General features: G+C 39.3%; 5 protein-coding genes, 2 long non-coding RNA genes, 1 other non-coding gene and 1 pseudogene across 17 annotated transcripts; 4 read left to right on the plus strand and 5 right to left on the minus strand.

Moving 5' to 3' along the window:
* Window positions 1-10,505: 10,505 nt before the first annotated feature.
* Window positions 10,506-11,864, plus strand: LOC146484704 (ras-related protein Rab-30 pseudogene; annotated as a pseudogene). Its single transcript, XR_014863549.1, has one exon. The product of XR_014863549.1 is annotated as a ras-related protein Rab-30 pseudogene (transcript).
* A 2,028-nt stretch (window positions 11,865-13,892) lies between these two features.
* Window positions 13,893-14,031, minus strand: LOC146484705 (U4 spliceosomal RNA). The gene has a single exon (XR_014863571.1). It is a non-coding gene; the product is annotated as a U4 spliceosomal RNA (small nuclear RNA).
* An 801-nt stretch (window positions 14,032-14,832) lies between these two features.
* Window positions 14,833-43,612, plus strand: LOC146484706 (uncharacterized). Its single transcript, XR_014863562.1, has 3 exons — window positions 14,833-15,104; window positions 16,643-16,829; window positions 43,475-43,612. It is a non-coding gene; the product is annotated as an uncharacterized LOC146484706 (long non-coding RNA).
* On the minus strand, window positions 21,568-31,274 carry LOC146484707 (uncharacterized). Of its 2 annotated transcripts, none has more exons than XR_014863551.1 (3): window positions 30,449-31,274; window positions 24,989-25,078; window positions 21,568-22,588 (listed from the first exon to the last, which is right to left on the minus strand). It is a non-coding gene; the product is annotated as an uncharacterized LOC146484707 (long non-coding RNA). The 2 variants fall into 2 exon arrangements; XR_014863550.1 differs by having other exon boundaries at window positions 24,989-26,090; window positions 30,266-31,274.
* On the plus strand, window positions 26,652-27,662 carry LOC146484708 (uncharacterized). The gene has a single exon (XM_085104425.1). The coding sequence runs from the start codon at window positions 26,907-26,909 to the stop codon at window positions 27,660-27,662; it is 756 nt and encodes a 251-aa protein (XP_084960551.1). The 5' UTR covers window positions 26,652-26,906.
* LOC146484709 (uncharacterized) lies at window positions 34,403-54,928 on the minus strand. Of its 5 annotated transcripts, none has more exons than XM_085104448.1 (4): window positions 54,708-54,928; window positions 47,718-47,795; window positions 43,458-43,921; window positions 34,403-39,123 (listed from the first exon to the last, which is right to left on the minus strand). In XM_085104448.1, the coding sequence occupies exons 3-4, from the start codon at window positions 43,703-43,705 to the stop codon at window positions 35,832-35,834; spliced, it is 3,540 nt and encodes a 1,179-aa protein (XP_084960574.1). In that variant the 5' UTR covers window positions 43,706-43,921; window positions 47,718-47,795; window positions 54,708-54,928; the 3' UTR covers window positions 34,403-35,831. The 5 variants fall into 5 exon arrangements, with proteins under 5 accessions (XP_084960574.1, XP_084960576.1, XP_084960575.1 ...); XM_085104450.1 differs by lacking the exon at window positions 54,708-54,928 and adding an exon at window positions 51,295-51,573; XM_085104449.1 differs by lacking the exon at window positions 54,708-54,928 and adding an exon at window positions 47,970-48,118.
* A 2,785-nt stretch (window positions 54,929-57,713) lies between these two features.
* LOC146484710 (uncharacterized) lies at window positions 57,714-111,888 on the plus strand. 4 transcript variants are annotated; one of them, XR_014863560.1, is made up of 44 exons: window positions 57,714-57,833; window positions 62,212-62,294; window positions 63,055-63,177; window positions 63,936-64,024; window positions 64,117-64,164; window positions 64,665-64,784; window positions 65,275-65,330; window positions 68,271-68,356; window positions 70,330-71,853; window positions 72,443-72,962; window positions 74,851-75,051; window positions 76,740-76,870; window positions 78,262-78,399; window positions 79,480-79,538; window positions 79,877-79,973; window positions 81,423-81,661; window positions 81,853-81,910; window positions 83,311-83,403; window positions 84,723-84,785; window positions 85,387-85,448; window positions 86,261-86,390; window positions 87,379-87,464; window positions 88,314-88,436; window positions 89,011-89,121; window positions 90,551-90,726; window positions 91,337-91,407; window positions 92,701-92,844; window positions 92,966-93,004; window positions 93,832-93,882; window positions 94,271-94,332; window positions 99,205-99,333; window positions 100,175-100,235; window positions 101,047-101,111; window positions 101,270-101,345; window positions 101,969-102,021; window positions 102,367-102,492; window positions 103,322-103,397; window positions 103,826-103,926; window positions 104,658-105,071; window positions 105,840-105,959; window positions 106,698-106,767; window positions 107,903-107,998; window positions 109,360-110,447; window positions 110,483-111,888. XR_014863560.1 is itself a non-coding variant. In XM_085104446.1 (43 exons), exons 2-43 carry the CDS (start codon window positions 62,262-62,264, stop codon window positions 109,594-109,596), a joined length of 6,357 nt encoding a protein of 2,118 aa, XP_084960572.1. In that variant the 5' UTR covers window positions 57,714-57,833; window positions 62,212-62,261; the 3' UTR covers window positions 109,597-111,888. The 4 variants fall into 4 exon arrangements, 2 of the variants coding, with proteins under 2 accessions (XP_084960572.1, XP_084960573.1); XR_014863559.1 differs by having other exon boundaries at window positions 109,360-110,231; window positions 110,364-111,888; XM_085104446.1 differs by having other exon boundaries at window positions 109,360-111,888.
* On the minus strand, window positions 94,425-98,487 carry LOC146484711 (zinc finger protein 862-like). The gene has a single exon (XM_085104417.1). The coding sequence runs from the start codon at window positions 97,322-97,324 to the stop codon at window positions 94,832-94,834; it is 2,493 nt and encodes an 830-aa protein (XP_084960543.1). The 5' UTR covers window positions 97,325-98,487; the 3' UTR covers window positions 94,425-94,831.
* A 1,204-nt stretch (window positions 111,889-113,092) lies between the features above and the next one.
* Window positions 113,093-115,185, minus strand: LOC146484712 (uncharacterized). Its single transcript, XM_085104426.1, has 4 exons — window positions 115,170-115,185; window positions 114,666-114,814; window positions 114,464-114,570; window positions 113,093-114,050 (listed from the first exon to the last, which is right to left on the minus strand). Exons 1-4 carry the CDS (start codon window positions 115,183-115,185, stop codon window positions 113,093-113,095), a joined length of 1,230 nt encoding a protein of 409 aa, XP_084960552.1.
* Between the last annotated feature and the right edge of the window lie 2,898 nt (window positions 115,186-118,083).

Raw genomic sequence — 118,083 nt, forward strand, 5'->3', positions numbered from 1 at the left:
TGAATATGCACCTGGCAGCGTGACGTAAAACAATAACAAGGGATTTAGTACGTTGCTGACAGAAACAGTCAAACCAGTTTAGGAAAGAAAACTTAACATCTTCAGATTTCGACCCAGCTGAGAGAACTATATTGCCTCCTTACCTACGTGTACACGTCCCCATCTACCTGGAGAAAACGTGGGTGAGCAAAGTATACACAGACTAATTGGTTCCTTATATATGTATATATTGGAATTAAAAATAACATACCCTTTGGTTTAAAGAAAGTATAGAACGGACGAGAAAAGGAAAGAAAAACGACTGAATGAAGTAACAAAAGAACAAAAGTAACGAAGGAAAGAACAAACGGAAGAAGGAAAGAAAGAAAGAAAGAAAGAAAGAAAGAAAGAAAGAAAGAAAGAAAGAAAGAAAGAAAGAAAGAAAGAAAGAAAGAAAGAAAGAAAGAAAGCAAGAAAGAAAGAAAGAACCCAAGAATGGGCAAATCAATAAAAGGACACAATAAGGGTATAACCGAAATCGGAGGGGGTAGATGTAATTGCATAAAGCAGAGGGAGGAATGGGAAAAACAGAATAGCCAGTTTCCTCTTGGCCACCTTTCTCAGTGCTGAAGCAAACACTCGCTACGTACGTTTCAGCTCTTTACTTTATTTTTCTCTAACTGAGACGCGCATGGAGACAGCACTGTAAGATTGACAGTCGGTTGTCCGGCTAGTTCCAAGCTTCCCCGTATTAGAGGAAGCCGGTAGACACGTGCGTCGTACCCTGGCACGTTCTATAAGTTTTCGGATCGAGACGAAACTTCGTAACGAATTTTTAAAGCAAGCAGAGGAAGTTCTCTCTAATGTATGTTTTTTCATTATCATCGTCATCAGTAACTTTAATGCGTTCAGTCTTCTGTAAACTCCATCGCAAAAACTATATATATTGATAAGGAAAGAAAGAAAAGAAGGAAGGAAGGAAGGAAGGAATTAAGGAGGAAAGCGACACTAATTAACTTACAGGGAAACGTGGTGCCGGGCTCGATCATTTACTAAGTTCTATATACTTTTATCCTGCTGAGGACAATCGCGTCCCTGAATTCAGACGGCTATATAGTATAGGTCCTCTAAAGCGTGTAAAAACGTTCAAACTGTATTTCCCTAACTAAAGCGTCCTTGTTATTTTGAAAAGAAACTCAGTTTATGCCGGTCACAATAGACAAACAAAAAGTCCCACACTTTAAATAGCTGGGTCACAATTAACGCGTGCTCAGAAACAATGAAACAAATCTTGTTGTAATTCATTTTACTGGCTATATAACAATTGCAAATATCACTCATTTTTGTTAGAATGTTTCGCTTCAACGGTCTTGACCACGTGTCTTAATATTGATTGCTGTTGACCCTCCAACAGAAAACAAAGCTCAAAAGCGTTCAAATGTTTGGAATACAGTGATGTTTGGACGGATTCGACGAATATAGGACATCAAAATCGAATCGCTTGACAAACAACGTTCTATTAAAAATTCACTGAAAACTAAATACGGCCACTGAATTAACCTCCATTCACATGCATCATCGCTAGAAATGCGCCAGACTTTCGTACTGTTTTATTCCATATTTAGCGCCTCTCATGATCTTCGGGGACTAAAAATTAATGAGAAGAAAGAGAGTCAAAGGGCCGACGAAATCGGTGGAAACAAAATTTTAACAACCGAAGACGCTGTCAAAGTCTTCCTGAAGCCAAGTCTTGTTCGCACAGTTTCACCCCGCGGCGTCCAAAGCTTTCCTCCTCTTCTTCTCCGGCTGGGTTCCCGAGATTGAGGTAATCTGCAGTGTTCTACTTGTAATAATGACTTTAGAATTATCGTGAGTCAGAAACCGAAAGCGTACGGCTCTTACACTGATTTGTCATTCATAGTTGCCAGCCGAGGGTGGTTCTTAGTGGTTCTTAGACCCACTAGAGAGATCTTGAAACAACTTTTATTCATGCGCCAATATTCCTCACTATTTTTTTAATATGACTAATAAATCGTGATAACCAGAATGAACAAGCGTGAAGCATGCTCTGGCAGTGAGTTTAAAATAAAACTAAATCTTGATCACCGCCACAGTCCCCGGCATAGTTTTATACGCCGACTGCTAGTTGCAAACAAACAATTCTTCCTGTTGGTATTTTATCAGCACTATCGATCGAATAAACTTGCATGACTCGAACATCGACTCTGAAAATGAACTTTTGTTGATGGTGTTTGGAATCCAGTACCGTACACTCCCCTTACTCGATTAGGTTTGCGGTGAGCAAGTGCCGCCCAGCCCTCCAAATTGGAACCCCTTTTAGAAAGATTTTTCGTTGCTTTGATTTAAAACATCAGATACATCATACACAATCGACAGAACCGTTTACTGAAATTATACGTTTGTATGTGGTGAATTTTATTAATAAAAAGAACCAAGCAAAAGGTGATCACTCACACCACTATGGCGTGGGCCATGCGCGTGTCAGTGAACAGGTTCCTATTTTCAACCGGGTGAGTCAATTTACACGTTACAATTTGTCAGCCGATTATTTTTTCTGTCGGTGTAGCGCGTGGTGAAATTGGCCTGATTAAGGAAATATGAAGCACTTCCACTTTTTTAATATATATATATATATATATATATATATATATATATATGTAAATCTGCCGATTTTCGTCAGCTCATTCATGTTTATATGGTATTCTAACAGTTTCCTTGCACACTGAACAAGGATTACATACCCAAAACATCTGGGGATTTTTTAAATACATTTCTAAACATTTCTGACACTTCTTGACATTTATTGCAATATCAACCCTACCACTAATACAATTACAGGTGTTACGCATCACTAAAGTCTGGTTTTATTTTCACTAGCGACGCAAGCACAAGTACAAGCTCAAGCATAAGAGTTATGCCATGTAAGCACGGGCACAAGGAAAAGGAAACATTTTGATCCTTGCTCTTGTGCTTGCGCTTATGCTTGCGTCGAGGCCGTTTTCACGGTGAAATGAGCATTCTTATGCTTGTGCTTGTGCTTGCGCACATGCGTCGCTAGTGAAAACCAGGCTTATATAACGAAATATCGCGTTCACCGTCCACTAGTTTATGATAGTCTACTATGTACAGCCCATAGGGTTCAGCACTGGTAGATGGCTCACGATAGTGATTTAAGAAGCACAGTTTAAATCTTCCACGTGCTTACAATATTACACCCCGATACTCCAAAATGGCAGAATGGGGACCACATCTGGCGCGACACTTACAGCATAGGCGGATGACTCCAGAGGGTATCCGCGGATAGTTTGAGTTATGTCTGAAACTAGGACGCATTATTTAGGTACTGTTTGGTTTCATTGTCTTTGAAGAAACTTCGGCAGACTTAGTCATCATCAAGATGAGAACTTTAGGATGTCAGTGCAGTATGAAAATAATCAGGAAAAGCACAAAAATTAGCATAAAACTCAGCTGAAACATTGAATCGCTTTTATGCTCTTAGGCCGGCAGACAGCTGGTTTTCAAGTCTCTTAAGGTAATGACAAAATTTTGACCGGTGACCTTCAAAACTAAAACAATGCAACATAGTGTATCAATGTTAAAGAGCTAACCCTTCAAAAAACAATTTTGTACTGGCTATGGTCGTCAAGACTCCTGGATATATACTGATCACACACGCATTTCAATTAATGAAAATATGCCAGGCTAACACTAAAAAATAACTATTGCAACCTTCGGAGACTGATGTTTTGATTCAAACTGTAACTTGTATCAAAAGCGGGTTGGGCGGCGCGTGGCCGGTTACCCACGCCGCGTTATCGACTCTCGCGTCCTTTTACTCGCATCCAGCTGTGACCAACACGCCGCATCGAGAGCAATTCAAACACGAGACTTTCAGCGTTTGACGCTTGGATGCTTCCGGTGCTCGTGATACAAATCTGTTGTCATTCTATCTGATAAAAGCAATTGAAAGAAGAAAAAAAGTGGCCAGCGACAGATCGTTTGTCATTTACAGCACGTGGCTGCATTCCAGAACAATCGATGATAGGTCGCAAAAACGTTTGACATACTTGATGTTTTTCTATCCCTTTTACACGTGTTCAAAAATATTTTTTAAAACTTTTATTTTTAATAGACAATAACAAATTACTCGCTGCAGTGTTTACTATGTTGTCGCATTTAAAATTAATCTTGCAGTTACTTCTGGTCTTGTTTTAAAAATGACTCAGTAACACCGTTTGCATTCATGTGCTTCATCAACAATCACTACGCCGGCAGGTGAGAACCGAGTAAAAGAAACAATGATAAATAGAAGGTATTATAGAAGTCAGATTGGAGGTGCAAAATAAATAAAAGATTTTCCTTCCAGAAATAAATTATATTGTTTTTCGCAAATATACTTTTTTTATTGTTGCGTACCTATAACATGGCCGCCGTGAAAACGCTCTATACATTACAGTTTTTTACTGGTTCAAAATTGCGTTACACTACTTAAGCTAGGTTTTGGTGAAGAGTCCTTGCTTAAGATTCTAGGGAAAACGGGCAATTGGCGATAATTCTAAGGATAAGACAAAACTGACTGCCAAAATATCGTAAAGAATAGTGGATAATCAACACTTTCCATTTGCCCGAACTGGCCGGAGATATCGAAATGGATCAAAACGTAATGCTCCAATTTGAACGACAGTTTATATACCTCTTGTTTGAATTCCTTTTAAATCGCACACGTTGCCCTCGTAACAAGTCCTCCCTCAAGAATTTTGTTCTGCAAACCTTTCCTTCTAATGACAACTTCAAATCAGTTTTACATCCCTAGCCTAATAGCGGCCGATCTGGCGTGGTGAACAAAAAAAATCGATCAACTCGATTGTATGGATAATATACGAGTCTCGTTTAACTTTTGAATTCATTTTGTTTCATTTAGATAGCTCTTAATTGTAACTAGATTTACATGCGTCTAGTAAACACGACTTTTTAGTATCATATGCATGGTGTCTTAGCACCTTTTTTTGTCGCAAAACAGTCGAGGTACAATCGTGTTAGTTTTTGTTTCAGGAGGTTATTCATTTAGTGATATTTGGCCAATTAGGGAACTATAATGTTATTATAAATATTCAAAACACAATTTTGCCATGCACCACCAGCTAGCGAACCAAAGTTACCAGTGTTTTGTTGTTCAAACAGGTGGCGGCAAGACAGGTAGACTTGTTTACAAGACACGAGTTATTAAATTCTCATTTTCAAGCAAATAAACTGGTATCATTAAACCATTATCGCACTCGTTCCAAATTTACCGTACAAAAGAGAACTCTTTCGCCCTTATTGCATGTGGTTTCAGTGCGTTCTTGATTTGAGAAACAGAGTAACTATCGAAGTAATAAATACGTGAAACCTATACGCACAATTTTCCCATTGAAATCGGGCTTGAAGCCCGTAATAAATCCAGTTGTCGTTCCAAGTATTCAATGTTCTGTGCCTACACAGAACGCGCTGCCTTATTTGTCAGTCGCTTGATTTCTAGTCAACCAAAGCTGTGACAAAATGTGATAAATGATTGATGATCGGTTATAGAACAAATTAAGTTCTTTGTGTCGCTTTTTTAATTAGTAGAAACGAGTGTGATGTCCCAATCAATTTAATATGCCCGACTTATAATTAAATTGCCTTAGTAACAGACAGTCACTCTTTCATTTTAACTGCGAGCCAGTAAATTTTTTCACTGTCTGTCGTAACTGAGTTGTCAGTAATACATCGTTATGGTAACAATCTGTTTATACTTCTGAGTCGTTCTAATGTGAGAAGGGTCTTAATTTTGACCATGTTTTCAGTGGGGTTTTAGTTTTGACCATTTTTTTGGTTTTAAGATCTAGGGTATGCATTGCCTGCTGTCCCTGTCAAATAGAGCAGTGTTGATTTCTGCTTGAAAACGTTGGAGAATCGGTGGCCGTTTGAGATGTCCAGTGGTAAAAGATTAAGACTGTAAACAGTACCTGAAGGTAAACGAGTTATTTGCACACCAGGCTCGAGATCGCGGCGGAAGTCTACTGACTTACTTTTGCCGTTTTGATCTGAAAGAAGGAGAAAGCTTTTAATTTGGTGTTCTGGTCTAAAATCGTTACAAAAGCGTACTATTTACACCGAAATAGATTTAAGGTTTTACTGCAGTTTTGCGGCCCACACCGCAACCAAAATTTCTTGGATGTGCAAAAAAGATGGACACAAGCCGTTAACAAATAAAATGGCTATAAAAGACATTCCGCTATATCGTTATTGTTTTGTCTAGCTTTTAGCTGCATGGACACTGATTTTTTTTCCCTGTCGCATCTGTTTACCTGCAGCTGGTAGCTAAAACTGAAAACCATAAGCGACGCCCCAAGTTTCGTTCTGTCATGCATGTCTACCATATGGTGCAAGTAGGAGAGGAGGAACAATTTACTTATTTATTTTATTATTTTATTTTATTTTTGGCGGCGGCCGGACTTTACAATAATTAAACACAATGCTTACAAAATGACCACAAGTAGCGAGAATAATTTTGTTACAATTTATGTAACTAAAACGTATCGTAGTGCTAAAATATTCATATGACATGTCTCTCAAAACAGTGATCTGATAGCTCAAAGGAACGTGGCGTTCTATTTTAAATATCACAAGCTTATGTTCTCCAAATCCACTTTTTTCAACAAATTTATAAGAGTTAATCATGCATTGTTTGTTTGGCGGATGCCACTGTTAGCAGTCAAAGCTAGTTTAAGGGAAACATGTTACAAAAAAGATTTGTCGGGCTTCATGTCCGTTACCCTGTCGGAACCAGCTGTTTCCCGTTCTTTTTTTTTTTTGAGGGGGGGGGGGGGGGGGTGGAGGGGGGTAGGGGGTCGTCTATCCGGTATGATGACACTTTGATCGTGCGTAGTTGAGCGCGCGAAAAACGCTTCTACCGTCCTATGAATTCTGTAAGGGAACGTTGCCCATTTCTTTTTCCCGACCGATAAATACACACGCAAGCACTGCTCAATAAGGGATTTTACAATGTGCTTTTACTTTCTTGCGGCTTCAGTCAACCCTCCCGATCATGAAGCATACGTTTTCCCGTCCTTGTTGCCGTACATGATTTTGTATTGCTCTGTATGCACAAGTTAAGTTTTATTACAACACTGTACAATTTTCCCCGTGTGCGGGCGGCTCGCCGTTTCCGCTGCTTAATTTTGGAGTTTCCCGGGAGGAAATACTTGTGAGGTCACCAGTTTTCCCTTTACCGACCAACTGTTGATTCACTTTGTAAGGACTTGAATTCCATGAAGATTTAGAGACTGCTAATTTTAGCGATTCTACTAAAGCGAAGTTTTTTTTGTGTGTGTGTGTGTGTGTTTTTTTCCATAGTCCACGTTTTTAAAAATTTAAATTTAGCTTGAGTACCTAAATCAGAAATTACTTATCGAAGGGCTAAACTCGTGTAATTAAGGTAAAAGGAATTGTTCGCCAATCGGCGACACCCGATAGACGCGTAAAATCGTGGTAAAACGGTTTGAATGCGTGAGTTAAGATTCTGGCTAGTGTCACGGATATACTGAATAAATTTCACACTTCTGCGCAGGCAAGCTAGGTAGGCGGTCTTCTTTTTCAGTTAGTACAGTTATCTATTGGTAATATACCGACCGTAAATCTTGTTCCTGTTTTGACTAATGAGACGGCGTATTTCACTCTATACTTTCTTTTTTGTACGTGTTCTAACGCGCACGTTTCCAGAATAAAACTGTCATTTCGGAGAATGAGAGGGATTCTTCTGGGGAGGGGAGAGGCTTGATCGAGGGTCCGCGAGGTTCGCGCGCGAGTTTTCACGTTGAGAGAACGCCGTTGCTTTAAAGAGAGGTGTTTTAAAAAAGTAGCTGATCGCCAATGCGTCATCAACTAAGTGAAAACGGAATATAGAAACAAATTTACTAAATCACTTTAGCTACTTATGCCCATTTGCTATGTCCGTTACAGAAACTATTTCAGGAAAAAACAAATTTAGAATATCATCTCATTAAAAAAGAAAACGATTTAAAAATAAATGTTTCGTCATTTCTCGTTTTAAACTGCAACTCAATATCCAATTCTGCGTTGCATGCATCGGAGGAAGAAAATTGTATCTTTCGCACACTAAAACGCCCACGCGTCTGAAACGAGCGATTCTATTGACGATGATTGTTGGCATACAAGCGGAAGCTTACCGACACGCCTGAATTCACGTTTGATCATTCGATACAAAAGGAAATAAACGCACATTTGCTATGGGCGCAACTTCCTTGTGTAGCTGGATATTTGGGGATCAGGTTTATGTCGCAAATCGAGTACGTCAAAGTTCTTCGAGTACAATTACGACTTAAAGTGGGTATGCTGAATGTCTGAAAGACACGGGGGTGAGTCAATAAGTGATTTTATGGACGTGAGTTCATTACTTCCTGTCATACATGTGAACTTCGGATGAAACAGTTGATAACCTCTATTCTTAGAGTCTGAAATGTCGTCCGTCTCATCCCTCTTGCTCCGTTAGGTGGGACCACGAGAAAGGAGGACGTATTCTCATGGTGCTAGCAGAAAAATGTCCTTAAAAGCCAAGACATTCCTCTTTGGCGATAATTCTCTTTATTCTCATTACCTGTATGTTCGATCAAGCAGTGAGATTGTAAGGAGAATTTAGATGCTGGTCTCTATTGAAGGCTTAAAGGGATAATTGTCAGAACCGCGATTTAGCATTAATTAGTTGCTAAAGTAAATTTGAAAATCTACATTGGACTCTTTTTAATCAGACCAGGATCAAATGCCATAGAAAGTATCCAAAAATAAGACATTTCGAAGAGGAATAATCACCATTTTTCCCGAAAATCAAACACTTTGGGAATCAAACTGAAGCTATTTCTCAAATTAGCGGTGACCAATGATGGAAAGTTAACATGTTTTGTTAACAGTTACGCGTTTCGTTCCAGTTCCAGTTTCGAATCGTTCGTTAGAATTGAAAAAACGAAAGACAGAGACTTTGTGAAACAAATTATCAAGTACACCCAAGCATAAATGATAACCGCTTAAAACACTCAGCCGACACGCGTGCCTTTCTTTCCGAGTAATCAAAGAAGTAATCGCTAACAGTAAATAGCATTTGGTAAGAACAGTGTGTCGATCAAGCCATTCTCTTGGCGGCAAACATAAACACGTGCGGCACACTCACAGTGGCGTAGTCAAACAATGCTCGATACAATTGGAAGATAAATTTATTATTATAAACGGCGGTCCAGATATTAAACTCGGGACTTAGTGAATAATGACCAATAATAACGCTATAGGCTGCGCGCAGTTAACAAGTACTTGCGAGTTTCTTCGAGAAGCGAAGTTGTTATGACTGTTTCAACACCGCTGCTAGTTGTGCTCGCAGCCCGCTCTATAGTTTAAGGTTTGAATGCAAAGCAGATGTCTCCCGCCGCTCGCCGAATACATGATTGCAAAACGAACCGTTGGAAAAGTTAAAATCATCTCAATCTTATTTGTGGAAATGTTTTCTCAACAAATTTTGGATTGTTTTGTATTTTCCCCATTGTGCATGATTGGCGGGCAAGAAATATACCGTTAGCTGGAATCGCAAAACGGTTTCTTTTGCCCAAAAAGAAAGAACCAGGATTACCGTTTTAAAACAGGAACAAAGGGTATTTGGGAAACAAAGACAGGCCTAAATTATGTTCATTATATTCAAGACCAATAGCGGCAAAAAATATTCGGTGTTCCTCGGTAAAAGGATTTAAGGGCGAATTTAGTTGAGTAGGAAAATTGGATTATAAAACGTTGCTAATCAGTGCACCTTAAGGGAGATTTCAAATGCGCGTATCTTTACCAAGAAAGCCAATTGATTAGTTTTTGCTGTCGAACAAAGAAGATTTCTTGTCACATCCCAAGCTTTTGTTCACAAACCATCTTCCAGGTGCCATAATTCTTTTTTCTTATTTGAGATTTTTGTTTCCTTTGTAGACAAATTGATGAAAGAAATAATATAAAATAAACGAGAACACCAAGTATCGAACTTAGGAAATTTGGACGATTTAAAGCGATATTGAATGCATTAAGACTAAGTTAGCGAACGTAGCTTTTATAAGATGCACGAAAGAGCGTCGTTTGGAGTAAAGACCATTGTTTCACTAATAAAACCGAACCACATGACATGGGCCTTCCAACCGGGAACAAGCGTCCATAACTTCCGTTCTATGCTCTACCTCCCGTCTAAGGCTACAATCACAAGCGCTACGGCTATTTCAAACCGAAATCCTTAACTAAAATGGAGATTTTTTTTTTTTTTTCAATTTGGATCCCTTTGCTCATACGTCGCGACTCCACGTGCCTTGGAGTGCGTGTAATGGTCACGTGTCTAAATGTATTGTTTAGTCTGGCACGCGAACGGCTCGCGAGGCAGGTGCAAGAAACAAACATATGTTTTGAGCAATATCGTGTGTGGCACGCGCCTGCTTTTTTGTTGTTAGCAAACAAGTGATTCCTCGAGGGACTCCAAAACAAAGCTCTCTGTTTCTTTGATTGCGCAGAATAATGCTCTTACAATGTGTCAAATGAGCGGCGAAAGGAAATTATGCTCTTTCAATCGGAAACAATAGCCACGCAACAGTGAACACCCTTCACGGCTTGAGTTACCGCTGGGCTGGGCTGGATATAAAAGCGGCACGCTTGGCACTTGCCATTCAGTAACTCACTGAACACGAAGTGAGCGCGTCGCTGAAAAACAGGCTGAGCAGATTTGCTGAATTGAAAACGGTAGAGGACATGGATGAAGCCTCGAGAAACGACTTCAAATATTTGTTCAAAATTTTAGTCATCGGAGACGTTGGTGTTGGAAAAACGTCCTTGATTCGACGATTTACCAAGGGCTACTTCGCCGAGAACATCACTTCAACGGTCGGGGTTGATGTGGACTCGAAGATCGTGAACATTCACGGCGACAAGGTGAAACTGCAGTGCTGGGACACTGCCGGACAGGAGAAATATCGCTCAATAACACAGAGCTATTACAGAAACGCTGATGCTGTCATCATGGTGTTTGATCTGACAAACCAAGGATCATTCGCGAGCATTCCACAATGGCTCATGGACGTACAGCGCTACACGAACAAGAACGCGGTCAAAGTTCTTGTCGGAAATAAGACGGACTTGAAAGGCGCCAGACGCATGGTAAACTCTCGATCCGCGGCGAATCTCGCAGAATTTGAGGACTTGCTGTATATTGAAACGTCCGCAAAATGGGACGATAACATTGAGACTTTGTTCACGGAACTAGCTGAACAGCTGAGAGAAAACGCAAAGAGCAAGAGCCTGAATTGTATGAACAGCGCACACAGCTGTATTACAAAGAAGAGCTACAGTATTGCGTCGTATATAAAGAGACTTGGGCAAAAAATTCCCATACAAAGCCCAGCAAGTTTCTGTAGAATTTAGATTTAAAATAATCAAGCTTTATTCAGTTTTTTAACAGTCTCGGCGCTTGATCTAAAGACTATAAGATCGTCTTCTACTTCTTTGTCTTTGCTTTCATCGCGAATTTTGTAACATGAATTCTTCTAGCTGCGGACGAGGAAATAGCTGAGACGAAGTTGAAAAAATTGCGCCGTAATATCAAATACGAATTTTTGCTTGAAATCAAGCTTCTAATCGCAATTTGTTTCTAAAATTAAATAATGTATAAAAATGTGCGCGTGGAGCACTCAGCTGTATACATGTATATTTTATAACAGAAATTATATTTGTAATATAACTCAGAAATGTGAATATATAGATGATATATAATGTATAAAATAAAAAATTTTCTGCCATCAAAAAGAGTTATTAGTTCTTTCTGCTTTTTGCCCTATGAATATTTTTGGGTGGTTTATTGAGAGAAAACATTTGTGTCAAATATAGCACCCGTTCCAGCTTTGTATTTAATAAATGGGTTTAAAAACTGAATTGATTATTCGAGGCACGTGGCGGTTACCAGAGCACAAAAAGCTGACTTTGTTAGCTTGTGTCATGCTAATCATGCTAAAAATAAGAAAAGAATCACGCTTTCAGTCGGCGTCGCAGTATGAAAGAAGGAAAAGGAAACTTTCAAACAATTTATTTTCTATTTCTGCTAACAATATGCTGAAAGGCTGGATGCGTTTTTCATCTATGTTCATGAAGATCATAAGCGCGACGCATGAAAAGAATTTCTTTATACCGAATACGACAAGCGGGAAAGGAAAGTGCTAAAATAAATCTGAACTCCGACGTTCTTCTAGCTACGGAAGCATGTTTTTCTCTTCACGGTTAACCGATTTTCAATCAAGCCGCACAGAGTCCTTTGTGCCCATGCAAATTTGACTCGAAATTTAAAATTTTATAACTGATTTGCATAAACAGCCGGTAACAGCCCTGTCTCGCAGTTTGAGTTAAAATATTCGGCCTCGATTCGTCCGCTATAAGTTGTATAAGTTAGTCTACAGGAAATTGGAGATTCATTTTTAGTTTTCAGAAAAATAACCAATTATTCTAGAATACTGCGGGGGCGTTTAGTTCGTTTTAACTGCTTCTTTTCGTAATAACTTTCTTCGTTGATCAACTTCTGTTTTGGTTTCAGTTATTCAGCTGGAGTTGAACCGCAACAAAGCAGCTTACGCTTTGTGATTGCTTGAGGCTAATTTCCTTCCAAATTAAAGTGCACTTTGATAAGGCACTGCATTATAATTAAAAGGCTTAAGAAGCTGAAATGTAGATAAATGCATTTTAAAAGTGGAGCAGTGAGATTTTAAGGGAATAAAATACACTTCTGGCCGGTTGCACTCAATTTTGTTAGCCGACGGTCATGAACATGGCATCTCTTTATCGCAAAAAATATTACTTGGCAGTCCTGCTAAGTTCTGAACTTGCTAAGCAAAAGAAAAATCCATTTAGCTCTTTGGCACCCTTGTGTAAATAAAAACCTAAAACGTAAGTTATAATCATCGAAAACGTGTTTCAGAGAGATCCAGAGACAGTGATTTATTGATGTAGTCGGCTGTATTTAGTTGGCGCTCCCATCAGGAGCTGTCGAGAACTCCGATAAACTCTGTGTTTTTCTAAATAATTTATCAGTTGATATTTGCCTTCTAAGCCACAGATAAGTAGGCAGTCTAAAAGCTTCAACTAATCGTTACTTTGACTCAGTAGAAATAATATATATTTCGCCGCATGTGTTCGCTGATGCGGCTGATGAAGACTCGGTCAATATTCTTATGTGTGCTGATATGACTGGCGCTTACAACAGCTGCCGGCAAACCTTTTATGAAAGACTGAAGCAAATAAAACTTCTTTAAGCCAAACATAAATATGCTTAGCCAAAGTCATAAACTATGAAGATATTCGATCTTCTCTTTACTCACTCCTCTATGGTTTCAACCAGCTGTCAAAACGAAAGTAATATATGATTTCTCCGCTCACATAAGACACTTGCGTGAAAACCAAACACAGAGGCAAGTCAGTACTTGCTTCGTTAGCAATGCCAACAAGATCATACAAACTCTCACGACAACCTTTAAACATTGTGTGTCTATAACTTCAGTGCCATTTTTTAATTTTGTCGATTGTTTGGAATAATTTTTGCTAGAAACCAGCGTGGTAAAAGTACCTCACTCGATCATTCACAACTTTCACGTGGCAAAGCATTATGCGATGGAGTGACAGTCACCTCTCACGGTATTTTGACATTTTTCTTTGCCTTAGTTTCATTACTGTCTGTAAGAAACCGAAAAAATGTTTCCCTGGAAAATAGATTAACCGCAAAACAATGTCAACAACAACTATTACATAACCTTACCCGCAGCGATCTTAAAAATTAAATTTTCTTATGCTTTTATTGGATTTAAAGGTCCACGTATGGACCGACAAAAATTGCAAAGCCGGCTGTATTTCAAGCCGTCTTGCGGGGTATTGGGAAAAGTTTTCAATCAGCAATAACCGCGCCTCGGATGAACCTCACTGGCTACGGTAATGCCACTGCGCAAAGCTGAATCAAGGAGGTATCGGTACGTCATTTCAAGCAATCAATCGTACTATCAATGTGGGATCTAATCGCATTTTTTTTTTAGTTTTCGTACCTTGGATATTTTTGTCTTAAAGAAAGCTTTTCATTTTCTTTTTTAAATTGTTAAAAAGTTTAATCTTAACAATTCAGCTTATTAAGCGTAGTTTGGACGTGAAACTGCGTAATTCAGAGAAGGTTGACAAATTACGCATGCGCATTCTGTTATTTTTGTTGTGTCACAGTTGAGGTTTGCGCAATATGAAAATCTGGTAGTAAACTATTGGATGGAAGTTGTAAGTATCATAAATGTTTCACGAAGCGTCGATGTCTCAGAATCGCAACTGGACATCGTGCAATTCGCCGGATGATTTGACGTGCATACATGTCTGTTTCCTTTATAGGATCGACATGTTTTTCGTTGCGATTTTGATATGTCCGTAACATTAAAATATAAAATCTTGTTGAAAACGTGAAATGTAAACAAACCTTGAACTTGGCCCCGACCTTTTATTCGAAAAATGTGATAGAAACGTAAACATCGCGGACAACCACCGTTACAGGTATTGCGTGATCTCAGGAACGATAATTTACATTCACAACTGTTTGCACGCAAATTACAATATACCCTCGGACGGCTGCGTAACACTGTCAGAAATACATTAATTCGTTTGCATCAGGGAAAAAAAAACTTTTGATTGCTAGTAAACTTTTTTTAAAGTCAGTGTGGAAATAAAGGCGAAACCATCTGGTAATAGATATCGGAAGGTTTGTTATTGATATTTTAGAAAGCAATCCGATCCCACAATGATAACGAGGTCTTGCGCAAACTTAAAGGTGAATATTGCTTGAGGGCGACATAATTTGTTGGTTATTGACTTTTAAATTTCTCAAGAACGGTGGTTTTGCCGAATGGCGAAACTGCCACCTTTGATAATCATTGGAAATGAAAACAAATGTACCAGTGGTAGATGCTTAGGGTAAATTGCGAAATATGACAGCCAAACGCACAAGAGTGGCGAATGTCGAAGTATGGATTCAGACTACGGGGACGCCAAGGGTAAAAATAATGTTCGGGTGTTATTTTCAGTCTTATTTATCAAACAGTAGCCTATTAAATCACAATACGAAAAACATAACTTTACGATTTCTTGCGATTGTAAATTACGTTTTATCAATCCTGCTAGTATTTGTAAATTTAATTTGTAATTCGCTGTGATCATTAATATGCAATACAGTGCCTCCTCTCAAAACGCAAAACAGACGCCTTTCTGAGCAGCGTGGAAAGCTGGTCCCGGCTGCATTTCATTTCTTTGTCTCTAAAACACTAGCACCACTCTAAAGCGGACTTACAGGGAAAACAGGTCTCAAAGGTGTCCGCCGTGTAAGGAGTCTGGAAGAAGCTGGCAGTGTCTGCTTCATTGCAAATGCGCAACCGAGTATCTGGCCTTCCTAAGGGGATGGGAGAGGGGGCTTAAAGGGGAAGAAGGTCTGAGAACGTCCGAATTTCGGGCGTTTACGCTGATCGGATGAAACGCAAAGGCCTTTTATCCAACGCCGTGGGAGATGGCCACTGAAAACTGTATTTTGGCTTTAGATAAAAACGTATCTAAGTTAAAGAAGCATAAGAAGGGATGGAATCCTTATGCCTGTTCGTCGGACTCAACGAAAGATCGACCGAGAACTGTGTCGAAAAACCTGTTACTCAGGTTATATACCGTATTTTCTCGATTGAACGCCGGACCCCGATTAAACGCCGGCTTCGTATAAACGCCGGGTCAAAACTGCCGATAATAAACGCCGGGTGCGTTTAATCGGGGTCCCGGCGTTTATTAGGGGTCGAGATCACAAGGACCGGTTACAAGTACAGGTGTAAATAGTAACCTCTTGAATGGCACTGTTACGACATACCAAGTGCGGTAACGGCGTAACATAACTGGGATAGTTGCTGCACAGCGAAATAAAATATAGCAATGTATCCGTGCTCGTGTTGTATTATTGACGCACTTTCTTCCTTGTGCTGTAGTGCTCACTGTCGTTTGAATCGCGAGGATCACTCCAGCGTTTGTTTATAAGTTGTTTCATTCTTTTCATGAGTTGTCCTTTCTGGGAGGAAATCGCGCATTGCACAGTATAAATAGGGACTTCAAGGCCACCTTGTTTCAAATTGCTTGCTCGATAGTTTTTCTGTCTCACTTTAGCTGAAATGTTCCTTCCATGTTTGACGAAGAAGCGAAGAGTCGATGACAGCTCGATAGGTATATACCCGACATTTATCCTTTCGTTACCAGGTCCATGCTCACTATAAACAGCCATTGCACATGGGTCGTACTTGCACGAGTAATCCAGGGAAAAATCGTCCAGCACTAACAAACTGCCCCTAGGTTTCCGAGGATCGGTAATAATAAATCAACCTGGAAAAATGGCTGAAAATGCGATTAAACGTCGGCCTCCAAAGAACGCCGGGTCAAAACTGCCGAATTTTAAATAAACGCCGGCGGTGTTTAATCGAGAAAGTACGGTATATCTTCTACCTCAACTCGCACTCGCGCGGGTGAAACGCACGATTTATATATCGAAATGTACCTCTGTCTGCAGGCTCGCCTCCTCACTAGCGGTTTTGCAGCACAACGTAGCCGTCAGGGGTGCGTAGTTTTGGCGGTAAATTCCGGAAAACAGCTATGGCGGAGCGAATTTAAAATTATTGGTATGACTTAGATCAGCTGTCGCCTCTATCTCCTGTGCAACTGCTAAGGATGAGATCCCAGCTGCCCAAGAACAGACGGTAAGGATATTTATTTTTTTAATCAATTTTGGAAATGTACATTCCGTTTCCTCTTGCTTCTCGATCACAACTTATTGATTGATTGAGGCAAAACAGAATTGTTGTCAATCGTAGGCAATCCTCACTGCTAAATTCAAGTCTCACAGTCATCGCCAACTAAAGAATCGTTTAAACCAGTTAACGATATGATCGCAAACTATCACAAAATCGCACTTGGATCACATATGCCCACATACTTCTGCCATCGCTTAACATTGTCTGCCGAGATGATTCCTGCGACCGCATGACCATTGCAGAAGATCTTCGATGCTGCATTATAATAAACTTGATTGTAAACGATCGGCGATCGAAGATCGATCAATATAGCTGTATAATAAGCTCGTAACGAAGAGGAATTCACTTACCTTTATTTTGTTGTATTTTTCCTGGGACATATTGCGGGCATTTTGGATGTTTTGAAGATGATTTGTATCAGAGCGGCGAACAATGAATGCTCACAACAGAACTGAAACGCGAGACGCTATGTCGAGGAAATTAATGGTTAACCCTATCGTGACCATGCATCGTCAAATTTCGTTTTGTAATTTCGAACAGCCCAACATGAATTCTCGTGGCATTTGTACAGCTTCTCCCCTCTACTGCTAGAATAGGTTTTTCTCATGAATAAATTTATGTCAACAAGAAAGGAGAATTTGAATTTTGATATTGGGTTTAAATGGCTAACATCCACAACTGTGACAGTGGGGGGGACGTGACAGGATATCCGTTACCCACTCCGGAGTCTGATCAATGCAAATCTCATCCATTTTCTTCATATATTGCATTATTATTATCTAGCCCAGTGACTGAAGTACTCCTTGTCTGGCGTTCTCCCATTAATAGCGCCTGTGGGAAGGGATGGGGGGGGGGGGGGGGCTGTACATACTGTTCGTTGTAGTCTAAAATAGTTATTGTAACAGTTAGTAGGTAGCGTTCTTACATAATTGAAGGTTATATTACACAGGGCAGCAAGTAGATTACAATTTACTTTATAGGGTGGATTAAGTACTTAATTTTGTGATCTTTTCAACATGGGTTCGGGTGAGGGGGCGAGGTATGCACAAGCTGAACTGCGCTTCGCTTCGTAGTTCCCATACCTGTCATACCTTCCGGTCTACCTTCATTCCGCGGGTTCCTGCTCCTTCCTAAGTACTCCCTCCCCTCATATAATAATGATATCTTGGTGTTGCATTCAATTATCCGCCTTGCGGAAACTACGCTTCTCAGCCGGCTACAAAGTGAAACTCTTTTGAGATCCTGCCTCCTCCCTCCCGTCCCCTAAATTACACCTCGCAGAGCAACTGCTTTAGGCTTTAGTTAATTATAAGGTGCGCGTTTCGAAATTGGTTGCTGCATTTAATTTGTTCGTACCTGTGCAGTGGGCTACTTAAGTGCAAGTGACGAACAATCGCACCATAGACACTTGTCATTTTCGTAGCCTAGCACGCTTGTATAGTTGTCGAACCTAGGTATGTGTAGCGCTTGTTAATTTAAGGTACAATCGTATGATGTTTTCTTACGAACGTGTTTCATGTCAAAGCCGTTGTGACTTTCGTTCTCGAAATCAATAGTGTGAGTTGTGAATCGTTTCTCTTGCGATTGGAGGCCGAACACAACATGGAAGATTAGTAGCAGGTTGCGGTCACAGGCGCTTCTTCATTTCATATCAAAATGTTCTATTTCACACTGAAAAATGGCTAAAACCCATACCCATTATAGCGCCTGAAGGTTTAATATATAACAGAGGGAAGGCTCAAACGACCATCTCCTCTTCTTGGTCAAGTAATCATATAGGTGTGCGGTATTGATTGGTCACGGCTGGCGAAATGTCACGGAGGCACACAGCAGCCTATCGAACAGTCCCAAGGTATTAAAAGTCAACCTCAACTGAGGTTTCTATACAAGTTGGCTGTTTTTATGCAAGAGTCTCACAATCCGTCTGGGATGACGACATTGAGCAAACATCTTAGTGCCACTTGATGCGTCTTGTAGTTCCTCCAATATAAAGAAGGGCACTAGACGGATAATGCGTCTAGACAAACTAGCCAGACGGTCATAGCAGTTTGTTAGATGTCAGTTTCTCTTGCTGCAGCTCTTCTCGTGGCTAATCCTGCCAATATTTGAGCGGCAGGGCCGGCTGCAGTAACGGCACGTAAGGGTGTCAAAATTTGAGACGGCGGTTGTTTGACGCACTCTCTGTTTTCTTTGATCGCGCTTCTCGTCCCACTCGGCCCTCAGCATCTCTTCCTGCAGGGGCACCGCAGATCTCCAGGCCGCTCGATCTGACGCCATTCGTTTGCAGAATTTTGGGTCGATCTGTAGATGCTTCATGGTGCCCTTGCACACGTCTTTATAGGCTTTATTGCTTAATGCGTCTTGATGTACCATCTTCGATGGCCGTTTTCATGCCTAAGGCGGATTATCCGTCAAGACGGATAACTCTTCTGACGAACTATCCGTCCTAATGTGAAAGCGCAACTTTATAGAAGACGGATTTTCCGTCCGTCAGACGTATAATTCGTTCTCAAAATCCGTTTCAAGAGACGGATAATCAGACAGATTATCCGTCTAAAATTGTAACCGTCCCGTTTTCACATTGAGACGGATAATTCGTCTAGGTCGAATAATCCGTCTCCAGTTTGAAAACGGCCGCTTGTGCGTCGTTCAAGACACACCAAGCCGATAGTTAGTTCAGACGCATATGCCAGTGCCTATTTCCCGTTTATATACCAGATGAACTACGAGACGCATAATCAGACGCGCTAAAATTATTTGCCCAAGTCCACCCAAGATAGATTATGCGCCTCTGGTACTATAACAACAGCCATTAGGGAATTTCATCCATGCACACGACTCAAACGTTCGATTGAACACAGCGTAATAAACATTACAACAGGAAAGTCAGTGCTGCTCTATAGCTTTCATGATTTGAATGGTCAAACTTTCGGTTTTAACAACAGACTTAGCAAAAGTCGCGTTTTGGGACTGGAAATATTGTTAACTCAGTGATTTTTCTTTTGGTAACCTAAACCATGCACCTGTACTTACCGTAACTTTCCTTTGTACATTCCAACCAGCGTCAACGAGTCTCCGCCATTTTCGATCATCACTAACATGCCACTGAGCTGTTTTGTCCGAAACCACAACTTGAGTTCGTTACTCTCTCCATGGTTCCTCGCTGTGGTCATGTGCGGATAAACCTGGTATCCGCTGCCTTTGAAGCTAAGCTCCTTGTGTGCACCATTTGCAAACAGAGCCAGCGATAGGACGAGAAACAGTCCATAAATGCCGCTTCGCTTCAAGATGGGTTTTAAGCGATCTAAAAACTCCATTTTCCCGAGAATTGTATTCAACAAACGCAAACACTAAGACGTAGTTTTGGCAAAACTATCAGCTTTCAGTCCGACTAGTTTACTTAACTGGCTGATGCACGTCTGTACAACGCCTTGCTTTTCGGTGAAATCATAATATTTGTTAATAATCGTTTACCGTAGAACTTTCTTGTCTCGCTGTATGTAGACTTAACACTGTATCCGGTTACCACTTTACAAGTACAGTAAATGATTTTAGAGAGGATAATAAAGAAAATAATCACCTCTGAAAGAAAATTATTGAAATGTGTTAACGAACCCCGATATAAACATTTTTTCTTGTGCAAACAATCACTTAAATTAGTTTTCTCCTTTCCTCATTTGAAGATTTTGTCACTGAGCCGGATTAGCGACGTTTAAATTAAATTTTTTATGAAGGCGTTATGATCAGGTGCATCCGACCTTTTAGAATATTGTAAGAACACTATTCTTGTGTTCAAAAGGGAGACACAAAGCAGTTCGTGAATCAAAGGTTGCTAATTCTCCCATTCACCATATGCTAATATTTTCAACCTGGATTGTATGTCGAGAGTTTTGAAACCATCAGCCTTATTAACTGAAATATTCAGCTGCTGTAAGGAGTTTTCAAGCTTTATTGTGTTTTCTTAAATTTCTAGTTTCCTTGGTCAACTTTCGGCTTGATCACTTGCTGAAAGCTGTAACTTGAGATGAGTCTGGTTTTGATTCTCGCTGTATGTTGATGCATATTGTTGTTACTCCGTGCCAGAGAATATTGAATTTTACTGATCAAATAACCTTTCATAATTAACCAGACAACGTTACTTGAACTGAGTGGTTTTAACATTGTATCTCTATCCGTTTCTCGTTACACTTTCAATTCCAGAGCAACCGAGTCAAACTTGAAAAAAATTCCCTATTTGTATTTTGTTTGATTCATAAAAAAACAACAACAACGAGTACTGTTCAGTAGCTTTCGTCCGAATATTTTTTTTAAACACCAGGATTTCATACTTAACGGATTCTAAATTTTAAGCCCGAGATTTGCCTTTGGAGGGGGCTTAATATTGGAGGGAATTTACCGTTTAAAATTTGGTTTCAAAATCCTTATAGCTAACAGTTTAAACAGCTAAATTTTACTGAATTAAAATATCCTAGAGGACGTATTGTTGGCAGGCTGCTTGGGCGGATCTGAGATTTAGGAATTGATTAATTTTCGATAACTTTTTTCTCGGGAGCTTGTATTCGAAATCAATTTACACGCTGGATCATTCGATAACGTAATTCCAGACTTTAGATTGGCTTTGCGGTCATCGCACTGTAAAACGAAAAGATCTGTTTTAGCTCCAAAAATGGGGCCGTTTCGGTGAGTAAAATACAGTTCTATTTTTGGGGCTAATTTAGCCCATTTGGAATGGAGCTGTTTTGGCCCCAGTAAACGGGGCTGAAATAGCCTTTCATAAGGTAGCCAAAACGAAGACACAGAGGAGCTATTTTGGAAAAATGGGGGGTTGTTTTGGTTTTTAAAAGGGCTGAAATGGTGCACTTGGGAGGCCAAAATAGCCCTTCTGGAGTCGTTTCATGCCTTTAGAAAGGAGGAAAATTGGCCCATATTTTGTGGCCGATTTAGCCCAATTTATACTCAAAACAAACCTTCTCTAAAGGACTAAATTGGCACCAACATGTCTGAAACGACATTCTTTATAAGAGCTGTTTTGGTCCTTAATTATATAAAATAGCCCTCTTACAAGAACTAAAATGGTTCTAAGCATGCCTCAAAATGGCCCCATAGTTGAGCCATTTTGAACCTGTATAAAGGGGAAACAATGGCCACAATGGGTGACTGATTTAGCCCATATAATTACCAAAATGAATACACATTTAAGGCTGAATCAACTCCAATATAGCCACAAGGACACTTCACTTTAGAACTACTTTAGATTCAAGATAGTCAGAAACAGCTATATAAGAGGGCTAAAATCAGCTACTGCTTACCCTAGAATGGTTTCAATTTTCTGGTTGAGTAACACTCATTGTACTTCCCTAATACATGAAACTGATAAATATATACACAGGAGAAACATTTTGTGAACAACACAACATTATTTTATTCTCTCACTTTAACTTTTTTGGCAAACCAAACTGAAAAACAAAATGACTGCTAAGCCCTCTCTAAAAAGGACAAGGCTTTGCTGTCTTTCAATACCATGTTGAATATATAAAATGACAACAGCAAAACCCTAATGCTGTCCATGATATCTGGTGAGGAATACTGTACAAAACCTTTCCTTAAAATACAACATAGAGTTTGTCAGAGTCAAAGCCTTCTCCAATAGCAACAATTTGGAGTTGCGTAAAAATGGCGAGGTCATCATCAACTGAAGCAGTTCTCTGTAATACAAAAACAAAAACAAAAATTGAAAGATAAGTCACCTTACAAGGTACAATTGACAACCTAAAACTGCAAGTAAAAATTAATACTAATAACATGATAATGAAACACTGGAAGCCAGGTATAGAGATACCAAAGACAGGGAAGTTGTTACTGATGGCTGCTGAGTGATAGAACACAGTTATAGCCCACTTATCAGTGGGGTTGCTGTAAAAGTGTATAAAACCTCAGGGGCTAGAGCCATACAGTTTTTAACTTTTTTTTTCTCCTCATTGCTTGAACTTGTTATGAATTTGGTATCAACATGAGTTTCTTTGTTACATGTATGTTTTGTTAAGGACATATGCTGTACCTGCACTGAACTGCCTATAGGCACTGCTCTATGGTACAAATAAATGATTTATACTGTATTATGAGATGATATTTATAATGTATATAGTATATTCAGATGAAATTCATTTGAAAATATAAGAACCTATTTTAAGAACCTTGGTAGCCTAAATTTGCTTTAATTACCATTTATATAAGAACCTATTTAGGCTAAATTAAAAAGTTCAGGTTCTTATACGTGGGCTATTATCAACGAAAAAGTCTGTGCAAAACAAGTCATTGATAACTATCACTGTTAAAGGCCCTCACATAGCATACTTCTAGAAATTTTAGCCCAGTTTACATGACAAGGTTTTTGGGCCCGGCACTCCTAAATTTGGCCCGCCACTGTCCCATTTACACTACAAAATTTGAAATGATTACTGATAATTCAACGATAATTTATTAAGGGCGACCTTGCCTCCACAGAACAGGTTTTGCCAGGTTTTATTCCTGACACAGAGGCGTCTAACCTTTCAGACGACGCCCTTTTGTTTGTTGAAGAACATGTGCACATGTGCGACTGAATTTGGGCACGCTGGCCCATTTTTTGGCAGGCCGAGGCTACCTTGCAAGGCGGTCTCCGCCCACCTAAGTTTTGGGCACACAGGCTGATGAACTTTACTTTTACATTTACATGGCAAAATCAGGAGTGCAGTACCATAAATTAGTGCCCCGCATGCCAAAATTTAGGAGTACCGGGCCCAAAAACTTTGTAGTGTAAAACAGGCTTTTGTCTAGTCTGTTTGCCTCAGGGTCCAGTGGCCAAAAATAAACTGCTAGACACTCTTTGCCTAGCTACACATGATCGCAAGTTCATGCTTGATTAATTTTTGTTTCTGTACCCTGCTGGTAAAGACACTTGATAATAGTGTTCCTTAATTGAAGATAACCAATTACTTGACATGAGAAGAAGAAAGAAAAAAGTCCTTGAATGAGTTGCAATCACAAAAACTATACCCAGAGCCAAAAAAATATATGGATAAGACGGGCATCCACCCCAAGACCAAAAGATGTAACATAGGAAACCCTTAGGAGCATCTGGTAAAATGCAGCTACTGTCAAAATATAATTGTAAACTACAGTCGAACCTGTATATAACGCGGGCCTTGTATTAAGCGGCCACCCTCTATTAAGCGGCCAGTTTTCAAAGTCCCTTTTTTTCGCTCATACAAACGCTGCATTTGTTACCTGCATTAGGCGCCCACCTCTATTAAGCGGCCGCAGCCACCCTGTAGCAGTCCTATATTTGTCTTTCTTTGCTATTTTAATCTGTATTAAGCGGCCACCCTTGAATGGAAACTAAGCCATACGTTATTTTATCCGGATTTTTTTGTTGTGTTTAAAATGTGATCCAGCATCACTATAAAGAAATAACATGTACAAAGCTACTGTAAGCTGATACTCGGCCGTTTAATATAGTTAACGCTTTTCAGATGTCCGCAATGTGCTGAAGTACAGTACCATATCACGAACGCTAAAAAAAAGTTTGTTTTGAATATGCTTCACTCTCTAGCAAGAAATTCCTCTTGAATTAGCTTGTTCTTCAGCCATGTGACATTGAACATTGAGCGTAACAACTATGAAATGACGGAATGAGATTTTTTGCTATGAACTGTAAGTCATAGAAATAGAGCACTGTATACCGTAGAAGGGTAGAGGACAATTTATATTTATTGCATAGTACTTTTACACAATGTCACGTATATTATACCATTGAGTTACAAGTTGGCACTGAACTTTAAAGTATTGATCGCTTGAAAGAGTATTGACTGTCCTATTGTTTCCTTGCATGAAATGTTTTTGTATGATACGCCATTAAAATTGACATTAGACGACGCCCAGTGAGTATTTTTAGTGATCCTGTATTAAGCGGCCACCTGTATTAAGCGGCCAGTTCCTCAAGTCCCGAGGGTGGCCGTTATATACAGGTTCGACTGTACTCCTCAATCATACACAAACATAACAAAATTACTTGATGGCATGTGTTATAGCATAATAAAATAACTATGATTAATACAAATACTAACCTCAATTCTAGAGTCTAACTTCTTCCTGAGAACAGGGTTGATAGAACACTTCAGCATGAAGCTAAGTTTGCTCACAAATGACATTTGTATCTCGACCACAATACCACATGCAAAGGCAAAAAAGAAATAGATAATTATTTAAGGCATTGCATCTACTGTAAAGTGATCAAACATCGTATAACAGTTTATCAGCAAAAAGCTTTGCACCCAACTGGCATATACACTGTACCTTGATCAAAGTACCACAGAGCAAGGAAAATAAGGAATTAATAGTTTGAAACAATGAATCTACATGTATAGTATTTTGATCAATCAATGCCTAATAGTAAGGATTCCTCAGCTAAAAGCTTCGCACATAACTGGCATATACCTTGATCATAGTACCACGGAGCAAGAAAAATTAGAAATTAATAGTTTGAAACAATGCATCTATAGTAATTTGATCAATCAATGCCTAACAATTAGGATTCCTCAGCAAAAAGCTTCGCACCGAACTGGCATATACCTTGATCATAATACAACAGAGCAAGGAAAATTAGAAATTAATAGTTTAAAACACTGCATCTATAGTAATTAGATCAATCAATGCATAACAGTTAGGATTCCTCAGCTAAAAGCTTCGCACCTAACTGGCATATACCTTGATCATAGCACCACAGAGCAAGGAAAATTAGAAATTAATAGTTTGAAACAATGCATCTATAGTAATAAGATCAATCAATGCATAACAGTTAGGATTCCTCAGCTAAAAGCTTCGCACCTAACTGGCATATACCTTTATCATAGCACCACAGAGCAAGGAAAATTAGAAATTAATAGTTTGAAACAATGCATCTATAGTAATAAGATCAATCAATGCCTAACAGTTAGGATTCCTCAGCTAAAAGCTTCGCACCTAACTGGCATACACCTTGATCACAGTACCACATAAAAAACATGTACAGCTGTAGCAAGGAAAGTTATAAATTGACAGTTTAAAACAATGCATCTAAAGCAATTTGATCAATTGTTTAAAACCTGTTTTTAAAAACATTTCAACCGACTTATCATAATAAATAAACTTGCATTGCTATGAGGAATAAATAACAATGATAAAGTTAAGCTGCAGCTGTTATATTTTATTCTAAGGCCCTGTTTATACGTCGCATTAGAGACGAATTTAATTTACACGAATTTAATTCCAGCAATTTTCTTCGACGGTAAAGCGACGTATAAAACGAACTGAATTTCTCCTGTTAAATTATATTCGTCCAGACGTTTTATCCGTGTGCCCCAGACGGATAAAACGTCTGAAATGCGTGTCACTTTTATACGTCGCGTTTCAGTTGCATCAAAGTAAATGCATACATTATTTTTCGACTACATAAATTATTCCTCCGGTTAATTTTGAGCCCACGCTCACAGTTTTCACGTGCATAGCATGCGTACGGGGAGAAGAGGTCCCGCGAAAATAGAAAACATGGCGACTGCTGCAGCCCTTTTCCGAAAAACGTTGAATCAGACTTGTTGGTCATGCGATGCTAAAACGAAATACAGTTGCATTTCATGTGACAAACCTGTATGTGTTCGTTTCGAATGTTCTGTGGCTGAACTGGATGAAGAGGCGGAGGGATGGGAACCGGGAAAGCGAGTTGGGTAATGTCTTCCTTGTGCAAGAATTTATACACGAACATCCACTCCTCGTAGCCCAGAAGCATATATCTCGGCAAATTTCGTAGATGAAACATCTTCGCTATCGAAACAGAATGATCAAGATTCATATTTAAGCAGTGACAGCGAGGAAAAGGAGCCACAAGTCCCCAACAAAAAACGCAGAAAGCAGCCTGAAGATGGTGATAGCGAGAGCCCCGAGGAAACCGCGGTAAAAGTGAAGAAGCGTGGTAGAAAAGCAACGTGGTTGGAGACCCAGGTGACTGACATGGTAAACATAATTGTCAATGACGAGAACATTCTTCGGAAGCTGGTTTTCACGAACACCAAGAAAGCATACAACACTGAGGCTTATCAGTCTGTGTTAAATAAACTGAACGAACAATGTGAAGATTCATTCCCATTCACAGTAGAGCAGATGAGAACCAAGTTTAAATGGTGTGTAGCCACATGCAAGAAGATCTGTCTTACTGTAAAGACAGCAAGTGGAGTGAAGAGGCTGACTGACGAGAAAGGATATGGAAAGTGGTTCGACCTACTCTACCCTATAGTAAAGTCACGTGATTCATGTCAGCCTGAGCAAGCGCGTGAACCTTCAGCCAATGAGAGTAGTGCCAAAGAAATCATTGAGCATGAGAGCAGTGATTGCAGTACTGTCGAAGGTAGTACAAAGGAGCCCCCTGAGAAGAGCATGTTTGTACCAGTTAAGAAGAAGGGTAGAAAACATAAATCAGACCAAATTACATCAGCTGTAGATTTAATAAGATCTGTAATTGAGAATGACCCAACAAAACAGCTCTTGGAAGGCATTCACGAGGAGATGAAACTAGCTAGAGAACAAGAGAAAAGGTATTTGGACATACTGTTGGGTTCAGGTCAGCAACCCTTCCAACAGTATCAACATCATGGTGCATATAGCAGCACACCTTTGTTTTCCAACAATGGTGTGCCTGGAAACCAAACTCAGACAGAAATTATGTACCCCCCTGAGACTGCTGATGGTTTCACTCAATACTTTTATTGACTCTGGTTTTCTGACATTTGCATGTTTAAGAATCTGTTGAACAAAACATGCAAGATCCATTTTTGTTGAATTTTCTACTTGGTTTAGACTTATTTTGATAATAAGCTTCTCATCAAAACAGTGGTTTTGAAAAGAGTAAATACTCCTTAAACAACATTGAAGGTCTTTGTTAATATGTTTCAGTTTGTTTCATTAACAACATCTGTTGCAAAGTTGACATTTTAAGAACTTAAAATAGTTATAAAGCTACAATAAAGTTTGGCCAACATACCCATGTTTGTTTCCTAAGGCCTTGTCAAACGGTAGACATGTTGTAGGTAAAATCCGTTCTCAGCTTAAACTGGAGTTTCCTTTGTTTGCTATCCCTAATAATTCATGATCATGAGTAATTAGGGTTAGGAGACAACGGTAATTCTGACTCAACCTAGGTTACAAACGGGTTTACATATAAGAACAGGTGTAACCTACAACAAACACACCATACCAATTGTCATGATTTTATTGTCATTGCTTTTGGACTTTTTTTTTTCTTGTGAAACCACACAACATTTATTCATCAAAGTATGGTCACCTAACTCAGAAGTCCTGTGGTACAATTCCTCATAGAGGTTGTTAATAATATATACTTCAGGGTAATATGCTTAAAATGTTTGTATATTATTTCACCCTAAATTGAAAACTCAACTTTCAAAAATATCATAATTTTTTTTGCCCTTCCAAAATATTGCATGAGCATTGTTTTCAATTTCTCATGGGACTTTAAACTCTCGCCAGATACTGTAATTTATATTAAAAACATTGCTTATGCAAAGTTATGGAGGGAAAAAAGAGTATTACGGTACTTTTTGAAAATGCCCTATACTCAAATGGCTTAATTCAGTGGTCCAACAAGTGTAACAGCATATTGACTATCATGATGTGTTGCATACCTTTTAGTGGGAGTCCCACCCCCTCATTTAAGAATGCTCCCTTTATTTAATAACTATATCAAGCAAACTCCCTTGCCAATAGAAAATCCCTACTTGGCAAACATCAAAAATTTAAAAGTAAATCAAAAACAATTTCCAGGTTGAACACCTGATTAGTTATATGCTGTTACATTTTAGCTCTTTTTGAAGATCTAGCAAAAACAGAAAAAGTTAGGGCTGACAGATTACTGCCCTTCTTTCTCTTCCCAAAATTTGTCGAGAAGCGCTTTTCTTATCTCTTCTGCATGATGTGATTTATCCTTCTCCATGGTGCAGTTTCTCATCATCAGCAGTTCTCTGACCTCCTTCCTGCTTCTTCTTCCATGTTGTGCTGGATCCTCTGTTAAGTCTAACTGTGATGGTAGTGAATCACCCATGTCTACACAGATATTGTGAAGAACAACACATGCTAATGCAATGCATTTAACGGTATCAGGTTGACAAGATGATTTACGGTATAGAACTCTCCATCGACTCTTCAGCTGGCCAAAAGCCCTTTCTGATACCATCCTTGCCCTGCTGAGGCGGTAGTTGAAATAGTGCTGTTCAGCACTCAGAACAGCATTGGAGTAAGGTTTCATCAACCAAATACGAAAAGGGAAAGCTGAATCCCCTAGAATCATGGGATAAATGTCTGTTCCTTGAATGTTTTGTGATATTTCAGGGATCACTTTCTTTTCCGTGATATCACTCCATAGCTGTGTAGACTGAAAAATAATTGAGTCATGTGAGTTACCTGGGAAACCCACGCTGACCCACAGGAATCTTGCCGCAGCGTCGACAATGGCCATCATAACAATAGAGAAAAAGTTTTTAAAGTTATGGTACTCTTTACAAGCTTCCTCTCCACCAGGAGGGCACTGAATTGGGATGTGGCAACCGTCGATTGCTCCCCAACACCAAGGAAATTGCCAAAGCTGGTTTATGTCTACCTAGCTTCTGTAAAATCCTGCTCAGAAGTTGGGAATGATTTGTCACTGCCTTCCTCCATAAGTTTTTTACGATTGCCTCGCAGACTTCCTTAACAATGACATGGATGGTTGCTAGCCCAACGCCAAACAATTCTGCTATTGTGTACAGGTAATCACCCCTCCCAAGCCGATAAAGACATATTGCTAATCTGCACTCCGGGGAAATTGGCATTTCAGTCAGCTGATCCTTTGTGATATCCTGCCTGATATTCTCTAGTATATAGCAAAACGTTTGGCGTGTCACACGAAAGGTTTTCTTGAATCTTGAATTGTCATAAGTTGACCACACCATCTCCCACCATCCAGCATTTCTCTCACACCTTCGGACACTACGAAAACGTTCCTCTTCTTCTCCCACTTGCTGCAGTAATAAACATAATAAAGCTAGCAGTCGAAGCCTGAATTTTCGTCTTACGGCTACAAGCGTTGCCATCTGAAAAGACAAATTCCTACGCCTTCGCCTCGCCAGAGCAATCTTTAGCATTACTGCCTCTCTGAACGCCGCCATGTTGTTTTTGGAAGTTCTCCGCTGTCAAAAGTCAATGCAGTCACAAAACGACATCGAAATTATATTCGACGTCTAAAATGAACCGACATTTAATTCGTCTCCCAGACGAAAAAAATTCATCAATTAAATACGTGTCATTAAATGCGACGTATAAACAGGGCCTAAGGAGAATCTGATGCAAAATAATGGCAATTCAACTTTTTCTGGTAGCTTAATTACCAAAAATCCCGCGGCATAAGAACTATCAGCACCGCTATCAGATACTACACTCTCCGCAATAAATTTAGGGGATAAGTTACGAGCAGAATTCAAACCTACAAAAATTATGGAAAGACTCACCTGAAAGTAAGCTTAAAATATTGTGCAAGCATCACGCTCTGTTGCAAATGTGTTTGTGGTAATATACGATCCGACAGTAAAGAGAAAATCATAAATCGCAAATTATTAACACAAGGGAATCGGCTGTCCATAATTTGACTTTCCATTGCAGTCAAATCGCCAAGACTAGTGGAAATCAAACTAAAAACTTTAGTTGACGAAATTTTCCGTTGAAACCCTCCCGCCTGAACGATTTGTCATGCGCGTTTGGGAGTGCACTCTCGAAGATTTCTGGGAGTGACGTATGCTCGTATCCAGGCTCCTTCCACTGGCGGAAATTGCCCTGTTTCCTAATCCTGACAGACTGCAACAACATATGGTCCTATATCATGGCCGCCAAGTGAATAATCTAAAAACAAACAAACAAAAAGAAAAGTAAGAAGATTATTTTTATCGGGCTTCAACTCCAGCTCAGTTCCAAATATTAAAGCAAGCTCGAACGCAAGTACTACTTACTTTATATTCTTGCGATGGTTGCCGGTGAAGACGTTCCTGGCTTCCAAGCCATGTCTTAATTTCCTCTTCAGTGAACGTTTTGGCGAAGTTTTCCATCGTAAAGCGGTCAGAAAATAATCACAGTGACTGAAATGGACTACTGCAAGCTTCCAGTATAAGCTCGGTTCGGCGAATGAAAAGGACTCAATAGTAAGCAAATGCAGCCTTTTTGCCACAACTGGACAAAACGCGGGATTTTATTGGACAACGGTAATCATGCACCAGAAGGTAGAAATTATAAAGTAAATTTTCCCACAAAATTCTCCTTGTCACCATTTTGCTTTACGTTAAAATTCAGTATATCGACCCTAATTTGGACCCATCTTGGCGTTATTGGAAATGGCTATACCATTTGGAGTCAAAATGGCTCAAGTGATTGGGCCATTTCGCACTGTAACAAATTGGCTCTGTTTTCGATGTCTAAACGCCTCCATTAATAGGAGCCGAGACGGCCCTACATTGGAGCTAACTAGACTTCAATGGAAATGGTTCGACTAATTTGAGGCAAAATAGCTCTAGTGATAAGGGCCGATACGCACCTAGGGGCCGAATTATTTTCCACTGTGGGCCAAATCGGTTTTTGGTGGGGCTAAAACGGTTTTTATTGGGGTCGAAATGGACCCACTTGACAAAATGGACCCACGAAGAGTCAAATCAGCTCCAGGGGCCATAGAGCTGAAACGGCACTTTGGGGCTGAAACAGATCTTTTGAATTTACAGTGCGGATATTTGCCGTTATACCATATCATGCTAAGGCTGAGAAATAGTGGCCGTTAAATCATCTTCTACCGGTATTTCTTACAAAATGAAATCAGCGAGATCTAGCAATCTCACTTGTCGTTTTTAGTAAAACAATTGACTCCACTCGCGCATGTTGGATATGGGAACAATACCAACTAACGCGCGCTAGTGGAATAATTTTTAATTCTATGGTATTGTCTGACGGTATAACAAACAGCATCTCCTGAAAGAGTTTTGTTTAGAACGGTCACAGCTTCAAGCCCAAACTCAAAACCTATTACTACATGACACAAATGGAAGTTTGAATCTACAAGGGTTTGAGAATTGGTCAGAATTTATTTACCGTAAAGAAGTTGCTTCAGCGACAAATAAAAAGGGAAGTGTACAAAGCAGGCATAGCAATTACATGTAGCCCGCAGATTAAAAAAGGGAGGAGTCATAAAAAGGAATCAATTATTTGAGATGTGTTGCTAATTAAAGATTGTTTACTCAGTGGTAAATGAAAAAGAAGAAACACCGGTCATGTCTACTAATAGGCGCGAGGTTAAATTTTTGCAAGGAAATGTAATATTTCCGTACGTATAATCAGTCAGTTTCAAATTTAAATTTCAGCCATGCAATTGCACCTGGCCAAATTCAGAATAAAATAATTTTGATACTTCAGAAAAAAATTAGATGTCGTATAATCAAGAAAGTCGCCTATTTCTAATTATATTAAGGTACCAACACATTCTCCAAATTCGCCAAAATTTAGTGTCGCGAAATATGACCCTTCGAAATCGCGAGAATAAAGTTGTCACAAAACTTTCCTGTAATAATGCACGACACCTTCGAAAACATACTTGATAATTATTTCAAAATAAAAACATTTATCCATACACTCTTCATAATAATATTAAGAAATCAACCTTTTCCCAAGATTGTTTTTTCACCACTTTTCAGAAAGTTAATGACCCTTCACAAGGTACATTAGCCTCCCATGCAGTCGTTTTTAGGGGACTCGAATTACCTCCCCTAAAAACGACTGCGTGGGAGGCTAAAGGTACATTGGCAGGTTGATTTTGAGTATTTTTCGTCAGCATTTTCAGTTTATTTAACATTCCTAATTTGATGTCTAAAATGTGACTGGTTCCATAAGGTCAACTAAGGCCCCGTCCACACATGCGTTTTCGTTTGAAAATCCATTCATTTCGATGCGCTTTGGCCTCGCATCCTCACTAGAAAACGATGGAAAACGCTGAGCGAAAATGCATGCTCCAGAGTGGAGGTGTTTGTCAAAGGAGCGCTAATAAGAGACCTTTAGCAGAGACGACGACGACGCCAACGAAAACGGGACTTAAAGTTGACGTTCGCGTTTTCTTAATAAATTTGCGATGATTTCTACTCATTTAGTTTGTGTAATGGGGCCGAACTATCCAGGAGCTGGCGTCGTAGGGGCGCCTTGAAAGTTCAGAACGAGAAAGGAAAATTGGTGCGTTCAGCTTCTCCATAAAACCTTGAATTTGGTCATCTCACGTTTTCGTTTTGCAGAGGACGACCACGAAATGTACGTGTGTTTATAACACACGTGCAGAGCTAGCGGTTTGCTAATAAAATCGATTGTTTTCTGGCGTTCTCGTTGACGGTCCCTGATCAGTTTGGACAGTGCAGAAATCGGAGGCTGACGCAGGAAATGCTACAAACATCGTACGCGCGTGTATTTTTCGTATGCGCAGATGTGGCACATAAGCGTTTGGGAATAGGTCCGATTACCAGCCGCTGATAGAGAACTGAGTCCTCGCTTACCCCCCGAAGAGACTCTTCCCGTGGAGGAAAACCCGGCCGACTCGAGGGTGCGGCGGAAATATTAATCGAGCCTAATAAGTGTATTCATACAGTGTGGACGGGGAAAACGCTGTGAAAACGATAGTGTGGATGAGATCATTTTGATGCGTTTTCCGCAAAACGAACACAAGGCGTTTGAAAACGCATTAAGGTGGCCGAACACAGTTTGCGCGCGCTTTACAGATTCTGTTAGTGATGTTATTAAGCGCGCTTGAGGGTTGTGGTACGCAAATATGGCGGTCAATGAAGTGATCTCTCAATTTCACATGAAATGAATAATAAAGATAAGTTTTGATCCTAAATAACTAAGTTTCTCCTTTCTGGCCTCTTTTTCTTTTCCTTCCGAGTAAAAAAGTCATTCAACAAGACCTTTTGCATGCTTTGCCATGAAGCCCAATTAAAGCCACGCATGCGCATTTGACCAAAAAATTGTGACTGGTTGTTTTCGTGGAAAAGAACTGTTTTCTAAGGAACCGCTCATTAAAATTTCGTGACATTTGGCATGAAAATAGTTTCCTAAAAGCGTAACTTGTTTACAAAGAGAAACCTGAATCTAACAGAGGGTATCTTCACAAAACATGAAAATGCAAAATCAATATTTACAGGAGATCTCTCTGTTAAAATTACATGAAAGTAGTGCAACTGTGTCAGTGTTTTGTGAGTTTTTCTGGATTCAAAAAAATTGAAAAAAATGTAATGAGTACGTTTTCTAAAAATAAAGGAAACCTAGTATTTATGGACATCTTATAGTTCGCTGCGTTGCCATGGAAACGGTTCTTAGCTCAACAAGACGTACAAAAATACATTCCTTCTTAGTTAGTCTTATACCCTACCAATTTTGGGCATCCAGAAGTACATAGTTTCCAAATAACGTCTTCTAACCCCTGTACACTAAAAAGCTGTATTCGGCCACCTTAATGTAGACGGAACCTAAAATAGAGGAATAAATGAAACGCCTTTACTTCTGAGCATTTTGATTTGGGAGGAAAAGTAAATTGTCTAAGCATTATTTTACATCAGCGTAGATAACGCAAGTGGGTTCATTGGAATTTCGAGTATAACAGAATTCGTCTTACGACCTCAATAATGTTAAATTTCGGCGACTATTTTAACCAGTATCCCTGACAAAATAACTTTTTTTGAAAGAAATTTTTCGTTTTGGAACACGTGATCAGATGAAGCCTTGGTTTTGATAACAAGCGGCAACTTATTATCAAAACCACATTTTTTGTTTGTACAAGTCTGTGTGAAATCATAGAAATTCGATTGCACTTATGAGAGTTCACTTTTATGAGAGTTTTTCTAACCTATAATTCAAGTAAGTGGATTTGTCACAAAACGTTATTTGGAATTTCAGCAATTGTTTAGTTTTTTTTTCTGCAAAGATTATTGAATTCATTTGCATCTTCGTTTCAGAACGAGGATTTGTTGTTGATTACACGGAGTGACTTTTTCCAGAGAGGTTATATGAAGATATAACAATGAGAGTTACTGGTTGTGTATTCCTATGAGAATTTTTGATATGCTGTAGTAAGTTGATCCGTGGATGGAATCCTATGCCGGTTTCAGACAATATTTTCGAATGAATGTCACTTATCAGTAATTTTATGTCTTGCTATTTTTTGATCATGTATAAAAAATCCCAAATGGTGGCCATTCAAATGTACATGTTCAACTTTACGTTTCTATAAGGAGTTTCCGTCAGTTCGATTATCCCTAAGCCGAACCTTTTATTATTATTATTATTATTATTATTATTATTATTATTATTATTATTATTATTATTATTATTATTATTATTATTATTATTATTATTATTATTATGCGTTTTTTTATTATTATTATTTTCCTGTTTGGGTGGTTCTAGGACATAGTTCTTGACTGTTCACATTCTGATTTAAAAGAGACAAGACGTTAATTCGATGCAAGTTTGTTTTATATTGGGGTATTTATTTCGCTTAAACTGAAACCTCACTTACTTTGTGTATTTATAAAACGTTTTTAACAAATCTTAACGTCACCTTTTTAACAATATATCAGCGTATTTTTTTACTTTATTATTATGTGTAAACAAACTCGCCTCTCTCTATAGCCTACCTTATTAAAATTTACTTTACCGGTTTAATAGGTTTGTTTACAACATTGTTTAAAATTCTGTTTCGATAATGTCAAAAAAGCTTGATCTAGTAAGAAGAGTGTTGTTCATCCTTAAATTTTTCTCACTGTCAAAATTCAATACAAGTTATAAGGCGTTTCCTTCAGCTAGGCAGCAATTTTATAAAAGCTATAGTTCAGTTTCATATTTCTGCGAATGCGGCTGCTTCAGCGGCATAGCAAAAGCATCTTTGTTATTGCGATCTCTGGATTGCTTGTCAGACTGCTCTTCGTTAGCATTTGGATGGTGCTGCTGTTGCTGTTGCTGCTGCTGGCAGAAAGCATTAGCAATACCGCTATAGCGCCTTTGGTTGCTATCAGAGAAGCCGTTAGTTCTGCTCTGTTTTAGTCCATTGACTTGAGCTGAGGACAGCAATGCTTCCTCCTCACTTTTTTGGCGGGAAAATAAGCGTGGGCGCGGCGAGCTATGCTTGCGCTTGTCTTCTTTGTGTGACTTCATTTCCCGCCCTTTTTCATCGTAAGCAGACGGAAGAAATTGGACTTTTTCCGCTTGCGGATAGCTTAAACTAATGTCACACGAAATTTGTTCATTATATCGACTGCAGCCAGTCAGATCTGTTCCGCTCAATGACTGCCTGGGTGTACCGTCTTCAAGGTTATTCACGTCCAAAGAAAGGTAATTGTCATGAGGGTCGGACGAACGCCAGTTGTCATTGTCAATTCCATTTTTTCTTTCCGGTTTACAAGTTTTAAGGGTGTTTTCTTTGGAAGAATCGTCGTCTAATTCTTCAGAATTTCTATCTTTGTTGACAGTATACTTTATTGAATACTGTCCTCCAGAAAAGAGCATAATCTCTGAGCTTACCTCCGAAATCGTAGCTGTAGAATCGTTTTCCGAATCCGCTAATAATTGTTCATTTTCGGTTAACAGTGATGAGTCTTTGTAGCGTTTCATGGGGCTGGTGGTGTTTTCGTTCTTGTCGCTGTAAGTAGGTGCAACGTCAGCGGCAGTGAGTACGTCATATATGACCTCCTTTAGTTTCATGATTTGCTGTTCGGTGCTGAGCTGTTTAGATGCTGGAAAAGGAACGACGTCGATGATCCCGAGATCAACATCTTCATAGTCTGTTATCTTTCCAGGCTCTTCCTTTTTTATATCAGCGTTTTCCGAGTTCCATGAGCAGCACCCATTGCTGAGATCGAGTCTATCCGTCTCCGCGTCACTGTAAAGCTCTGGAGACGATGAAAGACGACACTCATGCAAACCAATATCATAACTGTTTCTCAGTGGATAAGGGCTCGCCTCAAACTGCAGGACCTCGGGCTCGGCTGGGCTAGGAGGTCCAAGTTCAATCGTATCCATATGGCGTACATCATGATACAAGGGAGTTTGCAGGCATTTGCAGGGAAAAAGCAAATTCTGTTTCACAAGAAGCACGACGATGGCAATCACAAACACTGCCAGAATAACGCTTAATATGATAAGCACAAGTTGTTGGTTGGCGTTTTCGCGGATGGTTATATACTTTCTAGGTCTTTCTATGACGACGATATGAGGTGTTTCACTTAAGTTCGTTGCGGGGTTGTTTGCTTGAGGGGTCGCGCGGGGCTCTGTGGAAGACACATCGTTTCTGCTAGATAATGCGCCGGGTGGAGTAGAGATCACTGTGCTTTCATCACTTGTAACATGGCCTTTTCCACCTGTCGCTGCAGTAGGTGTTGTGCTTGGAGACTTTATTCCACGTGCTGTTGACTTTGGAGGTATAGGTTGACGTGTGATTGAAGTTTGATCCAGTGGAAAGGTGGTTGTTGTTGGTCTCTTTGTAGTTGAGCCATAACATTCAAGACTGCCGAGAACAAAATATGATCTCCTGCTTGTTCCATCAACGCTAAATCTCAGTTTCTTTACTGGGAGGCTTTCTGAATCCGTTAGGTATCCATCATCCATATGCCATTGATTGTCAACAGTGTCACAGTTGCACACCTTGCTTTTTTCCGCACAGGTTCTGTTCACTCCACATGCGCACTTCATGCTCCCAGGAAATGCACCTGACCAGTAATCCTGTAATTGACCGTCACGTGACACCCAGCGTGCCCCTCGTCCTGACTCGAGATTAAATGTTTTAGGTGAATCAAAAAGTACCGAGTTATAGCATTTGTATTTAAGGTATTGTCTGCAATGAGTGCTACTCGCGATGAGGTCCTTAATGTTTTGCTCGTTAGAATTCTCGTAGAAGATCTCATGTTCGTAAAATTTTCCGCCAGCCTTGTTTTGAGCAGCAATGACGCGATTTCTATCTTGAGTATGGAGAATCACGGTCGAAGGGCCCTTTACGTTGGTCATATTGCAGTAGACCGTGAAAGGCTCTGAATTCTGGGGATTTATCTTGTAATATGAGTTCATTCTTTCACCAGCAGCCCACCAATCAGCACAGGATTGCATAAAAAACGCAGGTATTTCGCATTTCAGACCTTTGAAATCAGTCCCTATGCAGTCACAATATGTTCGGTTCCCGCGCTGAGAGCACCTGCCTCCATTTTTACAAGGATTTGGTAAACAGTCGTCTTTGAGGAAGCATTGTCCCACTGACACCTGGGATCTGTAAACAGTTGTAAAGTCAATCTTCTGGCCCTGTACTGTGAGATCACGCATGCATCCCACAAAACCGAGACGTCCCCTGTCGCTAGCTCCGACGTAAACTTGGGAACTGCTCACAAAGCGTCCTCGAGATGGTTGCGTCTGGGAAGTAAGTATACTGTCCACTTCAAGTGTGATCCTTTGTATGCTGATGTTGACAGCAACAGAGTGCCACATTCCGTCATCCAATCCAGATCCACCAGGAAGCGTCGTCGCGGAGGACTTAGCCATAAATTCCACTTGCAGCAAGATTTTTCCAGAAACTAGCGAAATAAATATATTAGCACCGTTGTTTTGTCTTATTCGTTGGAATAACAAGATTCCATCTCTATTGTAGGTTCGAAACTTAAAGCTGTACGCAGCAGTGCTGTTAATAGGAGCATTTACTTTGATGAAGGACTCGGGTTTGCGAAAGGTAACAGGACGATACCCCTCAGGGGTAATGTTACAGCCAGAAATAAGTCCCCTTCCAGACACAGTTTCATTTCTTTTCCAAGCGATGTCAAGGAGCTTTAGATCATTTATATGCACGTGTTCGTTTTCAAGGCATCCTTCATATGGAACAAAGTGACTCTCTCTTAAAAACCAATGTTTCGCCTGTACTTTGCTAACGTCAACTCCACCCAAGTAGAAAGTCTGGTGCGCAAAACGTCTGGCGTGGAAACCAGGAACCACTATGAAATATGTGTCCACGTCAACGAAAAGAGTAAGTGCCGTGCTATTTGCTCGCTTTATCTGTACTTGGTGCGCGAGATTATCTGCCAGGTTCTTACCAAAATGACCAGTAGACACACTCCGCATACCCCTCACGTAGATGGAACATCTGTCGGTTGAAATAAGAAAATCAACGCCCATGTTGACATTAAACGGTAATAGGACTCATAAGAATGATTTGAAATATCAGGCGACTGCATGCGTGCCGCCAGGATTCCGATTTGTTCATCTGTGACAAGATGTTAGGAAAAATATATCGACATGTTAAATCATTGGTAAATTAAAAGACATTCAACAGAGGGTTACTGAGAAAGATGCAACTGTTACTCTCCCTTTGCATCGGGGCTGTTAATGAGCAAGCAGATTCGCGAATTTTGTTATATGAGTTATAGTGGCGACTACTTTGTTATCACTGCTTATAACGAGCAAAGCTTTGCCATTCACATTAGAAAAGTTAAAAATGTACACAATATGCAAATAACAACGGGATTTTTGTAACGTTCTTTTTTTATACATGTGAATTTTTAATAAAACCTGGTAAAAAATGTACACTGTCCAAGTAGAATAGATAGAAGTCCAGAAGTCAGAAAAGAAAATGCGCGGTTAACTTGTTGATACTCCGCCGCAGACTTGCCGAAACCTCGAAAACTGGAATCACGTTACATTACCTTTTCTCTTGGAGTTTTTATTCAATGCTAATATTGACATAGTTCCTTATCATGTTTGCTGTTCCCATGACGCAAAATGTACATTTTATTATATACCAATTTATCTATTTTTCTTAATTAAAAAAAGAAACAATTATTAAAAAAAACTGACAGCCTGACCGCATTAAAGAGGCTTGTGAAACATATTCCATAAAAAATTCCTCACTTCTTAGAAGGTTTCTACCGAAAAGATAAACTAATTGCTTTAGTTGCAAAATTTTCAAAATATCTATTTGTTACATAATTTGGTGATATGATCTTCAGTTACCAGTGGTTGTAAATGTATAGACTGAAACACTGATACTAACCAAGTGCGTTGAGCAAGAAGATACGAGAAATGTAATAACAAAACGCCTTTCAGCGACCTGATTTGTGTGGTACCACGATATTAAAATTTATGGACCTGAATTTAAGTAACTTTAGTGGTATCCAAAATTTGGGATTTTTTAACGACTTTAAGACAAGTTCATTTAACAAAGCCCTGGCTCGTGGTATGGACGGTACATAAACCTTGATCTTAGATTTTTATTTAGAGAAGGTATAGTCTAACATAACATTAAACATAACATTTTATTCAGTAGGCTTCAACACAAATACAACGTAAACGCGAACTCGTACCAGTATAGAAAAGTTTTGTCTCGTGCTTTGCTTGCGCTTCAACCAGTTTGCCGTATGGCTTCGTGTGCTTGCGTTGCTTGTAAATACCAGGCTTGAAGGATTCCATGTCGAAAGAAATCGTTTTAGCCAGAGTATTCAGCATGAGATTCGTTAACCTATGGGTCATAATGTTATTCGCTGTACTATACCTATTGAAGGCCTTTGCATGTGGAAATCCTACTAAAATCGCTAAAATCTCGCCAGCAAACTTTAGTAATTTTAATTTCTTTAACCTAATATGTTGAACCTTCCTCTTGAAAATAAAGCCTCTGAAATTCACATAATCTCTCAAGGACCAACTCTCTACCACTCACTGATTTTTTTAAATTTAACAATATTGTACAGCAATTTTTGTCAGAGTTTAAAGTATGGCTTACCAGAAAAATATCAACATTTTGCCATCTTTTAATAAATTCACGCCAAGTAAGGAACAATGATTTGTATGCCTGAATTTTATTGAAGAATTCTAAAAACAAAATAATGTCACGGTACGCTCAATTTAAACTAACCATTATGATTTAAGGATTGTTTTTGATTCATAATCTATATTGCATATACACTCATCTATATCTAAAACCGTCTAAACGTCTGAAATAACTCTCCCATTTACCTGTCAGTATGAATGTAGCCTTAGCATCCTTGGCCAAGTTGTGTGTATTTTATAAACCTATGTAATACATTTGTACGCTTCAATATAACCAAATAACAGTAACTAAGTGGTGATACTTAAGTCTCCGTGTGAGATCGAGAAAGCAGGTCAGGCTACCTGTAGCATAACAAACATTACAAATCTGTCCAGAGGTTGCGCAAACCGCGAATGCACAGCTGGGGATTTTCTACTTGGCTTTCTCCCACTTTTACCTTGCGGGAACTCTCTCCAAGCGAAATACAGTACAAAAGACAAGGCGCAACACTTCGATACTTAATGCTTGTGCCAGTCTGCAGAGCATGACACGTGCACACACAAGTATCGTTCGCGAATGTTTTGTGTGCACGCCAAATTTAGACCACTGAATTAACTTGCCTCTACAGTAATACCGTACTGAATTTTAAGTTTCCACTCTAATTTAAGACTAAAAAGTACAGCCCTGCATTATCAAATGCTGTAAGAAAAATGGCGAGAACGGACAATACGGAAGGAGTACTATTAAGACTACTTTAACATTAATATTTCTTTAGGAGTTGCCAACTTGTAAATTGGAGACAAAAATCTCCAACCTTCAGGCCTGGGACTAAGAATTTCCATGCAGGTGAGGTTTTTATTGAAGTGTGGCAACCTGCAAGCGTCAGTGTACGCGTGTAATTTCGAAGATCAAACACACGCCAACCAAAATACCTTCAGTGCACGCGCGAGATCTCGTCGAGCTCTGCCATTCGTTTCTCAGAGTTTTTGTGGGGTATTGTGTTTGCGCTTCGGTTTGCGTCACTTGCAAAACACCAGGCTAAAGCAATAAACGAGCTCAAATGATCCGATTTGTTGTTTGACCGATTTGATTTGATCCTTAACCGCTTCCGATTTTAAAGGAAAGCAATGACCATAACGACAGTACTAAACTGTTCCCTGACTGTGTCTAAAGTACTGTATTGAGTTACCACTACTGCAAAGCGAATTCTTTTTAAAGCGACAATTCTAGTACCAAGACAGACAGGTGAGAACAGCTTACTCTACGCGAGCTAAATGGGAAGTAGTTTTCACTCCATTGTAGTCTATGTTTATGCTTAAACATTATGAAATGAAATACACTGTTTATACCAAAGGTGAGAAAAAAATTCACGATAAACTGCTACTCGGTGGTTATTTAGCACACGTTCATATGTTCACTGGGGATATGTACGTAGGCGAAAAATCGCGGAATTATGCTCAGTTCGAAGAGCGATTAGCATTATTTCTTCTTCAAAACAGACATTTTATAAAATACTTATCTTTGATTGTAACATTGATCTGTGACTTACATTTAGCGAACAGAACTGTCTACATAAATATTTCATAATGGACTATCGGAACTACGCGTGCGTATTTCCATCAAAACGCAGGTGCAAAAGATGGATTTCTTTGACAGCACACAATTCATCTTCCTCTGTAATTAGGCTCCAACAAAAACTGTTCCTGTGGCAAAGCAACAATGTCGCCGGCGGAGTTTTGTATTTTGTAACCACGGCCAAACTATGCAAGTTTCGTGCAATAAGTTTTTGAGACAAAAGTAACGGTTCTGTAGAGAGCAAAAAAAACTGCATATACGTGGATAACTCACAGAGGGGAGTCCTGACGCGAAAGCCACAAAAAACAAATTATAAGACTTACTATTGAGAAGTTTTTGATTTTACAGCTTACACACTGACGTAAATAAAGTAAACAGAAATCTTAAATATCAAATGAAATTCGATTCCACGACAAAGTAATCAAAAGTAATGAAAGGCAATTCCTTCCCGGCAATTCTAACCTCGGCCTAGCTCTCGGCCAGCTGGATAGAACTCTTTAGATTGTGTTTTAAAATATTGTTAAGGGTTAAAGTTCCCATCAAACAGAGAAACATCATACAGGGTTCACAAGCAATCGGCCAATTTTAGTTTAACTGTAGTTTGATAGCGATTAAAAGAGAAATATTCATCGCTCATAGACGCGTTTCCGCTTTTTTTACTGATATAGTCTGCTTGTTTTCGATAAGGCGGAGTAATGAAATTTTGATCTAAATATTTTATCCTTTTTTTATCTGAATAATTTCATTTTTGTAGCAATTTTCCCAGCGTGTGTCTGCACAAATTCCAACAAATATTACCAATAATTATAACGTGCATGAAATGAAACCTCTTGCCACACAAAGAGAAAAGAGTTTTCTTTGACGAATACCCTCCACGTTTGCTTCCATCTTTAACACTCTAAGCGCGCTTAAATAAAACTCTCATGCGCCTTAAACAAGATCAAGTCAGACTCCCCATTGAATCTTTCCAAAAACAGTTACTGGCAAACGTCGCCCTTGCTTTTCTTAAAAAAAATAATAATCAACATCCCACTTCACGGAGAGAGGAGGCTTAGATGTAAACTCAGATAAAGAAGCAAAAACTAAGCTAACAGGCTCACCTGATTTTTCCACGCAGGAGCTCAAGTGTTATGAAGTCGGGTCCACTGCTGCCCGCGTGAAAAAGTGTTCCAGAAGGTTTGATCGTCCGGAACACGAGAACGATATCGTCTGGAAGCGTTCTCGGCTCTCCACTGTAAGAGTACTTTACGTAAGTTGCTCCGTCGAAGCTCGTGTACGAGTCTCCGTGTCCGTAAGAAGTAATCAGCGCGAGAAACAGCCAGCGGAATAACGATGCGACGGTAAACATTGTGCGTGGGTGCCTTCCGTACGTCCAACCCAATTCCTTTTTGCTCTGCACAACAACATTAACAGCTGCCGGTTGTGTCTAAATCCTGACGTTCCCTGCCTCCTGATCTTGCATCCTTATTTATACCATCGATCAGCCTTTCGTGCGTGCCCTAAACAATGTCCGCGGATAATGAGCCTCTTTTGATTGTTACGCCCGAGCCAGCATGTTCCCGGGCTAGGAAGAAAGAAAGAAATTATACAGCGCTGTTATAACAAAGCATATTGTACGTTTAATCTCACCCAGTTACAAAGAGAAGAACACTATTCCATTTGTCCATTTCAAAATTAATTATCTCAGTTAGCCGGTTTATTGATCTATGCAAAAAGCTCAGGCAACGCTGAGAAGTATTGACAATTACCGTATTCACTGGCTTCGCCTATATACGGCAAGTTTGCCGCTGTAGAAGAATGCAGGACAAAAAAAGGTGCCTCCGTCTGGTGAATTCGCTTTCGAATGTTTTATCCAACTTTCTCAGTCCAAAGCTGACGTTTTGTGTATGCATAATTACTCGATCAATCGACCAGAAGGACAAGAATTGTGGGCATTCTCGATGCTAATTGGACTAGAATACCCAGTAATTGTCACATCTGAAAACAAGTGTGTGTTTTTTGATACAAGCACATCCGTCCAAATCCTCGACAAGGCGACCTAATATCTGGGCTATGACAGCCAAGGGAAATATTGAAACAATTTATCAAACAAGGCGCAAAGAACGAGTTGAAATACTTTTTTTCGTTGATTCTACTAATTGTCCAGTCTACAGTGTTTCTTATTAATTTTTCAGGGTTTATGGAGAGGATTCGTTTTGTAACGAGTATTCAGAGAAGATCTGTTGTTGAGAATATAGGTTTGAACAACTTGGAACAAAGAATAATTCACTTTTACCTGGTGTTGTGAGTAAGAGAAGCAATACTTGCTATGACCATTATTTCTATGTCGTGGGAATTAACGAATGCTTGAGGCAAGTTTCTCGGTTCGTACTTTGCGATTAATTAAAATGATTCCCGTTTCTGAACTATCACTGCATGAGTATTGAATTAAAAATGTGTACGTGAGTAAAAGCAAAACCTCCACTTTTAGCAGTAAATTGTGCAAATGAGAAAATTGTGTTGTGACTGAGGCAGTTGCGAAGAAAAGCGAACATTTGTCGTCGATCTGTTTTTTTGGAAATCTACTTCGAATCTCAACTTCAACATTAGTTTTGGTGCAACGTTTGCCCAGTTATGAAGTAGCCCACTGGCTTTAAACCAGATAATTTAAAACAAATTCACTTTTCCAAACGACAGGTGACAGATCCCGGCTCAATATTTTGACATTCTTGTTTCATCTTCTCTTAGTAATTAAGAAACTACATTTATTTACCCAAGCGATTCATGGCCTGCCAATTAAATCGTGTTTAGGGTATTTTCAAACAATAGGTTAATAACTCATTTCTGTCAGCGTAATAACATTATTCAATAACGACCCGGGCTTAATTGTCTTCCCATTCGTTATTCGATTTATACGCGTCTCAATGGAAAATTTACTTTTCGAAGAAATTATCATGAAATCTCATTCCGCTCTCGGGATAGCGGTCAATTGCTAATCAGTTGCACCTTAAGTAATGGAAGCCAGATGAATTGGGGTCCATGTTAGTTTGGCCGCAAACTGTCCCGCCATTAAAAATTTATCGTCCACCACGTGGGTACATGAAACTTGCGAAAGACGCTGGTATGTGGTATGCGACAATCGGATCAAGAAGGACAGTCACAATATAAAAGAATAAAAGAAGATTATGCGCACATTATTGTCTTTCAAGTGTTTTTTGCCACGTGCCGCCTTTGTGATACTTACAGTAATATAGCGCTCGAGGCTTTTCTGGATAAAGAGTGCATTGTCTGCTAAAACAATTAAGAAATCTCAGTGAGTTTCTGGTTTTAGGGCTTTCCAAATTACAAACATCACCCCCTGATTCATTGAATAGAGAATTTCTTCATTTTCACAGCGTTTTATAAGTTAGATGACTTTTCTCAGTTTTTTGAGACTATCATCTATGCGGTGTAATTTCTCGCAGACGGTTTGACAATGTATGTTTCACACAACAAGTTGCAGGACATTTTCCCCATCTTTCAATGCACTCCATAGTTATACACTTGTATTTAGGCTAAACATTATTAAATCGTTACCCTGACGGCTGGTTCTAATTTACAGCATTTTTTTTTCTTTTGTGGGCAGATGCAAATAGAGAATTGTCTTTGCTCGAAACGTTCAAGGAAATAAAAAATTATATATATATGTCGCATAAAGTCTGGCTAACGTAACAGTTTTTAGTTCTTTTTTAAATACATCTACCTGTGAACGTGTGATATATGTTTTATATCAAAGTTGTTTTAACTTTATTCAAACTTTCTGAGCATACACAATGACTTTAAATTGTTAGCGGTTTGCTCGATATACTTGTATTTCTATTTCTTTTGCAGTATCAGAGGTGGCTAATCAGGCTCCATTTTCACAAAGCGGGAGTGAACTCTCCTGCTTGGCGTTTCACTACACTTTCATGTTACGCCGGTATCTTTAGACGTCCTCCTCTGAGTTAAAAAGAAGTGAAATAAAACAAAAAGAATAAAGGAGAAGATAAAAATATATATATTGTTTTCCTGATGTTCAAGGGACCTCCCGCATGGAAACATAAATTTGAAAGACTTTGCTTGCTGTTTAGATATAACTTTAAACTTCTTTCACTTTTGTAGATTGTTTATCAGTAAAGTTTAATTGTCCATGATGAAAGCAGTATTTGAAAGTTCGCTTCAAACCCAGACGCCTACTGAAGAAAAACACTCAGTCTGTTTCGTCTCCTTCCCTCTCTATAATTCATGAACTGACAGTAATGTTCCAAATGCACGATGCGACTAAAAACTCAAGAAAATCTTCCAAATACAAGTGAAGCTAGAACAAGAGAATCTAATTCAATAAATGAGACCACACGGGGTGAAGAATTGGCCCTCCACGGTACCCGGCCAATAGAAGTTTCAGTGATAAGCATGAAACGCTTGAACTGTTTGTCAAGTGAACAAAAATATTTGCAGAAGATCAAGATAAATATTGAGAATTTGTTATTCAGAAAATCTTCCAAATACAAGAGAAACTAGGACACTGAAGAGAATCTAATTCAATAAATGAGACCTCATGGGGAGAAGAATCTGCTCTCCAGTGTCCAATAGAAGTTTCAGTGATAAGCTCGAAACACTTGAACTGTTTGGCAAGTGAACAGAAATATTTGCAGACGTTCAAGATAACTATTAAGAATTGTTATTTATGTTTTTGTAACGGAAAAAGCTTCTTGGGTACATTTCTCTCTGGAACGCCAATATCCGGCAAAGCTACTGACTCCTACTTATTTTACAATAAAAACTTGGCTTGGAAATAAGGAAAGGACATGGAAATCTCCCTCCCTTGTATAGGCAGTTTGCGACCTTAAGATTCCGGGAAAAAAAGGCTGTATTATTTCACAATCTTTATCCAACATTAATATACATTATTTTTGAAGCACAAAATTTACGTTTTTGATTTTCTGACTGATTTTAGCGTGAGAGTAATTAAATCGTAAATTGTTATTGTGTACGACATACCCATTCCCGAAGTCTCTTGTCTTCTTTCCGTAATTGGTAATGAACAAAACAAAATTGTATAAAAGGTATGGAAATTTTCTAGCGAAACGAGTGCAGAGTGTCACAATTGATACAATCATAGAGTAAAATAAACTAAAAACGATAAAAATGAAGACAATAGCACGAAAACCATACGAAGACAGTATTATTTAATAAAATCTCAATCCTGTCATTCAGAAATATCGTGGAGTTTTACTGACGAGATCTTCATTAATCTTGTCGCCATCGCATGCTGTACAAGAACTAATATTTAGAGTCCGCGTCAAAGTTAATAAACGAATTGTTACAACAACAGACACAGTTTGAAACTATCAACCACTTACCTTGAAGCCGTTACTAATGCACTTTCGTTTATTAACCTTGAACACACTCTTTGAACACAAATTACTTCATTCTCAGAACTGAAAAACAAGAAAGAGTTAATCCCGTGAACAAAAGAAACAAGGATCGTGCCAAATAGTCTTTAAATTGCATGCGCATTGCAGCGAAGTCAGATAGACAAAAGCCCAGAGCATATTGAAATTAAATAAAACATCTGTTTTTGTGCCTACATCAGAATTCAAAGGCGAACTTACCAGCTTATATCTATGAATGCTTTAGCAAATGAAAGAAATAAAAAAGAGCCTCAATTTCACATACTGAATGCGTTGAAGAAACTCCGTGCAACGCTCTTAAGGATCTCTACTCCATTATTATACAAAAGCTCAGGGCGACGTAGTGTCTTCGAGATCACTTATAATCAATTAAAATACCTCATATTTTCCTAAATGATTTTTTTTAGTGGTCAGCTGGAGCCCGAGGAACGAGTGCAAAGGGAACAACCCGCAAGGGGCGGCTCCAAGTAATCATGAGACACTATACGCAGTATAACTTATTGTCTATCATCCTAGAGTGGTTTTTCAATTGAGCGTCGAAAGTAACTGCTTCGGTTTGCCTTTCGGCGCTCTTTGATTGGCTTAGAAAACACGCGCCACTTTCTCAACCAGTGAGAAGCAAAACCCAAACCAATCGTGACTTCCTAGCGGCTTAAAGCGCGGGAAAACGCGTGTGTGTATGTATTTGGTTCGAATCCGATCGGGGACTTTGGCTTTGCTTTTTTTCCCCTTAACAACACTCGGTTGGAAACCGCTCTAACAGTAGCGGAACTGTAATTGCTTTTATATACCGTAAAATACAGCCGACACGAATGGCACCGCAAGAATTTAGAATTTACTGCTTATATTTTTCTTTTTAACAGCCACACTTTAAAATTTCTTGATATCTACACACAGGCAAAAAAGTACGAATCATTTTGCGCAGCGGAATGAACATGCTACGCAATAGCTTTTCGTTTGAACGGTCTTACTTTGGGGTTTCGCCTGAGACTCAAACCTTGTACTGCATAATATTTAAATAGTACAAATGAAAGCGCTTATCAATAGCTTTCATTTGAATGTCATACTCTAGGATTTCATCCACATACTCAAAAGTTAGAATTACTTTGGATATCAGAATAAAAGGCTTCGCATGAAATAATACTCAATATTAATAGCTTTCAATTTTATATTAGACAGTTACACAAGGATTTAACCAGAAATGGCTGATAAAAACAATTTCAGTGGACTCTATAAAAGAGTGGGCTATTTCGAATATGATGTGATTGGCAGTTCTGTATCCTTTCGTAGCCAACGATTGAGGGGAAATGGTCATTAAAAAGTGAACATTTTGTTTTGAATTTCAATCGTAAACACTATCTAAAATAGTTTTCAATTGCCATGATTTTTGTCTTCTGGAACATCTAGCCTCAGACTTCTCGCCGTCGTTTTTTCATGATTATTGCATGCATGCAAAAGTCAACTTGCCTCGTTAAATATTGCGCGAAGATGTAGAAACTAGAACTCCTCAGTTGAGTAATTGAAAAAAGTCTGGTGAATTCATTCAGTTACTGTCCCACGACTTTATAGCTTTACAAAAAACTAGTTTAACTTACAAAAATCAATTTTAACACACCTTTATCAAGGACAGTAATATGCAGAGTACATTATATTAGGAGGGTAAACAAGTTTCTGTGAAGTGTACTGTTCTCTCGTCACAACCCTAACTGGAGAAGATAATAAAACGCCTGTCTCCCTTAAATAACTAAGAAAAAAAAAACTTAGCTGCCAAAGGGGCAGTCACTGTCATGTTCCATAAGAGAAAATCTGAGAAGGCAAATTATTGTTTGGAACAAATTCAGTTCAAACCATTTGGGACAACACCATCTTTTGAAATTTTCACTTGTCAATTGAGCACTTTAGCTAAAAACGAGGGGGTGGAGTACGATGTTTACTGATTACTTGGAGATACTCTGAGGTCGCTAAAAATGTACACTGATTGGTTTATAGTAGGTTTAACTAAAAGCCCTCCGTGAAGATAATCTGATAAAAACGAAAGCAAATATGCTCCAGAAATTTGGAACTAATGCATTTAGGTAAGGTCGAAAAGTCTCCGATCTTTGCCACCGACATTCAATGAAATCTACTTCTTCAAATCTGCCATAGGCCATGCATGTCAACATGCTTTTGCAGTTTCGCTGATACGTTCGCATAATTTAGTAATTGGCAAACTGAACTTAAGAAGGAAAAACTTTTACAGAGAAAATTGCTTCGCTTCCTGCGAAAACAAGTAATTTTTTACAGGCGTTTATTGTTTTGGGGTGTCTGCATGCTAACAGTTAATCTCCTTGGCAATCAATATTTGTCAGTGGCCTTAATTAGTTTTTTTCCGTCGATTACTTGTCTCGAGCCCCAAGCATTATCACTTTTCTTTACAAATATAAAAGTAACTTTGTTTGGTCTATAGGTTTAAGGCGTGTCTCGGGTCAAAGAATGAACTGATATTAAGGTCTTCGTTTTTAGAAACAAAGAAAGAGTCATGACCTGATTGTAAATACAATATTCATCTAAGATAAAGAAGGATTTATGCAACCGTTCAACGCCCAGTCCCTGTGTTTCGCGCGGAGTTTTCGTTTTCGTTTTCGATCTCGTGGTAAACTTGGTCTTATGTCTGTTAACAGTCGTAAGAGACACCGCTAATAGTTCAGCAATTCTTCAGCAACACAGGCTACGGTTGCACAAAACCTCCACTAATGTTAAGATCTTTTTTTTTTTTTTTTTCAAAAGTTTTTTTTGGCAAACTGACATGGACAGGTCCCGCCTAAGCCAATCGATGACGTTTGAAGCCAGGCCGCGGGGCGAGAGAAGTCCTGTGTTTTTCTAACAATTCATATCAAATACGGAATAATCGACGCACTCTGGTATACTCATCGTAGAAAGAGTACGTGCAGTGTCCACCTTTTTTAACGATCACCTGTCTGCCAATATCAGTACATTAATGCAACCCACATGGCAAAATTATAAAAAGCCACGTTCTTCGGTAATTTGTTTTGAGGTCAAGCTCTAATAAGGTGCTTACATTTATCACACCTACTGCTAGAAAACGTCTGCTTTTGGGTAGCTCAACTGATTCGTTTGACACAACAGTTGTGATAATGAATGCTCAAAGTTTACTGAACATTTATGCCTCTTCACCTGTTTTGTTACTGAAACTTTTACAGAATTAAACATCACAAACTGACGAGAAGCACTGGCATCTCTAAGGTTCTGTCTCCGCCTTGACTACATCGACCGAAAAACTGTCCCATCTCCGCTGTAAATATTTAATTTACATTATTTAAACCAGCTCCCTGAAATTTTTAGCTTCTTAGTTATTTCAGGGAGCTGGTAAGCCCTTGACATTTCAAAATCTTTTCAACTAAATGTATGAATAACTTTTAAACGGGGTAATAAAGTCTTGTTGTTGTTGTCGTTGTTGTTGTTGCTCTTTAAGCAGTAGTTTGCTCAGGTCGGCGCAAAGCAAGATAGATCATTAGTTCCTACTCACCAACAGCGCTGAATATTGCTTGTTTGCTTTCTCCAGTTTCCAGTGAATTAAATCAATAGCAGAAAGTCGGCGATCAAATGCCCTCTGAATGTCATTAATACTTCTTTTTTTTTCTTTTATTATTCTCTAGAGTTGTGAATAATGCCAAAATTATTTACATCAACTATTTACATCGGCTACAAATTACAGAAAACCGCCCTGGAGCATCTTCACGAAATCACTAAACTATTTAGCATACCTCAATGACTAATACTCTTTCATCATTCAACACTTATAAATGAAACAGACACTGATTAGCCTCTTATCCTTAAAAGCATATTTAACAATTATTCCACAAGCGCGCGTGGGATGCAAGATGATAGATATAGCCAACGAGTCGCGCAGCGCCAAGTTGGCTATAATAATTTTGTATCCAACAAGCGCGAGTGGCATAATTGTTTCATTAAAACAACCACGAAAAATCACTAAATCCTGCTGATTTAGTAATATTTTCTTTTCTCTTTGACGCGTATATCCTTGTCATATTTCTTGGGCATGGTATAATTGCTCATATTCCATGTCCGCTAAACCAATCAATACTCTGGAACTGCGTTATCCAGTGAGTCAGTTTTCAATAATAAACAAAATTATCAAGATCAGAACGAAGTTAATTAGCTAATTTTCAAAGGTAAGCATATATATATCCTGGCGCAAGTGCTCTTTATAGTGTGCTACATTTTGTAGGTGGAATTAAATATAATGCACATTCTTTCCAATCGACTCACGTGCTGCGTTGGATTCGGTTACCTTACTCAGTTATTGGCGCTGTAATTTATATCACCGTGTGTCTTCATATGAATGGCTTCTCCAACTTTTTCTGTGCAATCGTTTTTGTTTCGATCACTAAAGATACGGTCAATCGAACATATCCTTATTACTGCCTCGGACATGTTAAATCTTGATGGGACCATTTTAGTTCATCCCATAACATGTTTCGTTTCCCAGACCAGACCGACGCAATGTTTTTAAAGAGCTTTAACTATGTGTCAAAAGAAATTCAATTTTATTAATTTCTCCTTTCTCTTAGGTGTTCCCTAGTATAATATGCTATGCTTTGTACACATCGTTTAAGGGGATTCTCAATTCTAAATTAGCCCTTATCTGTATGAGAACGACGTCTTCGAGTACATCTTAGTGGTACGTTACAAAATGGCAAACACCAGGAAAATATAATCAGAGCCCAATTGGATTTGTTCACTTATTATAATTTGTCAACGTTTCTTTCTTTCTTTCTTTCTTTCTTTCTTTCTTTCTTTCTTTCTTTCTTTCTTTCTTTCTTTCTTTCTTTCTATCATCTATTTGTAAGGGACAAAATTACAGTGGCCAGCTTTTGTATAGATAGCAAAACGCGCAATCATGTGTCCCATGCATAAATTTTAAATCTTTTTTATGTACACCACTACAAGTAGTCGGTTTCGGGATAGAAAGAATGTAGTAATTAAATCTAATTAACTGAGTATAGTTGCATTACTGTTCCACGCGTGCGAGTATCAAGGTCATTGCATGCTCGCTGGTGGCTGTAAAGAAACGCAGGCTCCCGTACAAACATCACCTGCTGCAACTTTCCCCTGTCCGCGGTGTCAAAAGATTTAATTTGCGCTTCACGCATCGGACTTCACAAAACCATTAAAGCAGAGCAAATTCGTCTAGTCCGGAAGACACTATGCCTGGTATACTAATCTCGAAGGGAGGAACGGGAAAGGCCAAGACGCGGGGGTGACAAAGCCTACGGGACCGTCCTCTCAAGGTCTTCTGTGCCGCTAGGCACAAAGGAGATAGGTAACAGATAAACGGCTGCTTCTTGTGTTTCAAGTCCTTTCGGTAAACGTGAAGTTTCCGTCGGTGACACTCCATTTTAGATCGGATAAACAGACAGTCCTGTTTTTACTACATTTTTCTGATCAAGGTATTACGCTGTTCCTTTTTTCTTCTTGCAAATTATCGGTGGTACTTTGCTTGCCTGCCTCCTGCCTCTTGATAGGATTATTTTTTGATAAAGGTGATTAACCTCTCAAGAGCTAGGAAATGGAAACTGGGGAATAAACTGCACGTAAATACAAGCAGAGTTTTCTCGAGTTTCAGTGATCAATGCCTTTTGATGACGTAGAAGTCAGGCTTTAACACCAATATCTGAGGAATTTTGATAAGACAAGTATAGAGAGCTTAACCGTCAAGACAAAGTAGGCCGCCTTCCATTAAAAACGTATGCATCGAGCAGCGGAAGAAAGGGATGTTTCTTATTCAAGAGGTCGAGATTCATCATCCGATGTTTTGTCTTCTAACAAGGAACAATGGAGTTTTGTCATCGTTTGTGATAACATGAACGCGCCTTTTTAAGCCAAATTGAAATGAGTGAAATTCCTTGATCCGATACTCTATGAAACTCCCCAAACTTTTAATGCCAAGAGTGCCTAAGATCTTTATCATTCAGTGAGAAAATTATGTGCATTTGATGTCAGGGCTGGCCTGATGTTAAAGCAAGCTGAAAAACAAACAGAACCATTGGAGAGTCTGGCTTAATAACACTTATTTGTTCCACAACTACACGGTTTTTTAGGGGGGGGGGGGGGGGAGTATTTACTTGTATAAGCTGAAGTATTCGTCACACCAAAGTATGTTTTTAGACTGTTGTTGGCGTGGAAACTGGTATAAATGTTCTGAAACTAGGGTCTTCCGCCTTTAACTGTCGTATTTGATATACACTTTGCTCTTTGGCTTGAAATCCAGTAAAAGGGAGGAATTTTTTGGCATCAGATATGAAAAAATGGAGGAAAAATTGATTTTTCGGTCTGAAAATGGGTTTAAAATGCGCCCCCCCCCCCCCCCCCCCAACCCCTGGTATTTTGAAAACTCACTTTTCTTGTTTATCTAGCAACGCTGACTCTTGCTAGCTGAAAATTTTGCCAATCAAATGTTAAAGGCAATGAAAAGCAATGCGGTTCATGAGATAGGTGGTGTCTTTGAACAAACTTCTTGTGGCCAGTTCCCTTATCACAAGCTACCCGCTAAACCTCATAAAAAAAACTTTGCAGTCTATGCTGATAAAAGAGACTTTGAAACCATTTCAGCCTAAACTCGGAGAGCGGTAGCTTCACAACTGAGTGAGCATGCCTCAAAATTTACTGTGTTCCTCAGTACTCGAGCTGAAGTACAAAACCATTTAGTTCAATTTCATTTCAAAAGATAATTTAAACGGTTTTAAACGAGGTCAGTGCTACAGACTCACTCTGCTGCTAAATATTGCCTAAAAGTGAGCAGTGAAACGAACTGAACCGAAGCTTACAGCGTTCTAACTATGTGTCCTTATGTTTATCATTTTTACCTAAACTTAAACTGGCTGGTAAATCTAATTGATACTAAATTCGTTTGCCTACCTTACAAGCGGTAAAACCATCCCTTCCGCAATCGAATGCTTAAAAATTTCGGGGCCAAGAGCTTTTACGCCGGCGAAGAGTACAGTAAAACAAAGAGTTTGTTTATCCAAAATCTTGTGTTACAAAAATCGTAACAGATCAAGACAGTTCATACACTGTGCAGGAAGCACTCTCAAGTGGCGGGAATGGATTGGTAGCCGCGAGTGTAGTGGCGGGAAAATTTAGACGCTGTGTGGCATGACAGCGGTTGACTCAAGCGCTCACCCGCGCTCTTCGGACACTGTCATTTAAAGAATAATTTCCACAGAAACAAGTTCTGAGGAACAAGAGAGTCGAGTAAGAATTTCGGCATTTAATATCATCTCTTGACCTTTATTTGTTTTGGGCAAACCACTTCTGGGATCAAAAGCTGAATAAATGTTTGTTATTGTAACTTACTGTAATCCGCTTTGTTGCATTCCCATCATACTTTGATACCGAGAAGGCTTTTAGCAAGGTCTATATTTAGCAGGTCTTAGCAACTAGGGGCAACTGTAGATTAGTGAGTAATCTCGATTCCAGGCTCTCTCTCCTTTGCTAAGTCGGTGATGATGTCATCCGCCCCTGCCAAAAATATCTGCAGGAAATGCCAGATAGATACCGGCGCGTCCCAGAATCCATCCTTTCATTCCGGGAATCAACGTTGTCCCGTTCAATCTCGACTCCAATCCGTATTAGGAGTGCGTTCTTCCTACGTCGAACGCAATAAGGGGCACCGATACCCAACGGTTCGCTTCGGTTGAACCGATGTGATTGGGCAGAAGCCGTTAACCACCTCAGAAGTCCGGATTAAATTGTGACGTAAAACTATAGTTTTCTTCAACGCAGGACTGAACCGGGTTAACTTTCGAAACATTGGAAGACCATAGCTAATTCTGTTTGTTTACAGAGGGGCAAATATGTCGTTTAAGGTGCGAAATGAGGCCAGCTAGTATTTTCGCGGAAAGTCAACCGCCGGTTGGAAATTTAAGGAATAAGATTCTGTTTACTCAAACCTGCGTTCCGGCTGTGACTTGAATTTTCAGCTAAAGGTTCTAGATTGGGTTAGCTTATAAAAATGTGCGTTTAGAAAGGCGATAAAACGACCTGGGGACACGGGAAACAACATTTTAAGTATTTTGACTAAATCAGTGTACCCGTTGGGTGCCCATTTCAGGTTTCAAAGGCGTGAGACTTTTATCTTGACTTTTATCTTTTATCCGAAGATTTCCGAAGAAGTCTCGCAAAATAAAAAAGGAGAAAAACCTCTCGGAGCAGAACCAAAAACAAACTCAACCCACATATAACAACGATCAACGCCGAATCCGGGAATCGAACCAGGCCACATAGGTGGGAGGCGAGTGCTCTCACCACTGCGTCATCCCTGCTCCCCTTGAATAATTCTGAAGTTCTTACGGTAACATAATAGTTACGCTCCATACACATGAGACCTTCAAAAGGCAGAGATTTTGGGGAAAGTATGGACATAATATATTTACTCATTTTACATAGAATTTTTGTTTCTCGCATTGGTTTGAGTTTACATATTTTTGAAAAGTGTGGCACTGAAGGCTGTAATAGCTCACATTTCTTAACCAGGCGTGACTGAATTGGTCCGTAAGCTTGAGCAGGCGTGAGACCCTCAGGCGTGAGAGTGCTAGAGTTGGCAGGTCATGAATATCAGTAGATACGCCGGACCAGAAATTTAACGCAATTCAAAAAGTAACTCAGTGTGATTAGCATTACATTACACTGATTACAACCATGTCGAGAAGTCACAGTTTTAAATCAGCTCAGTTTTTAAATCCTTTCAGTTCAGTTTTAGTGACCTCGACGTTCGGCAGAATTGACGTCTCAGTACGATGTTGCTTCAGTGAATTGAGAGGACGCAAATTCCTGGCGAATTTCTTCATTATAAACACTAAAGTATATACAGGCTGCTACGGAGTCAATTCGCTTCAGTACCCGCCAAATGTACTCGCGGCCGGCTCGACTTTAGTAATAACCTTTTTCCCACTAAATCTGATTGTTTCAGTTTATCCCGAGGCATAACCACAAACAATAAAAATTTACTGATTAAAATACCTTTTCTGCGATTAGACAAGCGGAGTTGTATCTGGCAGGCCCTTTGTATCACTTCCAGGCGGACTGGGAGTCTGATAACTGGGATGCATATAAAATAATTCAGTACATGGCTCAAATTCATTACTGATCACGACTGCACTTCTTACAGCGCATGTACAATTAAGTGAAGGTAATCAAAACTAACTTGTAATTATCGCCTGTAAACATGTCATTAGGCATATAAGTGGCACAACAAGAATAAAACAAACAAAGCGAATGGATTTGTTCAGTCCCTCGGGATATCTCTAATAAACTCCACAACAATAGCATGATGCCAGGGCATAGGGCGAATCTAGCAAGTATTAAATCTGGTTCCATTTTTAAATGTTTAGAAAGTTTTCTTTTTTTCGTTTTCCTTCACTAAAAATCAGAGCATTTTACAATTTTGCTTGCGTCAAAGTCAGTCTCTTTTGTCTTTTCATTTCCTGATAACGCAAACACGTGATCGCATTAAGTAATGGAAAAGATCGTCACACTTTAATTAAAAATTCGGTCCACACAATTAATATAAAAGAAACTATTTTGAAAAATTCTTCTGTGCCCAAAATAAAAACAATCTCATTCAAGATCTTTTACATGGCCCGGCCCGGCCCGTGTGCCGCGTCTCACAATTCTTGAAAGAATGACAGACAGTGATAAAGACAATTTGTTTGTAAGCATGCTTCGCTGACCTCCAATTTTTAATTCAAACTTTTGCAAGAGGCGAGAACACATTTATTAATCTAGAAATCTATAAGTAAGAAACAGGAATATTATGAGGAAAGTTTCCTATCCGATCCTGATCCTGCCTTCGTCAATCCAATCCGACCATTACCCTCCAGGCTAACAAATCATCTTGGCCTCGACTTTAAGTCGAGTGTAATTTGAACCCAGGTCTCCAGTCAGCCAATCAATATGGCGTCCAAAAGCATGCGAAGCGAAGATGTGACAAAGTTGATGGCATGCCGATGTTCTGCTTTCCTCGAGAAGTATTAATTAGACCAGGTATGTATGCGTATTCCTGAAGAATTTAAAACAAAACGCTGCCGTGTGTCACTTTAATAGACATTTTCACTGTCAATTACCAATTCATTAACCTACCAGCCGCGTCTATTTCAATAGTGGCACTGCACAGCTAGTCATAAGCCCTTTCCAGACTTCATGAATGTATCTAAAACTCGGTGCTCCAAGAGTTAAAAGCGTTTCACGACTGACTCTCCGTTTTGGTGGTCCTTTAATGTTAAACTCGAGTAAATCATGATCAATCAATAAAAATCAGATCGATTTCAATTCATCGATTTCCCATGATTTTATCGACGTCTAACAGATATGTTTTGTTCTAAATGGTTCTGGTCCAAAATCAGGCCTGGGAGGCCTTTAGTTGCTATCCACACCAGCTATCTGAGCCCAATCCGGTCCGATTTATTATGTTTACACGGGACCAGACCCAAATTGATGTGTGTTGGATCAGGTAAATTAGTCTTCTCACTACCCGCCTAGATTAGCTCTAGCTACTTGCGGGTTAGTGTTGTCTTTGAAGGCCCGTTTACACGTTAAAAGAGAAGGAACGGCTCGGTTAGAAACAAGTACTGGTACCAGACGAAATCTCCCGTTTACACGTAGAAATTCTGTAATGTACCTAACAGAAAAAGGCACGGTACTTGAGAGCCCCTTGGAACGGGTACTAGACCGTTTACACGTTGTTTTCTTCGAGACCGGTAACGATAGAGCCCGCAATAATTAAACAAAACTGCTTCGATTAGTTGTTCATATGCGCTTGCACGTACAGTACACTGTGCGTATCTCCGACTATCATAGATTTACAAGCACTTTTCTGTTATCTTCTGAAGAAGAGAACACGAAATTCACGTTTGACAGCGCGAGTGATTCTTCAGAGAAATGCCTCTGAGAAAAATGTACCGAATTAGGAGAAAAACAAGGCTTACGGTTCTCCTATTAACAGCCCTTGTATCGCACTTCACAGTCGAACGGAGCTTGTGGCAAATTCCAAGAACAAGCGCTTGGTTTGATCTTAGCACTTACCGCACTTACTCTGACGATCAATGGTATGCTAAACAACTGACGTGGAGTACTACGGGCTCAGAAAAAATGTAACAGAACGGTACCGAAAAAAGGGCGAGCGTTTACATGTTGTAAAGAAAACAAAAATGTGGGTACGGAACCGTTTTTTATCGGTTCCGTTCCGAAAGGGGTCCATAGCCGCCTATGGACCTTTTTAGGAACGGAACGGATAAGACTGGAACGGGTCAAGTACCGTTTACACGTCAAATTTTGTCGGAGCCGTTCGTCTTTTTATCCGAGCCGTTCCAATTTTTTCGGTCGTGTAAACGGCCCTTGAATTTTATGTGAAGCATTTTTGAATAGACTTGAAACTTGAAGTTCTACTTACCCTTTTATGAGCTTCAGTTCACATAGGAGCAAACTGGTACTGGATCAACATAAACAAGTCAGCTGTTTTTCTCAGGAAATCAGGCATAGGCGACAAGACACAGCTTTCAGACTGGAGTTTTATATACCACTGTTTCAATAAATATATTTCCACAATTATTTTGATCAAGGGATGGTGAGTTGCCTTAGGTGAAACCAAGAGTCATGCTAACCAAAGTAATGATCATTTGCCTTCTGATGTCATCGCTGTACGTAGTTTGATATTTTCTTAATTCTCATAAGTCAGCTTAGTCAAAGCCACGACACAAAACATGATGAATCAAACTTTAATAGCACTGCTGGTCGCAAAACTTACTGGCCTAGGTGTTAACACAATGCCAGTTCTAAAATTAGCCCCGCTTATTCGCATGCCAAACATTGCACCAGATTGGGAATGGATAGCTGGTAAGGATAGTGGGTCCTGTGTGAACAAACAGCCTGTCTAGCCCAATTTTCAAACCAGATAGAGCTGTTTGTAACTAGTCCCGCGTGAACATCTTGGAACTTTTCTCACTGGCCCTTGGAAGCAGCACCATGTAAACACCTGGAACACTTCAGTTTACTACGTGTACATGCAGCATGATTTAGGTTTCAAGGATGCACACATGTAGTCAAATCTTTTACAGTTTGTTTGCAGTATTAATAACTGATGCCCATAAAGCATATACAGCAAGGGCATGACAGGAGAAGGTGAATGGCCTTTACCTTGTTCAGCATGATTCTTGGGTTAAAGGCAACTAACCATCCTTCAAATGGCTTTTTGTGCCTGGTTTACTGTAGCCTCCCACGCAGTCGTTTTTAGGGGACTCGTATTACCTCCTCCCCTCAAACGCCTGCTTACCCAAGCACCACATTCCTTTCCGCTGCTAAGCCAATCACAGTGAACCTTCTAAAATCTGGAAGGTTGACCTTGACCTCAGAATGCCTCTCGCGGGAACAGTGAAAAACATCACAACGGAGACAGAACTTGACCGAGCTTACGTGAGCTTGTAGCACCGTGTGCCCTACGTTCAAAATTTCTCGTGTAAATGCCTATCAATCGACTGCAATAAAAAAATTCGTGACGGGAAATAGCGATATTTTCGTCAATTTGCCGACTGGTTACGCAAAGTCGCTTTAATATTTATCAAGCTTAGCCTTCAATCTTGTCGACCTGGTCGGTGTGGAGGAAACCAAAATATTACCTGATATCTCTGTAAACTTTAAAGATTTTGCAGTTGAAACTCGCTTTGTTGTTGTAATTTGTTCGGGGGCATGTGCGACATTTTCCACAAGGACCACACGTTGATCGGCTCTTTGTCGTTTAACTTTCCGTTTAATAGTCTTTAATGAACTGATAAATACTGCAGATCTCCCCTTGATACCTTCTACATTCTTCTTTGCTTTCTCGAATCGAGTTAGTCTGTCGTAGCACTTCGTACAAACAAACAAACATGCTCCAGAGTTTCCGCACCCGTAAGAGGCGATATCTTCACCGATTGTCGACTCGATCAGGCGGGGAAGATCGATTACACTTTCCCGAAGCTTTTGACTCTCCCAGCAGTGTCAAAACGTCGCACAAGAAGTGCTTGCATTCACATTCAATATTTGTTTTGGTGTTTCAGCCATGACCAGCCATTCCAGAAGTGAAAAAAAATATATATTCCAACTTAACTCCCGCGTCTCTCAAGACTGTAACAGCTAGACACTGTACAAAGCTCGCGGGAAACGGAAGCGACCATTGTAACCAGCAATTTGATTTGATGTCATTAAACAATGCCCCGATGGTGATTGGCTAGGGTGCTTGCGGAGTAAAACAATGGGAAAGGAATGTGGCGCTTGGGTAAGCAGGCGTTTGTGGGGAGGAGGTAATACGAGTCCCCTAAAAACGACTGCATGGGAGGCTAGGTTTACTGCTAAGAACAGATGATCCATTTGTGGACTTGTCCTGTGTGAACAGATGCCCATAAAGCGTAAACAGTCCTGGCTGACTGGGAGCATAGTAATGATTTATGATAAATTATACATGTCCATGTCCTTAGTTGGGACGTTGGTGCACTTCAGTTTGGAATGCAAAGCTTCCCTTTGATTATCTATGGATGTGACCCTTTGTTAGCTTCAAATCTGAGCAAAGATACGAAAAATACAGTTGAACCTTGATTATCCAGACCTCGATTATCTGGACTTGCTTCTCTGGTTCCATTTTTTTTTTCCACATCAATAACATGTGATCTTGAAAAATTGGAGCGACGGAAAGTTTATTAATCCTTCCAAATGTTTGTTTAAATTCTGGGTTTTAATCTGTTTTGCTTTAAACAGTCCGAGCATAACATATAGGCTGTACATATATGAAATTCTGATCTATTCACAATTAAATTATGTTTTCTTTATTTCCTTTGTTTACATTACTGTCTCATTAATATTCATATTTTCAATTATCTGGACTCTGAATTATCCAGATTTACTCAAGTCCCAGCAAGTCCTGATAATGGAGGTTCGACTGTGCCATCAAGCTCTTGGTCAGGTTCTAAGTGATAATTTTTATCCTGCAAGAGAACTGTTGAAGTGATCCTACAAAAATGTAAGGGCATTTTTTTGAGAGAATCCAAAAACAGATTTGTGATCTCAGATCATTTGGATCATGGTGCATCAGCGGAACTTACGAATCCTTGTCCAAAGTAGATTCGTCGGTTCCTTTGATGCACCATGATCCAAATGATGTGAGATCACAAATCCGTTTTGGATTCTCCCAAAAAACTGCACCCTAGATGTTCCACACAAAGACTGGTCACTGAGAACACAACTGTACCATAAAATGGGCCATTATTTTACTTTTAATTTCCATTATACCAAGGTGCACAATGTAACATACACTGCATAAACAAAGTAATTTAAAAAGTTGAAATTTTGTTCGTAGTAATTAATTGTGTTCTGTTTATATGTTTTTTACCCTTAGGTTTATAGAGCAACCATCAGCTAGTGAAGTTTTATTAACAGACATTCAAGATGGCCACAACCTTGGATGTTAACATTTTTAAGGTTTATTAGTATATTTACTAACAGTTGATTTTATCTTCACAATTTTTTTGCTCATAAATTTTGTAAGAAAACATTAAGTAACAATGCTACTGCACATGAAGATTTTCAACAAAAAATAATTATGTGTAATAATAAATTGTAATAACACTAACAATAACAACAATATAGAAACAATAATAATAGTGAAGATGATGATAATAATAATGATGGTGGTGATGATGATGATGATGATGATGATGATGATGATGATGATGATGATGATGGTGATGATGATGATGATGATGATGACGATGACGATGATAAGTTCAGCTTAGGGAAGAGGTGTATTAAGTCTAACAACAAAGGTGATACCAGTACATTTACATGTAACATTTATTGAGAACACCTGGAACCATACCACAAAGGCTTAAAGACAAGCTTAGGGTTATATGTACATGTACATGTAGGAGTGAATACAGTGTACCTCTGTATTAGAGAGATTCAGAAAAGAAACATAAGACAAGGCATGTTTCTAGGTTTCCTTTGCCTACTTCTAGTTGTTTTTGCTCAGCAACTAAGAACTAACTTGCTAGTGACACCAATTTAAGCTGTGTGCTTTTTGTCATCATTGTCATGATCATAAATTTTAATAATTATATAAAATAATGCGGTCACTTGGCTTTACAACATTTGTTTGGTAGCAAGTGCTAAAATTTTAAGATAGTGTAAAACTTAATAATTGTCTTAGTTTATTAAAAGGATAATCCTTTTGGTCTTGCAGATTATAAATGCTGGGCATTTTTGGGCACATCCTCTTGCTCAGCCAGAATTTATGGGAAAGCTGAATGACCACTTCAGAAACAGGGCAACCTCAGAAATGATAAATCCCCTTTTGAAGGGTCAGGTGAGTGGCCCACTTACAGTAGCAGTGTAAAAAGAGTCAGGTAGTTTCTGTAGCATATGGCACTAAGAATATTACTGCTCCACCTTGGATGTGATGCTGTCCTTTGGATCACCCCACATGATTTTACTGCTGGTACCCATTTTATTCACCTTGGTACAGAGAGATGACATGAAGTGAAGTTGCTTATCTAAGAAACAATAACATTTTGTTGTGGCAATGCAGAGACCAACAACCTGCAACCACCCAACCTTTGATCTTCTCATCTGATTTAACCACTGCACCAGCCTTTCCTCTCGGAAACAAGACGTAATGCAGAGACATTTACATCGCCACAAAAACAGTTTCTTTGGATTGTGATCGTGATTGGAATGAGGAAAAACTGTACTGGTTAAAGTGAAATTCATCCATTAGCTCTGCTTTCCATCTTAAGACCTGTGCAAGTTCAGAGAATTAGCCTTTGACAGTGAAGTGAAGCTGGGGGATTTCTTTTGTTATCTGTTTGAACCAGAAAGAAGTCAACAAACACCATTATTTTGTTTTTACTTTAAAAATAATAGCTTGACCTTTAAAAACTCATCTATACGCTGTAAGTAGTGTTGATTCTGATTTTAGGCAAAGTTTCTGCTTTGCATAATTATTTTTTAACCAAGTCCTTTAATTCTACTTACACATAACATTTGTTTTGAATACTTTAAATATTTATTACTTGTTTACTTATTTTTAAAATGTTGAACTTGTACTTGTCCCTGTGTTTATAGATGTGTGTTGTTAGAAGAACATCCGACAAATGCTGGTACAGAGCAAGGGTTCAAAATGTGCTACAGACACTAAGTGGACCACAAGCCAGGTAAAGAGACATAACCATAAACACATCTAGTTTGCTGAACATAAAAAAGATCAATATTCTCTAATGATTAATTTTTTTCACTTTCTTTTCAGTGTATTCCTTGTGGATTTAGCTGAAAGTACTCTGATTCCTTGCTGCTGGTAGGAAAAAGTACTTTTATTTGCAGTCAAACTTTACTTTTTTACGTAGTACTACATGTAGTACAGTGTATATCAAAATAATATGATTGAGTGTTTCATGCGATTTCTAAACACCGGGAAGCGGACCAATGTTTTAATAACCAACTTGGGGTGCTCAAATGGAAATCAGATGAAGCACTAGAACTTTAGAAACCGTTGATAATTTTTGGCGAAATTCAAAGCAAAAGTTCACTAAATTTTATTATTATTTACTAGTAGGTAATTTTTTCCAAACCTCCTTCATTTTACGTGTGGTGGTTTCCTTTCATTTTGTTTTCTCTTCATGAATTATGAATGAGTTAATGAGTATAGAACTACATGAGTTGTATTAATTTCTCAGTTTTCTTTGCAACTACATGTACTAAATATATACAAGTAGAATGGAGTGATTGTCACCCAGAGCTGGATGCCAGCCTGACAAACTTGGATTAATTCATTGTGATGGCTGCCCTTTTTCCTAGGGTGCGAGAAGTTCCAGCAGAATTTCAGAACATTCCATTTCAAGCCATGGAATGCTTCTTGACAGGACTTAAGCCGCTTGGTCTGGTGACAGCCTACTTTGATCTGACCACCTCTAAACAGTGAGTGTCAAAAACTGGCCATTTGTAAAATACTTTGTAATAGGATCCTCTTAAATCCCTAAGAAAGAAGGATGACTTGTACTTTTGTCTGTATAAAGCCCAAATAAAAACATTCATTAATAAATGGTTTCTTTTTTTAGAACCACTTTACATAGACACCCAACCATATTTTGTGGTTTCATCGTGATGATTTAATCACATGAATTTTAAGTCAGAATGAACTTCGTGGAAGCATTAACTGTTTATTGGCCATAAAAAGTCATCAAGTGTACGCATAGCAGAAAGCAATGAAATTTACTTGCGATCTTAAGAGCAATTTACTAGCTATAAAATATGTGCATTGAGGAGCACTGGAAAATGCCTAGTCAGAGTGTATCAGTTGCTTATGGTGTACATGAACACAAGTCCAGAGTACATTATATTAATTGTAATTTCAGTGTATCCTCATTAGTCTATGAAAGATTCTCAATTTGCCTGCATTCACTTGTAGAGAAACTGATCACTGGGATGAAGCAGCAACAAACTTGTTCAAAAATCAAATCCAAGGTATGTTTCACAAAGTCATGTCCCTCAGCAATGTTTCAGTTGTTACATGTAGGCTTTTAACCAGAGCAAGCACTTTTAAAATCTTAACAAGAAAAGCCATTCTTGATAAACTTAAGGCTTAATAAGAGGCCACACTGATTTATGCCCCACTCAATGAGATTGAGCTAAATGAATAGTTTGGGGTCATGATCCCTAACCTGGGATCAGGTATTCCTGCCCCTTTCCCCTTTCCCCCTTGTCCATGCCAGGAAAGGCTTTTCTCTTTTTTTGGCTGGAATGTATTACTAAGTACAGTGCAGGCCAGAATTAAGCGAACCAAAACATACGCGTAAACCGCGTCTGCTGCAGACACGTGTACGCGTCTAAAAATCTGCAGATACGCGTCTAGTCAGACGCATTAGTATGTATGAGCTAGCTCATTGTTTTCGTATTGTTGATCTTTCATTGTTCTTTTGAATTGCCTGGGAAAAGCCTTTCAGAAGGGTTTGACAAAACTATGACTACACTTGTCGACTTTCTTAATTGTAGAACCGGCTCAGCGTAAGAACTCCATGTTGTTGAGCGCATAGAAGGAACTTAAAAAAGAACTTGCCGCGAGGCTTACTGTATTTTGCGAAACGAAACGAAATAATGAATAAATCTGTAGAATTGAAGATATCAAGACTACAACAGTCAGACCTCTTGTGTGTGACAAGCTAAAAGAGGAATAAAACGCCGGAAGTGCAGAGTTTCTAAATTTAAAGACCTGTACCTTGCGAACCGAGCTCCGCGTAGATCATGAAAGGATTTAACTTGTTTATTTCTAAACGCTAAATTCTTATTTATTCCTTCCCTCTAGCGCGCTTCGGTTCAGATTTGCTGACTTACCATGAACTTTCCCTCATTCTACCTCAAGCATTTACTATCTCCGGTCGCAAAATGTAATCGTTCAGTTCACTTTAAAGATCCAAGGCAATTCCGTTGGTTAAAGGCTTAGGGTTAAATAGGAAACTTCAGTTTTGCAAAATTTCATTTGGGTCCAGTGTGAGCGATAAGATAGATTCCCGGAAACAAACGTAAACACTGTACATACCTGATCAGAGGCAGCCTACGAAATGGTCAATTTTGCCTTTAAAAAACCCAATAACGGCCACGTGTTTTCCACGAAGAAAATTACTTCACAAATTAGCATATTGTTAATTATTAACCTAATGTGCAGTAAAATAGACAACTTACTGGGTCAAAGAAACAGCCCTCCTTTGGTCTTGAATAGCTAAAATTTCTAATTGTCGAATAAAATACCCTGGCTGCGAATTAAAGATTACTCGAAAAACAAACCTGAAGGTAAAAATTTCTAAAATTTCGATGAAATTTGATCCTCGTGCCACATGGCAGTAATTTGATCGGCTCTCAAGAAGACATGTTTGTTTACGCAAGATTAGGCAGTCATCACGTTTCATCAATGAAAATAGTATTTCAGTACAAATTCACATTCAAACCTGTAATTCTTTGTGAGTTGTATTGCGAGAAACACTCGAACATCACCAAGAAAGTCCATGGCGAAAACAATGATTTGAGATGTCCGCCAGCTCGTCTTCCGGTAAAACTACAAATTTTCCTCGCAGCATAATTTCTTCCCCATTAATGCTTGGATTTCCGCTGTTGAAACTGTCGAGTATTCCTTAAAAGTTCTTCTTTCGATTTACCGTTTCGAAAAGTTGTGTTTTCCTTCCGAAAACGCGAAATTGGCGTCTTGAATATTTAAGCCTGAAGCGCGCGGCCCGCCATGATGGCTGAAATCTGATATTTTTCGGACAACAAAAACCTTTTTGTGTCTAGACTCCCCTAAGACCTAAAAATATATGTGCAGTCGGTGGATTCTGATTGGTCAGTCTTTTCCAAAGACAATTAGAACAAAAGAGGACGAAATTATCCCTTCTAGGGGAGGTAGAAACCCTTGCGCGTGCGTGCAAGAATTTGCGGCCGGTTTTGGCCGGTTGGCCGTTATTGGGTTAAACCGCAACGCCAAACCCTCCAGTACCCAGTCCACACCCAAATGATTTCTCACTGCTCAAAAAAAAAATATATAAAAAATAAACAAAAAAAACATGCAACAGTCATGCTTGGAACACTCTCAATGCTCAGGCTCCATATCTATATTTTTTACTTCCATTTCCCTCGAAATCCCTGCCAACCAACTTGGGCCACATTTCTCAGTCTTGGTGTGTGTGTGGAGGGGGGGCAGGGGGGCACTATTAAAATTGACTGATGCATTATGTCAGTTACTACTGTATAATAGATTAAACTATTATTAAGCAGTTCTAATCAATCATTTTTTTCAAGATACTGAAAGCAGAACTTTATAAACATAAAACTATATAAATTACATGTAAGCTTCACATTTTTCAAAAATTATTTTCTTGATCCAGAACTTCATTATCCATACCCTCCCCACAGAAGGGTTTTGTAACGAGCCTCCGACTCAAGATTCTGGAAATTCCAGTTTAGCTTCACACTTGCCAGGAACTGCACATTCCCACCCTAGAAGGAAGGGGCCTTACTGCTCTCTGTTACATGACTGTATAATTATTGCTCTCTGACTTGTAGCTACAGTGTACTACTAACACTAGAATGTCAACCAGAACATCCACCTACTTCAAGTCTTATTTAAAGCCCTGTAGCCAGATTCATGAAGCCCTCCAAAGTTAAGATTTAAATCCTCAGTATTGTTTCTTGACAATAACCTATTGCTAGTCCAACAGTACTCTGTTGTTCCTAAAACAATATTTAGGATACAATTATTACACATGCACTGTACACTGAACACCTTAACTTTATAGGAGGGCATTGTGAATAGATCTGGTCCCTGTATGTTTAGAGATAATATAGGTATGATTGAAGGACTGAAAGTAATGTACATTACAACTAAAACTTAATATTTGTTTTGATATTTTAATCCAGGGTGCAAGCTTCAAGTTACCATCCAAAACCAGGATGAGAGAGGAAGATACCATGTTCTTTTGATGGCAGACTCTGGACCTTCTCAAGTAAAGTCACTGATTCATAAAATAACATGATGTTTAATTTTAAAAAAAAATTACCAAGCTTTGGAGTTATCTTTATACAATGTAATGCACTGTAAGGTATATTATCTTGGAGGGTGCCCAATACTTTTTCTTTAATAATTAAATCTTGTTTAACCCTTACAGTGTGTATGTTTCTTATCACCAAACCTCAGCCATGATTCATGATGGCCAGATCCCGAAGGGTTGCAAATGATATTGTATCATAAATAGATGTAACATGTACACTGTACAACTCAGGGCTGCACACTCTCTGCAGAGTAATCAAGAAAGGACAACAGCTCAATCAAAATACATGTGTCACTGTTATTTGTGTTGGTAAAAGTCACTTTTACCTGAATACTGCTCTTGAAAACAGTTGAAGTCTGTATCCCATCGTCAGTTAACATTCCAAATCCTGCATTGTCTTTATTGATGATCCTGAATCTTGTCGTAAAACAGGTCAAATCCTAGACCCCGTAAATTAATCATATTGGGTGCTCTTGTGTAGCACCAATGTAAGTTATCAAAGAGGAAGGGTTCTTTTAAAACCAGCTCAGCTATCTTGAACCCATGAGTAACTGAAACAGCTCTTGAATCACATGGCTAAGTTGTGTACATAAGGAAATAACTTGCATCATAGTCACACACTCGTGTACAAGTCATGTACTTCCTAGAGACACGTGATATACAGGGCTGCAAATAACGGCCGGTCAACAGTCAATGTCCGGTCAAAATTGGATATTGACCATACAAATCCTTGGATTGCCGGACATCTTGTCCGGTCCTTTACCGACTTGTTCAGAGAAATTTAAATTTTTAACTATTTGATAATCATGAGGGACAACATTCATGTTTCCAAAAGAAAACAAAAAGAATATAAAACTAGACAAATTAGTGGTTGAGAAATTCCCGTTAGTTGCAAATTTCCACGATGTCATCAAGTCCTGTCGCGACCGCAAATCATCGTGTCTTCCGTTATTTTATTTACTTTAAGTGTTCCCAATTAGTAGAGGGCTTTACCTTTGGCTAGATACCATGATTGACTCTTAAATAAAGTGATTGAGTGTTTGAATGATCGGAAAGTACCCTCACGAAGAATAATCTCGCTGCACCTCGAATACTCCACGTAGCATTTGTTGCAAGGTGCGAAAAGTGAACAAACCATACGTTACTTCCGGCACACCCTGGAAAACATACTTGGTTACTAAGCTTTCTGGTGATTTCATCACTCGATGCAACTCAAAAATGGAGCGTATAACACAAAGATGGGAGAATAAGGTTGTCTTAAAGGGATTCTAAATGAAAGAAAGTCGGCGAGCGCAAGAATTGTACTTGGAATAAGACGCCATGCATTTAATACAATTACATACAGTGCTGCCGAATTTCGAAATCCTAAGACGATATGAATTAAAGTTAAAGTGTTTCTTGTTTATGTTTACATTTCAGTTAGCTTCTTTTTTCAAATTAATTAATAGATCGATTGAACCCTTCATAACAGCTTTCATATATTCTGCACATTTTACTTAAAGTTTAGTTGTAGAAATGATGTGGCGATTGCCAAAGTGTAATATTTAATTATAAGTGATTTTGGCAGATGTAAAGTAAAACGGACAATTGCAGTTATATCCTGCGTAACCGTTCCACGTACTGAATACGAGGCTGCTTCTGCAGTAACGAGTAGTAAAACTATTAACTTGTAATTTTTATTGCCAAACCGACTGGGATGTAGTTGTTTATTAGTTATAAAAGGATAACTGTGCAATTTGGGTTCACAATCGCAAGAGTTACGAGTGTTAAAATTTGACCGGCCAAAAACGGGCAGTGTCCAAGCAAAAATATGTTTGACTGGACAACGTGACCGGCGCCTGCCCGTTAGTTATTTGCAGCCCTGGATATAGGTAGATGTTGTAAGATTTTAGATTCAACTGAACACATGTATGTCATTTTCCCTTCAGGTTTGCATCAATGATGAACTGGTAATCAAAGGATTTGCAACATATTTCTCTGAAACAGTGCAAACTTCAAGCATAAGTCCAACTAAAGCTGCTAAACTACAAGAAATAAATGAAAAGTTCCAGAGACAAGGTTCAGAAGTCACAAAAAGTCTTAAAGAGTACATTAGCAAAGGAAAGTTTACCAGCAGTGAACAGTCAAACAGCACTGATGATGAGTTGATGGATCATACAAGGTATAACCACAGATCTCTAGGTTCTGAGGAATCACCTTTGAATGTCCTGAGAAGGCAAGTTTCTGGCTCTTGTGGTGTGGAAAATGGTATTTATAGTGAACCTTCAGCACGAATTCCAAGGAGCATCAGTCAGATGGCTCCATCAAAGTCACCAGCTGACAATGCATATTTAAATGCTTTTGGAAATGAATCAATGTACAGGAGAACAGACACTTTATCAAGTGACGAAAACTCAGGACGAGTGAGATTTCTCTCATCAAGGCTCCCTGCAACTGGCAGTGGAAATGTCGGGGGATATTCTTCAATCCCGTCAAAGTCCCCAGACTCTACAAACCTGAAACCGATTCTCAAGAAGAGATCACCTCACAGCACTGCTTTCCAAAGCAGTGGCTCCTCCAGTGAACCAGAGGATATGTTCCACAGGAAACAGAAACAGTTGGACAAGGAGGATTCTGGCTATTCACGCAGTGGCAATAGTGATAATTCTGTGATAGAGGAAACGAAAATAGAGCCATCAGCTTCCCCTGGTATGATAAGCATTGACATGCTCTTTGGAAGCCGCAAAGAAACTTCACATTCTGTTTCAGGCAATGCTGACTTTGCTCAAAGAGCAGAGCATCTGATGCACAATGGTACTGACCCTCCCAAACAGGAAAGAAGTCCCCACAGAGTATCATCAGTGATAGAGTCTTTAAGAAATGCTAATGAACAGTTGTATGCACAAATGCCAGACTCTGGCCCAAAAGGTACATGTACAACTAGAACTTGTGAACCCGTTGTCAATTCATCTAATACCGTAGTTCAACCATTAGCTTCAAAGACTTTACCAGCAGGTTATGAGCCCTCTCAAACACAATCCTCTTTTAACAATTATCCGCAAGCACTGAACAGGACTTCACACTTGTCCCCAAGTTCAACTTCTTCCTCTGTCAAGTCACCGCTTCCTTCAGAAATGCTTCTTCCCAAGTCTGCAAGTTCACCCTTGCATCCCGCAAGTGGAACAAACATGGCATTTACAGATGGTGCTCTCATTCGGACCGAAGGAGCCCCTGCGCCTAGACCAATATTTTCGCTAGAACATTCTCATTTTGCTTATTATTTACGGAAGCTAAACTTGTCATCTCCAAGCTTGATTCAGGCCCATGCGTGGCCTGCTCTAGCAAGGGGCCGTGATGTTGTGGGCGTTTGCTCGGCAAATGATGAACGATCGGTACTGGCCTATCTAGTTCCTATCATTCACCAGTTAGTGGAAGAAAGACAACTTTATGCAGGTCTCCCATTGGCCAGTGGGGTAAGTGATTCTGCGTCATTTATGGCACTTATTTTTGTCAGATTACATGTATCCACTGATGTACAATGTAAGTTATGCTATATAATTAAACAATGAATACTCAACTCAACTACACATGAGCTGAACAGCTACATGTACATGTCATTACAGTAACAGTAAACTCTGTCTCAGTGATATCATGTACTTCTCATTTGGATAGAATGCTAACTTTGTGGTACATGTACATGTACATGTACTGTACATCATTTTCCTGAGCATTCATTTTGCTGTCCAATTTTGTCATTAACAAGAAATTATTCAACATACAGTATTCTAGTTTGTATGTTACATTTTGTTCATCTAGAGTTAACTAATTAAAATAAAAACTAATCATGTCTTGCCTAAGACACCAAGCAAAAGGCATGTAATACATCCATTAAATTTTATTATTTTACTGGTCAGAGTCTGATGTACTAAGGGCATAAATCTGCAGATTTTTTCTGTCGTTTTTGAACATAATGGTCTATTTACATGTAAGTTACATTTTAATTCTCCAGTACTGGCTAATGTCTCTGTTAGACTGTTTAAATCATGATTTTTTTTTTTTCAGCCAAAGCTGCTTATCTTGGTTCCAACATGGCACAAGGGGAATCAAATTTGTAACTATTGCACGGAAATGCTCTCAAGGAACAGGGGCATTCGTGTGCAGTTGATGTTTGCAGGTGGTGCAGAGGACAGTAAAGTTATTCAACTGATTAATGGCTGTGAGATCCTAATTTCCACTCCACCTTGTTTTCTTCGCATGTTTAGAAAAGGCTATGTCAATTTGAACAGATTGTGTCACACAGTTTTCAATGACGCAGATCTCGTGGTTGAAGACTTCACGTCAGAGATCAAAGAGATCATGAGACACTATGCCAAGCTATTGAAATCCCAACCCAATCGCTTGGCGCCTCGTCAAGCAGTTGTCATGACGTCATCCTGGAGTGTGGGTGTGGCATCGCTGGTGAAGGCTTATCTGGGAAATCCTGTTTTAATCATAACTGACATGATAGAAGCAGCTATTTACAGAGGTGTGCAGCAGATTGCCATGGTGTGTTATGAGTCTCAGAGGGATGTGCCTCTTCTTGGTAAGGGTGTTCTTTAAATTATTTTTATAAGAGCTGTAAGGACTTCAGCTTTTGTGACAGAAAACCTCATTTTTACATGTACGTATGTACACTGTACACTTGATTGAAGAAATGCCCTATTTCAAAGTGTGAATCATATTTACTATGCGACCTGATGGAACTATGGGTGATCTAATTAACATGCCCATATTCTGTGTTTTTTTCTCTTTGCCCGCAAGAAATATACAATTTCTAACAACGCAAAATAATGTACATTGTAAACAAGTTCATACATCTGTAGGTCAAAACCTCCTAAGAAAGCTCTCTCTTCTTATCACTCGATGATTTATACCTTTTACCTGACAATGTTTTATTAACAGTGTAATCTGTTGGAATATACATGTATGTACATGTACAGAATATCATTCATTTATTTTCATTGGATATGATTATGTACATATATGAACCTCTATGAGTATCCCTCTGACAACGTTCTGTAAGTACAAGTCAACTCCCTTTATGGCGGACACCCTCGGGACCACGAATTAGTCGCGGAAATTTATTTCAGTCAAACATCATTCTGTAATATTATTTATATTTGCCGCAGATTTAACTACTGTCTGTTTTATCGTGGTGTCCATAATAGCGAGGTGTCTTCAAGGCGAGAGTTGACTGTAGTAGGCAACATAACAGACTGAAGTAAAATGACTGATCTACCGCTACAGATGGCATACTTACACGTAGTAAAAGAAAATCCAGGTTCTGATCCATGCTGCTCTGACTAGGATACATTTAATAAAAAATACCTGAAATATTTATCAGGCTGACAGATTTACAGTGTATTTGATTAAAATCAATGATCAGTCATTTGGGTCTGTCTGATAATTGTTGATGATCAATAACAAAATCCTAACCAATTCTCCCCATGGTTATTGAATGATGTTGAGTCCACCGTAAAGTACATGTACATGCATGATGTTTTATTCTGGAACTTATTGTTTTTGCACATGTCAGTTAATTCACTTACTTCCCTAGGAAAGTTCACAAGAAATTACAGGATTGAAGTAGAACTGTGAATTTGTACTTGAATACTTGTGAATTTGAATGACCAATTCTTTGCATTCGTAACAGTTTTTTGTGAAATTTTTGAAAACTGTGCTCCGCACAGTTCGATAAATTCACTTCCAAATGGACTTGCAGTTCCTTCAAATCGCTTGTGCGTTTATCGTCTTGGATTAAAAATTGTACGCCTTTACTTCTTAGAACAAAGACTTCTCTGAATGAATTTTTCATTTACTTAGGAAGCTTCAGTTGTCTATTTTCTATTTCCTTTGATGAAACGTGACAACTGCGTAAATCAAGATTGCATAAACAAACATTGCCCTCGCGAGCGGAAAGAATTCCCCCATGTAACGTGAGGGTCAAATTTCCAAGTTTGTTTTTTGGAAAACTTTTAAATGTGAACCAGTGCATTTTATTCGATAATTAAAGGGTAGTTGCTTTTTTTGCCCTGTAAGTTGTGTATTTTTACTGAACATGGGGTTGTTTATTACCATTTTGTACATTGGGTGAATGCTTGGTAAACCTCTGGTTAACCTACAATCAATGGGTTAAACTACCATGTTGAAAATGTTATAAAGCAATAATGGTTCATGAGTCAGCTGTGCATTCATTGAGAAATGAAGCACTTGGGAAGTTTGGAGAGCACTCAAGAAGCTTACGCATCTTTCGTTCTCTCCAAACTTCCTGTGTGCTTCATATCTTGATGAACGCATGCTGACGCATGAACCAATTGTTAAATTAACAGATATTATGTTTATATAGCTATAGTGTAGATTTTCAATACCAAATAGTTGGTTCATTGTTAAAAAAGTTTTAATTGTTTGCTGTGCTTCTTTGTTCATTACAGGTTACATTGAATCATTTATCAGCACAAAGGACATTTGTGTTTTCACATCTACAGCTGCAGAGGCGGATAATGTTGGGGAAATCCTCAAAGCTAATTGCTACTTTGCACTTGTAGCACATGAGTTTTTACAGCCGCAGGAACTAGCAAGTGTTAAGAGACAGTGGAACACACCACATTCAGCTGATGCTATGCCAGTACTTGGTATGTAAAATTTATATACTTTAATTATGTAAATCATCATGTATAATTAGGTCTCAGGGGACCTGGTTAATATAAAATTTTTAAATTATGTGTCAACAAACATACAGTGTACACACAAATTATCAATGGAAAGTTAATTATCAGGGTCTGGTTGCATAAACTTCTCAAGGTAAGGGGCAGTTTTCTGCAGCCTTCTCTTTTTCCAGACCCCAGTTGTTCAAAAGCTGATTAATGGAAATCCACATTCAAAAGTTACATGTAACCAATTCAAGGTATTTCACGTTGCTCATTGAAAACATTTTTTTGCTGGCTAATTTTAAGCCCAAGGTACAGAAAAGGCTAAGTCCAAACAACTGAAAGGCAAATTTCTTTTTGAAACTCTTTTTTAATCAGTAATTAAACTGGAATCAAATTAGTTCACTCTAACCCTGGGTTAGCTTAATAGCGCTTTGGACAACTGGTCCCAGAAGATCAGGGAAAAGAGGATCCACCTTGTCTGGGGTAGGGGGGTTATCAAAGGCACCATCTACATGCACATGTACATTGTATCCCATGAACATTACTGACAAAATTAATTGGATTGGCTTTAAAATTTGAGTTTACACAGAAATTTTCAGCTATCAAGAGTCAGCATAATTGCTAGATAAACTTGTAAGAAAAGCGAGGATTGAATCTCATTGTCATTTTATTACTGCTGGATAGAGAGGTGGCTGTGCAATAACGACACAATCTTTTGAGGTTAAGAAGGGGAGTGTTTATCTCACATGCTGTCATGATGACTTGAACTCAGGCAGGCAAAGGCTGATTAAAGATAGGAAGTTACACAAGTAAAACAAAATTAAATCATTTCATACAGGGAACAATTAAATGTTACTAACAGAAATCTCTCACTTATCTCAAACTCATTCTTTTGATGATGGTCCCAAGAAGTCACAAGAAATGTTTTTTAGAGGGAATTATTGTTTTAGATACAGTCCAAAGATGTCCACACAGATTTCAGTTGGGTGGCAGGGTTGCATTCAGCCCTTCCCAACTTTGACGAGAAAAGGGTTAATTAAGGATTGGTGTTGGTACAGGGTATTTCTCCTATTACTCTGCGTTTTGAGCGAGGAATTGCTGCCAGGCATGCACCCCTTTAGCCCTGTACTTGACCCCTGTCAGGGAGAAGGGGGGAGGAAGGGCGGCATATTTATTTTTTGCTGGACTAGCTGGCTGAACTTGGTCCCAGTTCAACATTAACCCAGTCATATCACCACCTTGCAGTACATGTACTTACAGACATCAGGCATGAGGCACCCCCTCACGATTGCACTATTTTCTGAGACCCCTTTTACGGTGGTTCATCCAGTTGGTAGGTTCCATCCAAGCCTTTCCAGTACATTCCCTGCCCAATTTCAGCCCACTTGTAACAGAGTTGTGTTGTTTGTTTCTATGAAAACTGTTATCGGTATGGACTAGCTAAAAATAACATTAAGTAACATAACAAAGATTAAAGAAGTGAAATCCCTCCAATTTTGACTTCTAGCTTAACTGAAAGTATATTTATATATTACATAATACATTAATAACAATTATTGTGTGCATGCTCATTAACAGAAATTTCTTTCAGTGCAGAGCATGATTTTTTTTCTTTTTGTTTGCGTCTGTCAATTTAATTCTGTCCTGTTTTTTAATTCAATAATTTTCAGTGATGACTGATAGTGTTATAGATCAAATGAACATCACAAATGCTTCATGTGTGATGCACTATAGCCCTGCTGACAAAAAGACATTTTGCAAGCGGCTCACTACTCTGGCTGGGACATTCACATCATCAGAGGTACATGTAATTGTGATCATTTCAATGGGCCTTGTGCATCAAGAGGCTTATGCATACGTGTATGCATTTTTGGCATTGCTCTGAATCAACTTTTACTGTATGGGAAAAATTAAAATAAATGTACAGTATGTACATGTACGTGATTTGGAGCACTTTAGATTACACACCCACAAAGCGTGCAGGCCTACAATGTATCTTGCAACATGCCCTGTTTATTGGTTAAAAACAATATTCTTATTTCTATTTTATTGCTATTGATCAAGACATGTTAGGTATATATTAAGATATCAGTCTCTTGCAGGCTAGCTATTCTTGCTTACAACTAATATTTTGCAGGCTGATATTTACCTTTTGAAGCTCATTTTACTAGCCTGTGAACAGGCACTCTAGTTGGGGACAGCTTCAGGAGGAGAAACTTGGCTGGCAAGTAAAGTGCTCCACTTTGTCTGTGGCTCACTTTGCTTATGGCCTCTAAAAATTGCCCCTGTTTCGATCGTTAAGATTAATGCATTCCTTAAATTGGATAACACATTGGATAAAACAAGTATTTAAATGAGTGGGCATCACAGCTGTTAGTCATGTACAACTTCAGCAGCTGTTAAAAGAAAGCATGGAAAAATTTTATTGCTTAAATAAGACATTCCTATTGATTACCACAATTCCTAGACATCTTTAGGCTATTTACATGTACCTTCCAAAACAATCAAGAAATCACACACACACTCAGGACTCCATAAATAAGATCAATGTAAAATCAGCAAGGCTAATTTCCATTACTCTATACCGATCTGGTCACTAGTCTCAGTTGTCTTTCTAATCCTATTTTTCATTGTCAGAGAACAACAATTAATTGTTTGGCAAACAGTGAATCAGAATAATATTAATAATAATATTGCTGTCAAAAATTAATAGCACTGCATAGCTTTCTACTTCGAATTGAAGACAAAAATATTTCTTTTCTTTTGATCTCAACACATTCCCAGGTTTGGTATACATGCCCTAATCATACAAAATTTTGGTGCAAGACGAAATTGCATAAGGACTCATTTTTGACGATCAATATGAAGTGTTTTTTTTTTTATCACTGATCCAAGCAAAGTTTTCATGCTCATGGATCAACAACAACCTTTTATTGTTGGTTTGTTGCACAATCTTGTACAATTCCTCGCACAATTACCGGTAATTTTTTCATCTGCACACACATAACACCATCTAGTGGGCCAGAATTGAATATATAAGAATATAGGACTTTACATGTATAGTGTACATGTACAATGATATCTAATGATACATGTACATGTACACATTGAAACAGGTACAATATAATGCTTTGATGTGAATAATTCACATCAAAGCATTATATTGTACCTGCAATTATTGATTTCCTCAAGGATCATGGCTGTATCTCGGTAATTTTTGTCACTGACAAATCCAAGCCTGTGTTCCTTGGTAATGTTGCTCGGCTTGTGAAGAGGTCTGGACAGGAGGTACCACAATCATTACAAGATATGGTTGAAGTTACAGCTCAGGTACGTTTGTTTTAATTAAAGTCAGTCAAAACAATGAAGTCTGTTACTCATTCAAAGCAAGACTGTACCTCTGTCATTTAATTGTGTCAAGATGTATAAGAGAGGGATGATAATTAAGCAATGGCAAATACAGTACAAAGGTATTTTAATGATTTGTGGTACATGTAGGTTGCTGTTTGCTGAGGCTACATCTTTGCTCATGATTTTATGTTTTGCATTCTGGTGTACACTGTTTCTCTTGGGGTTGATAAATACAGTCACACTTTTGCCTTTTTTTCGCATTACTTTGTGATGGTTTAATGTTTTTACTATTTTACTCTGTGGACCAAAAATTTTCTGCAAATAAGGTAAAGTAAGGTAAAGCTGCTCTGTTAGGCAGCCCACATAGCCAGAACTTTGATAACCCATTCCTGTAGCACGAAGGCTCAACAACTTGGGATATCAGGGAACTGGTCATAACAAGTTTGTTCGAAGAGGATCCATCTTCTCTGGGGTAGGGGGGTTAACACCACGTCCACCTATCACATCAACATTACCAACAAAATTTTATTGGCTTTAAAATTGGAGTTGACACAGAAATATTCAGCTAGCAAGAGTCAACATTGAAAAGTGAGGTTTTGAATCTCATTGGAATTTTTTACTGCTGGATAGAGTGTTGGCTATGCAATAAGTACACCATCTTTTGAGATTTAGGAAGGGGGCTGCAGGTAGAGATCGCCATATTCTGTGGTTTGGTGGGTCCTGTTTAAGTATTGTACTGTAGTTTTGGATGTCATGCTAGTCCACCACATGGCAGACACACACACACACATGCATACACTTGTAACACTTTCAAATTTTAATATTTTTCCCTGGGTAGGGAGATCATGCACATTTAGAGACAGGTTGCTTGTCTTAGGAAACGACACAACAGTACAGAGACCAACCTAGCCATATATCACTACAAAAAAGAGTGCTCAGAAAAAATATGGCCTTATGGCAGGTCACCTTCCAAATTACCTGAGTGTAGATAAAGCTATCAATGCAGGGGTACCTGGTAAAGTCTTGTAAATAAAATAATTATATAATTCTTTTCCTTAGGAAATAGAAAGGAAGAAGGCTGAGTTGTGTGATAATCTTAAAGCTTTTGGAACTTGCAGGTACTTCAGAGTTTCTATTCTGTAGATGTTAATAGCCTTTTTTTTATTCCTGGGAAGCTCAGGTGCCATCTGCCCACCCTCAGTAAATTAATAAAATCTTGAGTGAGCTGTAAATTTTAGCCTCTCAAAAGCAGGTATTTTAATTTAATAAGTCTTTAACTCTATAATAAATTTGTATTTAAGTGTTGCAGGTGACGACCCTGTAATCTTACCCTGAAGTGATGCTGGAGTGGCCATATAACTTATTTGCATATCAAAAATGTACTGAATAAGCTGAGCAGGGTTTAGTGTTATATTCATTTGACACAAAAATATCTCATTTTTTTTTTAAATTTTAGATTGAAAGCACAAAATAAAAAATGCAATATGAGGCATACTGTATATTCTACACTGGACAAACCCTTACAGGGTATTCCTACATCTGGGATAGTTAAGGTAAACAGTTTGACAAAGTGTAATATTATTATACAACGTATTCAAACTGATGGGTTTATTTAGGAGCTTTTCTTCAATGTTTCCCCAATGATCATTGCCAACACTGAATCAGGTCTATCATCATCATCATCATCATCATCATCATCATCATTATGAACACCATGATCCTTACTATGACCATTACTGTGGGTCATTATTATTGTCCTTAAGATTTTCAGCTTTGTCTTAATAGTCGTCATTGTCATCATCATCATCATCATCATCATCATCATCACTATTGCCATCATCATCACCATGTCCATGCCATTTTGTGAAAAGCATCATTCAGCTATGTATTGTTTTATCAACTCTCTTCTTGGTGTAAACATATATTGCTATCTTCTGTTTGATATAACTTGACATTTCTGCATGCCTTTTTGTCCATGAACCAGTGTACAACTGATTGATTGGAATTATTGTTTTAAAATTACATTCATTTGACAACTCCTGAATTTTTACTGCAATCTACATACACAATCATGTAACCAAAACGAACATCAGTTTTTAACCATTTATGTGAGCAGTGTCTTCCATAGCTGTCTTAATGGGAATAGGCGCTAATGATTGTACAAGTGAACTATTGAAGGTTCAGATCAGATTTCATGTACATCCTCTCCCAAAAGTATGATTTGTTTGGCTGTTATGTGCCTGAGTGCATCATTTGACCTCTCTACCAGTATGATGGGCTCTCAGCATCAATACTATTAACCTATTAAAAGTGACAAACATAAAATTTCGCCTTACCTAGTCTCAAAAACCTATCCAAAAGCTCCTTTAAAAAAAGCATTAGGACAAAACTAACTGAAATACTAGAAATTGAAAACTCCTAGGTTGAGATAGATACCATAATTAATAAAATGAAAGATTAGAATTCCGACCTAAATGTTAGACTTAGTCTTCCTTGTTGCACTTCGTTATTGTCTAGTTTTCCTCTTCACACATTATCATTGTTATTGTTGTATGTACTGTAATGTTAAAAAATATATATATTATTTTGTGTACAGTCTGGCTTGCCACGATTAGCTCTTCGCTATTTGCAAGCGAGCCTAGTTATAACTTAAGGTTCTTTTATGAATAAGTAAATAGATAAGTAAATAAAACAATAAAACTTGTGAAAACTTACAATCTCTCTGCTTAATTTAACATATGACAGTCATGACAGTCATGAGGTCATGACAATAAAGGGAATGATCACCAAATGTTAAAATGTTGATAGTTTTACACATTCTCCCAACTAGTAATCATAACAAATGTTTCTAAAAGTCAGGAGAATATGCATGTTGATGTTGGGGCCAAAATAGTGAAGGTGTAACTAAGGAACCAATCAGAAACTGTGTGCAGATTTGCTCAGGGGACTTTCAGTTTAATTATAATAAATTTATTAATACTTTTACATGTCCACCCCTGTAGGTACTGATTCTCAGTGTTGAGAGCACGTCATGTTACTGGGTGAGGATTCTGGAACACAGAGCTGCAGATGCATGCCAGACAGGGTCCAACGTCTGTGATGTTGTGGACCGAACTGAGTTTCTGGAATTGACCATGTCCATAAGTGGGTGGTTTGCTGATCCATCGCACAGAGTCAAGCATGAACAGGTTTCTGTTGGTGATCTGTGTGCTGTCATGACAACAGGCAACTCTTTTCAGAGGTACATTGTTACATATTTATTAACTGGTCCGATCTTACATCTGTGTTCTGGTCAATCTTAAACTGTGATGCTCATGCTCTGACCACTTAACAGATTGCCATGCTATCACAAATTCAGGAAAGGCAATGGTTGCATTAATGATCATATGATGATAATTGTTTTATTATAATATTTGTGGTTTTCATTTTCAGAGTAAAGGTCTGTGAAATAGCAGACAAAGATGCCAAAAACAAGCCACAGTATGTTGGGGTAAAATTCTCAGTTGATAATACATGCAAAACCTTAGCTTACAATCTTTTTTTCCGCTCAAATGTCACCCTGCACCTTTTGCTAGGAGGGAGTTTAAGTGCCCCTAACCCTTCAATTTGTTTTCTTTTGGTAGATTTCCATATCTGTGAAGAACTCATTTTCGAAAAATTTTTTTTAGAAAATTATATTGAATCCTTTTTTTTTTTACGAGCGCTAAAAGTTACTGAAATTTTAAAATTGTTGCGCGCTTTGAGCCCCGCTGGACAAATTTTTGTCTTGTGGGCTCATTAGGAATGAGTCAATGAGAAGCGTCCGATATTTGACACTTTCTTAGCTGTGACGCAAGAAAAGGACACCAGAAGGATTCAGAAGGAATCTTATGTATGCTGATTCCTTTCTCTACATTTCGAGAGTTGCTGCATCCAAAAACCACACATTTTTCAACCATTTTCTCTGTTTACAATTGAAGCATTACCGCGAATCTTCGGATATTTTTGCACGATGTCCTTTTCTTACATCATGCTCTATATTTGGACACGTTTGGCCGAGTGGGGGACTAATGTGAGCGATTGGTGAAAATATCGACAAGACTTCCTTCACTTCTAGCGCTCGTAAAAAAAAAGAAAGGATTCAATATTTCTCAAAAAATTTTTCGAAAATGAGTTCTTCACAGATATGGAAATCTACCAAAAGAAAACAAATTGAAGGGTTAGGGGCACTTTAACTGTTTATAAATTAAGTTTTCTTTGAAACACTTTTCAATTCTAAACAAACCGTGACTGTAAGCAAAGTTTTGGATGTCATTTTCATTCAGCTTATTTAATGAATTCCTATAGACTTCTTATAGCTGCAATCAGTTCACACATCTTATGCAATATGGATGGCCCCTTGAGATGATTAACGATGCACTCGTTTCAGTACATTTTAACCGTGACACTAATAAGCTCATTTAAAACTGCATGTGCACATAAAAGTAGATGTCAAAAGTTGAAGTATTATTATTGATTACATTTCGTTTAATTTGGTGAGTTAATAACTAAAGGGAACCATTTTTTCGGTGATTAGATATCAATGTATAAAAAAAATCCACCCAATCCTGTTCCAAAGCAGCAGTGTATACACATTTCATTGGTTATGGGATTGAAATTTATGTACACTGCATGTCTCAGTTTTGTGAGATAATCAGGACTTGTCATAGGCCAGTAACCTCCTGCTCCCCAACTTATCTGACCAGAAAAGACAGGTCAGCTCTCATATAAGATAACAATGTCCACCATCACCCAACACAAATTACATGGTGAAAAAAGATTTGTTATGCCCCACATCCATTGACACTTAAAATATCTCATAACTGGTTTTGAAGAGATTTCTTGAACACTGACGCTTTTTTTTTTCTCAAGATTCATTATGTGGATAAAGGAGAGTATGAATGGGATGTGGAGGTTGATAAAATCCTTGAACTTCCTCCCCAGTTTCACTCCTGTCCATTCCAGGTACAGTTTTAGTAAACTGTTGTTCTTATGAATAAATAATAATTAATGATATATTGTACTGTACAACCCATGCCTATCTGAGGGGTCCATAAAGCAGGCCATCATTGTAGAGTGAGTAGGTTTACAGGTTGTACACGTTTTTCATTTCAAACAGGAAAGGTTCCTTCAAATGATCCCTCCCCACTCCTGAAAAGTAAAAGAAGGCTCCAGGATTGAGATTAGAGTCCTGTTAATCAGAGTATGAAATCGTCCCAGAGCTCTCGATAATGCCCCGTTGCAGACAGGTTGAAGAGAACAATTCACACATTGTGCAGCCCATGTCTTGCAGACTGAGATTGTATGATTATGATGCCTAAATGTAAAGTCAGCCCTCATTCCTCTCTGTGTTTTAGGCCAATAGAGAAGGATCGGCTCGGCTCTTGGCTTGACATAATTTAAACCCTAAATAGTGCTGTTGTTTAAACGTCTCCGAAGGTCTCGATTCTAAGCTCAGTTCAAAGTTCATTATGTCTAGCATAACAAGTCAGTACATAAACACGACAGTCACGCATTATCTGTCACGCTAACTGAAAACCTCTTAAGGACGGTGCCTACTAATACAGAGATATCTTTGCGCAGTTTATGACTATGCGGGAATGGAATCCAAAAAGAAAATCTGTTAGTAACGACGCATTTTTTTTTTTGAGATTATTAAGCAATAATAATTCTAAAATAGCTAAAATACAAAGCAATGTATGGCATTTTTTCCCCCCAAATTGACGCTAAAAATGCGTGGTTACCCCAAATTTTCTTTTTGGATCCCACTAACCCTTGCCAAGATCGGTTTTTCCCGCGTAGTTATAAACCGCGCAAAAATATCTCTGTTTTACCAGGCACCACCGTTAAGAAACCCTACTTTCTCGGACCATCCCGGGATGCGCAGAACGTATGCGCAGTAGCAAAAGAAGGCACCGTCCTTAAACAAGTGCATGTACATATGGCCCATATCTTGCAGTTCTTTGGTCAATTTATCAGGATTTCATGGTCTTCTGACCATCCTTGATTTTTCCCGACTTGTGAAGACCCGAAATCAAAGACATCTCCGTTCACCTCAGATGGTCGTCTGGGATTTACATGTACCCGATAAAGCCTACTTTGGAGACCTGTTAACGAATGCGTGGCTACTAGAAGAGTACATACGATGTTTCCAGGGCTTTCACCTTTCCCTGTTCCTGGTAATCTGAGAAGGATCAATGTTCCAGAAATGACTTTGCCATAACCCATGGCGTCAACTCTGTGTTGTTCTTACAGTGTTCAGTTTAATATTTCTCTGTTTTCAGGCTGTTCAAGTATTTGCCTGTAGATTGCAACCCCTAGATAAAGACATAGAATGGACAAATAAGGTGTGCGGCCATTGAATTACACGTACTGTATTATTATTTAACTGAATGCTGCTGGCCTTGACAAAAGGGGTTAGTCGCTAGGGATCTTATTATTTCCTTCTTAGGTGTCATTAAAAAACCAACTGAATTATAGCCTGCGTGGCAGGCGCTAGAAAGGGGAGGGGAGATGAGAAATTGGGCGGGCGTTAGACGGGTGGGGAAAGCAAGGGAAAAGGAAGCCTCCTCCCTCGCTTTCCCCGCGCGTTGCGCGCGCGCCAGATTTCCCTTTTCCCTTCCCCTTTCTAGTGCCTGCCTCGCAGGCTAACTGAATTAACATGAATTGTCATTAGCACTTGATGCATGACATGTGCAATGATTTTGTGTAAGTGGTAGGATTGATAATTGTTTTAGATATTTCGGGTATATAGCCCTTCTTCAAGTGCTATTTAAACAAAAGGCTAAGGAATATTTTCTCAAAACTTAAGGAGTTTACAAAGTGAGGTAGTTGTTTTTTCAGCCCCAATCAGTACTCTATGGTTATCAGATTTTAAAGTATTATTCACAGTAGGCGTGGCTCTCTAAGGTAAAGTACTAAACATTGAAATTATTCATCAATTTGAAGGGCAAAATCTTTGTAAAACACCTTATTGAGCGAAAGGAAATGGAAGGAAAAGTTGTATTAAGGTATAGTATAAATTGATGTCAATGAAGCTTTTTACCTGGCTGCAACAACAATAACAACAACAACTTTGTTATATTACAAGATAATAAATTAATACAAAAATACTTTCACCCGCAAGTAATTAACTAATTGAGGCAGGGGAAGAAGAAATAAAGACATTACAAATATCATACTAAATAAAATTGTAACTTAATTGCAACACTAGCTGTAATAAGTAAGGTAACTCTAATAATTAGGATTACGGAAGAAATATAAAGTGTGAAATATAACTTACATTGTTAACACTACTAATTTAAGGAGAAAGGAAATATACAAAAACTTAGAGCTATTACATTACAGTGAAAATTTGAGTGATCTCAAGATAGTAATAATTTTTTTTTTCCACTGGTCTTGATTTAAGTTTCTTTTGAAAAGTAAATTTAGACAAATTGCTAAATTCTAAGGGTGTAGTGCCGTGAAACCAAAACCAAAGTAATTACTCTGGCCAATTGCAACAGATATAAACAACACAACAAGCCAATCAGAATTCGAAGCAATTACATGTAACTGGTGCCAAGCGCGGGAAAACACGTGCAGCGAAAAGGCGATTGGTTTTGGTTTGGATTCCCATTGGTTGAGAAAGTGGCACGAGTTTTATTAACCAATCACAGAGCGTAGTAATGCAAAACCAAAACAAACGCTCAATTGAAAACCGCTCTAATCAGTTCTAGACTAATGGTCCAAGGTTGGTATAGTAAGGTAAATTTACATTTCATCCTGACATAGATGGATAAGGACTCCTCCTCTAACATAGTTCAATTGCTGTTCCTTGTAGCTTAGGCAATACAATGTGGCTTGATCCTTTGGTTGAAAGGAGGCATCTAAAGAACATCAATGTTACGACCAATCTGTTTAACATCAGAATGGAGATTTTGAAAGAAAAATTTGCTGCTGATAACAAACAGGTACTTTTTTTTTTACAATTGCATTGTTGTAACGAAGAACAAAGTGTGTTGCGAGAGGGTGGGGAAGGGAAGGTTAGATGGTCTAAACTTTTCTCCTGCCATACCCTTATTATTTTTTCTGTGTGCTTTTTGCTGTGGCAACACACCGCGCAATGTTACAAAGACTTTCTCCTTTCTCTTGCTTTCCCACCTCTTCAGTGATTCCTACAGTCGACTCCCGTTAACTCGACCCTTCAAGGAAAACTGAAAAAGGTTCGAGTTATCGGGATTTGAGAACAAATGACCCGAAATAAGGAAAAAAGGTGTTTACTGTGTACTTCTATTCATACAGTGTATATTATTTTTAGAAAATTTAATTGTAGGGAAGTCGAGTGAAAATAGAACAATATTTCTAAATTATAAATCAGAACTTAACGTAACGTGAAACAAAAGAAAGCAAAGCGGCAGGAGAAAACTAGGTACCTCGAACTTTGCAGATTTTCAAAGAGAACAACGTCGGGCTACTGTACCCTAAACCAGCGAAACCTGAACTGGACGGACACGCACGGCTGCTTCAAAATAAATTCAATGTTTTGGACTACAATACTGTCTGTTTTGACTTGTCACGTCTTGACGAACATGGTTCGAGTTATCGAGGATAAGATTATCTAGAAAATGACCTGAAGGGAAACGAAAATTGCTTCGAGTTATCGGGAGTCGACTGTACCTTCTTCCTTCCAAGTTCTTGCCCCCACCTCAACCCAATTTCCACCCTTCTGCCTCCCTCTCCCTCCCCACCCTCCCCATCCCCCTGCAGTGATAATAAACAAGCGATCGTTGCCGTGACGATTTATACACTGGCCGGTAGTTTAATACACTATTTCTAAAACAGAGTACCGGTAACTTGAAGTATTACTTGCAATAGAGGTTTGTTTTGTTGAATTAATTCAGAAGTCTTTTCTGCGCCTATTTATCCGTTGATGTCTTATGTTGTTAACTTTTTTTACAGCATATGAGGCTGCTCAGAAATCTGTGTGAGGGAGTCATTGATCTGTCACCAGTGGAGGGTGGAGCTAGTGGTCTTGCTGAGAACAGGTTCAACAAAAATATATTAAGCTTTACTTTCAAGTGTATTTAATTTAATCTTTGCGTCCTGCTTTTGTGCGTTCTCTATAATCTTTGTTATTTAAACAGAGTCTAACGTAGGTCCCGGCTTAAGAGCAATTGGTGGGCCTCCAAATCTGTTTATAAGTGGTTTATTTAAAGTAGATAAATAGTTTTCTAGTCTGGGATGCAAGCCTACTTGTTACCATCGACAGTAGATGATGTTTAGATATGAATGTTGGCAAAATTGAAAATGGCTTAGAACGTGGTTTTGTTAAACACCGTGTACACTGTCTTTTAATAACTGACCTTAAGTGTTTTGCAGTCTACCTTATTACAGCTGATTTACAGATAAATATAGTTTATTTATCTGACTTAAATGCCAAGTGATTTTAGAATAAAAATACCAGTTTGTAAAAGATGTAAAATGTTCAAACTTGCGATCATGAATTTGTCCTAATGCTTTGAAGATCTCAACCACTGTTTTCCAAAAACGATTTAAAAGAGGTTACTTCTAATGAAAACGTAAATTAAACCGCCGTTACATATATTGAAAGGTGATGAATGAAAATTTAGGGCAAACTGGGAACTTGACATCCATCAGGAGTTACCTTATGATGTTAATTCAAACATAAGAAAGCGTTTTTGATGACATTTCAAGCACAGAGAAGAGAGATAAAAACCCAAGGCTTGAGCGCGGTTGTTTGAAAATGTAATGTTTTGATATCACGAGGAAACACTCAGTGGTTTGCTCGTGTGTTACGTCATTGACTCTTGAGAAATTGCAGTTTTATGTTCACTTGTGTACATGGAAAGATAACCAAATTCTTTTGTTTGTAGTGGTGAGCACTGTTCTGCTCTCGAGACAGTGGTTATACCTGAGGAAGGATTCCATTCTGTTTATGTGTCTGCTGTGAAAAATCCAGGTCTTTTCTTTATCCAGTTAAAGTCGTCAGAAGAAAGGTAATTTTCGGGTGTGATTTTAGCCCTACGTGAACTTTTTGTGACTGAAAATCGAATAAACTCCACCTCCAATCCGCCCTCAGTGGTTTTACCAGTAACGGCCTAGCATTAGTACTCTGAGTACTGGTAGCATTTGGAAATACAATAGCAATTTTTTTAATGAGTGAATGGCAGAAAAGGAATGTCCGCTGACTTAGAATTTTGTGGTCTCTCATTTCGCATTTTCAATATGAATATATGAAACATATATTTTGAACTGCGGAGGAAAGATTTTAAAAATAGAAGAACGATCCTCGCAGTTAGCACGCAACTTAAGCAGTTGCGAAAAGAAAGCATGAAAAAATTAAGGCTGAATTTTTTTTCAGGCCTTCTTTTCGCAACTGGTTAAAATGCGTACTAACTGTACTAATTGCTCATTAGGTTTTCGTCCACAGAGTCAAAAGCTTTTATTACCATGCATAACTCAAGGATAGACCCTGCAGTTAGGAAATTACTGAGTGCAATCTTTTGTGAGGTTATTGTCAATGATAAGCAGTTGCGATAGTAAGTTGTTATTGTATGCATTCATTTGTAGCTTGGAGGATCTGAGACAAAAGATCAACTCTGGAGTTGGCAGAGTCGATGTGGAAGAAAGTGAAATTTCAATTGGTTCGTTTTGTGTTGCAAAGTTTTCAGAAGATGACAAGTAAGCTGATTAATTCTTTCTTGGATTGGTTCTAAGTATGAATGCGGCGTTTAGAGAAAGTCATACCCCCGCCATCTTACCACGCGCGCCAGGCGTATTCCCGACAGAGAGACATGAGTGGGGTCCAGTCAGCGTCAGAAATGTGTCTGCTTACTAAAATGAATCATAACGCGGTTTGGGACTGGCTCTAGCTTGTGATTGGTCAATTCAAAAAATACTGCACGCTGATTGGCTATCCCCTAAAGTCGCCCTTATTACAACTTGGCTGCCTATATACTAAGGCGACTTCGTTGATTCACTTTGTTGCATGGCACATTTTGGGCATTCAGCGATAGCGGTTGTCATTTTTTTTACTGACAGAGAATTGATGAAAATTTCGTCACAGATCAATGCTGGAAGTGTTGTTCTGTAATATCTCTAGGATTCATCTCAATGAGATCTACATGTTGCGTAGCCGTGAAAAGAATTGTTGTTGCTGATATTCACGGACGTGTTAACAGCCTTAACTGAAATCATCTTAGAATCTCCCTGTGAAGCTGCATCACTCAGATTACTCTCTCTTGGGCAATCCCACTAGCCTACGAACGCAGACGTATTTGGAGAGAAGCGACAGCCGGAAATACGTCTGCGTTCGCAGGCTACAATCACACTCGTCAGACAACTTTTCAACATTGCTGGGTCAAGATTTACGAAGCCCTCCAAAGTTAAGATATGAATTAGGTGTTATTTCTTAAAGGGAGGGGTTCACGGTTCTGCACATGTCCGTGAATCAAAATACTTTTTCGCCCTTGCTTGCTACGACCCAAGCCTGTTTAATTTAATTCGTTGTTTATAAACCATTCGGAAGGGAATAGGTAACTCGGGTAATAATTTTTTCATATGATTGCGTTATTTCGCATGCAAATACAGTGGAACCTCTCCTTACGGACACCTCTCTATGACGGACAGTTCACTTAGTCCCTGAGAGACCGAAATCCGTATAAAGCCTACCTCTCTAAAACGGACACCTATTCCTGTCCCCTTGGTGTCCGTAATAAAGAAGTTCGACTGTAACTGTAAACACATCAACTACAGGTCAACGCTAAATTCAATATCGACAATATGAGTACGGTTCACTAGCATTTTCTGTGAATTTTGGTCATCAGTCATTTTGCTTGGAGTAATTATAGGATGTGATTACTGAAGTACATGTGCGGAGTGGGATTTTTAAGGCCATAAAGTTGATAAGAAAGAGAAAAAAAGCATTTAGATTCATGCACATGCGCTGAAATGTGAACCCCTCCCTTTAATGATAGGCTATTGATAAGAAACAGTTCATAGATCAGTACATCATAACTCAGTTAGGAGGACTTGGTGAATATGGCCTCAGGGTTTTATATATTTTCTGTGGTTACAAATGTGTTTGAAATGTTTATTTTAATCAACTAAGGTGGTATCGAGCCCGTATCGTGGGTAGCAGACCAGATAACGAATACGACGTGTTCTACGTGGACTTCGGTGACCAAGAGTGGGTGACAGGCGACAGGATTCTTCCGGCTTGGGGCAGCATTCTACAGTTACCTCTCCAGGCTATAGAGTGTTCACTGGTTAATGTCCAACCCCTTGGTAAGTGACAAGAACGTTTTGTTTTGGCTTTGAATAGAATGGATATTTATTTTTCTACGTCTACATCTGTATTGCCACTTGGCAAAGGTTTCTAATCTCGCCAACAGTGTTAGTAGTGCCCGTGCAGATTTGAAAACAAGTATTCTTATTTAAAACGATAGGAAGTGTGTTCTGAGAGTTTGTTTAAAATGTTCACTGGTTAATTAATGTTCAACTGATTGGTAAGTGTTATGACTTTAGCTTAGAATAGAATGGGTATTCACTTATCTACATTATTGTTACTTGGGAAAGTGTGCACATCTCACTAAGAGTGCTAGTCGCTGGTGCATATCGGTGCGGGGCGTGGTGTACTTACATTTTGGAACTTAGAAACGAAGGTGTCTTGATAAAAAATGATAGGAAATATGCTCAAAGCCAGTGTTTGTCTAAAATCCTACTTCCAGCTTGGAGCAGCAATTTTGCAGCTGCCTCCTCAGGTCAGCTAACTTTTGGAAATTCCTCCTACCCAAAGTATCGCAGATAAGTCTCTGTATGGGCATGGTGGTTGTTTTACTGGTTTACAATAAAAGGTATCTTGCGACTGAAACGTGAAATTATAACATTCTTACAGAAAACGACTGGAGTGACGAGAGCAGCGATGCTTTCTGGGAAATGGTAACTGATCAGCTGCTTTTTGCCAAGGTAATCTGGATTGTCGTGCATTTGCGCGTGCCCCCCTGTTATGCTGCAGATTTGTTGTCTATTGTAGACCTTCTGTTCATTAAGTTACTGTTCAGTAACTATATCACATTTACTGGCTGATTACTTTAGCACTGCTTTTGTTTATTCACGGACAAGAATTGACTGAGCTGTAATGGTTGACATTACGTTAAATATCTCTTAATATTAAGAGTTCACCTGAATTATCCAATGGTGTTACACTTGGGTAGAATTGGTTACCTTAATTAATCGTTGTGTCGTAAATAATCCATTCTTTAGCGAGTGGATCGTGGCAGACGCCCTAAAGAGCGTCCAGTTGTCACCGTTGGTGAAGAAACCGAACGTCAGTAACGAAGAACTTTGCAACTTTCGTCGAACGGGGAATCAGGGATGGCGCAGTAGCAAGAGCACTCGCCTCCCACCAATGTGTAATGTGGCCGGGGTTCGATTCCCGGCATCATGTGGGTTGAGTTTGTTGTTGGTTCTCAACTTTGCTCCGAGAGGTTTTTCTCCGGATACTGTGATTTTCCCATCACCTCAAAACCCAACATTTCCAAATTCCAATTCGATCTGGATTATTGTCAAGCACATCATGATGAGCCTCTGGCTCGGGAGATTGCGCAAGCACTCACCGTGTTATTGACATTAAATAAAACACTTTACTTTACTTTGCTTTGCTTTTCTTTGCTTTGCTTTGCCTTGCCTTGCCTTGCCTTGCCTTGCCTTGCCTTGCCTTGCCTTGCCTTGCCTTGCCTTGCCTTGCCTTGCCTTGCCTTGCCTTGCCTTGCCTTGCCTTGCCTTGCCTTGCCTTGCCTTGCCTTGCCTTGCCTTGCCTTGCCTTGCCTTGCCTTGCCTTGCCTTGCCTTGCCTTGCCTTGCCTTGCCTTGCCTTGCCTTGCCTTGCCTTGCCTTGCCTTGCCTTGCCTTGCCTTGCCTTGCCTTGCCTTGCCTTGCCTTGCCTTGCCTTGCCTTGCCTTGCCTTGCCTTGCCTTGCCTTGCCTTGCTTTGCTTTGCTTTGCTTCCAGTCCGCCTATAACCCTTTTCACAGCCCTGAAACAGCTGTACTTGACAAAGCGCAAATTGTGTACTGAATACTGGTGTTCATTTTTAGACGTCATGTTTTCGTTTAATTGTTTTCCATATTTTACCTTAAAAATCACCTCTGGATATGAATTAAATGAACAAAAACGTCACTTTATTTTAGTTTTTAACCTCTTTTTATTTCATTGTAAAACATCGTTTGTTTCTAATTTCATCACGTCATCTTTACTGGTAGGTCAAGTGTAAGAGCCCATCACTCGTGACCGGAAGCCACAGATTTGTTATCGAGCTTTACGACACCAACACAGAACATGACGTCATTATCAGCTATGAGATGGTTGCAACAGGGCATGCGCAGACATCTCCCGAACGAACCAAGGTTTGTCTGGGCTTTAACACAGAGTCAGCGTGCGTTATACGTGATCTTTATAGCGTTTTGTTGATGATAACATAAATAAGATGTCAACTAATTTGTCCTTGTTTGTTTTGTTTTCATTTAGATTTTATTCCCATATTCAACTGGTGAAGAAGTCTTTGACGTATGTAGAATACAATGCTTTTAATAATTTATACTACAGGGTGGGGTGGGTGGAGATCATTTTCAATGAACACGTGGTAATGCCTATGGCAGGGAGTTTAGTAGTGGAAGATAAATGGTTGCAGAAGGAGTCTTTCAGGGTCAATTTCATTTCAGTTTATACTGGCCAAAATACTTGTCATCTTGGTACATTTTCCATAGACGATTTTTCAGAGCCTAGCTTCAAGGAGAATTCTCTAATTTTCTTTCAGGCCATCAGTGCTCCATTCTAGTTTCAAAACTTTCTCAAAGTCGCGCTTTTTGGGCTTCTCGCAACATATTCACTCCGTTCGAAAACTTGCTTAAGAAGCCGCCTTGTTGCCGCGTTGTGATTAAAGTGGGCTTGTGATTCATAAGTCTACATTCTTTGTGAAAGGTTGTTAGGATTTAAAGTGCCCCTGGAACGAACTAAATAACAGCAGAATACAGTTTATGAAGTAGAATCCATATGAAAATTAGCCATGTGGAATTTTTCGTGTTGAGCCAATGACGTCATTTCCTGTAATTTGAGCCTTAACTTCCGGAACAAGGCCAAGTAATGGCGGCCGTGAAATCTCGACTAAAAAGCTAAAAAAAAAAAATACTTCCAATCGCCGTAAAGGATTGAAATTTGGTAACATGAGTAAGAAAGTCATATTCTACACGAAAGATGGAAAATGAAATTTTCGTCCCAGGGGCACTTTAAAAGAAGAATCATCCCTCTACCAAAGAAATTTGTCAATGACGAATCCCAGTTTGCTAGAAGTGCAGTGTTTGTACTTAAGAACACTGGTTCCTTTCCTGTTTCAGTTGCCCTACCAAAGGATACCAGAAATGTGCCTTCAAGCCCATCAGTGCCAGGTAAGGCAGTATCGCCCTGACATCGTCTGACAAATCCTTACTTTGAAATAACAAAATTAGCTTTCAGAATCTACAAAATTTAACGCATTATAAGCTTTCGATTCCTTGAGGTGGTGTGAGTCACGTGACAAATGTCCACCTGACTCGTGCCACCTCAAGTCACGTGACATTAATTAACATTTCACTTACTTGAAAAAGATTCCGCCAAGGAATCGAAAGCTTGTAACGCTTTAAAATCTTTTATATCTTGAAGGCTTATTTTGTTTTCCAAACTTCCAATGGCAGGATCAGGAAACAATCTATTTTCAAAAATCCTTACCTACTTAGGGGTCCTTGCGCCATGTGGTGTGTTAAGACCCATCTTCTGACTCTTCCATTTCTGTTTTAGGATCCAACGCAGAAAGTAGAAATTGTTAAAGAAGTACAAACTGTTGTGTTGAATAGCGAAAGGTGAGTAAACTCGTCTTATACTCTTTCAAAGATAGAAAATGTTTCTTTCGGCAGAACGCTTGTGTCTCAATTAATGATTGTATGGTGCAGTGCTGTCAATAAGTTTTGAAGTAGACGTCCCAACTGGGAAAGTAGGCGGCAGCCTACTTTTCGAGCGCCGAAGGCGCGCGCTTCCTAGGGGGGTCTGGGGGCATGCCCCCCCAGAAAATTTTGAAATTTAGATGCTTGGAAATGCTATTTTCAACGTTTTCCAGACAGTAGTTGGACCTTAAGAACAATCAAAATTAAGACTATATTAACCATGTTCTACTGTATGTTTATTACAACCGTTCTTTTCCTCAAAATCCCAATCACTGGGTTTTAGAAAAGAGTAAAATGATAAATCTTCAAATGCTGATTCAAGAAAATACATTCAATGTTTTAAGTTCATGTTGTCCTTTGGACTTTGCCCTATGGCGACCTGGTGTACACTAATAATTATTGGTAACAACACTGAAAGTTAAAGAAAGTTGTCCATATCGGATTCATATGCACTTTCTTCTGACGAGAATGTGAGATCAAGTTCCTTTGCAAGTTGCTCAACTTCCTCTTCCTGCACTAGGGTGGAAGGTGCGAGACAATTAAGTTCCCTTTGGTTAGAACTTGGCAGTTCTTGTATTTCTTCTTCTTGTGTGCCGCCGGCTCCTCCTTCTCCTTCCTCCACTTCCTGCTCTTCTTGTGCATTTGGCATAGCCCTTTCATTTTGCTGAAGACGAGAAGACTGTGGCAGTTTTCTTCTGTGCTTCTTTTCCTTCCATAACACCACTGCCTTGTTAATCACAGCTTCAGATTCTTTTACTGGGGGCCCATTTATGGAAATATGAAGCAGACTTTCGAGCATCTCTTCCTTCAGGGAATTTCTAAGGCGTGTTTTTAGGCGCTTTAGAGCACTGGCCCCCCTTTCCGGCCATGCATTTGAAACAGGCATAGAGAGGCAGATTTCTGCGACTTGTAACAGCAAGGGATAACTTCTACGGTAGGATTCTTTGTGCCTTAGGAACCTCTGTAGGGCCCATTCTGTGGAAGTTGTAGAAGGGGAAGGAATAGCCTGATGGTCCTTACTCCAGTCAGACAGCTCATACTTGAAGTTGTTCCATTCAGCTTCCAGTTTAAGGCGTTTGCTGCTGTTCTCATCTCCACTAAAAAAGTGATTTGCAAGAGTTTGGATATCGTTTTGTCCATATCCTACAAACTCGGGATTTGCAATAGGCACGGAAAGTGGATCGAAGATACGGAAGGATGAAACGACTGGCAAAGAGTGCTGGAAGCGTTGGTCTATATTGTCTGTCAAAGCTGTCACATATTGGGAGCATAGGTCGTGCATCTTTACCTCTGCTGCTTTAATCTTGTCTTCACTGAACTCTAGGCAAGCAAGTTTTCCAGTTGTTGTCTCCGTTCGGAACTCTTTGACAGTGATGTTTTCTTGAACAAGCCTGTTAAGTGAATCTTTAGATGCTTTGATGGCAGGAGAAATACGAGAAAAAGATATGGAGCCCTTTTGAAACACCTTACTAAGAGTCGAGAGCACAGGCAAAACACCTTTTAAGATAAACAGAACACCAATGAAATCAGGTTTCTTCAACTTCCTAAGGAGGCCTATAGCTGTAGGGTTAGAGTCCTTGTTCTGGTACCATCGCAAGGTCTGAAGAAGGGCTGGCAAGTTTCGACAAACACTCTCTACAGACTTATCCAGAGATAGCCATCTTGTTCTGCAGGCCTTCTGTACCTTTGTTGCGAGTTTTTCTTTGCTCTTTTCAGACATGCTTTCAAGTTCCTTCATCTCAGAGGAAATTTGCACGTAAACTGCTGACCTTGCTGCCGAGTTTTCAAAGAAACTCCACAGCTGCCGAAGGACAGTTTCTACTTGCGATATTGGGGTCAGGCTGTCATTTGCATCATTGCAAGCAAGGGCGAGGCGATGGCAGATACAGTGGATGTTAATGAGAGTTGGGACTGTTTCCCTCAGCTTGGCTGCCACCCCATTGCGAGAGCCTGTCATGACACTTGCCCCATCACTGGCTAGACTGCTAAGCTTGTTGATATCCAAACCATCTTTTGACAATTCTTCTTTGATTAGTTTCACAATGGTCGCTGCATTTGCTGATGTTGAGTTTTCCAGGACATCCTGAATGGACAGGAAATGGACCTCTGGTACACCTGTCTCTGGGTTAGCAAACTGTATAAAAGATATCAGCTGCTCTACCACGGAGACATCGGTTGCTTCATCCACCATCAGGCCGTAGCTGTTTGCGTTCTTTACCTTCTTTACTATTTCATCCTTCAAAGCTTGGCCCAGCAGCAAAAACAATTCTCGTTGTGAACCTTGAGATCTGTGATCAAAACGACGTATTTCGGGAACGCCAAGAATCTCCTCTAGTTCCAACAAAGATGTGAACTTGCGATTGGCAATTTCTTCTCTGGCCAACCAATATGTTGACAGGAAAGCATGGTGCAACACTGAATCTTTTGTCTGCAGCTGGGTTTCGAACTCTTTGTGAAAGTACGACACTCGTTTATTGTGCTCCCTCTGGATGGCCATCTCATGTTGTTGTGAGCCACTGTGTCCATCTTTTCCAACCAGTGCACTCTTTTTAAATCTTACAGCAGGGACCTGGTTAAACTTCTTTTGATGGTTAAATGGATTTTCACAATCGTGCATTCTGCACAACAGGCAAAACATACCATTTCCCTCTTCATATACCAGCCACCACAAACCGGTCTTCTCACAATATCCAACTTCTCTATCAAGAATCCACTCATGCTTAAAACGACCATCACATAATTTCTTACAACCTTCTTTGCATTTATAAAAATAGTGAAGTTTTGGTGACTCTTTAAAATACTGGCTTATTAGCTCAATTGCACGAGAAGTAGGGACAGGTTTGGTTGAATGATGTGTTGGCTTGTTTTCGTTGTCCACGGGCGCTGCTGCTGAAGAAAAATAATAAGCCATGGTTATTCTTGTTATATTTTGTACCACATTATGCGCTGGAACAAATAGTACTCAAGAAATGATTCATACCAACTGCAGCTTCACCACTTTGAAGTGTACTTTCATTACATCCTCCCTCATTCCCTGTGGTGTTTTGAAAAAATCCAACACAAAGAAATTATTAAAGATAATTAAGATTTCGTGTTTTTAAACAAACGTCCTGTGATTGAAACTCTCTCTGACACCAAAAAACGCTGTGTCTTCGTACGCCAACGTACCACCAGGTATACTTGTAAGCGAATCTTCGCTTTCTGTCAATAAGGAAATACTGCAAGTCCAAACGTTGTGTCTCACAGAACTAAGCAGCTTGGCACTTGATATTGTTTCAATATTTCCGGTAAAAGGAGCCAACAAAGTTACAGGGGTTTAATTAAGTGCTACCACAACTACATTACTGGTGATTGCTCTACTGAGTAAGAACCCGGTTCAAAGAAATCTGTAAGTGTGCTTTATGCAGATCGTGATTTGAAGCGTTAAAATCCCAGAAATACAAAGGTTTTTCATTATGCATGCAATACATGCGAAAATGAATAAAGGGGTCCTTACCTTTGCTTTGCTCACTCGAAGGAGAGTGAAAAAACGTGCTCAGCAATGTCTGCCTCGGTTTCTTTGGCGCGGACGCCATTTTGGCACATGCGATAGCCTGGGATCTAGTATTGTGAAAATGTCCCAGGCGTTCCACGACCCTTCGATCACCTCGATCTGCCTCAACTTTTTATACTTCCACCGAAAGGTTAACACGTTTAAAACTCCTGAAATGTGCCTTTACTTAGAAACAGACGTTTGAGCCGGATGTTTTACAATTATTTTTGCGGGATCTTTTCATTATTTTAAGCCAGTTTCTTGCTGGATCCTGTTCTCTGAAAATGTCGCAGGCGGTCCAGGACCCCTTCGATCAATTTCCATCGCGCGTGGCAATGGTAAACACGTTTAAAACTCCTGAAATGCGCCTTTATTTCGACTCAGACGTTTGAGGCAGATGTCTCACAATTATTTTGGTTGGATCTTTTCCTTATTTTAAGTTTCTTACCAAAGTTAACAGTAAAGTGAGACGAAAGTAGCCGGCCGAAGATTGGCCAGTAGCCGGCTGTTTTGGCCGGCTACCGGCCCTTATTGACAGCACTGATGGTGATAGACACCATTCAAATAGTGAAGCATTCGAACCACATTTCTGGAACATATTATGCTAGGACGTATGGTGTCATTCAAAGATTATCTGGGGCCTATAGACACACAGTGCAGCGTTGTATTCAAGACTGACACAGTTCCTAAATTTCATTGCGTGTACACCACAGGAAGTATGTGTAAAATTGTTCACAGTAATTCCGGAGAAGAATGATAGAGCAATATGACAAATTTTGTCCTATCACAACTGAATCAAAGTTTGGGAAGGCACATAACCCTTTATGCGAGAAATATTACTTTCCCATTACACCTCCACCCGAAAGCCATGGGCTGTTAGGTGTAGCTTTTTTAATTTGTTAGCTTAATATGTCATACTCTTTTATAGCCAAACCAAAACTGATTCCTTCCATTGATAAGCCTCCTCCCCCACCCCCACGAAGAGAATCTCGTAGACCCCTTAAGACGTTCGTTGAACGAATATAAACCCAGAGCTTATTTGGGTGAACTTAATTGTTTAGGTAGAGAAGTGAAGAAAACAGGACGGCATAAATAAATGACTTATTTCTTTATTTTTGGAAAGTTAATAACATTTTCTCGCAATCCAGCTTTTGTCTAAAACTAGAATTCATCTCAGTCTCGCCATTCTCTCTTTAGTGCAAAGTGTTTCAAGGCTTGAAGTAGAGTCGGTTAACTCATCACAATTTGATTGTTTTCAGCTATAAGGATGATATACGAGACCGTGGAGGCGTTCAAGCGCTGTGCCGCTTGTTGAGTTTAAACAGAGATCCACTGGTGCTGCAGCATATTCTAACAAGTCTTGCTTCTCTGGCGTTTGAAAATGAAAGGTGAGTGTCTGTTTATTCTTCTGCCCGGCGTTGTGAGTCGCGCAGATGATATCTGTCGACCTTGTTATACCAAACATTAGCTAACGTAATATATCGTTTAACCCTTTAAGCCCTGACAGTGATCAGCATCAAATTCCTCCTTGTAATATCAATGCTTATAATTCAACCCCTGAGGTCATGAGAGTTAGTATATGATCACCCAAGGTAAATTTCCTTGATATTTTAGTAACGTCGCCCCATTAATTCTATAAGGAAAGTATGGGGACAAGATAAGGGAATTTGTTCTTTGATATTAGGGGTAAAAGGGGCCATGCCAGTTAATAAGAGTTTATTTTAGTAACACTTTGAAAACAGAGATGTCACCCTCGCAAAAAGTAAGAAATGTAAAAATAGTGGTCCAGTCTTGCTTAACGTTGCTGTACTAGTCTAGTCAACTGAAAATATCCATAAGTGTCTATGACCATAGATGGCGGGGAAGGAAATGGATTGCAAATTGAAAAATCAAGTCCTCCCCTTGCGTCTTGGAAAAATCGATAAAAACGCATTATCGTTGATTATCCCTTTGAGAAAGTCACTTGATATCTTTCCCTTGGTGTTCTTGAGGGCTTGTCGTGAACATATTTAGTTTCTGTTTCTGTACAGTTTTGATCACAAAACGTAAAAATCCACACCAGCAGAGTTTAGTTTAATCGTTCAGTTAAGAGCAGCTTTGAAAAAAATTGTCCACGTCACTGGCAATAACTGACGTTTCGACTTTCAAATAGCGGACTTTTGTACGCAGGCTGGTTCTTTGGTGATGTATTTGGTTTGTTGAGCGTTAAAACTTAATATTTGCTTTCAGTAACTGTGATGAAGTTAGAAACCAAGAAGGGCTTCAAACTATGTGCTATCTTTTAGGAAAGGTACGATCATTTTACATACTTGTACCTTAATGGTAAATGATGCCTCTCGAGTATTGTCCCTCTATCCAGCGTTTCTTGCATGCGTGAAAAGTAATCATGGTAATCTTAATCAACTGCTTCATCGATGAAGTCTTAGTTAACGCAATCGTGCAACAAACAACGTTTAAGTTCTAGAGATCAATAAACATCACTACCTTTTCCACTTAGATATTTGGCAAAAAAATGTTGTGGATACCTGTAAATGCCATCTATTTTCACTTCCTTTTTATTTTTTGTTCGATAATGGACGGTGTCTCCTAATACGGAGGTATTTCTACGCGGTTTATGACTTTGTGGGAAAAGAAGATCTTAGCAAGGGCTATTGAAATCCAAACAGAAAATTGGGGGTAACCTAGCATTTTTCAGAGACAATTAGGCAACAATAATTCTAAAAGCATTACAATGCATGACAATGTATGACATTTTTCCAACTTGAGAATTAATTATCTCTGAAAAATGCGTGTTTATCCCCAATTTTCTTTTTGGATTAGGCGTTTGAATTAGTAGGTTTCTCGGACCATGCTGAGATGCGCAGAGCGTATGCGCAGTAGCAAAAGGAAGCAGCATCCTGAAGATGTTACAGCATTCGAGCTTCAAATAGAACTTATTCTTTTAGCATAGTTTTGTGTCTTACTCAGAGCGTAGAAATTCAAAACAAAGTAAAACATCAAAGCTGCTCGTGAGATTGGCTTGTGGCTGGTGTTGAACGATAATTATTATGATGAAATATGTAATGTTATCCATATAACTATGTCCGACCTTTTTACCCCAGTCTGAGAACAGTGCTGTTCAAGAAAGCTTAGCTTGGGCTCTGAAGAACCTTGCAGCTACAGAGAGGTAAATATTAAAGGATGAAACCCATTCATTTATTGGTTAATATGAACTGTTTTAGTTATTCATTGAAGATAATTCCCAGTTACGTTTCTCTAACGGATCCGGTCAGTATCATTCGTTCTTGTATTCACTTGTCTTATCATTGTTCATTTGATAAACAGAAATCAAAATGAAGTAAGAAGTCGGGGTGGTATCACGGCCTTGTGTGGACTTCTGAGGAATGCTTCTGATCATAGAGTAAGTTGAGCTCATTTTTTGTTTTCGCTTTGTCAATTGCTTGTAACGGCCGTTTGGTTGTAAAAATGACGCAGTTGATACAGGAGTGCAATTGTTACGGAGTTTGTGCAAGAGCAGTCGCCGAGGAAACGAATTCAATTTAGCATCTTTCAGCATTTTTTAATTTAACCGGGGGTTTTGGCCACTCCATTGAATTAGTCTGTGTGGTATACATACATGTCGTAGTTCAGCAATGTTGAAGCGCCGATGAAATGAATTGAAGACTTTTGATCACAACTAAGAGCAAAAGAGACGTGGAACGATAATTTAAGTTTAAAGGAAATCAAACAATTTTAACCTTTAAAATTGAACATTGTTGAACGATGTTGAAGAATCCATTTGGCAAATCGAACGTTCCGACCAAATTTATGTCTTTTAGTTTTGTCCTTGGGCAAGTTGCCAAGCCGGCACCATACACAGAAAGGTGTATTAGGAAGGTTTGAGACTCAGGCCACATCGTAAGAGACAGTGTCACAGCATTGCGAGAAAAACTCTTTACCAGACAGCACTGTACTGTTGAGCATAATTTTTTTTTTTAAACTTTTTTTTGTTTAGTGTGTAATTGGATGTTACTCTGTTTTCAGGTCCAGGAGAGAGTAGCCTGGGCTCTTGGTTCTCTGGTCAAAGATCACACCAGGTGCGGAGTATTCTAACTCTTTTCACATTAACTAAGCTCTGTCCAAACAGAGGAACAAGTGAATTATGGCCCAAGTCTTGCTGTAAACTTTCTGGCTAAGCTGTTGATGTCTGGCCACTTTTTTGCACGTTGGTGAATCAATAAGAATGGTTCCTTTTGTATTTATAGGTTTCGTTCTATGAAGCCTTCAGAAAACGTAAATGAGGTGGGGGTGGGGGGGGGGGGGGGGGGGGAGGAGTTCATTTCATTAGCTTCGCGGTGTTCCAGCACTTATGACCCGCATTGTAGCTAACCCAGGTCAGATGTGGTGTATGACCATGCAGCAAAATTTTTACATCTCCACAGTAATTGTCAAGCTGTGCAAGACTGTGGAGGCCTTAAGACTTTGTGTGAACTGACTGCTGTTACCGGTAGTGAAAATGTTCTGGAACGTGCGATCTGGGCACTTGGAATGCTTGCTATTGATTTAAAGTAAGTTTACCAGTGTATTATTACGGACGGCTTTGCCTTTTTAATGACATTACACTAAAGAATGCCTTCTGTGTATTTAACTGTTATTCAGTTCCATTTACAACTCAGTATACTCTTTCAGTGTTGTGCTTTATTCGTATCCGAGCTGTACAAATAGTTTTGCTTTTTGGATAGTTATATCGACTTCTGTACGAAGCCTTACGGGCAGTTTTGTAAAGCCTGTCTATAGCAAAGACTTTTATCTTACTCGTGCCAGGTAAACTTGAATTTTACATACCTGTATAGATCTTTTCACGATCATGTTCTGACGCCATCTTGGTTAGCGTGCAAACGTAGGTACAGTTACAGGAAATGTGTGAAAACTTAGGCAACTTCGAACCTCTGCAACGTCCTTCGAAATTGAGAGACTTTCACAATTGAAGTTTTTATATATCTCGGTTACGTTGTTCATTTGTATGAAAATCAGACCATTATAGGCTTTTCTACGTTCGTTAACTTGCTTTTAGAAATCTCCTCGGTCGTTATAGCCTTAAACGTCGGTTTATATTTGACGAAGACAATCCATCGGATAATAACTTTTCGAGGATTTATACGATGTCAAATTCGAGAGGAGTCACAGATATTCATAGTCGGTCAAAATCGCACACATTTCCTGTAATTTTAGTGGTGTTTGGCCCCATTTAAGATGGCGACCGAAACCGTCAAAGGACGCCAAGAAAGCCAAGGGTAAACAAGTACGCCGCCACCGTCGTTGTTATGAACATGTGAAGCCCTCAGACCTCCTGGCGATATCGGTCAAGTCAAACGGTTTTCCCTTTTCTCCCTTTAGGAACCGTAATTTCATTCGTCAGTACGGGGGTATCGAGAACATTTGCAAAAGGCTGCAAGATTCACCATCGGAACAGGTAAGATCTCTTAAAATTAACCACGGATAAAAGTGCAAATTTGACCCTTGCATTTGCGTCGAGTGGTACTACAGCGGTTTTTATTTGAGTGTCGTAAGCCCAAAACCAAAGTAAATCACCCTGGCCAATCACAACAGACGTAAACAGCGCAATGAACCAATCAGAACTCGAAGCAAGTACACGTCGCCAGCAAAAAGCGTCGGAAAACGTGTACGAGCAAGTTACGGTTGGTTTTGGTTTGGCTTCTCATTGGTTGAAAAAGTGGCGCGAAGTTTGCTAACCAATCGCAGAGCGCAGAAAAGTAACACCAAAGCAAACACGAAATTACTTTCGGCACTCAAGTGAAAACGACTCTAATCACCTGAGCAAATTTGATTTGATCAGTTTGACAACCTAGTTTTAAGTTGTTATTGCTTAACTTCTATCAGATCATCAAGCAGGGTGCACTAACACTCAAGACCCTTGCTGGTAACAACCGCTACAATAAGGAGGTCATGAGCAAACTCGGGATGATCAGCACGCTACAAAGGTCAGTTCTTGGGCTGTTGATGGCACTTGACTTTCGTTGTTCAGTTCAGTTCTTCTTTCTTTCTTTTTTTTTTTCCTTTGTTTCCTTACTCTTCTGGAGGTGCGCAACGCCGATTTAGCCCTGAGTTTATGCGACTTTTTGTCGTGGAATAATAGACCAATTTCGATATATCAAAATTCTAGCTTGGCTACGAGGCTTAGGGAAATAAAACAAAAGGAATGAATTATTCATCTCTGAACCTCAATGTAATTTCTGTTGTTTTGTAGCTGTTGTTAGGGCCGTTGCCACAGGAGATTTTTAATGCGATTTTGACTCACCCGAGTAAAGGACCGGCTATTTTCACTGCGACCTTACCATGATTTCTTGGCGATTTGATTGAAATTTTGTTGCGATTAAAGAAGAGTGGATGCGATGTGAGCGTAAAACCGACTTAAATCGTATGAAACTTGGCCTTTGCAAACCGCACTTTATCGTATACTTAATAAGGATAATTTGCAAATTATCGGGAGAAAAATTGAAGGAATTAAACAGAACAAAAAGTAAAATTATTTTGAAAACGCTTGACGTTCAAGTAAGGTGTTGATGACAAAATACGTTATTTTGTGTCGTATACATCGAGTAGAAAACCAATCAGATTGGTGAAAGATGATGCCAGGCTCCCCTCTCTCGCTCCCTGGCACGTGGAGAGGAGAGACCCTAAGAACGAGGTTGTTTTAAAATTTGTTTTGCAGCTTTTTGTCAGACGAGCCACAGAAACTAGGAATCATCTCACGCCGGGTGTGCAGCGATTTGTTACAGCGACTTCTCGGTTCAGCGGTCGGCGTCTCACCAGTCGTGAGTCCACAAGCTCATGCACCCGTCACTAGAACCCAGGGAATTTCGTCCAGTCCTGGCAGTGTTAGACAGGAACCTGAGGCAAAAATAGTCAATGGAGTGCAAGGAAGCGATGACGATGAAGACCTACCCCCACTGGGAGGAGAAGAGGACAGTGATAAAGAAAATGACCGTGCTTTCGTTGACAGCGCTCCGTCATTATCCAACGCATCTGCTAAACAATCTCCGAAACAAACGCCATCTTTACAGACTCAAGGAAATGCTATTCCTTTGGTGAGACCGAAAATTCAGGAGAATTTGGAACCGTTCAGGTCGGTAAGAGTAATCGTGGCAGAGGCGATTTTCAGTTTAATGTAAATATTTATTCCGATAAATGTCTCGAGTAATTCGCTTTTGCTTCGCTACGCTCTGTAGTTATCTTAAGTGAAAACGTGCATTGAGTATCGTATCAAAAACCAAACCCAAAGTAGTCACTCTAACGAGGTGCAAAAGACGTAAACAACGCAATGAACTAATCATAGCTCGAAACAAATGCAAGATAAGGCGTTAAAGCGCGGAAAAAACTCGTTCGAGTGAGTCACGATAACATCACTTTTGGTTCTACTGCTTATTAGTTAAGAAAGTGACGGGGGTATTTTGTTTTGTTTTTACCAATAAAGGAAAGTACCAAAGGAAAACCAAAGAAAACGCAAAAGTACTTTTCATAATCAACTGAAAACTGCGCAAAGAAGAAGAGCCAGTACGCACCATGGCTTGTTGTCGGTTCCATGTATTTAGGTCGAGTTCTGATTGTTTCATTGCGCCATTTGTGTTAGGATCAGTACTGCGGTTTTCAATTGAGTGTCGAAAGTAATTCCCGTTTGCTTTGGTTTTGCTTTACTTCGCTCTGTGATTGGCTGGAAAATCTCGCGCCACTTTCTCAACCAATGAGAAGAAAAGCTCAAAACAATAGTGAATTGTTTCCATACGTTTTCCCGCGCTTGACGCCGGTTACAGTATTTGCTTCGAATTGAAAGTGTTATCTAGTCTAATCCTCATGCCCTTGAGCCAATTTATAGCGGTTTCTTCTCTTTCTAAAGGGTGCATCCGAAAACAGTCTGGTCACAGACAAGAGATCTGGTGCGAGTTTGTGTGAAGCTGCGTGACGTGAAGAGAGAGCATGCGTACACGGAGATTACCGCCAGCAGGCTCAAGTTTAGGTAAGTCTTGTGTTGTGGTATCATGTACGTAGCGCTCGGTAGTTCTCATGGGATGGATGCGGTGGTAAGTTGTGACAAACCTTGAGTTACTTTATGTTGCTTTAACCTGTGAGTCTGTGATTGAAGTCATAAAGTGTGACCATTCAAATGAAAGCTACTGACAAGTATTTTTCCTGTTCACAATAGGGAGTTTAGCAACGCGACGGCGACGGCAACGAAAACGACAAGAAAGCAATAATATTAGGTTTTGTAACCAAAACAACAACTCTGCACGTGCATTGCACTTTTTGGTACATTTCTTTGCCGTCACTGCACGACTAGGACGTGAAATTTCCTGATGGCTCGTTTTATGGAGGGCGTAAACACACGACGAATAATTTTTCTTCTCTTTCTAAACTTGGGTGCGGTCTACAAGAATTCATCTCCAGAAAATGTCACCTTCATTTGACATTTAAAGCAAGTTGGAATAATTGCGACGACGAATTCATTTTAGTAGTGACTTTCTCGCTGCCGTCGCCGTCGTTGTTGCTAAATTTCCCTGATGTATTACACTGTACGTGGTGTTTCTAGTGAAATCTTGTAAGATTTCAGCTCGCACTTAAAAAAAATTGTGACCAGTGTGACAGTCATCCACTGCGGCCCTTCTGCTGACGTTGTAAGTTCATGCAATACACCAAACTCTAAAAAGCGTTTTAAGATTTGCTTATAACAACATTGCCTTGTCGCTTTTCCTGTTAGAACGCAGATGGGGCGCAGACTGTACGACCTTGAGTTGGAACTGTTCGAAGACATTGATCCACTGCACCCGGTAGGATGGAATGTTCTCTCGTTGCTACATTCGCTCTGACGAAGAACTAACGCTCGAATCTCTTTACTGTGGCGAAATTACCTAATCAACTCTGTTGACAAAACCAATTATTCGTTTCTACTCCCCACCGACGCAGCACACCAGTTTCCGCAGAAACTTTCCCCCTTATCTCGTTGTGACAGTTCTGTTTCCTGACATCATGTTCAGCGTGTTTTTGAATGAGTCACACGACCCTCATATTGTATCCTACGAACGTTACCAAGGACACCCCAAACAATTATCTGGCACCCATTTACAACCCACCTCCTGGGGTTAACTTGGATAGACTGGTATTCGACTGGGGTCGAGTGCCGGCGAGCCTCCCCACAGTGTCCACCCTTGGGGCATAAGTTTCTGTCGGTTTGAGAGAGTTGACAGTTAATGGTTTGTACGCACCTTGAAGACTCTTGAAGTTGAAACTCCAAATTGCATTTTGTGTGTGAAATTTGTTGTTTTCATTTTCCACGAAGCACATAGTTTTGCAAATGAAACGCTTTCTCAAAATTTCTCAAGAAAAAAAGAGAGAGAAAGAAAGAAAGAAAGAAAGAAAGAAAGAAAGAAAGAAAGAAAGAAAGAAAGAAAACAAAATAAAAACATTTTGGCAGAGAAAGGACATTCGATGGGTCGTGGTCTTGAAGATTATGAAACTCCTTGAATTAATATTATTGTAAATTTGGTACGAACCCTGCGTTATGGAGAGGTTTTCAGTCAGGATATTGGAATAATCACTTTATTCCAAGTGTCACGGTATTTAGCGCAGAGCACTAATTTAGCGCAGAGCACTAATTGGGGACACTTTCCAGATCGAATTGGAATTTAGAAGTGTTGATTTTGAGGAGAGGAGAAAACCTCAGTACCAGGAGAAAAACAAACTCAACCCACATGTGACGCTGAGTCTGGGAATCAAACCCGGGCCACATTGGTGGGAGGCGAGTGCTCTCACTGCACCATCCCTGCTCCCCTAATAGAGAATAGTGATTGCCAGGGGGAGGCGCCCGTTGTTTTCGATCGACTGTACCAAGGTCATGAAACGGATACTAGTTCTAAAATATTTCTGCCATTCTGTTCACGCCGTTCATTTGTTTGATCATTTCAGGATAGTAGGCTGCAAGTAAAAGGAGCTGAGGTGCAAATTAACTTAAGAAAGAGAAAACACGCGGTGTGGACACGACTGCTGAAAAGCAAAGAGAAGGTAACAAATGGCTTGCCCTCTTTGTAGTGACAGGTTAACAGATTTCTGCAAACTGTATTCAACGTTTTCCTAAGGGGTGAGGTGCGGGGGGAGGGGGGGTGGTGGGTACGAAAAATTCTGAGTCCCTGACGGAAGATGAACCCTCAAACCACTGACTAACAGTTAAACTCGGTCACGTGAGTAAGGAAGTGTGTTCATACTAACTTATTCGCAGCATTGTTAGGGATCAGCCTTAAAACAAATGAGTCCAGTGGGTAGGATGCTAAGAGTGTCGCTCTCAACGTTTGATTTTTTTCTTAAAAAATAACAAACTGTATGTATCCTAAAGGTCTGTATTGTTATGTTCTAATCCGAATGCCTCAGTGCCTCATATTTTCACCAGACGTCACCTGACGACTCTTCTAAAAGGTGCGGGAGAAGTATTCGGCACTCAGACAAGGTTTTTATCTTCTGTTAAAAGAAAAAAACGACGCCGGAAACTATCGATTTAGATTATCTCATTCTATCTTTGGAAACTCAAGTAAGAGAAAAAAAAAGAGAAAATTTTTTAAACCCTTTAAGAATCGAACGCTTGTCCATAGGATCTTCGTCGCGCAATATTAAGTCTTTTTAAAAACAATTGAACTGAATATAGCCCATTAAAGTGACGATTGACTGACTTGCAAGTATTCTAATAGTGTCTATTGCCAAAAGCTATGTATGGAAATGTTAATGTAATCAATAATGGCTGGTACATGGTCGAATTACATGTAAATAGGGAATTTAAGCAGCTACTACGGCGACGGCAACGAGAACGTCACAAAACAATGGTCTTGCACGTGCGTTATAAAGTTTGCTACAGTTCTTTTCCATCCTCTTCAAAACAAAAATGACTTGAAATGACAAAAAGTCAAGGTTTTCTGGAGAACGTGAGCACATGACAGTAAAATTGTTATTCTGTATCTTAGCTTGAGCACCTTTTCTAACAATTCTGTTCCTGGATAGTTCGACCACATTGTACAAACTGAATGAATTGGGTTAATCGCGAACTAGTCCAAGTAACGTGAACTTATATTTTCAAGTGGCTTTTTCGTTGGCATTGGCCTCGTGGTTGCGTAAAGTTCTTATTATCAACGTGCTACGGAATTTGGATGGCAGTATTCCATGAAGAATGTTACGTAATATATCAAACACGAGAAGGTGTGTTTCATCAGATATCCAAACACTGAGAAGTAGGTTGAAAAAAACGAGGCGCAGCCGAGTTTTTTTAAACGACTTCGAGGTACCCAACAAAAGATGGGGAAAAAATAACAACACCAAACCAAAACTGGTCGATATCAACGAGAGAAGACCTAATCTTTTCTCCTTTCTTTGTCCCTCAGTTACCGTATGTCAGTATCGATTTCGATCGCTGGGAGGTTTGGTCTTCTTCCGAAGAGGACGAGGAGGACGACGGCGCCAGAGCAGCACCGACAAATTCGAACATTTCCCGAAGGGAATCCGAAGATGAGACGGAGAACAAGCAGGTGTTATTGCCTGAAATGCTGGTTACTGATTCGAGTGAGTCTGACGAAGGAGAAAGCTTTGCCTCCGACGTGGACACCTTCAACTTCAGCTGAGGAACTGAGAAATTCATGCTCGAGTTTGCATGGCTATTTTCAAATTCAGGGAAAATGAAGAGACAGAGGAAGGAGAGAGAATCATGACAGCTGGTTAGATTCCCTATGTGCTCGCATGCGGTTGACCAAGATGGTATGACCAAGCGTATTAACAAAGGGTTTATACAACCAGAAGAAGAAACGATTGTGGGATCAAACACAAAACTTAGTATCACCGTTATTTTTTTGCTTCGTTGTCCTCTCTGGCGAGAAAGTGTGCATCGTTTTGCGCGATACTCAGTTAAACATTACTCTGCTAACTAGAGAGACTTTTAAGTTAAGGAAACAAACTGCCACCCTTGAAATTTGCATTGCTGTTTTGCCTGGCATACAAGTGTTCCCTGCCTCTTACTGTTATACGTTCTCGACATACTGACCAGGTTTTATTCATAGAAGGCTCTTCAAGCCATTTATTTTTGCAACGTTTTAGGGTTGTTTTGAGGGAACTTTTTATGTGACATGTCGTCAACGTCGCCTGTAGTACACTCTACTGTTAATTTTCGCGCGTTCTTAAATTTCTTTATTTAGCTCGATTATTGGAGCGGTTCTCAGTTGATTGTCATAAAACCAAAGCCAGAGTAATCACTCAGGGCCCAGTTGCTCGAAGCATGGTTAGCGCTAACCCGGGTTAAATACCATGACAACCTATAGGTTTTAATACTTCTTAACCAATGGTTAGCGCTAACCATGCTTCGCCGGAGTAACTCAGCCCAGGCAGACGACAGCAGACGTAAACAGTGAAATGATCCAATCAGAACTCGGGGCAAACATACGAGTAACCGGTACCAAGCGCGGGAAAAAAGTGACGATTGGTTTTGTTTCTCATTGGTTGAGAAAGTGGCACGAGTTTTGCAAACCAATAGCGTGCGAAAGCGGACGCCTCATTCGCTTTTATTACTGAAACTAATCTCGAAAAGGCGTCTGCTCTCGCTGGCTAGCTAACCAATCACCGAGCGTTGTAAAGCGAAACCAAAGCAAACGCGAAATTACTTCCGATACTCAATCGGAAACCGCTCTAATCCACATAACGGAAACTGTAGAGGTATTACTCAGTTACACGTACTAGTAATTTACCCAACTCTTGGCCGATTTACAATTTTTTTTTTTTTTTTTTTTTTCAGAAACATCATTCCTTGTGCTTAAAATTTTGAACTTTCGGGAAAAATTCTGCGTGGGAATGAAATGAAATGAAAATTCTCACGTTTTTGCGCTTTGTTATTCTCTGTTTGTTTTGTTGATTTGAGGCTTGCACTTTGGTGAGGACGGTTCTGCAAAGTTCTAACTTTGACTCGCTGAGAATTTGTACTTCTAAGCAAGTGAAATTTCAAGCTTCTAAAATCGTTTTCTCACGCCTCAAATCAACGAATTAAAGGAGAACAACAAAGTTCAGAATGGTGTTCACATTTTGGAGCATTTTTATATCATTTTTAATGTTTCTTCGCAAGCTAGAGTGCGTTAGAAGCACAAAGAAAATTAATGTATGATGTTAAACCATGCATAGGGAATGGGATGAGCTCCCCCAAGAAATGTTTATACTTGCGTCTTCTCAAATGGTTGAAAATGAGAAAACTACCACATGCGATTTAATTTATTTTTTCATACGGACTACAAATGACGCAAATTTCGAGTGTCGAAGCTATGATGGCTAAAAATCCGGCATGAAATTTATCATCATACTCAGCGCGCACACGTTGAAAACAAATGTCCTCAACCTTGAAACCCCCTCCCCCATTTCCGTCTGAGCTAAACTGGATGATCCCCCTACCCTGCTAGCAGAGGTTTTTTTATGGCAAATCTTTTAGCATGTAGGAAGTCGTTCGCGTCTCTTGTATTTTGCGTGGTCGGCTTGTTTACTTTCCGAAGTAAGCCGACTACGCGAAATACAAGAAACGCGAACGATTTCGTACTTGCTAGAAAGAAACCTCTGCTAGCAGGGCATGATTCCCTTTTCATTTGTCTCGAAAAAAAGTGAACCTCCCCCCACTGAAAAGCACAGTCCACCACGCACACAGGATAGTGGACCGGTGGTGAACCATCAGAAACTCACTCCAGTTCACCTCTGCGGTTTATGTGAACCGTAAGGAGGGTTCCCCTCCAAGTGAGGACCTCACTGCTGTCCTAAATCGACTAGAAACTTGTTTCTTCAGTTAGTTAACAAAATCTCAGTAGAAACTATTTCTTTACAGTAGCCGTTAATAGTTATAGTTTAAGAGTTTTAAGTGATAGAAATAAAGTTGCTTCTAGAAGACGTGATCTGTTTAAGCGTATTAAATGTTGATAAACTCATCAAGCCAACTAAGCTTTAGAGGGGGAGAGTCGCCTATCTTCAGCATCACCGTGAATAGCTAGAAATATATGTAGTATATGGACGGAAACGTTAAACTAATGGTTGACAATAGCCCTCGTTGGGGGGGGGGGGGGGGGTGGTGGGGGAATACTACTCGGATTTTTTGGTGGGGGTGTTTCACTCGGTTATCCAAACCCTGACGCTTTTTCTAAACATGGAATTTTTCGGTACTTTTTTCAGACCTGGTATCCAAAATTCATACCCATTTTTTATTTATAGAATCCAGTCCAGTTTCTGTAAAACCCATACCCGACTTCAGACCAAAAGCTAATAGTGTACAGAAACTAATATATGTTAATCATCTTTGACTGCCGATGACCAGGACGGAAATTAATTATAACATTATATTTTTTTAAGTTCTCCCTGTGTAATCACTAAAAACTGCTTGTAGTTTGTTCTTCCTTAGAGAAGTCACTTACTATTTTCCTCCTGTGCTCTAAGCGCAAGTTAGTTTTAGAGGAAATGTTCTTTGTCAAACATTTGTGCATTTTTCAACAAAATACAGGAAAATCTCCGTGATAGTGCCCCTTTAATAACGGATTTAGGGGCTGTTTTCGTCTGACTGTGAATAAAATTATGAATAAGTAAGCCTTTGCCCGTAAAAAGGTGCGACCTAGATCGTTTGTAACGTCTTACAAAGTTAGTGGAGAGAACAAAAGAACGAACAACAGAACAATGTTACTGACCCTAAAAAACAATGAATGATCATGGTCCGGTGACTCGGTGATAGAGCTTTTGAAAGGTGCAGGCCTACACTGCGTAAAATCTTTGCAATATGAAAAAATGACCAACAAGCCAAGTTGTTTGCATACTGGCGATATACACAATAAAATATCTAAAATAGGTCAGGATTGGCGTTGTTGTACTCCAGGACCATCCGCCACGAAAAAATCAAACAAGCAAACAAAAAACAATCCCAACAAGGCTTTTGTGTCAAAAGTTTAATAACTTCGCCACTGAATCTTCGCTTGCAATACATATTTATACATGTCTACATCACAACATTTTCATCTTTTTTAACAATTCTCATTCTTATACTTATCCCCCTATATCTGGGTGACCCCAGAGGGGGAGTGGTGGGTTATACTAAGCCACCCTGCCTTGCGGCGTTCACTGGCATTTTACAAGTTTAGCGACCCCTTCTCTTATCTGCGCATTTCCGCGGTAATACAGCAACGGGTTTATACCAGAGCATAAAGTAGCGATAGTGTAATACAGGGGCTCTGCAAAGTAGCTGAGTGTTAATCCAATAACCTCAGACAAGATCACCGACAAACTTACCGGAACAATCATAAGCCCCAGCAAAGCCACGACGTGGCGAGTAACCACAGCAAGCTGGCGCTCCATGGCGTTTACTTGCCGTGGATTTGGCACCTGGGCGCCTCCTTCATTCATGTTTGCTACTCCGTTGTTATGCCTACGAAGCTGCACAAGGGTTAACACCTGGAGGATGATTATCAGGGAACAGATGGGCGCAATGTAGCACGCCTCAAATAACTCAAGCACCTTACGAGGGAACAAGGCGGTCTGCTTTAGGACGACCATTGACAAAGAAGTGAACCAAACCCCACAACAAGCAAAAATTGTATGGCGTTTTTTGACAACGACTTTGTACCACAGCGGCTTGGATACTGCCAAAAACCGATCCATACTCATGACCCCCAGAGTACCCACCGTAGAAAATAGGCAAAGAAAGAAAGACGAAACCATGAACGGGTTATCCCAGTCGCTACGATTGGCGCAGACCTTGCCAGTTTTTAATTCCGCGATTCTAAAACTTATGTACAGCGGCACAACCAGCACCGCCCACAAAAGGTCGGTCAAGGTCAAGCTACAGAGAGTAAACAACCCTGCCCGAATTTGAAGCCCACCCCTGAGAATTGCAATCAGGACTGACCCGTTTGACAGGAAACACCAGAGCCCCAACAGGGCAGTAACAGGTGTGAGAACAAAGTTTGAGTAATAGAAATAGTTCAGCTGCAAATCTTGCGGTACTCCTTTGAGAAAGCATGGTCGGGTTCCTCCTTTCGCGTCTAGTGCATCACTGGAAGTCAAGTTCATGTTCACACTGCAAAACGAAAATAGAAAAAAAAATCGAGTCTTACTAACGATTACCTAACACCTTACACTAAGCTCCCCAGCTGCCTCTTAGCTAAAACAGACGAACAGCAATTCCAAAAAAAAAATTAATTTATCTCTGAACCTCAGAGAAATTTCTGCATGTTGTTTTATTCCCCTAAGCCGTCGTAGCAAAGCTAGAAGTTTAATATATCGAAATGGGTCTGTTCCCCACTCCAGCATCTACAGCTTTCGGGTACCAACGAGGGATTATGGGATCGTTTGGGTAGACAGATGCAAATAAAATTGCGCCGAAGAATAAGTACATCTTCGGCAGTCAGTTGTATAGGAAATACTCTTTTACCTTGAGAAAATGCCAAAAATGCACTTATTTGCTACCCAACCGCTCCCACAATCCTTTACACTCGCAGTCTCGCTCCCAGGGTCTCACTCCTTCGCATCCCTGGGACGTGAAGAAGAGAGTCCTTGGGAACGAGCTTGTTATACTCGAACCAGTCTTTTCGCAGTTTCTGGAATAGGGATCGAAATAGCTGAATTCATTAACATAAATTAAAGACACCTTTGGATTGTCTTGGGTAGTATTTTGCGTAGATTATTCCCTCACCTGCAAACTAAGATTCTCCGCTTTATCGGGGCGGCTTTTGATCTCGATTGTTGTACTGTACAGCTGACAAAGTTCCACGTCTCTCAAAGGAGAACGGAAATTTTCTCTAGATGAAGAGAACACAAATCCTTTGTCAGTAGTGAAATGACCTAAAGAAGATAATCAAAATATACAACATTAAATTTAAATTGACAAGAGCCGGAACTCTTTGATCAATGTGAAAACTCGTTATTCTTCCTCGATAATACGTTTCAGCGTAAATCCCTGTTAAAAAAAAAGTTGTAATTAGCATTTTAATTTATTTAGTCATTAAAAGCGGCTGGCTTTAATCACGTCGTTAAATGAATAATTTTGTATGCCGTTTTTGAATCAATTTACTGAGTGCATGTTGAGGAAAAATTCGTAGGGGCGACTTTGTCAAGAAAACTCTAGCAAACAACATGGCAATAGAAAGCTCAATAAAAGTATAGTAATAAAATATAACTCTTGCGTTCGCCTATCTACCTGCACTGAGAGACATCCAATGAGTACAGTTTAACAGGATACTTAACGTGTTGTCCGACGTGTTCCCAACTCATTTCACTTCATTTGTCCCCTTTTAAAAGGCATAATTCTGGAATCTAATACATATTGATATGCTCAGAAGTTTTAGCTGAAAATTTAAGTAGCAGAAAGTTTTAGGAAACGGAATTTTATTCCCCATAGTTACCTGTTGTTGTTAGTTTTTCCAAAAGCTAGCTGACCTTTTAATCGCAATTTTAAACGACATATTTGCTCCTTCGAAAACGAAAGGAATTAATTTTCCAGTGTTACGAGATTTTGCTGAGTTGACATCTTGGCAAAGAAAATTGTAGATTTTGTTTACGACTAAATCCGAATTTCTGAGACGCTTAATGCCTTCCGAACAAGTTTCCACCGAAATAAACCTTTGGGTTTCCCTGATCTATATTCCCATTTTGTCTAACAATAGCTGCAATACCCCCAGTACCTTTACTTTCGTGCGAAATTCAAGTTTGGCCGTTAATTTTTTTTTTCAAACTTTATCCAGCGGATGAAACGCTATCCTATGCAGCGGATATAATGTATTGGTTGGATTACATTTTATTTGCTGGATAGCAATTTATCCACTGGATAGAGTTACCGATATCCGCTCTTTGAACAACCGGAACCTTAAGTACAAAATGGGCGAAAAAAAATACAGACCCTAGCCAAATATATGGATTTAACAGCCGGCACAAGATGGAGCACTGAACTCCTTGTCGTCTGGTGTCACTATTTTCCGTCTACTTTCCTCTCTCTCTCTCTCTTTTTTTTTTTTTTTTTTTTTTGTTATTGTTGTTGGTTTTTGTATTTTGTCATGAAAAGCAATTCAGTGATTACCGAGTTTCTTTCTGCAGATTTTGTTTCGCGTTGCTTAAACGAAGCAGGAAAAGTAACGAATTCAGTGTAGTACTGATTTAACTTGCGACACGAAACTAAGAAGGCATTGCTGTTTGGTTTGCATTCTGAATTCCCAACGGCTTCTTTATGTTAAATGCCAAGACCCGCCAAGGCTGACAACATCTGCTTTGGAAAACCATCGAGTGGTATTTTCATCTTTAGCTGGGCATAGCCAACCGTCATTTGAAATCGTCCTGGGTATTTTGAAATTATTTTATCAAAGGCAAACTAAGAACATTAAATAAACTCACCTTCTCTATCTAGGGGTCGAGATTCGTTTGACTGCTCCACTTGAAGGCTACAACGAAGTAATTAATGGGCTAGATTATGGCACAGCAGTTTACGTGGAAACCCGAGCGTTGGGTGAATACTAATCAGTGTACGAAATGGTCTATATGTTGCGGTTTAATACATAAAGGACGTTTGTCTTACTGTGGTAACATTTAGCGATAATAACTGGTAACCAATGACGTTGCGATTATTCAGTCCGCGTTGCCATTATCAAAATCCCCAAATCCCAAAATCTTCTGTTATTTGAGGCCCACTCGGAAACACTTACCGAGAGTCACCCAGCAGTGTTCAACCTATAGTTGCATTACGGGATTTGAAAGTAGGAAATTACTATAATTGGAATATTTTCTCTCGGTCACGGTAAGCAAGAAAAAAATTCAGTGACCATTGGCCAGCGTGTAGGTTAGCCTTTTTTCTTTCTTTTCTTTTTTTCCTTTTTTTTTTTTTAATTTTTATTTTAATTTCGTTTCCAAGAGTAAGAAGCACGCTTGTATTCACTGCTTATGGTGCAACATCATTTTTAATTTTGCAAGCGGAATGCTGTTGCGCCTTGGAGGCGCTAAATTCCCTCCATCAGGAATTGCCTAATCTGAGTGAATCTTGATTCAATCTTCGATTCGAGGCAAAAAATTGAGCAATAATTTTTCCTGTGACAGCACTTTTAAGCTTTTAGGATCTTTCAGCCGACGACATCATCATCCAATATACCAGCCAGCCGGAAAGGGGTTTATTTGTTTTTATAAATTAGGGTGAATAATGAGCATCCAGTAATTGCGCAATCCTACACGAGTTAGAAATTGATGATGTAAGCATCGTATGGAAATGTAGCAAGTAATTTAAATTTCACTCTGTAAGTATTTTGAATGCCTTTCGTTGGCACTGTACTGTGGGTAGTATTCTTTCGATCGTGATGTAAGTAGTGTAAGTATTATATTGCAAGTAGTGTTAGGTATTGTTCTTTAACTAGTGTCAGTTTGCTTGTCATTTAAATAAATAAATAAATAAATAAATAATAGTAATAATAATAATAATAATAATAATAATAATAATAATAATAATAATAGTCCAATATACCAGCCAGCCAGAGAGGGGTTTATTTATTTTTAACTCTCCAATTAATTTCTGAAACGCGCGCGCTTTACTGTGGAGAAGACAAAATTGCGAGTGATGACCACGGCGTGATTGCAGGCATATAAATGCAAGCTGGCTAATTAACAATTATTCCACGAGCGCGCGTTGGATATGAGATGATAGATAGCCAACGAGGCGCGTAGCGCCGAGTTGGCTATAATCATCTCATATCCAACAAGCGCAAGTGGAATAATTGTTTTATTAAAAACAACCGAGAAATATTGCTAGATCTTACTGATTTCGCAGTGCAAGAACGACCAGAAGGCAATTTAATGGTCGCCATTTCTCGGCCATGGTATAATTGCTCATATACCATGGCCGCTAAGCCAATCAAATCCCTCGAATTGCATTATACAATGATTCAGTTTTTAATAATATGCTATATGTTATACCGTGATTGAATTACAAAACTAATACTTTAAACTATGACGTTCTATCTTTGTTTTTACCGGGTGTTTTTCTCGTAAAAAAAAGAAAAAGTAGGGGGACAGTTATCAAATCGTGATAACCGTCGTCCGATCTCGTACCACGTGACATGTTTTGTCCAATGAGAATG

The sequence above is a fragment of the Pavona decussata genome, unplaced genomic scaffold, assembly GCF_977016875.1.
Source record: "Pavona decussata unplaced genomic scaffold, jaPavDecu1.1 SCAFFOLD_31, whole genome shotgun sequence".
Taxonomy (NCBI): domain Eukaryota; kingdom Metazoa; phylum Cnidaria; class Anthozoa; order Scleractinia; family Agariciidae; genus Pavona; species Pavona decussata.

Coding starts and splice junctions, on each gene's coding strand:
- LOC146484708 (XM_085104425.1), top strand. CDS start 26,907: ATGGTAAACATAATTGTCAATGACGAGAACATTCTTCGGAAGCTGGTT.
- LOC146484709 (XM_085104448.1), bottom strand. CDS start 43,705: ATGTTTACCGTCGCATCGTTATTCCGCTGGCTGTTTCTCGCGCTGATT. Junction 39,124..43,457: donor CTCCTGCGTGGAAAAATCAG/GTGAGCCTGTTA, acceptor TTCAACCGACAG/ATGTTCCATCTACGTGAGGG.
- LOC146484710 (XM_085104446.1), top strand. CDS start 62,262: ATGGCCACAACCTTGGATGTTAACATTTTTAAG. Junction 101,112..101,269: donor AACCTTGCAGCTACAGAGAG/GTAAATATTAAA, acceptor TTTGATAAACAG/AAATCAAAATGAAGTAAGAA. Junction 105,072..105,839: donor GAGAATTTGGAACCGTTCAG/GTCGGTAAGAGT, acceptor CTCTTTCTAAAG/GGTGCATCCGAAAACAGTCT.
- LOC146484711 (XM_085104417.1), bottom strand. CDS start 97,324: ATGGCTTATTATTTTTCTTCAGCAGCAGCGCCCGTGGACAACGAAAAC.
- LOC146484712 (XM_085104426.1), bottom strand. Junction 114,571..114,665: donor CGGAGAATCTTAGTTTGCAG/GTGAGGGAATAA, acceptor TCCCTATTCCAG/AAACTGCGAAAAGACTGGTT. Junction 114,051..114,463: donor CTGGGAGCGAGACTGCGAGT/GTAAAGGATTGT, acceptor TTCGTTTTGCAG/TGTGAACATGAACTTGACTT.